Source organism: Vicugna pacos, chromosome 9, assembly GCF_048564905.1.
Source record: "Vicugna pacos chromosome 9, VicPac4, whole genome shotgun sequence".
NCBI lineage: Eukaryota > Metazoa > Chordata > Mammalia > Artiodactyla > Camelidae > Vicugna > Vicugna pacos.
Window position 1 is genome coordinate 14407819 of NC_132995.1, and position 144179 is coordinate 14551997.

General features: G+C 38.5%; 1 protein-coding gene and 1 non-coding gene across 4 annotated transcripts; one reads left to right on the plus strand and one right to left on the minus strand.

Moving 5' to 3' along the window:
* The first annotated feature begins 690 nt into the window (after positions 1-690).
* LOC140698376 (coiled-coil domain-containing protein 144A-like) lies at positions 691-52697 on the plus strand. Of its 3 annotated transcripts, none has more exons than XM_072968653.1 (31): positions 691-1045; positions 1726-1840; positions 2003-2176; positions 4668-4774; positions 6080-6217; positions 7673-7755; positions 9838-9984; positions 10595-10646; positions 11019-11088; positions 13743-13803; positions 13892-14079; positions 14850-14976; positions 15369-15430; positions 17936-18029; positions 19845-19873; positions 20058-20130; positions 21896-22150; positions 24610-24683; positions 25846-26568; positions 28652-28806; positions 30640-30673; positions 30953-31094; positions 33251-33464; positions 35057-35159; positions 35807-36304; positions 37763-37918; positions 44273-44638; positions 45214-45419; positions 47013-47190; positions 51337-51382; positions 52526-52697. In XM_072968653.1, the coding sequence occupies exons 1-30, from the start codon at positions 855-857 to the stop codon at positions 51349-51351; spliced, it is 4830 nt and encodes a 1609-aa protein (XP_072824754.1). In that variant the 5' UTR covers positions 691-854; the 3' UTR covers positions 51352-51382; positions 52526-52697. The 3 variants fall into 3 exon arrangements, with proteins under 3 accessions (XP_072824754.1, XP_072824755.1, XP_072824756.1); XM_072968654.1 differs by having other exon boundaries at positions 24613-24683; XM_072968655.1 differs by having other exon boundaries at positions 13895-14079.
* Positions 52698-71882: 19185 nt separating this feature from the next.
* On the minus strand, positions 71883-71954 carry TRNAA-AGC (transfer RNA alanine (anticodon AGC)). The gene has a single exon. It is a non-coding gene; the product is annotated as a tRNA-Ala (tRNA).
* Positions 71955-144179: the final 72225 nt, after the last annotated feature.

The window sequence follows — 144179 nt, forward strand, 5'->3', positions numbered from 1 at the left end:
TGGCCTCGCTGAGTCACTGACGTGGTGCTTTTGTAGTTACATGGTAAAAAAGTTCTCAAATGTTGTACCATGCTCCTAAATACATCTTGCCTTGATTAAAGAATTAATTGGTGGAAATAAAAGTGAAGAAAGCGTGCAACATAAGGCTGAGCCACAGAGCAGGGTCAGCAGACATGCAGAAACACATTTTCATTTCATCTGGAGAGCGTGTATTGGTTTCTCAAGTTTGTACTTAATGATGCATATTGCCACAATCTCTGAAACCATGAAAACAGCTTTCTGCTCTTTGCATCTGCTAAAGTCCCTGGCTGGGACTGGCTGGGGCCCAGAGGGATGCAGAAAGGAATACACTGAGAGATAAAGAGATGTAGAGGTTTTTGGTGGGGAGCTCCCTGGGGAACGAGGCCTTCAGCATCCTGTAGTTCCACCCTACTCTAACCACAGTCACATACAAACACGACTTTCTCAGGGGCAAGCCTCACTTCTGGAAATGTCCCGAAATGCTCAGCCTCCTAGCACTGACATTTGAAAGGAATCTAAAACGGCCCACAAGCCATTGCAGAGATTTGAAATGACTTAGGCTCCCACGTGCACATGGGGCACACTGGGCCTCCGGGCCTCCGTGCGCACGTGCAGGGACGCTGGCTCTGGAGGGGCAGTTGAGGGACAGTTGAGGGTCAGTTCTGTTGCTAGGCTACGAGGGTTCCGGACGAAACATTCCAAGCCTCTGAGCTTCGCAGCCAAGGTGTGGCAGCGAGATCTCTGTGGCTTTTCTGTGGCGCTAGCGCTGAGATTGGGACGTGGCAAGGGGTCAAGCGGGAAGGGGGTGGTGTTGGAAGGGGAAAGGCCGGATCATGAAGAAGGTGATTAAGTTCATGAGCTGTGTGGGCGTCAGGAATCCGGAGAGTCCTGAGCCTTTGAACATCATCGATAAGAGTGAGCTGCCAAAGCTCCACAGAGCTGCATATGTAGGCTATGATGAACCATTGCGGAAGTTGCTGTCACGTAAGAAAAATGCCGTAGACAGCAGAGACAAGAACGGCAGGTAACAGTGGCGGGACGGGGGGGGGGGGGGCGGACCTGGGAGGAGCTGCCAACTATGGTTGTAAGACAGGAATTTTAAATGGCCTTCCCACGTCAGAGATGTTGAAGTGTGAGAAAATGAACATGTTAGAATCACTGAAGTACAGGGCTGTCTCTCATCCTTGCAGCAGCAAAGTAGATATACTATCATTTTACTTAATTGAAATGTTGTCTTTGTGAAACAGTAACGGTAACAATTATATTACCTAACACTGATTGAGCTGTTATGTTGTGCAAGGAACTGCCAGACACTCTGCATAGCTTTTCATTTAAGCTTCACAGCTGCGTCCTGTGACATAACTACTACTTCATGCCCGTCTTGTTGATGAGGACACTGAGGCACAGACAGGCTAAGTGAGAGCTACTAAGGGACCGTGTTAAAGTAGAAGTCAGACCCAAGTTGAGCTCAATCTCAACGGCATGCCCTTTCTATTCAAACAAGTTGTTCTTCCATTAAAGTGGTGAGTAATAAGAGCTAATAAATATTGTTCTTTCCCCATAGAAAGAACTAAGATAAGAAGACTCAATGTTAGTTTTAAAGGGGTAGGAATAGCATGCTGTTGAATGTTTACAATTACATGAATAATTGTATCTTTGAACTAGTATGCTCAGATTTCCTAAGAAGTCCTCTCATGTTTGCAGGACTCCGCTACACTTAGCCTGCATCAGCGGCTGTCCAGGAGTGGTGGTTCTCCTTATCCAGTTCCATTGTGATCTGAATGCTCGTGACAAGGAAAGGACGACAGCTCTCATCAGGGTACGTAGCTGCCAACCGTGTCCACGTGAGATGGATTCGATTTAATTCCTTAGGATAAAAATTAACTTATCTCTTTTAAACATAACAAACTGATGGAACTTGGGGAATGTTAACTTGGAATGCCTGGCACTTACAGTCTGTCTCTTGGCATGATACCAACAGGCTGTACAATTCCTGAACAGGAGATGTGCCGGTATCCTGCTGGAACACGGTGCTAACCCAAACCTTGAGGACGGCAGTCAAAACACTGCTCTCCATTATGCCATCTTGGAAGAGAGTGTGTCGATTGCAACACAGCTGCTCCGCCATAATGCAAATATCGAGGCGGTAAACAAGGTATAGCTCAACTAACTTTATTTACAAGATATTTGAAATAGAGGGTCTTTTCTCGCTACAAGTGTTTTACTTATAGTAATATGTATACTGAATGCAATATATCAGGCCCTGTTATCATGGAAACAACTCCAAAGCCAAGGCCAGGGGCTAGAGGTAGTGCCCACAGAAAGGGCAGAGCTCTGTCTCCCGGCCACACTTCTACCCCAGAAGGAACAACTTCTCATTAGGAAGTGCCTGGGAGTGGGTGGTAAGCTCAGCACCTACAGAAGATGAAGGCTTGCAGGGAGTGAAGTGATGGCAAGGCCTGGCTGCCTGTAGGGGCAGAGGTGCTACTGGGGATGAAGGGGGAGCTGGGTGACTGCACCTGGGCAGGGGAGGCAGCAAGCCACAGGCCCTGAGCACCCCAGGATCCCAGGTTCTAGAATGTGGGCAAGTGAGGTCAGGTCATGTTTGACAGCCAGCAGGGGCATTCACTTGTGCTGGTGGCCACATGGCCCTCCATGTATACCTTGGGGTCTTCCATGCTTCTATATTTCATATTCTTTTCCATTATAGTTTACTACAGGATCTTGAGTATAGTTCCCTGTAGTATATACAGTAGGACCTTGTTCTTCAACTATTTTATATATAGTAGTTTGTATCTGCTAGTCCAAAACTTCTAATTTATTCCTCCTCCACCCCCTTGCCCCTTTGGTAGCCATCAGTTTGTTTTCTATGTCTGTGAGTCAATTTCTGTTTTGTAAATAAGTTCATTTGTATCATATTTTAGAGTCCACATATCAAGTGATACCCTATGGGATTTGCCTTCCACTTTCTGACTGACCTCACTCAGTATGAGACTCTCTAGGTCCTTCCATGTTACTGCAAATGGCATTATTTCATTCTTTTTTATGGATGAGTCGTATTCAATTATATATAAGTACACCATGCAAGATGGCAGTTTTAAAGATCAAAACCCATGACATTAGTAACAAATTGGAATTGTTTTAATAATTTAGTTTTGGCCAGCTTATGAACTAATTATCCATTGATTAACAATCAGGCAGAATCGGATACAGGTAGATTGTAGTTTTAGTAGGCATTGGAAAAATTCTTGAAGGGGGTAATATAAGCCTTTTTTAATGTACTTATTTTACAATATCTTATTTTTTTAATTGAGATATTGTCGATGTACTATATTATATGTTACAGGTATACAGTTTAGTGATTCACAAATTTTTAAAGGTTATGCTCTACTTATAGTTATTATAAACTATTGGCTCTATTCCCCATCATGTACAATACATCCTTGTAGCTTATTTTATGCCTGATTGTTTATACCTCTTAATCCTTAATCCTAATTATACATTTGATTAACAACCAGGGAGAATTTGACACAGATAGATTGTAGTTTTAGTAGGCATTGGGAAAATTCTTACAGTGGGTATTATGAGTCTTAATCACAATTTTTATTACATGTTGGGCCCAGTGTTTTTGTGTGTAAGACATATGATACTAAAGAAAGGCAAGGTTTTACATACAAATACTTGATTTATACCGAACTGTTTGGAAACACAGCAAACATAAAAACACAAGTGGGCTATAGACTAAACATGGCCCAGGATATGTTCAGTTTGTCCCCACACATTGAGTCAACATTTATAATTTAGGAGACACGTGCAGGAATCTGCATCTCAGATCTTCTCCTGAAGAATCAAATCTGGTCCCCCTTGAGCCCAGGCTCCCAGCAGACTGCCCTGCCGGGGTGGCCCCTTCTCAGTGGGACATGTGTTCTCTGGTTTGCTGTCCTCACCTGGGACCTGCACTTACTCAGGTCACCTACATTGCTTCTGTAAGCATTTGAATTTACAATTCCTGTTGTATAATATATTTTGATAAATATTTCAAGATTTTAAAGACACTCTATATTAATTTATAGTCTATTTCATATTTTATAATAATCCCTTAAGAGTGGCATGGAATTTTTCAAATTAGAATTTATAAGTTGGTTTAAGGAAACCTTTTTCTTTACATGCAAATAATCATATTCCCATTGGAATGCCTGCAAGCTTTATGAGATTAGTCATAGCTGTAATTGGATAGGTTATGCATGTTGCAGACAGTATGGTATCTTTCTCCTCAGCGTGGCTCCTTAAAAATGTTTGAGTCAGTAGCTAAATGGTACTCTCTGGAGCCGTGTTTAGCGTGTCAGAAGTAGTCGTTGAGCAGTAAGGTAACTACAGAATGCCTGATAGACACTGCGATAGAAGCAAAGGTTCTTGGAACCAGCAAATGCCTGAAGTGAGTTTCAGAGAATGACTTCACAGGTAAACTTTCGAAGAGGTCACGGAGGAGCCTGTTAAAGGGAAGGAGCACAGAGGGGCAAAGAGGAAGGGGCTGCTTGTGATTTACTTTATAGTTCATGCTTAAGTGCAGAGACTTAAGTTTTTAAATTCAGTTTTGAAATTTATATGTACTTTTGTACATTATCAACTGTTTTTCTCTTTTACAGAGTAATTTGACACCATTTTTACTCGCTGTCAAGGAGAACAAAAAGGAAATGGTCAAATTTTTGATAGAGAACGGGGCAAACGTACATGCAGTCGACAACGTGCAAAGGTACAGTAGTTTGTTCTCTCACTCTCTGATTTTCAAACCTTAATGTTGTTCTAGGGTAATAACAGCCAATCCGAAAGATTAACTTCATAAGAAGAGGATTAACTTAGAATCAACACATCATCAGTTAGGTGGAAGAACAATTATTGTGCCTGGGTGTCACAAAGAACAGTATGCAGCAGGATTCATCTTCCTTTGTAATAGTGACTGATGTCATTTGCAACCTGATTTTCTTGGCCTTGTGATCGTACAACAGTCCAGGGATTTCATTTTAGTTTTATTAGTATGGACTTTAATTTTAATTTACCTTATGAGACAGTGTTGAATTTCTTCATTCTTTTATACTTTTTTTAACCTCTTCTTGGTATATATTTTTGTCCTAAAACATGCATATTAAAGAAAGAGGATTTTGTTTCACCTTTTGGATGACTCTGCTTTAAATTACTTTCTTTGAAGGCCACTGATGTGATTAGGTTCTCACTAAGTGAGTATCACTCAGTGAATAACTATTACCAGATACTGTGGACTCATCAGTTTTTATCCTTTTTCATTTCTAGTACACTTTAATGTTTTTATTTTTAATTGATAATGGTAGAAGGAAGAAAAATAGCTGTAATTATTGAATAAACATTCCCTTTAAAGGAGACAAGTCATTGGTGGGTGATAAAGAGGAAAGAGCTGGGCTTTAGAGTCAGACGGGGTTGAATTCCCAGCTCTCCTGCTGGTCAGGGGTGTTACCTGGGGGACGTGACTTAGCAACAAATGTGTATCCTGACACTTAAAGGAGGGTCATAGTACATCCTTCAAGGGTGGCCGTGCCTAAGAAAGACCATACGTAGACTATTCAGGTCAGTGCCGGGCACACGCTTCTCAGCGTGGTTAACTGCAGCCGTGACTATTTTTACTGCCATTTTTATTCATATTACTGTTTTCAGCCTGCAAACAGCTTCTCCTCACCTGACCTCTAGCTGATTTTAAAGTATTAAATTTCAGACTAGGGAAGAAATGGGGAATCCTTTGTTTAAATCTTTCCCTACTTCAGACAAGTGACCTCAGCATCCTTTCCTGTCCATCAGAGGACTTTAAATTAGGACCTTCTGCTGTGTGCTACCCACGTAGGACAGGAGGCTTCTTTTTGTCCCTCCATTTTGGCCTTGGAGGTAATTTGCAAAGATGAGCACTTGAGCATGTAAATGGTCAGTTCTCCAGGGGTGGGCAGGATATTAACTTGGTAAAATAAATCAAATTAACTGTTTAAGTTAAGCTAACTAAGTTCCTAAGGGTGAAGTTACCTCTTTTGTATTTTAGATCAGCGCTCATACTTGCTGTATTTCATGACTCACCGGACATAGTCAAGTTACTTCTTCAGAAAAGTGTTAGTCCCTATTCTCAAGATTCACGTGGATGGTCTGCTGAGCAATATGCTTATTCTAATGGGTTTGAACAGTAAGTGTTTACATTAAAAGGCCAAGTATCTCTTAACTGAGGTAGGAAGTGACCTAACTGTAACTTGTTATGTGACAGGTGATAGTTCCTAGTTGGGAGCAGGCACTTTGGGGATGGCAGTGAGACCCTCCACATCATGAGCTGGAAACCAGCAAAAGGCCAGGCTAGTGAGATGGAGCAGTGGGCACAGGGTTCTTTATCTCAGGCTTTGTAAGACCTTTATCCTTAGGGATCCTATTGTTCTCCATTTCATTCCAGTGTAACCCGTGTGCATGGGGGTACAAACAATATCACATATCTGATTTTTCTAATTATTTGGGTCTTGAAATGTTTAGTTGAGCAGAAAATCCTGTATTTTCCTTTGGGGACTTTATTCTATAATCTTCATTTTGAATTTTCCAAGAGCCTCAGGGATTCCCTGAGATCGCAGTGACAGTCCTCTCCCACAAGGCATTAGGGCAGGGTGAGGGCGCTCTAATCATTCTCTTGTTTCCCTTGATTCTGTTGCTGCAGTGTTGGTACTAAAACTGGTTTTAACAGGATCTCCTTGGCAGCTGAGTCTGGGGTCTGGACGTTGCTCTCTAAAGACCCTTAATAAAATTTTAAAAGAAGAAAAGGAAAAAGAAACTGGTCCTGCAGTCGGGTCATGACTGACCTCTGCTCCCGGGATGCCTGTGCTGATCCAGTTTCCGTGGTCTCCGTGGTGATCGACACGTAAACTTCAGCGTGACGGCTTGTTTAGTTCTCATACATAAGCTTGTATGAGGTCAAATGTTTATGAATAAATTTAGCTACAAATTATATAGTAGCTGAGGTGCCCTGAATTATAAACCACGAAGAACAGCTAATCACCATAATTTGTAACATTGTCCTGAAAACTGCCACATTTAAATATTACACTTGTGAAAAATACACACATTGGGTTTTATTTGGGATTCTCAAATAGTTCCAGCATTAAAGTTCAAAAACAAATTATTCCATTCTTCCACACTTTCTCTGAGCATCTGGGGGATACATTATCTCATTCAATCTTCATAATACTGTTATGAGTATTAATAACTAACTGCCTAAGAAGACAGTAAGATCCCATTTCTATAAAGGAAGTCTTGGAGCTGAAGAGAAGCAACTTTCGCAGGGACAATTAACAGTTGGTTATAGAGCTGGGGCTTCTGAGTTCGAGACACTTTCCATATGTCTGGCTCACTCTAGATAACTTACTGAGCTGTACTGCCCTCAGTTCCTGACTACTTCACTTTACTTTTTTTTTCTTCTTTAATTATACATGCTAAATTTAAGTGTTTGTAGATTGTACAAATTTGAAGTATATGGGACAATTGAAGTTTTGATATCTCTGATATTATCTGAAATAATCTAAGAATTTTATATATTTGGTAATTATTTTTCATATTAACATTCAAGTAGTAATATTTATTTATCACATTATTTTATATATAGCATTTACCAGCTGATTGTCGACTACAGAGAAGGAAAGATACCAAAAACTCCCTCTCAAAACAGTGATCTGGGACAGAGTTCTGGTAATAAGTTACTCTTGTTGGTCCTACCATAGATAAGGAAGAAAGATTGAGCAACTTTTGATAATGAAAGAGCAGTGAATAATGCCAGTGTGTAAATTTCATGTATGTTTTAATTTTTTAAGTAAGTTTTTCTTAATGGTCTAGTATTCAGAATTATTTAAGAAGTTAAGTGTAGGTAATTTAAAATCTGAGACAATACTGTCTGAAAAGAAATTCATTTATTTAATCATAGCCCCTGAAATCCCATATTATATCTTTGTGTAAATAAGAAAAATGTTTTTTAACTTTGTTGTACATTTTCCCTAACATTGTAACAAAGTGGCCTTGTTATAGAACTGGATCTTTAGTTTTTATAGCGAATGGATTACATTGGGTAAATGAATGCTAGTTATTGCATAGTGATTAATCTCACTAAAAAAGTTACTGTCTTTAAAACGGAACTCGGCAGTGCCTTCCTGGTGCTATAAACAAATGGCCAACATTTAGAACTGCACAAGTGGGCCAGTGTGCAGCATACTAATAAGAGATTGTTTTTTGAAGATACCGAGTGTTAGCGCAGAAGTCAGGAAAGCAGAGCCTTGTTGAGAATCACTGATTACTTTCTGCATCCTTACGCCAACAAGGTCCCACTCGGTTACCAGTTTCATTCCTCATAAGTGCAGACAGAATGCGATATGTTGACTTCAAGAGAGTGAGATGTTTTCTTCTTTTTTGGGGGGATACTTGTCTTGAGACTATAGTTTTGTTAGGACAAGATTCTTTGTTGCCATTAGTTAAAGGGTTGTCATAATAAATACTCAAATAGCACAACTCAGGACTCAACAAATTGCAATAAAAGCAGAGAAGGGCTTCACATAAGGAAATAAAAAACAAAAAACAAAAAACGACTGTGTTGCCTAGATGTGACCCCTAGCGTGCTGTTCAGTCTGAACTGTATGAGGGCACCTTAAACTTGGTAGACCTCGATCAAGCAGAGAACTTCTGTTGTAGGAAATACAGAGATGGAATAGACAGAGTTTTGGTCTTCAAGGTGCCCATAACACAATAGAGTTTCCCTGGTTAGTGTCTGTATTTTTTTAAAAACGGAATTGTCAAATAAACATTCTTATCTGTGAATTCACCCACTTGACAGATGACTGTCAAGTGTGTTTTAGGTACTAAGCACCACTCTGACGTTACAGAATGCAAACAGGTCAAAAGCGCAGTTCCTGGCCTCCAGGAGCTCGTTACTGTCATCACCATTTTTATGATTGACTTTATTTTATTCTGTGCTTATTGTGTCCCAGAGCCCATTAGGACTTTGTAACTGTCTTTATGTATTTTTTTATTATTTAATATGTGCCAGATACTTTAAGTCCATGGTGAGGAAGGGAGTGTTTTAAAAATGGGTAGGATGTCAGGTAAGCATGCAGAGTGAGTAGAAGTTTGCCAGGGAAGGAGGCAGGACAGTGTTTGGTGGGCAGAACATCTTTCAAGATTACATTTGGCAGAAAGGACAGCAGTGCAAACGCTAAGATGTGCTGGTGAACTTTGCAGGATCTATGAGTTTCCTTTTGTTGGTGCAAAAAGGATGCTGTAGGAATGGTTTGGAATGAGGTGACTACCTAGCTCAGGCACGCTTCTGAAAGCCTTTCTAGTACTATGGGAAGGAGGAGGTCTGCTGTAGACCTTAGGAAATTTGTCAGAATGCTTTTAGCTGCAAATAATCATAGGAGACCTAAGTAACAGTGGCTACAGCAACAGGAACCAGGGTTGTTTAGAAGGTTCGCTGATGTCATCAGGATCCCAGATGCTGTCCCTCCTTCAGCAGTGAGGCTGCTGGTGTTTGATGTCGCCTTTCCTGGTTTGCTGATTGGCAGCAGCTCCAAGCTTCATGTTCTCACATGACAGTATCCGCAGGCGAGGAGGGCTGCTTCTTTCTGCATATTTTCTGTTAACTAGGAAGAAAACAGAGACGCTTCCGGTAGACTTCCCCTAGCATCTCACTGGCTGGGTTACATCACATGCTCATTCCTAAACGCCACTCGGGAAGGAGATGTATTTACTCTGATGACCGCAGAATAATCATTTCTCTTTTTGCAGCTGAGAAGTTACCTTCTTCACATACTGGGGCAGAAAATACCCAAGAAAATTTGCAGTTGTCCAGCAAGGACAACGAAGAAGACATGGTTGTCGAGCTGAGAGCCAGCAATGGCAGCAGCACGGATTCACTGAAGAGTTTTGAGACGAGTAAGGAGATGTGATTTGAATCTTAGGGTTTCCTGGTTATGACACAAAGCAGGGATGCACAAGCTTTTTCTATAAAGGGCCAGAGAGTCAATATTTTAGGCCATGTAGTGTCAGTCACATCTCCTCATGTCTGACATTGCAGTGTGAAAACAGCCCTAGACCATATGTGAGTGAATAGGGATGACTGTGCCCAGATAACACGAGGCTGACAAAGCCGAATGGCAGGGTGGGTTTGTCCCATGGGTATCGTCCAGAAACACCGCACTGTGTGAGCTTGACACTGTCAGTTTCTGATACTGATTCTACTAGTGATTATCATTTTTTTGTGAGTCTCATAAACTTCGGTTGGGATTTTGGTCCTTGTAAGCAGCAGTTTACTTTAAGATACAAAATTTTGATAAATATCTTTTTTTTCATAAATGTAAAGGAGGGGAAGTAGTTTTTATGCATTAATTACCCACCAGGAGTATACTCAATATTCACCCGAGTGTGTAGTCTCCAGTTGTGGTCTCAAAGGAATGCTTTTTAAGAAAATATTGGTCTTATACTTTTAGTATTCTGTATTTTTCTATTGCTGATACAAAATCTATTTTACTTTTCTCTTTAACAGAAATTTTAAAGGTTAAGTTTCCACCGAGGTTTGACGATCTCTCTATAAGCAGGTAGGATTTTGTGGATTTTTAAAAATTATATCTTGACTAAGGGAACACAGAGAAAAGAAACAAGGTTTGTTGAGTGTCCTACTCTGGGTTAGACACTGTGTTGTGTGCTTCACATTTGTTACCTCATACAGTCACCGCAACAGCTTTGCCGAGTAGCTGTGCTGTTGTAGCTGACTTCTAGTCAGTTAGGCAACTGTAGTTCAAGGAGGTTGACTAGTTGACCCATGATTCCAAGGTTAAGAAGTAGTTGACCTGTGACTTGACCATCAGGCAGTCTGGCTCCCAAATCTGCTTTCTTATCCCTCACCATAGAATTTTGTTTGTTTAAAGAAATGAACTCACTCATTTTTGATGTCTATTTTTGCTCCAAAGTGTTTCATCCATACCTTGTATTGATGATTCATGGCATTCAGCAGATGATGACACAGATCTTGCTCCCAAGGTAAAGTGCTCTCTTGTGAAATTAATTTTTCTGCTCTGAATTTAGTTTTGTGTAGTATTTGCTCTTCAAATTTGGCAGTGGTCTGCCTATCATTGTTCTATGTTTGTGTTGGAAAGTTGGTCAGAGTAAACCATTTTATAAAAATACGGCAGGTTGATTTTTTTTTCTTTTCTTACTTTGGTAAATACTGAAGATGAGGCTGAAGCAAAATGGACCAGAAAGTATATAGTGACAGGAAAACTGTGCTGTGAAAAGGTTTCCCACGATAGAGGAAGTGTGAAGCTTGGCCAAGGATAGGGGTTCTTTGACTTTTAAACCACACGGATGGCACTTGTATAATACTCGTGCCTCAGGGGCATCTTCAGTGCGCCCAGCTGCTTACTGTGATAATCACGGGCTCTTCCTGGGGCCTTTCAGTTCCAAAACTACGTAGCCTGTGTCTTTTTCTTTCCCCGCTTGGACACTTTTTATTTTGGTAGCATAGAGTTTTTAGGAAAGAGGTTTTGTTTTGTTTTGTTTTTTAACCTTATTTCTATCCTTGGTTCTGCATTAAGACTAAAATAATAGTTGAAATTATAGAAATTTAGAAATTAAAATTCTGTTTCTCAAAACGCACATTGTAAAGAGTTTCCTCTGTGTTTTCTAAAGTATCCCATTAAGAGTTTATTCAAAACTCTTCATCTAATTGAAGAATACATGTTTTCCCTAAAATAACAAGTGGCTCTCAAAGTAGACTCTTAATAACAACCATATGATGAAACCTACTTCAGAATTCTTTTGTATTATAGTTTTAAAAAGCATGTCCAGTCCTCGTGTCCCATTCTAAAATTCCACATTTCAGACATTTTGTAGTATAGTTATTTACATATTCATTTTATAGCCCCTGCATCAGTATACACCGCTAGAGACTAGGAAACGTAACTGTGCATTTCCTGGAGCACCTAGAATAAGGTCTTAAATGTAAGAAGCATTTTAGTATTTTTTGAATGTGGATGCATGAGGAGACATGGACTTCTGTATCATGTTGCAGATAATATAACATGTACACTGTATCATAATGAAATCTATTTGATGGTACAGGTAATATAATATGCATACTATGTCATAATGAAATCAATTTGAATTCCAAAAATATGACTTAAATTTCTATTCCCTTTGTTTAGGTTGTAAAAGTTCACTTGTTATGAGAGGAAATATGTCATAAATACCAAGGAAATAGATAAGAAGTATATGATAAATAGGAAAAAGTTATACAGCCTGTTTTTCAGTATCCACCAATTGTGAGCTTAGAATTTGAGATGAAAAGTTTTTAACGTTCTTTTTAGCCCCTTCTCATGTTCCATTAAATATATCTTTTCAAGCTATATATTCTCCTTAGAATCCTGATTACCAGTTCTCTCTCTGGAAAGTTGATGTGTTAGGAACTTTTTAAAATCTATTTCTCTCTCTCTAATAATAGTTTAACAGCATTCAGGTAGTGAGAGTTGACCATGCTCAACTGAATGCCTAATAGTGACAAATTTAACTCTTTATTATAGTAGTATTTACAAACAAACAGTTGTAGAGTAATACAAGTCAATATTACTGGGGATATACTATGAACAAAGTCCTTTGCTTTATATATATGTTTTATATATCATATATTTTGTTATTTTTAAAAACTTTGCTGAAGAGCAATATATATACTTGCATATATAATTTATATATTTTTATATAATAAAAAGTTAAAACAGAGGCTTTCATTGATAGTATGTACCTAACAATACTGATACATCACTGATCTATTATATATATAAATGCTGAAATATATATATTTCTCCACATACCTTGTTATAATTACATTTTCCTTTTTTTCTTGCCTTAAGTTTGTACTTGACTAGTCATGTCTCATGTTTTCTTTTCTTCCTCCTCCCCCACTTTTTTTCTAATGATTTGCCCCAACCCTAATATTTCTTTGCAGAAAACACTTCTTCACTGACTGTTCTTTCAGTCCGTCTCACTCCGCCTCTGTGAATGCATTTAGTTAGAGCTTTCTGTTTACTATGTGTGTGGCTCTCACTCGTGAGTCATTGCCCTTCAGAATTGCTTTTGTTTTTAATTCCTCTTTCTTAGAAGTAGCTGAATTTAAACAATCATTTGTCTTTAGCTTTATGGCAAATGGAATAGAAGTAGCTTATACTGTTCGCTGTTCTAACTCATCCAAATAAGATACTGCTAAAAAGGAAACTCTCATATTTCCCCCATGAGAGATCATTCACACATATATAAATCATGCAAGCACATTTCAAAATGGAACAATTACTTTTAATTTCTTAATGTTAGTTTATTCAATAGGGCTCTAAACTGTCAGGGATAATTTTTTGTTCAAGATCATTTTGGTCAAGAAAGTCATCTACTGGATCCCACAGTGTCTGCATAGTAATCAATGAGGGGTAAGGAAAGTAACGTTTTGGGACTCCTGAGATCATCTCTCATAATCCTCACCCCATGAGAAGAGGTAGGTTGGTAAAGGTCAGAACCAGGATTTGAATCCATATCTGAATGACTCCAAAGCCAGTGCTCTTTGTGTTAGATCATCTAGGAATGGGGAATGTTATAATTATTTTATTCAATTTCATATTTGTTGTTCTTAAAGCTGTTATTTTCTTCTCTAGAAAGCCTGGCATCCAAGGTTCGCAAAGCCAATTCAGGCCTGGCAAGAACCCATGATAAACAGTGAGTTATTAGAAGAGTGTCCTTCTTGTGTTTTCACTGACCAGAAATTATATATAATTTCATCTACCATACCTTCTTTTCACTACAGCAGAGGCAAAAGATGATGTTTTGAAACCAGGAACTAGCACCTCCTTGGAGGACAATAATTCTGATAATAAAAATGAAGATGTGGTTCCAACCTTTCCCCAACCATCAACCGAAGTTCCAGGCTTTTCTCATCCTGCCTTCCCAGCACCGGAACCTCTCACATCTGCAGCAGTCCTTGGTGTTACAGAGGTAAGCTGCTTTCTTTTTTACTTTTTCTTCCTGTGCTTTTTCACATACCGTCCCCCTGATTCTCATGGGGATGAAAAGGATCCTACACAGAAATGGAAGTCCTCAAGATCACAATAGAAAACAGTGTGATAACAAGAGAGGCACATGTGCAGGACTGAGATTTGTAAAGGTTGGTGGCAAGAAACAGTTCTCGAGTGTGCCATTAAGAAAGGAAAGAATCAGAAAGCAACGGAAAAGAAAGCTGGATGAATATGAAGATGGGCAGGAGTACAAAGGGGAAGGATTCATTTAATAAGGATGAGATTAATGTAAAGATAAATGAGTGTCAAAATGAGAGAGATTATTATACAAGCACAGCAGAAATAGTGGGGTTAAGCGAGAGCGGGAGCTCTATAGTACAAATTATGATGGGAATAATCTCAAATTCAAATTATGAGAAGGAAAAGTCAGGTCATGGAAAATTCTCAGACTCTTCTGAGGGACATACAGCTGATTTTATGGAAAATGGAAAGAAAATTTGATCCTCACCTTCTTTCTTTTTGGCTATACTTGTCTGTGTTGATTCATTTTCATGTGTCTCTACCTCTCCTAGAATATAGAGCAGATTCTGTCTTGTATATATATTGCCAGCTTCTCCCAGGATAATGCCTATGATCTCATGGATACAGTAAATATATGGTGTCTTCCTGACTGATTGATTGAATGACCAAGTGTAGGAATGTGATGTTTTCTGAAGTTGGGTGTTTGTTACATTTTGTTTTGTTTTATAGGAAGAAGCAGCAAAGCCAAAAATTGGGGGAAAAGAGAATGGCGCTCAGACTATTAACAGTGTTCTCAAGGAGCAAGCAGATCACAAAAAATTGGTCTCTATTGATGGAGCACACAAAAATGACAAAGGTGGGTAGTTAGTGTACATCTGTGGATTTTCTTCTCTGCTTAAAAGCTAGCATGGTTGGAGGAGGGAGGGTATAGCTCAGTGGTAGAGTGCATGCTTAGCATGCACGAGGTCCTGGGTTCAATTCCTGGTACCTCCATTAAAAAAAAATCTAAAGTGTGTAGATCCAAAGATGATAATCATTAGTTTTTAAATGTTTTTCTTTTGCCACCTTACTTCATAAATATCCCAACTATGACCAAGTTTTCTTCCAGAAAATGCTTCAACCCTCTGAAATTCTTTTCTACCACTTTATTTTATTGACATAGTCATGAATGGAGATAGACTTATATATGTATTTAAACTTCCCAGTGGTACATGTTCTCATTAATGTATCTGTGACTGCATTTTATAGGTGCAACCTCAGCATTAGGATTAGGAGAAAAGGCAGTTGTAGAACTATCCACGGATTCTGAGGTACTGTCTTCTATTATTATTATTTTCAAGTATAAGCATTGCGTGATGTTAAAACATAAAGGGAGGGATGTTTTGACTTCACTTTCTCACCTTTGCATTTGCCAAGCAAAATTTTTCCCTCATATTTTTAACCTAAACTTAGTAAAATCATTCCACGCTACATGTCATAGCACTGCAGAGTGCACTTCTGTTAATTTTCCAGACTCACCTAATGAAACGGGTGTATGTAGTGCAAAAACCAAGGCTTTGAAGTCACAGGGAACCGGTTTGGACTCTGAAGTTATATTTTCTAAAAACGAATGAATTTTTCGTAGTCAGCCTCTGACCAGATGTTTTTTTCTTTGTTATAAATGGAGGTGTAAAACTCTTAATGAGATTCAGAGAGAAACAAGTTGCATTAAAAGAAAGTGTTTTTGTTTGTTTGTTTAACCACTTTGACCTCGAAAAGACAGTGTCTGCGACTTGAAAGCATTATTATGTTTGGATTGTCAGGTAGATCTGCAACGAACATTTCAGGACAAGCAAAAGCATGGGGAATAGTAATAAATTCGTGGGGTAATAAATACAGTTTGGTTTAGTGATGTTTTACTGAGGACAGCCCATTTTGGGCAGGGAAAGTAGCGTACACTGAGTACCTGTATGGCGACCGGACTTGAAGGAAGCTACGTGCAGGGTAGTGATGACCTATTCCAAGGTGATAGCCGTGGAAAGAGGTCAGAAGAGCCTGAGCCCTTGGATCTCGGCAGCTCCTGCCTAGTGGCACAGCACTGTACTTGAAGTCAGCAGACGTGGTAGCATCCTGGTTCTGACCCTCTGTGGGATCTTGGAAAAACTTGTCTGGCTTGTTTGAATGTCAGTGACCTCGTTCAAAAACATGGTACTGACACCTACCCCTCAGGTTATGTGTCATGAACAAAAATGTGGTAACAAATGTGAAAACACATTGTCAGCTGTAAAGGGTGCTATAGAAATGTAAGACAGAATGATGATAGTGGCCACTAGTGACCTACTAAAATGTTGAGGACACTTTTTTAAGATCTGAAGGATGATAAAATGGGAAAGTTAGAGCGGGCACGGGATCTCTCATTTGGGGTATGTTGAGTGTCGGTAGGCTGTTATCGGACATCTCCGATAGGTATATAGTGCTTTGGTACTTGATGCCCTCTGGGGATTTTAGATGTCTTGACCTTAAGTAAATTCCTGTTCCTGAACACCTGCTATGCATCAGGCAGCTAGACACTGGATGTAGCAGCTGACGGGTTAGGCTGCAGTGGCAGGAACAGAAGAAAAAGTGAACAGGAACAGTTTTTCAGGGACAGTAAGTCCTTCATACGAGGAACGTGGAGAGAGTTAGGTTAGACAACAGTGGGGGACTTTGTAGTTAGGACGGGGGTGGAGTAAGGGTGGAATTTAGGTAGTCAGACAAGAGCTGAGTGTGACCAAAGCTGCCAGGTGATGGACAGGAAGGAGCCAGTCACACGAAGGTCCAGGGGAGGGATGTTCTGGACAGAGAGAACAGCGGGTCCCATCTGCTCATCACCGCACTCCAGCATCTTGGAGTGGCCAGGAAGCAGCAAGTGGGTAACCATCCTTAGAATCACTTTTTATTATTGCTGTGTGTAGAAAAGAGAATGTGCATCATAAGGGTCTGGCACATGCAGATGGTCAATAAACAGTGTTCTTATACTTCCCATATTAAAGTAAAGCTTACGGTACTTTTCTGAAGAGCTGCATAACTACATTTAAAATTTTTCTGCCGTTAATTTAAACATAAATGTTTTTCTTTCTACTTTGCTACCTTATTCAACTATTTTTCCTATCAATAAAGGTTTTATCAAAAAATAGTTAGATTCTGCTAAGCCTTTGTTTACTGAAGTGTAGCAGTTTCCACAGTGTTCTGTTAATACTCAACATGACAGAGTCCAAGTCTTCTTTTCATGCCAAGTATGTTATTTTAATACTAAAGACAGTATCTGCCCTAAGAAACATTTTAAATTTATACCACATATACTTATTAAAGAATATATTTAAATAAGTATATTTTAAATTTTATTTTTTATTGAAGTGTAGTCAGTTTATAATGTTAGTTTCAAGTGTACAGCAAAGCAATTCAGTTATACATATAAAAATTGTATTTTTTAAAAAAGTTCTCTTCTTTTGTTGAGGACTGCAAAATGGAATTAGGTGTTTTGAAGTTAATTCTTTGTTGAAATCTGCACATGTCAGTATTTTGTCTGTGAAAATGTTTGCTCTGGCTTTCCATGCTCAGTCCACAGAGTCAAAAGCCAACTGAAGATAAAAGATAGACTTGATCTAGAGAGTGTATATGAAATTTTCTATTTAAATGTTTGGATTCCTAGGATATGTTTATCTTGTTTTTAAATCTTATTGCTTTTAGAGTAGGAAATTAAAAAATAATAATAATAAGGTAGGAAACACAAATATTTTCTTAGAAAGGGATTAGGGAATTTTTATGCAATTCATTATTAATATTAATTTTAACAGAGTACCTCCAAGATTCAACTACCGAACTATGTTGATCAGTTATCTGGAGCTGCAGGTCAAGGAGAAAAAAATACATTAAATGGACAAATAGAAAGTAAGCACTGTATTTTATAAAAAAAGTCACTTGACAGAATGTTGATTTAAAACATGAATTCGGATATATTCTCTAAGCCAAAGAAAATCACCTGTTGAACATATAGTGAGAAAAAAGAGGAGAAAAGGAGGTAAATTTTATATCCTATCAGCTGTCAGCAACGATTAATCTAGAATGCTGTTTGGGGAGCTCAGTTGTTAGTTTTCCTTCAAGATGCTGTGTGATCTGAGGACAGCCAGGAAGTCAGGAGGAGGGAGGGAGGGAGTGAAGAATGAGAGAGGCAGGGAGGAGGGGAGTAAATGAAGGAAAAGGAGGGGGTCCCTGGCAGGAGGTGGTAATGTAGAACAGTTCTTTAGAAGAAGGAAGAGAAGAGTGTTTGAAATGAGATGGGTATGAAGTGAGCTTCTTCCTGCACCAAAGCTTGTCCGGGAAGCACAGCAGAATGTTCCACCCCCCGCCCCCCTGATCATTAGGAAGGCGGTGAGGACTGCGGTACCTGATCACGCAGAGCTGGGTGTACCTGCCGTGGATGAGCATAGGCATGTGTGGTCAGCTGTAAATGTGTGGACCTTCGTGTCATGCAGCGTGTTGCTGCCATACAGGATGGTGTCTCATGGGCCAACAGAAGAGTGGGAAAGAGGAAGAGAGCAGGGTGCGTTCCGGGGAGGTCAGGGGAGCTGGAGCCTGGTAAAGAGTCCGTTGGAAAGTCTGCAACTTCTGATGCAGCTTTTGGGGAAGTGTTACAGTGAGGCGCGTGAGGCTGGATTTCAGAAGGATCAATTAAGTCCAAGTGCTGTAGAAGCAGACTCGGTATAGACCAGAGTTTCTCAAATTTTACTCACTCACCTGAGGACCCAGTGAAAACTGCACACTCTGAGCAGTGGGTCTGCGTTTCTAACAAGCTCAGGTGATGCCCTTGTTGCCGGTCTTCAGACCACGCTCAGAAGGTAGACTTGTGTGTAGAGGAAACAAAAGAAATTAATAAGGTTCATTTCATAAATGTTAAAGTTGTTATTTTCAGTGAATACTACACAGGTTTTGAAATATAAAAGACTTTAAAAATCTAATAATTCTGTGGCAATTAAATTTTATTTTTGATCATCAGATTTCAATATTGAAAACTCAGTATCCATTCTTTCTTGCATGAGTGGATCAAGAAACTTCGATGGCTAGAGGATCCAAGAAATGTAGGCATACCAATAGCCCATGTGGGGATGGAAAAAAATGAATATTTTTATGAACGATTATTCTACAAGTGTGTATCCAAGCTGATCAATTCATCACACTCTCTGATGATAAGTGAATTGCACATTCAAATGAACTGCCACCACAACTGTGGACTTCCTAAATTATAGCGCAAATTGAAGAGCATGATAAATACTTGTAGTCTAATGGTGTCAGTCGCATTAAAGCTGTGCTGTTGTATTTTACCATCAGCTTTCACATTTGTCTTCTTGGAGCCATGATTTGTTCTTCTGATTAAAGATTTCTTTTCTCCTCCTCAGGCAGCATGTTCACATTGGTATATGTGCACGTTTCTATTTTATACAGTCATTTGAAACATAATCGTACTTTTGAAATCTTAACTACATGTTTTGTTAAACCTATATTCCTGTTGTTCATTCAGTATCTATAATGGATTCATATTTCTGTCTTGTTGCTTTCCTAACTGCCCCTCAAAAACAAAACACCGAAACCTAATGTATTCATTTCCAAAGCAAGCATGAGGATTGCGCTCAGTACTAACTCTGCATGAATGGAGAGTTGGCTTTTGTATTTACATGTAATTGATTATGTGTCCCTTTTGGCTTTTAGAGTCTACTGATATGCACCCTCACTTGAAGGTAAAAACTTTTATACTTTTATCTTGAATTTTTTTTTAATGAGGGTACTGGGAATTTAGCCTAGGAACTCATGTACTCCTAAGCAGGCACTCTTCCACTGAGCTAGACCCTCCCCCACTTGAATTATTGCTACAGATTGTATCTAATGTACATTATTAATCGGTTTGTTTCAAAAACCATTCAGCCTGCAGTTGGAGTGAAAGATTCTGTTCCTAATAAATCAGGAGGAATGAAGAATTTACAAGCATTCAAATCAGGTAAATTTTGCAATACAAATTTAACTCTGAAATGAAGTACAGTCTTCTTATTCCTAATTCCTTTCTTTTTTTTCAAATTTAATTGAAAGATGACATAAAGAAGGCAGATGTTATTATTGGCATCCACGATTGATAAAATACATAAGCATAAGAAAAAGACTTCTTAAAATGTCAGCTTTGACTTAAGTGTTTCTGTTGCTGTTGGAAGACACTGAAGTGTTCAGTTTGGAATCCCTCTATTTCTTAGGGATTCCGAGAGATTGATTATTAGGTTCTAAGGTTTTTCCAGTTTTAAAATGCTTAAATGAATTCTGACCTTTCCGTAGGGTAAAGCTTCACTTGCTAACATGTCAGTCATATTTCACTTTCATTATTTTAGTGCTGTCACATTGATGATATTTATTTATTTCTGTATTTATTTATTAATGGAGGTCCTAGGGATTGAACCCAGGATCTTGTGCATGCTAAGCATGTGATCTACCAATGAGATATTTCCCTACCCCAAAGATCTTAAGCCAACTGGCTGTTTTGATTAGCAGTGTGTGTGTGGGGGGGAGGGGGTAGTGTCTTTGATTATTAAAAATGATGGAAGTAATTAGTCCTACCTTAATATTAGGTGGACATGATCTTTTAAAACACTAACCCTGAAAGTTTTGGGGTTTAGAATTCTTTTTATAGTATTAAAAATTATTGAGAATTCCAAAGAACTTTTAAGTGGTTTGTATCTATTGATGTTTAGTATATTAGAAAATAAAACTGAAAGATGTAAAATACAAGCACACACAAACATTCCAGTAGCCATTAGAGCTGTGATGTTATCACATGTCATGTATCTGGAAACCTCCACTGCACACTTAACGGAGAATGAGAATGAAAATAGCATTCAGTATTATTGTGAAAAGAGTTTTGACCTCGTGGACTCCCTAGATGGAGGGAACTTGGGGCTTCAGGGCTTCTCAGATGACACTTGAGAACTGCAGTTTTAAACAGGGTTCATGGATGTGAAATGATAAAGGGGCCCTTGCAATGAAATGGGCTTTAAAGTTCACTTCTACATTTCTTATCTTTTTTTTTCTTTAACTTGTCTTAAGAAGTTTAAATCTGACAACTTAATTCTTTTAAAAAAAGGAAAACATTTTTGTTACATATTTCCTGTCTGGTGGCACCCTGCACTCTTTGGATCTAGTTTGTACCTAGACTTATCCTATTTTTATATGGAAAAAATTAGTCACTCAAGGCTATCCTTTCTTAAATAAATTTACGATGTTTATCCAAGCCTTAAAGAAAGAATTCTGAAGATATTGGTACATTGAGGAAAGACTGTCTCATTGTAATTAAAGTAGTACCATTCAGTAAGTTTTCTTAAACCCATGTCTCTAGGACACAATACTGCCATGCATATTTAAACGTCCAGTAAATGGCTGGTTAGACATACATTTTGTTAATGAAAAAATTCATATGTTGAAGACTCATATTTATTCATAAAGCTCTTATGGAATATAGACTGTTTAATAGAGAGTGTGCGTGAATCCAAATAAGTAATGCTAGAGAATTAAAAGTAGAAAAAAGAGAGACAGTGGCTCCCTATGTGAACAGCAGTGACATGCAAATTACAACCAGCTGGGAAGGAGCAGTGTGTTTGGGGGAGAGGAGGATGTGGGGCTGCGGACGGACGTGGGGCTGCTGCTCTGGAAAGAGAATTCGTATGAGTTAGTCAAGTTTGTATTGTTATTCACATTCTAATAAGTGGAAACTTTGTTTTCAGATCCTTCAGACTGGGATTGTACTAGTTTGAGACCCAATAATGCGGCTGGTCAAAGAGCTGAGCATTTGAAAGTGGATAAATGTCCATTGGTATCACAATCAGTGACCACAAACCAGTCAGCACCCACAAAACTGAGGCCGACGGCCCTAGTAGATAAAGAGCAGATGAATATTGGAGCCGTGTCTCTGTCAGAAAATGCAGCGCTCCGTGGCCTGCGCGAATCACAGCTGCCAGAGAACAGAAGCAGGAAAGAAGGTAATAAAGCAGCACAGAGAGCTCGCCATAGTCCACCTGTGCGTGGCTTCGCCATACTCTGACTTTGCAGAAATCATTTCGTGGCAGGATCTCCTTTGTGTTTACTCCTTTTACGCAACCTACAACCAGACAATGCCTTTTGGCATGACATGTACATTCATCCTCTGACCAAAGCAGCATATTAAGTCGCAAAGAGGGTTAGGAGAAAGTAAGTTCATTCAGACTAGTATTCAGCACACTCCTGAGAGCGGGTAGGAGAAGGATGTCTAGAGCTTTATGACTGGTTGGGAAACCTAGGTGGCCATCCAAAGATTCCCTTCTCAAAGTATGGTTTCTTAGCTTCATTTTTATCTAGCTCTGAATTTATAAATAGTAGTTACAGCTATATTCAGTGTAACTGAAAAAGCACCTCTGCAAATAAATATCAAAATATTTCTAGTATATTCTATGACTTTCTGTATTTTAGAAGTGGCTTTCCCAGCGGTAGTGGCAGTCATTGAAAATTTGCTACACAGAACCTCCTTCTTAACTGTCCACATAGTGCATCAGCTTGGTTTATTATTTTTGATGGGCTGACAGGTCAAAAAGGATATTGGTTTTTAAGGAGTGCTTTATCACTTAAGAATAATATATGAAATATCAATTCTAGTTCTTCTGGATTCCCAGTCTGTTGGTTAACCACATCTAGTATGTGTTCTACTTTATATATCAATTAATTTAGTACCTTAATCAGTGATATGATCAGAGCTGTAGAAATAAATCGTACAATATTTTTCTACTCCTATAGTTTTATCTTTTCTTCCCTTATCTGTAGAATTGACATATTTACAAAAGATTCTCAATTATATTCTTTAGTAGTGACTACAAGCTATAAACTCAAAGTTTTTTTAAATGAAACAAGTGATTTGTTTGTTCTTGTTTCTTCGTGAGCTTGGGAGATCCAGAAAGCAGGACTTAAGACACCTACATGAGCTCCCTCATCACGGGAAGATGTGAAACAGAAAAACTACAACAGAAATAGAAGCAACTGAAAATAGTTCATGCAGATCATGTCTCTTCTCCGTTGATACCTTTTATGTAGTAATAAGTAGAGTCTAGTTCTCCAGGGACCCAGTAGTCATGCATTTATTTATTTAATAAAGATTCTGTGCTGGGCCCTGATACCCTTAAGTCCTAAATATTTCTGGAAACATTCCCTCAGTTCAAGCCTGCATCTTTTTTTTTTTTTTTTTGCATTATCAATGCCTTCAAATTTGTCTCCCTCCATTTGTTTTTATGCTCTTTAAATTCATCCCTTCTGCAGCACGTAGAGTGATCTACCTCAAATGCACACATGACCATGAAACACTCTTTAAAGCATATTAATGTCCAGGCATCTTACAGGGACAAGCAAGGCTTTCGTGGTCTGACTTCTGCCTGGCTCTCCATCTCTAGCGCCCTCTGTCTGTCTTTTGCTCTGGTGTTGTGAGCTGCTGGTGATGCCCTCCTCACCTGCCCTGTATTTCACACAAATATTGATCTTCTCATGTGTGTCTCTCCCTTCCTGCCCAGCCTTACGTGCTCCCTTACTTTCCTGCCCCGCGTTCCTGGGAAGCTGGCTGACCTCACTGAAGTCTCAGCTCAGGCATTCTCTCTAGAAAAGCCATCCCTGACACCTATTATCCACATTCTTCTTTAAACTCCAGTGCCTACTGCTAAAGCAGGAACTCAATAAGTAATTATTGAGTAAAATAAATAAAGACTGTTTCTACAAAGGTACTTTTAAGAGTTTGTCGTCTACAGCATAGGAGCAAAGAGGATAGACATGTAAAGAAATAGTTTACAGCTCAGCTGATGAAGATACACTAGAAAAATCTGTGAAGTACCAAGGTAGCTCCAAGAGATCCCTGTTTCTCTGTAGAAAGATAGCTGAAATCAAGGAGGACTTCACAAAGCAGGCTGAGTCTTAAAAGAGGAAGAGGAATTTGTCAGAACAATAGAGGGAAACATTTCAGATTAAGGAAAGATAAAAGCATAAAAAGTAACAGTAATTTTGGAAACCATAAATAGCATTGCTCTTGAAGCTTGGTTTGTTCTTAAAAAGGTAGTTAGGGGGTAGAGAATAGAGTCTATTTTGACTTTGTATATTTCTACTGTGTTTTTAAATTCTGTACTGTTTCTCTTTGTTTTGTTCATGTCTGGTGGATGAATTTGCGAATGAATCTTTGATGTGCCTTCTGTGGGTGCTGAATGAATGTTTGCATGCCTTTAATCTGCTAACATCTAGTATTTCCCAAATACTTTGTTGAAGTTTTAGATAATTAGAAGTATTTCTTAAAGAGGTAAATGTTCAGCTAAAGATTAAGCTTAATTTAAACTGCCAATTGATGGAATGTTTTTTTAAACTATTTTTATCAAGATGATGCTTTTATCTAGCTGCTCTAAGTAGTTAATTTTAATTAAGCATATTCATTTTTCAGCAGACCTAGACTTAGAAATGACATTTAAGGAAGAGCAAGAAGGACTTGATGGAAGTGAAAACAACCAGTCACACGTATGTAAAAATGTAAATTTAAATTTCTGGTTTAATATTTTTTTCTGAGCTTCAATAACACAGCTCAAAAGAAATTGCCTCTCAAACTAGGCTTTTAGAGTCAATAAAGAATTATTTAATATTTAGTTTTTAATAGCATTTTATTTAGTTGCAAAGCTTAAAGTATTGTTAGGATCTATAATAATTTATAGTTAAACTTTATCCTTGAAATTGAGGCAAAAAACCTTCCTGAATATTGTTTACTTCTTCCATTTTTATAACTTCCTGACATGATAAAGAAGGTGATATCAAATATTAAATCATGTGATTAAGTAGTTGAAATTGTAAACAATATAGCAGTGATGGCCACTGAGTTAGTTTCATGTAAGGAACAGTCATTCCCAGTGGTCCAAAATTTGCAGTTTCAAATTGCAAGTCATTGATGCCAAGATGAAAGATTTCTTCTGTCTTGCGATCTCTATGTACTTGATTTCAGAATCTACAATCAGGGAGAGAATAGGGGTCATAGAGTCAACACAACTGCCTATTAAGAGAATCAAACCTTCCAGGATTGGACCTTTGCTGTTAGGGAACAGACAAAGCCTTTCTAATTTATTTCATTTCAGGGTAGGAAATCAGTAAATATTATGAAAAATTCTTTTATTCACTCTCACTAGTGAATATTAGAGTATAATACACCTGGATGGTGCAGAGAATACACATTGAGATAGATCACTACCATACTATGTAGTTTGCATTAAAATTTAGGAATTTGTTCCTCTTTCTGATTGAAGTTAATTGATTTTGGCACCTAATAATTTACATTCTGCCTATTCTCCAGTTATTTGTCCTTTTAAAATAATCTTTACATGCACTGGAGGGACTCACTATTTAAGGTATGTGAAGTGAACTATTTTTTAGTGAGGAAGCCTTTGTAATGTTAAAAACCTAATCTCTAATTCTTGGTAGATCTAACATGTATGAATTTTTTAGTTCAAACAAACACTGACAAAGTAAGGTTTCTGAGTTCCTATTTTTCTCCTATTTCAAGGCTAAAGCAAGTTATTTTCACTTGTTAGTTTGTGAGTAGCCAAACATAGATTAAGAAGTTGGTTAAATTTTAATTATTTTCTAATTTTTCTTTATCCGTACTTGACTACTTAAGGACAAATGTGTTTTACAGGCATGTACTGTGAAAGAAAAGAAATCTGAAGGTCAAATCAGGCAGATTAATCTTTCACCTGTGCATCTGCAAAAAATGCCTGGAGAACCAGGAATTAATGAGGAACAGGACAGAAAGGATGTGCCTGTATCTTCAAAACATTCTTGTGTGGAGAAGCATGAGGACATGTGGGTTAAAAAAGTCACATTAGACTGGAAAATTAATACAAAATTTATCACAAAGAAGCTAAATCAGAAAGTCAGTAAAATCCGTGAAAAATGCAAAATTACTGTTCATCGTAAGGCAGAGTCACTACATGACAACTCTGAGCTACATGGTGACTTAAAGGAACTACCTTACAATGTGACAAATAATATATGTGATTCTGAGGAAAAAGAGACCCCTGGAGCCTCCTTCTCTGTAGGATTCCAGGCGATCCCTCCACACGAAGAGCCCAGTCTTGAAAGTGTTTTTCCATCTTACTCCACGTCTAAGTCAGCAAAGTGTGGTTGCCAGTCATCTTCAAAACTTTATTTAAATGAAAATAAGTTAACTGAAAATGACAAACCAGACACTGAACATGTTTGTAATAAAAATGAGGAGGGTTTCTTTACTGACAGAGAAAGTGAAGTAAGTAACCGAGCTCGACTTCTGGTGAAAGAAGACCAAGAATTTGATACGAAAAGAAAACAAAAAAGGAGCCAAAATACTCACTGGAAATCAGACATCAGACACACACCTCTGGTAAGTGGTCCAAAAAGCCTTTTTGGCTTGTGGCTTGCCCGCTCCAGTGAGATGAAACATGATTCAGATAAAAAGTCACGATATGTCTGCTGTTTCAAATGCTTATAAGAAAACCAAACCAATACAAGACCAGCTCCAGAAGCCATTGCTTGCAGATAACTGCGGTGCTAATAACTCTAAAATCATGGACCCTGAATTAGGAAATGTGAGTTCTTCACCATCAAATGGTAACAGAACCAGGTATATCTAAAAGAGTTACACCAAGATATGCAAAGGTTTAAGAATGAGGTAGGCATGTTACAAGGAGAATTCCTGGCTTTGGAAAAAGAAAATTCAGCTTCAAAAAGAGGTAGAGGTTCCTTTGCTGCTACTCTGGTTTTTCTCTTTCTCAATCATCTCTTCCATTCTGATCCATATCTGATTTGATTTCCCACTTGTGAAAATAGCTTATGTATCAAATGGGGGTGATCTAAATATGTAATTGTGTAGAAATGGACTATTTCTGCCATCTAAATAACAGGAATTCCGGGAAGTATTTTCCTGGGTTTGGTTCCTTAATCAACATAAGTCTCTGTGTCAGTCTTTCATATGAAGTGGGAAAGTAATTCAGCTGTGTGCCACGTGACCTTCTGAGCCAGAATAAACGCAAGTGAAATGGCTTAGGAAATATAATAAGCTCAAGGTTTGTTTGTTTGTTTTTAATCTATTGGCTTAAATATAAGTTGCATTTCCATCGAATGGGAAGGAAGCAGTGACAGAGAAGGGACATAAGCACACACTCTCCCTAAACTGATCCGTTCATTGTGCTTTAGTGAGTGCGGGCTTATGTGTCTTACTGATCACTGGACACTTAGAATTCCATCATGGCCACTTTGAGATATACTTAAGATCAAACACATGTGCTCCCACATATTCTTGGATCAACACTCTTGGGTGTTTCTGTTGGGTCAGACCCTTACATTGTATTATTTAATAAAATGTAGTAAGTTTTGACATGTATGATTTTATCATATAGGTAGTATGAACCCTCAGAAAAAAAAAATTCAGTATTTATCTCCAAAGGAGAAATCTTGAGTTTTGAGATACACTGAATGGATTTCTTTACTTCCAGAAATGGATTTTTGAAATGTGTGTGTGTGTGTTCTTTTGCATGAGTGCAAAGAATGTGAAAGATAGACAGAAATCTGAAGGTGTTCTCCTTTAATAGAAAAAGGAGATGAGCCCTGCCACCAGCTTTGCCAAAGTCACACTTTTAACTTCTCTGATCAATTTGATGAATTTATTTGGTACTTTATTAGATTCAGTGTTATAGAATTGTGTCATCTCTTTTGACACCGTGAAATGCTGAAGATTGCTGCTTTAGGGGCTTTGGACAAATCACTTGAGCTTTCTTGGTTGTGTTCCCATTATCAGTAGACAGTGGGGCTAAGGTAGATCACTCATTACTCCCATGCCCTCTAGCTATAAAATGGTCATGGTTATTGAATGTGAAATGGGGAAACATTATTCCTTTACCAGAATTCCACACTAACTGGCAATTCAACAGTTTCACTCTGCTCCTTTCGGTAAACTTGGGTTAATATATTTTATTAAACACCACTTTTTTGGTACCCCAGGATCCAAATGAAACAAGAATTATAAAAAGTAGTGGGGAAAGGATAGCTTTTGCACAGAAAGGAGATTGTTTCCTTTCTGTTACTGAAGCACCAAGGTGTGACATCTTCTAAATCTGGCTGTTTCATACAAAATCTAGGTGGTAAAGACAGAAGCGGACAAATTTTATGCCTTTGTCTTTTTATTTCTCTGTCTCTGCCATTCACATGCAGAAGAGTGGCTGTAACAGCACAACATTAAGAAAGCCCTTTTAAAATTTTGGAAATTCTGTTTCTTTTCCTCAAACAGAAAGAAGCAGAATTTACAAACATTTCAATGACTTGAAATGATAAAATTAAAAGAAGCACAAAAATATTTTAATCAGTTGAAATCAGGGAAAACTCTGAGTCAAATGATAAAAATGAATGAAAACAAAGTCTTTATCATGAAGAAAGTAATAATTACCTTTTGTATCAAACTTTCACTAAAGGTTAAAGTAGAAGAGAACAGGAACAAAAGTGGTGAACTGAAAGGATCAGAAACCGTGTGTGATGGCAACTGTTGTAAAGGACTAACTCAGCGGAGGAAGAGGGGAAAAACTGATGACCAGCAGTTTGCTGCTCTGCAGAAAGAAAATTCTGATAGGTAAGCCTACATCAGTATTCAACAGTAGATAATTATTATTTTCCTAGTATTGTTCAGAATTTCTTCCCAGACTCATCTCTGTACTTGCTTCCATGTATTTTGCACAGTTCCTTCCAGGTTCCAAGGACACTCTTAGATGCCAAAAGTCTAATCTTTTTGCTCACATTCTAATCTCTTAGGTAGAATAATTGCCTCCTGTCTCTTTTGCTCATGACCTGTTTATTTCCCCTCTTCTGTAAAGCCTTCCTTATGCTCACTTAGTACTTTCCACTTGTCAGCTCTTGCGTATCACATTGTATCATAATTGTGTATCTATCTGTCTTTGAAGCAAGAATTTGTATTTCCTTGCCTATGGTTCACACTTGATAACCATTTTGTGAATTAATAAGTGACTGAAGACGGGTAACAGTTGGAATTTTATAAAAATTCGTTTTTTAAAATTTATTAGTAGAATTATTTTTTAAAAATTGGGTTTTGTATGGATTGTTTTAAAGTAGCTCTCCTGGCTTGCCTATGAAGGAAGTAAAGAAGAATGAAAGTGGAAAACAGACATTAAAAGCATCTGTGACTTCACATGTATTTGAGAAGTCTGCCTCACTGGCTGGTGGTCTCCTACACATGAATGACAACAGCAGTTTAAGTGAAGGATATCTAGGTCATGGCAGGGAAAATCTTCAAATCCTTTATTTCTAGGTGAAGACATATTGGCAGTGATTACCTTCTCTGGAAATAGAACAGCATCATATAGTGCAAAGGCCTAGGCAAGGGATTTCTCAACTATCAGAGGAACACTGCCGAAAGGTTAAGATGAGGACAAGTGCCTTTGATCAGAAGTAGTTTCAATAATATGTCCCCATGGAAGCCAGGCTGCAGTGAATCGGTCCAAACAGCCCCTTAGAGAACATTCACTGGGAAGGCAGGAGAGGACTGGGTGATAACTGAAGGGGGATGTGGGGCTCGTGGGGGTTCCCTTTCTTTTATTTTTTAATGATAAGATGGTAGTTTGCAGAGCATGTCTCTATGCTGTTTTGGCTATTGTAAATAGTGCTGCTATGAACATTGGGGTGCAGGTGTCATTTTGAAGTAGGGTTCCTTCTGGATATATGCCCCAGAAATTATTATTTATAACTACACTTAGACATAGAATAATAATAGAGATTCATTTACTATATTAGTTAAAAATACTTAAAAATAAATATTACTTTCTCAGCATATTGTGAAATGCAAGAATTGAAGCCAGATTGCCTGGATTGGAATTCTGGGCAGACACAGGGGCTTCGGCAAGTGATTTAGACTTTCTGGGCCTCATTTTCTTCCTGGGTCAAGTACCTACTGTATTACCTACTTCCCAGGATTGTTGAGGATTAAAACGTCTTTAAGACATGTAAAGTGCTGATAATAATGCATAGCTGTTGCATACTAAGTCCTCGAGAAAGCTAATTTCATGATTATTAGAAAAGGGTTTCTTTCCTATAAGGACTTAAGTAATACTTTCCAAATAGCTTTTAGTGCCTTAAATACCAGTTTTTATTGAAAATGACAACAACAAGAAAATCCTGCTATGTTTTTTCCTATCAAATAATGCATGTAAACTTATGTTTTTCCTTTTCCTTTGTTTGTCTGCTTGATCCAAATGTAATACTTTGGTAATAATCTATTTGATATACTTTCTTTGTCCTTTAATTTACAGTTTCCATTTTTTGTTTAATCCCTTTTATTGAAAATTAATTATCAATGCAAAGATATTATAGAAAAAAATAATAGGTTTACATATTTCTTGTATTTTCAATATTTAGTATTTGGCTGAAATGAATTGCTTTCTTTTTTTTTTAGGTCTTCAAAGAAAACATCTGCTAAAAAGGACAAGGTATAGTAAAATATTAATTATAATAATATTATCTTGTAGTAAAATAATTTATAAAAGAAGGAGTGGAAAAACAGAAAATCCTCCTTTGTTATAGAGACATTTACTTAAAAATAATTTAGAAACACTATTGATAAAGCTAGCCTTTTGACAAAAATCAGTACTTTCTAGAAGTTTCTGTGTTTTTGCTGTCAAAAAAGATGGATATTTATCACTTCAGTACACTGAGCATATTTTATAACTATGTTGGAGACACTGCGAAATAGCATTATTTATTTGTAGGTCAAAGAGAAGGTGAATTCTGTGGGTGACCTCGATGACTTAACTCTGTCACCGGAAACAGCTTCCAAGGACTGCGAGTCCCCTTACCCTAATTATAAGAATACCCTGAGGCTGATCGAACAACTTGGCCTGGAGAGTAAAGGTAGGACCCCCGCATGACTACGAAGCCTTTTTAAGTATCTCGCGGTGACGTGTGCACACCCAGTACTGCCCAGGGCGCGCGGGCACCTTACAGTCCGCTGCGTCTCAGAAACCTGCTTTGTGTTAAGGCAGAAGCAGACGCGCTGTGCGCTGCCAGCCAGGGGCTGTGACCGCTCCCACTCCCTGTGCTTTGTGCTGAGTCCGCTGCTCCTACGCCTTCACCCAAGGCCAGGTTACCCCTGCTTCCCTCCTAGAACACTGCAATCACCTCAGGACTTCTTTCTCCGCCGCTCCACCTCCTGGGACCTTGGGCTACACTGCAACGGTGGTTACTAGATAGTTTTTAAAATTCAGGTCTCTGTTACCCCCTTGCTTAAAACCCAGCTCCTGCTTTTCACAGCTCCATGGTTAAAGGCCAGTGTCCTCTGGCTTCATCGTGTTTCATTTTATTACCCTTTTTTCCACATGAATTTTAGAATCAGCTTGTCAATGTGAAAAAATAAATTCTGCTAGTGTCCTAGAAATTAGATGTAGATTATGTTTAATCTGTAGATTAATCTGGGGAGAACTGACTTCTTAACCACATGGAATTTTTAACCCCGAACAAAGTTTATTTCTCCACTTATATAGGTCTTTCTTGATTTTCTCAGTAATATTTTAGAGTTTTTAATCTCTGGGTCTTTCCGTCTTTCATGAGTTTACCTGTATTTCTTATTTTTCAGTGCGGTTGTAAGTAGTATATTTTTATTTGCCTGTTTTTTTCTTTCTTTTAAAATAATATAATTTAAATTTTAGTTTCTGATTATAGAAATACAGTTGATTTCTGTATGCTGACTCTGTGCCGACCAACCTGGCTGAGCCCATTGATTAGGTCTAGTAGCCTTTTTGTGGATTCTCTCAGATTTTCTATGTAACCAAAGGTGGTCAAGTTTTTCTTCTTCAAACTACTGTCTTAATAAAAATAGTTCACATGTAAGACTTGCAGCCAATAAATACGTTCTCTGTCACAGCTAATCAGCCCTTTCACAAGAGTAGCCATAGACAATACAGAAGTTAATGGATGTGGCTGTATTTCAGCAAAACTTTATTTACCAAAGCAAGCAACCCAGCCCACAGGTTGGAGTTAGCTGACTCGCACCATGTTATCATATTCCCCGCTGATTAGCAGACAGGTTTACCTCTTCATTTCCCATCCAGATGTCTTTCGGTTCTTTATTTTGCCTGATTGCACTGGCTCCAGCCCAGTGCTGAATAGAGGAGTAAGAGGAGCCATTCCTGCCCAGTTCCCCACCTTCTGGGAAAAGCATTCTGCTTTTCACCATTGCGTATGGTGTCAGCTGTAGAGCTGGCACAGATCTTTGTCATAGTGAAGACGCTTCCCTTAGTTCCTAGTTTGCTGGAAGTTTTTATCAGGAATAGATGTTAAAGTTTGGGAAGTGCCTCTTTTTATCCACTGACATGATCATATGATGTTTCTTTTTTAGTTTGTTAATATGATGAATAACATTAATTGATTGTTACGTGTTAATACAGCCCTGCATTCTTGGGATACACCTCACTTGGCCATGATGAATTATCCTGTATTGTTGGATTTAATTTGCTAATGTTTTGTGTAGAATTTTTACCTCCCTTATCATGACATTAGTTTTCTTTCTTGTAATATCTTTGTCTGGTTTTGGATTCAGGTTAATGGTAGTTTTGTAGAATGAGGACATATTTCTTCCTCTTCATTGTTTGAGGAGAATTTGTGTACAATTGGTATTAAATTTTCCTAAAATATTGGGTAGAATTCAGCAGTGTAACCATTGGGACTGGAATTGTCTTCGTGGTCAGGTCTTTAAATAGGACTTTCACTTTGGTTTTTAAGATATAGGGCTTTTTAGCTTATGTGTTCTTTCTTAATTGAGCTTTTGTAATTTCTCTCTTTCGAGAAATTTACCCGCTTCATCTGAATTGTCAGATTTACTTACATAATGTTCACAATATTACTTTGTCATTCTTTTAATATCTGCAGAGCTTAGAAGAATGTCTTCCACAGAATAGATGCTCAGTACGAACTGTTCAATGTATGGATGAGTGAATGTGAAATGCACAGTCCTTTATACACAAAAATTACTCATTCATTTTACTTTTATTTGTGTTTTCTTCCTTATGCAGATTATGTTACCTTATTGAAAATTCAGAATGCAGTTCATTCATTCAGAAGCTTAATAGAATGTAAAGAATCTGACTGTGAACTGCTTAGAGGAAAAGTTAAAAAAATGGAAAATAAGGTTAACAAGCTACAAAAAGAGCTTTTGGAAGCAAGAGAAATGAATTCACAGTTAGAACGTCAAAATGTGGCGTGGGAACGAGAGCTCTGCAGTATGAGGTACTGAATTTCTTGGTTTTAAAGAAATATTTGAACTCTTTATATTTAATACTGTAGATATGCAGGAGAAGTCTTATAATTGCTCACTGACCTTTTGGGGTTTTTCAGGGGAGAAAATTTCATTAATATTGTGGAATATGAGACTCTTGGAAATAACACAGCAATGGAGATATATATATATATATATCTCCTCATTCTATATTTCTTTAAAAAAAAGATCATTGATCCTTACCTCCCAATTGTCCTCCAGAAAGTTTATATTACTTTACATTCCCACTTTCAGTGTTAGGAAATGAACAATTGTCTCAAGGCTGAAACTTAAAAAAATTTATGCAGTTTTATTCTTTTTTTTTAACATTTTTATTGATTTATAATCATTTTACAATGTTGTGTCAAATTCCAGTGTTCAGCACAATTTTTCAGTCATTCATGGACATATACACGCTCATTGTCACATTTTTTTCTCTGTGAGTTATCATAACATTTTGTGTATATTTCCCTGTGCTATACAGTGTAATCTTGTTTATCTATTCTACAATTTTGAAATCCCAGTCTATCCCTTCCCACCCTCTACCCCCCTGGTAACCACAAGTCTGTATTCTCTGTCCAAAAGTCTTTAGATTCCACATATGAGCGATCTCATATGGTATTTTTCTTTCTCTTTCTGGCTTACTTCACTTAGAATGACATTCTCTAGGAGCATCCATGTTGCTGCAAATGGCGTTATGTTGTCAGTTTTTATGGCTGAGTAGTATTCCATTGTATAAATAGTATTCCATTGTATAAGTAGTATTCCATTGCAGTTTTATTCTTGACATATGAAAAGAGGGAATAAAAAGTAAAGTAGAAAGTGATTACTGGTTAGTTTCTTCAGCATCTCCCTCATGCAGAGATAAGATCAGTTCAAAGGTCTATGCTGAAAGCATGGATTACTTTTTATTGTTTAATTATTTACTATGGATCCTGCCTTGTTTCAAAAGGGATTTAAAAATGATTACTAAATAAATAATAGTCAACAAGGTAAGTTCAAATTGTTGCAAAAGATGAAACATAAAGTGTAGGGCATCAGCTAGTAGATTCCCCAGCCTCGCCTTGGATTATGCTAATTAGGGGATCTGTGTTCTGGAAAAGACATCTGTGGATGTTACCTCCCACTGTAGATCATTTAGGAGTACCTGTAATATTTCATGAAGTTGAAATTTTATTTCTCATGAACTTATAAACTTGTTTCTAAACAGCAACTTCTCTTAATTAGTAACTAAATTCTCTGTTGTAATAAAGGAGTAATTTATGACTATGTGGGAAAAAAAGGGTAATTTTCAACTCGTACCTTACTGAATAATTGCAAAATTTCTTTCCTACACTATTCACCAGAGTTACTCTTGACTGAAACTCAGTAGCATTATGTCTTCTCATTGCTACTTTTCAAATATATATATCTTTATGAAGAGATTGAAGTGAGGATTTTAAAATGTGAGGCTTAGAAATAAAAAAAAATGAGAACATAGAAATTCCATTAGGGTAATAAACCGGCATGTGAAGAACCAGATCATAAAATGAACTTTTTATTTTCTAACAAAATGAATTTTCAGGGAGAAACAATACAATGAACAAGTTTTGCAGAAACAGCAACTTGAAAGCACTCTCCAACCACTAGAATTTGAACTGAAGAGCAGAAGGAATAAACTGAGTCAGGTAAATTAGTCTTAGGTGAAAATTTCATATCTCTAACACTGTTTCAACAATATTATTTATAATATTCCTTTGAATTAATCTATATTTTTATTTAAAACAAATTTAAAAAGTTATCTCATCCTAAATATGAACTATGACATTTAGAGCTTAACTTACTAATTTCTTGGTGTTCTTGGCATCTAGTAGATGCTCTGTGTCTTTTCTGAATGAATGAATGGAAGGTAAATTGTTATATAATCAGAGCTAAGGCTCTTACTAAGGGGGTAGCTGTAAAGATTAGATATCAGATATAATTTTTAAATGTAGTCAGATTTATTCATTTTTTATTTTAAGCCTTCTGGGTTTGTTGTAATTTAGAGAAAGAAAAGCCTTTCCAGTTCTGAGTTTATTAAACATTCTTTTGTGATTTCTTTTTTTACTTTCATTGATTCACAGTCTTTAATTAAATTTTTGAACTTTGGGGGATTTCTGCTTGTATAAAGTTTGAGATTTGTATCCACCTTAAGTTTTTCCAGTTGGATATCCAGTTATTGCAAACTTTATGTTGTATAAACTTAGAGAATAGTCTTTCACTTCAAAGGAAATTGTAATATGTCAGCTTATTGAGTACAGTTCAAAGAGTAAGAGATGAGTGGTTTCATTCACAGGACACAATGAATTTTGAGGTGTCTGACCCAAAAGATAATGGCGAGGTGCTTCCTCCGCAACTTCCTGAAGCTGAAAGTCAATACCGTGGCCCGGAAATTGAGCTACATCCCAGAAGAGAAGCTCTTAGACCAGTGACGGTATTAGAATGTGTGCATAGAGACCAAAGCCAAGCCCAGTGTTCAAACAAGAAAATTGAACCCTTGTATCAGCGCAAACAAGGGAAAGTCAATAAATACGCTGCAAAGCAGGCATTCTTGGAGGACAGATTGTGTGAACTACAAAGTGAAAACATGTTGCTTCGACAGCAACTGGAAGTTGCTCAAAATGAAGCCAAAAGTAAGACAATTAATATCCCAGAGCCGTTTCCAGATCGTCGGAGTAAAGCCACGCGTAAACAACTTCTGATGCTGGAGGAAGGAAACAAGGAATTAATCAATGAATGCAAATGTGTAAAAGACAGAATGTATCAGTATGAAACTGACAGAGCAGAAATGCAAGTAAGTACCCAGAAACAGAACTAATTTTCAGACTTCCTCAAAGAAAATTCAAAGTAGTGTCTGATGAAAGCTAAATGATGAAACTGGTTGAATGTTAAAAATGTGTGGGCTAGAAATAAATACACTGTAAAGCAGCCTAAAAGCATATCTTGTATCCAGCAAACAAAAATTAGACCTGAGAGGTGCTTTACTTTGAGGAAATATGCCTTGTCACCTGAAATTTTAAGAGATTAAGCTGTTTGTTGTTGACAGATTCAGGCAGGTATTAGCAATTTAGTCTTATACTACCCATATCATTTTAATTTTTCTGTCACCACATTTTAGTATCATGATGAAGCAGATAAATGAAATGCTCATACCTAAAATGTGTATTTTGAAGTTAAGATTCAGTTGTGTGAACAAAAAATGTAAAAGAAAGAGAGAGAGAGAGAGAGAGAAGATTCAGTTTTGTGGATACTTTGACAGTCAAATCCAGCTTTCCCAGATGAACCGATGTGTAAATGCTGTATCTTGTAGTACTTTTCCTTCAGTAGCTTTTCATACATTTTTAGTTGATATAATTTTATTTTTATTTATGTCAATTGGAATTAAATTTAGAAATATTTCCGTCTCAAATCATATATTGTTGTGACCTCTTCACTCCTTAAAGGCATCTACTTTTCATTCAGACATAATTTGGGACAAATGTGAATTTTAGCAAAACTGGGTTTGCCTTAGTCTTCCCCCGTTTATTTATAATTTACTTTGAACATTTTTTCAAATAATTTGCTCACAATTCTCATTCCAAGGCTCAGTTACTGTCATTTGGATCTAAGTTTGTCCAGTACAGAGGAACTGGAGCGCTCTGTGCTGTACGAGTCTGGCATTGGTGTCCCATTTTCCGACTGAGGAGAAGTGGCCAGAGTCCTGAGTGGCAGGAAGGGAGTGAGTGGGAGGGGTTGGGGGAGATGTGGGAGCTGCAGTCCCAGAGGCGGGGGAGGCCAGGTTGTCTAGGGTCCCCATAGGCCATTGGAATAACCTCATTTTTATTGTGAGCTAGGAGTCTATTGGCAGGATTTAAGCACCAAATTGAATATGTGAATTCTGAACTTAAGCCTCTAGTGAGAAAGAGGGAGAATGTTCCACAGGGTGGAACTTACCACCACTCATCCCACCCGCACACCCCTTTCTGTTTGAGACTTCAGTGGGGGTAAAGCTTGGCCACTTCCTAGGAGGGGCAGGGAATGGCTGCTGCATCCAGCCATTGTCTAAGTTAACTTACTGTCAATAAGTCAGGAGGGCCAGGCCTTCTGTGTCTTTAACAAAAGTCACTAAAGTGGAATGTGTACCTATGGGGAAAAGAAGGTGAATTGAGGTCTGAGGGGACAGTTCTCAAAGTCCATATGTTGGAGTTATATATTATTAATTTAGCTTAATGATAAGGTGACTTAAACATCAGTAACAGAGTTATCTTTTTAGGCCTGTGTGAGACGGCTTCAACAAGAACTGACTGACACCCGAAAGAAAGTGTCCATGTTGGAAGCTTCCCTGGAGGTGACAACAGCACATCATCAGACTGATATAGAAAATAAGACACAGGATTTAGAGAGGAAATTAAATCAAATTGCAGACCAAGTATGTATGAAATTAAGCACGTCAGCCGTGAATATGCAGTGCAGAGTGTTGTAGGACACTAGCTGTTCAGGGACAGCTTTCTTTTGCACCTTCATTATAATTACAGCTTTATTATCTTTATGATGCACTTGTTTCTTAACTTTGACTCTCATTCTGCCATTTCTTTATATATTTTTTTCTTACAATATTTACCCTTAGAGAAGTTGAAAATTATACATCTTTCCTCACAGAAGTTAACTTTTATTCTATTAAACAGTATTTTTTTAGTGATCTCTCACCACAGTGAGGCAAGCTAGATAAAATCAGAGGATAATGTTTCATGACATGGTCCAGAAAACTGGCATGTCTCCTCCTCACTTTTGTGAATGGATATAGAATCTGTGTGTATTGATTACATGGATTTCAGGATAACTTGTGCAGAAAAGTCATTATACAAACCAGTTGCAATTAGGCATTGCCTTAATTTCCTTTTCACTTTAGAAGTGTTGTAAAAGCATGGAGAAATTCAGATAGTGTAGGTACACCCAAAATAGAGAATTAAGAAAATGGTCTAGATCCTGCCTTTGGATTTTTTTTTAACTTTATGGAGATATAATTCACATATTATAGGGAGGACTGCATAACTCAAGTGGCAGAGCGCATCCTAAGCATACACAAGGTCCTGGGTTCAATCCCCTGTGCCTCCTCTCAGAATAAGTAAGAAAAACCTAATTACTTCCCCCAACCAAAAAAAAAAAATTCACATATCATAGAATTCACCCATTTAGGATGCATAGTTAGTATCTCCTTGATTATTCAGAGGTGTGCAATTGTCACCACAATCAATTATAGAACATTCCCATCACCCCAAAAAGAAAGCCTGCATCCCTTAGCCATCACCCCCAGCCCACCATCTCCCTCAGCCCCCAGCAACCACCAGTCTGATTTCTCTCTCTATAGATGTGCCTGTTCTGGGTGTTTCACATGAATCACATGCTGTGGGTCCTTCATGATTAGCTTTTTTCATTTGACATAACATCATCAAGGTTCATCCATGTCATTGTGCTTGTCAGTATTTCCATTTCTGTTTATTGTTGAACATTACTTGGTTGTGGGGCTAAACCATTTATCCACCCATCAGTTGATGGACCTTTAGGTTGCCTCTGCTTTTTAGCTATTGTTAATAATGCGGCTGTGAACATTTCTGTCCAAGTTTTGGTGTAAACATGTTTTCATTTCTTTGGGGAATAGACTTAAGAATGGAAATGCAGTCATATGGGTCATATGGTGACTCTGTTTAACCTTTTGAGGAACTGCCATATGTTTTCCAGAGTGGCTGCACCATTTAACATTTTTATCCAAAGTATATCATTCTCCCAATTTCTATGCATTCCTGTCAATGCTGGTCATTAGCTCTCCTGGTAAGTGTGAGTTGTCATCCCCTTGTGGTTTGATTTGAATTTTTCGGATGACTAAGAATGTTGGGGGTCTTTTCATGTGCTTATCCATTTGTGAATCTTCTTTGAAGACCTGTCTGTTCAGGTTTTTGCCTAGTTTAAAGTTGGATTGTCTTTTATGATTGAATTCTAAGAGTTTTTTTGCATCCCAGGTGCAAATCTTATATCAGATGTAGGATTTTCAAGTGCCGCCTCCTAGTCAGGAGCTTGCCTTTTCACCATTTGACAGTGTCTTTTGAAGCATAGAAGTTTTTAATATTGGTGAAATTCAGTTAATCTATTTCTGTCTTTTACTGTCCTATCTAAGAAACAATTGCCAGACCCAGGCACGAAGTCACACACCTGTGTTGTCTTCTAAGAATTTTGTAGTTTTAGCTCTTTCATTTTCAGTTAATTCTTATCTATAGTATGAGGTAGAGGTCGAATTTTGTTCTTTTGCATGTGGATATCCAGTTGTCCCACACCATTTGTTAAAAAGACTATTATTGTCTCATTCAGTTACTTGACACTCGTATCGAAAATCAAATGACCATAAATGTGAGGGTTTATTTTAGATTCTCAGTGGTGATGCATTGATCTATGTCTGTACTATGCCAGTATCAAGTCAGATGTTATGAGAACTCTTTCCGAGTCATCTTGCACATTGCCAGTTGTTTTACATAAAAATAGAAAGTCAGTGTAGAGGAATGTCTGTACCTCTACTTCTGTGGAGATTTGCTGCTTCCTGAAGGAGCGTGTGGCCAGCTTATGCCTTGCTGACTCTGTGACATGACAGAAAGGAGGCTTGCAAAGATAAAGTCCATTCCTTCCCCCCGACACCCCATTCAGACCTTTAGTTTCTCACCCAGTACCTCCCACTTCACTCTAGTTTCTATCAAATCATTGTCATGGGATCTGCTGATTCAGTCTGAAATATACTTCATTATGTTGCACTCATTATAATTCACAGACTTATCCATAGATTTCACTATCTAGAAGCAAAAGGTTAAGCCTGGAAAAGATGAATTCATCTTTGGAAGCCTCTCTAACCCATTATCTTGTGGTTCACAATGAAATCCTCTTTTGGCTTCATTCTTGTGTGTAATGCTGGTGCTGACCCTGCTCTTGATGTAGATCCTGCATTCTCAGCTCCCTGTGTCTACCTCCTTTTACTTAAAAAGAGAGATGCCTAGCTGTATTCTATAGCTTAGTGCATAATTAAATATTTCATCCCATCCAAGGAAAAATTTTGAAGAGTACAACTGTTAAAAATCAGATAATATTCAGTTTATCAGAAACAGATAACAGATTAGTAATTTGAATTTCAAAAGTTCAAAGCCAATCTGTGTGATATGGAGAAGCATTGTGCTACAGCATAAAGGTGAGACAGTCTTACCTTCCCTTACAAACAAGCTTTAAGTAAGGTAAAGGAAAAATTGTATTTAATTTAAATACCGCCAAAGGACACTACATTTGTTTTACTACTGAGAAGATTATAAATGGTTCCATAATATTTTATTTTCTCTCTGAGGAAAGGAAAATGAAGAGTGAGTGCTAGATTAGTAAGTTCTCATGGCTGCCTGTCTCTTAGAGTTACAGTTAATTGAAATGAGGTAAAATGGCTGATTTCAGTAAACTGACTATTTCCACTTGTTTTTCAATTATTAGTCTTCAAATCCTATGTCTCCTTGCCTACCAGGCTTCCTTATCCTCAAAGTTGAGGGGAAATTGTAAAGAGGCATACATGCCTATTTATAATAAATTGTAATTGAAGGAAACTCTAAAAAATCTTCCTTCTCTCTAGTTCTTGGGTCTTTGTTTAAGTTATCTGCTTCTTCTCATCAGCACTTTGTCTTTAAGGTAATCTCAATGTTTATTACATTACACAGTTGATAGACCAATTTCTACTATATACAAGTTACATTCCTTACTATCTTTTCTCATCCTTTTTTCTGTTTATCTGTTTTAGCCTAACAAACTCCCCAAAGTTCAGTGGCTTAAACAAGCATTTATTTTGTTCACAATCTGCACTTAGGAAAAGTGTGGACAAGATAGCTGGAATCTCTTCCTCTCAGCTTCAGGTGGGGCAGCTCAAAGGTGGGGGGCTGGAAGCACTTGAAGGTTCATCCACTGATGTCTGACAGTTGATGTTGGCAGTTGGCTGCAGCTTTGGTGGGGCAGGCAGTTGGGCCCCCTTCCCTGGAACACCTAAGCTGGCTCTGCGGCCTGAGCTTGCCCACAACATAAGACTGGGTTCCAGGGTTAAGAGGGAGGCAGAAGCTGAAATGCCTTTTCAAACCTAGCCCTGCAGTTCACCCAGTGCCACCTTCACTGTATTGCCTTCATTAGGAGCAAGTCACTTAAGGTTGGCCCATAGTCCACCTTTTTTATGGAATTAATTTTGAAAATTTATGGAGACGTTCAAAAACCAGCATAAACCATTCAAAAACTCACTAGCCACAATGTTTTCTTACTGCTTCCATACGAGAAATACCCTTATCCCTACACAGTTCCCTAGCAGGTCTCGGTCGCTGTGGTGTTAGGCTCAGGCTCCAGTCCAGGCTCTTACTTTACCATCTTCATCAGGTCCAGATGGGGCTGAGGTTCCTGGCTGTGGTTTCTAGAGGACAGCCCCTTGGGTACACTCCTCTCAGTGCTGAGGCTTGAGGATATGGAGACTGGGTATTTACCACCACACAAACTCCCTCACTCACACTTGGAAGATGGGAGGCACACTGGTCCATAGCAGTTCTTAAATGCAGCCTGATGCTTGCTGCTGGCTCTTTGATCAGGACTTAGTCCTAACCCTGGGAGGAATTCTCCTTCACTGCCCTCTCTGAGCTCTTGGTTCTGTCCCTTTCCTGAGCAATGACCTGTGTTTACAGCTGAGTAGTCCTCTCAGGCAAGCTTCTTCCTTGTAGACCTTCTAAGAAAAACCCAAAGACCTCATCTCATTTTGCACTGTCTTGGTCTCCTTCAGTCCAAGCTAGCAGGCAGTATTTTTGCTTGCACAGTTCTCTTTAAAACTTTGAGTCTCCTGTGAGTTTTATTGGGGATCATGCCATTGGAAACGCTACACTCACAGGTCTTTTTGAGATAAGCTCTTCATCTTGGGCTCCCTGTGAAGCTATTGGGGGACCACGCCTTTAAAATTCTTACGTTGTTAAGAACTTTAAAGGAATTTGAGGCAGCACCTAAATCTTTCCAAGGTCTTAACAAAGTCTTGGCTTCATCTTTAGACTGTGCTTTCCTGGCAGCACCCTAGAATTGATCTTAGCCTAGAAACCATTTCTCTGTTTACCCATTATGTGACCACTGCGCACGTGGCAGTGCTTTAAATGGGACACACATATTTGAACCCAGTGAGTCCTGGTTCCTTTGTATTTAATAATCTTTTTGTTTGTTTGTTTTAGCTTATCTCTCTCATCAATTTTACTTTCAACTCTTTGGTAGCAAGCGTCCCGTTTCCTCTGGTTTCAGTGTCATTTTCTTCCCTGGCCTAGAAGCCTTCCTCCTCAGCCCTTCAAAGGCCCCCAGGCTTCCACTAACAGTCTCATGGACACTTTGGGTTTTCATTCTTACTCTTCTCTACATCTGTTCAGGTTCCACCTAACTCCGGGTTCAAAGGCATCCCCATATTTTTGCTTCTTTTTTAATGGCTGCACCCCATTTTTAATATCAGTAGCTGTGCCAGATATTAATTGCTAATAAGTTATATAATAAACCACCTCAAAACCCAGTGACTCAAAACAGCATTTGGTTGGTTCACAAACCTGCATTTAGACAAGGCTGAGTAGAGCCAGCTTATTTCTTCTCCACTTGGAATCAAGCAGGCCCTAGAATAATCTAAAGCCCTGTTCATGCACATGTCTGGAAGTTGGAGCTAGCTTTGGTTAAGGATATTCGCTGGGGCCATAGGCTGGGATAGCTGTGTGTACACTCACTAGGTGGCCTGGGCTTCACAATGTGGTGGTAGGGTTCTAAGGGTGAGCGTCCCTACAGAGTGAAAGTCAGAATATATTTAGCCTTAGAAATCACACAGCAGTGACCCCACATTCTGTTCCTTAGAAACCAGATGCCGAGGTCAGTACATATTTCAGGGGCAGGAATTTCACAGGGGAAGTGTCAAGGAATTTGTAGAGATGTTTTACAACCACCACCTCTGCCTACCTTGTCTTACCAAATAACCCTCCTATCTGAATGAAAGTGCTTCTTCCCAAGTCAGTGTCACTCAAACCCCAGCAAGTTTTTTTGTTTGTTTTGGCTGAGTATGTTCTCTTGTTTGGTGGAGAGTAACAGGGGATCCCAAGATTTAAGGCTTTTTTGTTTGTTGAGAAAAATGTATGGGTCATCTTACTAAACCACTACACTAGGAGATGGATTTCTCCTTAACCCTGCAAGTCATTCATTGCTCCTTGGAATACAATTCAAACAAGCATAAAATATTTATAGTTCAGAGAAAGGCTTATGGCATTCGAATCCATATTTGCAAGATATATTAATTGCAGTCTTATTTCCAAAGTCTTGTTTTGGGAGGCATTTATTAATTCAGCCCTGAGTAACTCAATTTGATCTCCCTAAAGCTTTAAAAATCATGGAGAGTTAAGACTTGGGGAGGAATTGGTAAGAGACTTTCTACTAAGAGGTGTCTTATAGTCATTTTATGTAGGAAAGACATGAAACAATTACAGAAAAATAAGAGTGTTAAATCAAGTACAAATGTATAACAAAGATGATGACAGTAAACAATATATTTTTGTGACTCTTGGTGGTTTGAACTTTTTTCTTGATTTTCTGAGTAATTTGAGTTTCTCCATTGCACAAAGTAGATACCATTTTATTGTAACTGAATTTATTTCAACGTTTCATGCTGGGGTAGAGTTAGGGTGTTGTCAGTCTGCTAACTTAATTACCAAACAATTTTCTCTTCTTCATGCAGAATGCTGATCTTACAGCAAAACTGCAATCGACAACTTCAGCACTTCTCCATCTGAGTGCAGAAACTCAGCTCCTTCTAAAAGAGTTATTATCTATGAAAGGGATGCAAAAGAAATGTGAAACATTACAGGAGGAGAAAAAGAAGTTGGAAGAAGAAGTAGTAAACCTCAAACATCACCTAGAAGTGAACACAGTGGAACGCAGTCAAGTGGAGCAGTACAAACAGGAGATTGAAGAGCAAGCACGACGGGATGTAGCCGAAAAATTGACAGAACTCAGTCAGGTCGTGCAGTGCAAACGGGAGACTGAAGAGCGAGCAAAACAGGATGTAGCAGCAGCATTGAAAGAACTCAGCCAGTTTTTACAGGTGAAGCAGTGAACTTTAATGTGCTCTAATTCACTTTGCTGCGAATTACAGTTTGGATGTATACATTTTATGTTTCCTCTACTTCCCATAGAGCAGTTTGTTTTGTAGATTTCTGGAAGGAAGGCCGCATTTGTTCCTCCTTTTAAATACTTCAGTTTCCATCATTACTATCACTAAATTGATCTTTCAGGACAATTCTCACTAGAGAATCATTTTTAAGGCCAATTGGTGTAAATCATGACTACTAGGACAAAAAGAAAATATTATGATTTAAATATTGTACCACACTCTTGGATTACTCTTAGGTTTTATTGTTCAATTTTTAAAATTTTAAGTTGATCCTATTATTCTTTGAACTATCACACTACATGAGTACTGATGTAGGAGTGATTCAACTTTAATTTCATAATTCAGATTTAATTCACTTGACATTGATGATAAATATTTTAAAGTTCAGCTTTTTTACATTTAAAATTGCTGTCTGAATCATTGACTCAAAACTAAAGAGAACGAATACACTGTAATTGCTCAGGTTATAATTATTTTTAAAATTGTATCCTTTTAATTTGCTTTAGACACAAGCAGCGTATGAAGAAAACTTGTTAAGAGAATATAAAAATGCTTCAATAAGTCAAATGAAGCATAAAATTAAATATCTGGAATCTGAACTGAAAAGTAAAACTGTTCAGTTAGATTCTGAGAAAAAAGAACTGGAAAAATACAGACAACTGAACCTCAAAGAGCCAGAAAATAGAACGTCATGGGCAAGTCAATTACACTCGTAAGTCAAACCATAGAGTTATAGAGAATAATTTAGGTCATTAGTTTGCTTCTAAGGCATAATTTTTACTGAGCCAGTTTCATGAAGTGAGTAGCAAGTGAAAGCTGACTAGATAGTATAATTTTGCATTGATGTTAAAATGATGTTAGTAAATGAACTCTCCTTTAAAATGTTAGTCCAGGGCAGTTTGCATCTCCCTGCCTTTTGTTGCTTTTACATGACTTTATGTTTAATATTCACATATATTTAACCTGATCTAGCCTTTAAGCTGAGAGTTTTGCAAACTTTGTAATTTAGACAGACACATTATCACAAAATTTCTAGCTGGAATTCCCATAAATAGAAATGTTAATGAGTTTAAAGTTAACTGTGTTTTGGAAGAGTACAACTTAAACCCAGGGGGTCCCATTCTGGTGTTTGGTGAATTTACTTTCTTGATTGTGATATTTGGTGTCACCACTAGTGGGCACCCTGAGACGAAGTACTGTATCCTTCTAAGTTAGTCTCCGCTACATAAAGGGATGCTTGGGGAACAGGGGGAAACTAACATAGGGGTGAAGGTCAGTATAGCAGTTCACAAAGTGGCTAAAAAGAATACGGTGGCCAGCCCTAGGGGGTGTGTGGAAGACAGAAAGGGCAGGTCCTTCCTCCAGTGCCTGAGTAACAATTTTGTAAGCTACAGGTCTCCGCGGTATCCAAAAGTAGAGTGTTCCTATGAAAGTTGTCTGTGTAAAGCAAAGAGGCAGCTACCTTAGGACACATCTTGCTGGTGGATGCACAAAATAAATATGCATTAAGCACAGGTGCTCACAGACACAGTCCAAAGCCGTGGCGGCGTGATGCCGGGCTACTGCGTGTGGTTCTGGGGAAGGAGCTCGGTGGGGCCCCTCTTGCTGCTCGGGCTGCGTGTTGCCCTTCTGATGGCTCGGGCTAAAACAAACACCCAGCGGTATTCTGGCTTTTTGCTTTTTTTTTTTTCCACAAAAGTGAAAATCCGCTTGAAAGTCTTTTTCATTATGGAAAACAGGTGTTGATAAAAGCGAAGTAACAAAGTGAGCTTTGGGAAATTGTGGGACACTTGAAATTGCCCCTGGCACTGTCATAGTTTATTCCCATCACCGACTCTGCCATCTGGCGCCCCCCAGAGGTGGTGGCTCTAAACTCTTCCTCAGTGCTGCATGCTTAATTTCTCCCAGGTAATGAGTGAAATGTGTATAGAAGGGTGGTGAAAGCAAACACTTGATAATGGCTTTGAGGGATGGTTTATTTTTTATTTCTAAACTGGTTTCTTGAGGGTACGTATGTCTTGATGCAGCCGGTGCAGAAGGCAGAGGGGTCCTCTGTGGAGGCATCTCCATCTCTGACTCTCCCCACTTTGAAGTACTTGATAGTTAAGGCCCCCGCAGGCACATATGTCCTTCTTTAGGACAGTTTTAAACTGTAATTGTTTACAGTAGGTCTGCGCTGATATATTTTCGTTGTCAAAACACAGTTTAATTGGGTAATCTGTTTACTATTATAGCAACTTTAAAAATACACATCACTTAGGGAAAAAATGAAATGAATGAAATCTGTGTTTTGCAACCCTCACAGGATTAACGAAAGGCTGGTAGTGATGAACACTAAACTTCAGATGGCGGAAGAGTACAAGTGTTCTGTCCTCAAAACTATTCCTGCAAGGCCTGCTGAAAAATTTAATGATAGCTCAGAGCAGAAATGGACTCTTACTCAAAGTGCAAACTTCAGGAGTTTTTCAGAACCTTCGACTAGCGTGAGTGATTGCTTGTTCGGGGTTAGTTATATTATCTTTTTTCCCCTGGGTTTCAGATTTCTGATATAATTCTTGTTTTTAATTTGATGAAACTCCGAGTTACTTATTTGACTTACACACACTAAGTAAAAGCCATAATTAATTCTACTAATAAAGAAAGGAGACAGAAATTTTATAATTTTTTTAAGTCCCTGGACTTCTCATTTTCAAGAGATTCCTGTCATTCACTTTATTCAATAAATGCAACTAAACTGACAAATTTTAAATTTCTTAAAAAGCTCCATTTTAAATTCTATTTCAGAAATTAAGTATTATTGCCTAATAACTAGAGATATACTTTCCAATGTTTGGCTTAGTTTCTGATTCATTTCTTTTTGGCATTGGTTCATAGTAATTTTCAAGTTTTGCTGCACCCCAGTTTTTCTACCCCTAAGCATAAGTAAATGGCATCGAGATACTTAACCACATATGGTTGTTTTTTATTTAAAGGAATCCAAGATAAATTCTTTTTATCAATTTAAGAAACTTGTAACACTAAAAACATTAAGCTTTGTTTTTAGGTTTAAAATTTTTATCACTTTCTTCTGTAAGAGTACATCCTTAATTGCTATTTTACTTATAGCATTTTTATTTTAGTTGTTATAAAATGTCTTACTGAGTGACTGTAGAACATTTCTGAATATGCAGTCAAGTAAAGCAAATATTTAAAATTTTAAAATGAAGTTCACTTATGTCTCTGTCTTGCCCTCACCTGTAGAAATACCGACGTGGCAATGATAGGGAGCCTTTAAATTGCAGCTAGTTTCCATTGTGTATCATTATTGTTCGAAGAGCCATTGAAAGCAGTGCACGTTGGTTTATGGTTTGATGGTGTTTTCATGATGTTCTCGATGCAGAGAAAGGTAGCATGGGCCCTTGTTAAGTGAGGTCTCAACCTGTTTTTTCTCACTTGGCTTCATGTCATAATAAGTCAAAGAAGATAGAAGCTCAGGTTTCATAGACACTGTTGTGGGTAAATTGAGTCTATGTGCTTCAGAGTCATGAAACCGGACTGCGTGGTTTTAAACAAAATGCATGGCTAACACTTCTGTCAGTGGCTAAGCATGAGGCAAACTTGAAATGTTCCCATTAGTTGTCACCAAAAAATTGACAGTGTGTCAATTTACAGGATGATGGTGAAAGAGTGTGAGTGCAAAAGCAGTGCAAGAGAAAGCTCCTGAGGACAGTTTTTTCCTTTAATGTTCTTGGAGGAAAGAGGTGTCTATTTTTTAGTACTTCTAGATAAGTTGGAAAGTCGTTTATTTTAAACTCAGTGTTGTAGTTCCAAGGTACACGTAGTTCTTCTGTGGGGCTATGGGGCCAAATCATGCTAGATGTAGCAAGGGAGATGGAGAGGCACTGTTCTGTCCAGATGCACAGACATGTCTTCATCACCACGACGGAGCACCTCACAGGAGTTATTATACAGTTACTGTTTACAGAATTCTTAGTCAGACGTACAGAAAGAAGGTGCCTTCTGGAATTGGTAGAGATGTAATGATTTCTGCTGGGAAAACATAAAGTAATTCTAGGAGAGGTGTGAACATAGTGTTTAAAATGACAGGAAGGGATGGGTGATTGGATGGGGCTTAACAAAACAACAGACTTCCACAGCTTTTCAGCTATGATTCTAGAAAGAAAAATGTTAAAATGGTATTAGGATTGAATTTAACATTCTCCTTTATGTGCAAGGTTTTAACAGTTTGGACTCTTCCTGCTGTGAAGTTCCAGATCACTCAGCCTTTTTTTTCTCTCTTGACGGAAGCATAGCTCTAAGTCTGTGATTTCAGTCGTGCTGGTTGGTGAAGCAAGTTTCCTCCAGTTCATAACGCTTGGGTTTATTGCCTCTCTTCCTGCTGCATGTAGTGCAGCCTTGTCACTTGGCATCGTTGTAGTGGTAGCAGGTGGACCCCATATCTGTTTTGCTAATTTTTACCCTCAGATTTCACATTCTAGTTTATTTATGGAATGTTTTGTCCTACTTGTCAGAAGCAATTTTAGAGTTTTACTCAATTGTGTTATTTATTATATTATTATAGAATACAGAAAGTTACAATTGGCCTGAGCAGATACATCACTGTCAGATTTTCTTGCAGATAGAATTTTTTTCTAAGAACTGAAAACTTAATTCCAGACAATATTATAACAGACAGAATTTCTCTGTTTTAAAGATTTTTTTCCTGTTCAAGAGTTTGTAACTATTGGTGTGCCTAACATGAAGCATGGCCACATTAGTTAATACATGTATTTGAAATCTATTTTAAATAGGAAGACTACATTTTTACATTGATTGATTTTGGGCTTTTGGTGTATTACTGACACTTTCAAACATTTTCTAATGATTTATTTAAGTAATTTGAAAATTTCTCAACTATCCACTCAGTTTAGCAACCTTTTTTCTAACTGGGATTATACCAGTGCCCCAGAGCTAAAACGATTAATGTTCCTAAGCCTGTAACTTTTTACATGACACAGCACTGCGTCTCAGCAGAATCTGGTCACGTTTCTTTTAAAAGCAGCCTTCCAAGGCAGGGGACACCCACTCTGAATTTTTATTCTAATCAAACTGTCACAGTAGTTAAGCTCACTTCTCATAAGGCAGAGGCAGAGTTTAGTGACCTTGTTTCTGGTATCAGTTCTCTGCCCTGTGGACTCCCTCCTGCCCTCATTTCATTTTGTGTGAATGGACAAATGAGGAAGCATGTTATCTTCTGTAAGACAATCACTTAACTTCCTCCAGTTCTTTTTCTTCCATTCACTCTTTTCTCTATACTTAATTTTTCAGCTTCTTGATCAACAAATTCATTCTCATTTCTTTTCTCGGCAGCAAAACATGTATTTAATACTTACAAAATGACAATATAGCTTTGCAGAGGAAAAGATAGTAATCTTATTTTCACTTCATGTAAAATTGTGATCTACATTTTGCATAGTGTTATATGAAATTATTTCAATAAAGGCTTCTCCCTTCATCTGTTCGGTGTTACTCACTTCGCAGGACCTGCCTGGCACTGTTGTCACGTTGCTGATTGCATAAGGCCTCTCTAGAATGCTCTTGTCAGACAGTGTTATGGAAAACAGTCTCTGAAAATATTGGCAAACGGTAGCCCAAAATTTTGTCTTGGCACCTAACATTTACAGAGGCCTCGACTCTCGTGTTGCTGTTGTGACCACAGTGTTTATTATGTCTGGTGTACTATTTTAGACCCTGTTTAGTGAGCGGGTGACTTTTATAAAAAGATTTTTAAACGAACACTCTAGATGGGGACACTTGTAGTTTGAAGTGTCCCCACACATTTCATAATTAAATACATAACTAATTAAGTCAAGTTTCAAAAACTTGGCCCTAATTTCTAGAACGGAAACAAAGTTACAGTTAAAGAATTATGTATTGTTTTCCTTGTTTCTAATTCTAGGAAGTTGTGAATCAGAAACAAAGTTTGAAAACTGGTGCTCGCCTCTCCTTTTCTTTTTTTCAAGCAGCTTTTCTGACATAAATGTCTTAGTCATATACAGAGAGCAACATACATTTGTTTAATTTGTTTGCCAGTAGAATTTTCACTTCACATTATAACAGAACCCTTTTCTTCATCTTACGTATCTACGACTCTCTGTTAAAAACATTTTTAGCATAGAACAGACCTTAAAATTTTAGTTTTATAAAAGTGCAGGAATGGAAAGCTCATTTTAAGTAAAAGTCCATTAAAGTTAAAAAAAACTGAACTTTTATAAAGGGCAGTTTTTCTGAGAAATGCAAAGAAATGCCTTCAGTGTAGAACATGACTTGAATTGTTTAAACTCTTTGTGCTAATAAAATTGGACATCACCCTCTGAGGTTATGTGTCTCCGCCAGGGCAGGGTTTACTGTACTTTCCATCAGGGGAATCTAAGACTTACATACATATGTTCTCTCTTATCTAAAATCAAAGTAAGTAGGAATTTATTTTATTTTATTCATGTGATCATTTTTCTATTTAAGCAATCCCCAAGTTAGGTCAAGTCTCTAAAAGTATTATTTAAAGGCCACATTTCATAAGCTAGCTGTCATTCCATGATAGTGTTTCTTGTTTAACTTAAACATTAAAAATAATATTTGACTTATTTCAGATGCACAAGAAGTAGGAAAATAATGCAGCTAGAGAAGTAAAAGAAGGTATGTTGCCAACATTTCTGAATTTAGACATTGATTTCTGAAATCCACTGTAAACAGTAAATGGCACCTCTTTCTGTTGTTTGAATAACAGATACTACGTTAAATTTTTTTCTTACACGTATCTAATGAAAACTGTGAAAGGACAATTTCATTCATAATGATAAATAGACCTATTCCTCACTTCTTCATCATGATCCATAGCTTTCAAAAAGAAGTCTGTGTTCTCTATTTCTGGCTGTACCCTTCCCCTCCCGCTGTCCCTGTGGGCCTGTCACCTGCACATGGATACTGTTCTCAGAACACATGGAGGTCATCAGCTTCTCGAGTTTCTGATACTGACTGAGGCCAAAAACCCCAGCCGAAAGCAATCACAGTTCATGTAGCTGTCACCTGGTGGATGACAGTTAATTTCCTGTCATTCCCTTTGTCACTGGTTAACATTTTGCCCTCAGGAAAAACTCCAAATTCCTTAGCTTGGAAAAAAAACACCCACATTAGTTTGGCTCTTCCCAAAGTGCTCAGCCGTGTCTCTCTCCTTCCCTGCTCTGCCCCTCTGCTCCAGAGTCTGGTCAGACCACTTCTAGCTCCGCGGGCACCCTTCCTGCCTCTGCTCTGTGTGTTTGCTTGTTGCCTCCCCTCCCGCACGTTCTCCTCCTCCTTCAGATATCAGCTTACACATCATGGCCACCAAAGAGTGGACAGCATTGACACAAAGCTGGACGTCCCTTCTCAGTGTTTCGTCTGTGCCCTCTTTTATACCTGTCATGGCATTTATGTCTCTGTACCGAAATTCCCTGTTCATCTATTTTTCCACTTTACAGTACATGATTTTTCAGGGTGGAATGTGTCATCTTCATCTTGAGATTCCACTGTTTATCACAGTGCCTTAGCACATGTTGAGTAAATGAATGAATAATGAGAAAACCAGGAACTCTGATCCTTAGCCACAAGAGCAGTTAATTCAATGTGCAACCCTGGGCAAAGTGTAGAGTAGTAATCTTGGGTTTGTGTTGTAATCATATGTAGGTATTTTTCATTCTTCTTAAAACTTAGAAAAGTCTCAGCTAAAAAAAAATTAACTGACATTTAGTTACCTATGAAGCATTTTAAATAAGGAATCTAATTCTTTCATTTTCTTTCCAGCTACTCCTAAACTTCAGTCTGAGTCCTACAGAACTCCCCGAGGATCTTCAAAAGAGTCAAGATTAATTGAAGACATGCTTTTGAAAGCATGTAAAGAATATGAGGAGGTTTTGAAGAAAAAGTATCTGTTATACGATGTTACAGATGAACAGTAAACATTTACCTGCTGGGCTGTATGTGTAACATTTTAGTTATTTCACGTTAAGTAAGATATAGACAATGTTTATTAAAGGAAAATATTTTTGTATTATATGTGCAAACTCATGCACATATAATGTGGTATTTTAAACCAGATTTCTCTGCATCTGATTAACTTGTAAGCCAATTTTGGGAATAAAACCCAGCATTTTGGGGTATTACATACTCAAACTGAGCCCGGATGCCAGCTGTTTAAACAGCACCCAATCACCCAGCAAACTTGTCATTCATATTGAGCAGTGTTGATTGATAGCTTTTTTGAATTTTCCAGTGTTAATCACTGTATATAGACCTGAAGAATAAGATGGACAGCATTCAGATCTGGTGTGGCTGTTGTCAGCGTTCTGATGGATCACAACAATCATTACAGTGCCATCAAACTTTCTATATGTTACCTTAAACACTGATTCACAGCTATTTCCTCAAGGAGAAATGAGATCTGCCCCAGGCTTTTCATCTTCTCTATTTATTTACTTAATTTTTGGAAACAGTCTTAAAATTAGAGACAAGTTCTGAGCACCAGACTCAAACGGACATTGTCACAAAACTATCCCATCTCCCACTTCTCCTAAGGCACTATTTATCTTTCCTAAGTGTCACTTGTTCTACCATAAGCGCCTTTTCTCTCCCCTCTAAAAAGTCATTTGATTTTCAAAAAAGGCCTTTCTCCTTTTCCTGTCACTTATTAAATTGTATATAAGCCTCCATTTCTAGCCACCCCTTCCAATCACATTTCTTTGTGAACTCTTTCATGTATTCATAAGTAATTTTTTTCTCACAGTAACTGGCTTTAGTCAATTTAATTTACAGGCTCCCAATCACTGAACCTAAGAGAGTAAAGGAAATATTCTCCTTCTCAACAATTTCCAAGAGCTAAAATTTTAATAACTCCTACTTACATCCTTTAGTCCCTTTTCTGTCCTTTCAGTGTACTTACTTGGCAAAAGTCCCAATGACACAACTGCCTGATTATCATTCTTCCCCCTTAAGTTCCCCCAGGCATCTAAGTGCTGCTGAAGAAAACCACACACCGCCCAGCGATCCTACTACTTTTATTTAGTTAATTTGCATCTTCTTCCTTCTCAGTGATGATTTCAAATTTCTCTCTCTGTAAACATCTCCCTGTTTCTTCCCTCTCACTTGAACTAGACAGTCTTACTTCTGAAGGCAAACTTCCTGAAAGATTTGCCTGCTTCCCCAGCAGCAGTCTGTCCCCACCCACTCTGGTGTGTCTTCCCCTTCCTCCATCCTCACGCAATGAGACACTGATGACTCCCACGTCTAAAGCAAAGTGACACCTTTCCAGCCCTTGTCTAACTGAAGCTTCTCATGCCTCCTGGTATTCCATGTAACCGACCTCTGTAACTGACTGCTGCCTACAGCAACCTCTTTAGTCTTTAGCTGAAGATGATGTTGAAGGTGAGGGCTTCAGCCTTGTTGATGAGTTCACTCAGTTTTTCCTGGCTGTCTCCCAGGGGTATAAACAGGAAATCTATGTGTTATTCCATTTTTGTTTATTTTTCTCCTGTTAATCTGCCTCATGTCAGTAACTGTTAGACCAGCCAGATCAACCTAGAAGGGTGGAGGACCACTCCCCACCCCCACCCCAGCACAAGCCTGTGCTCATTTACAGCTGGCTCATTTACAGCTGTGCTCATTTCCCTGCTGCCTCGCCTGCAGGGAAAAGATCAATGGCAAACTGCTATTCCTACAGCACTAGCCAGTGAGCTGAAGCTCAGCTGAATGTCTTCCAGGCTGAGGTGGGGTCACTGCTCCCAGCACCAGAAGACTGCCTTTGTGAAAGCAAAATAAAAATGGAGTCTGCATTGCTTGAGAGAGCTCACTAAGGAGGTGTGACTTATGCACATCTCAGCCCACAGAGAATCCGACCCTGTGAGCATTGATTGCCCTAATGAAGTCATCTGGAGCACGTGCCAGAAAATTAAGATACTCACTAAGCCCCTACCCGAAAATAACCTGTGACTCCTTCAGGACAAAGTTTTCCTGACTGGCTCACATCAGTGTCAGCCACAATTCTCATCAGGCAACTTCTGACCACCTCTTGGCTTTTTGCCTTTCTAAGCCCCTGACTCCAGTCCTTGAAACACTCAGTGTTACCCAAACCTGTGTCTCCTAAGTTGCAATTTATTTCTTCCAGTTTTATTGAGATATAATTGACATGCAGCACTGCATTGTAAGTTTCAGGCATACAGCATAACGACTTAATTTTACACATATCATTAGATGATGACCGCAATGTACTTTACTATAACTATTAACATAACTATACCCCTGTCACTGGGATATAGTAAAATGATTAGTCAGGGTTCTCCAAGGGGGAAATGAAAATAATAGGAGATTATCCAACTCTCTGTCTGTCTGTCTAGCTTTCTATCATGTTTGAAACCCGTAGCGTTGGCCTGCAGCATGGAAATTCGGTTAAGGGTTAATGTTGCAGTCTTGAGTCTGAATTCCAAGGGACGATAGTCTGGAGACTCAGATTGGGTTTCCACGCTTCAGTCATGAAAAGAATTCCCTCCACTTTGGGGAGCCTCAGTCTTTCCTCTGAAGGCCTTCAACTGGATGAGGCCCATCAACATTATGGAGGGTAATCAGCTTTATTCAAAGGAACTGAGTTAAATGCTAATCACACCTGACATACATGTTCACAGAAACATCTAAACTGGAGTTTGACCAAACAACTGGGCATCATAATCTAACCAAGAGATATTTACCAGGAGTTGGAGAGATTTGTTGTAAGGGGAGATAAAGCTTTGTTCCAGCAGGAAGTAATTTGCTCAGCACAGTTCTAGGTCAGCTTTGGGCACCTGACAATCATGAAGTCTGATCTGATTTTCCCAGCTTGTGACTCTTTGTGTCCAGCAGGTGGGGCCAAATGACCAGTCAGCTCAGATGCACAGGCTCATCTTTGGGAACAGGTGCGATGTATTTATGTATGGCCAGCATCTTAAACAAAGCACTCATGTTGTCTGTCTGTGACTCTTTTTCTCCAGTTTACTGAGACATGTGGATCAAAATGAGAAGTTCACAGGAAAATGGTTGTCTCTCCTGGAATGTGGTGATATTGTGGAATAATGAAAATGTTAAGTCAAACACAGAGACAGCCCAGTAAAATGGCACCTAAACACAGGTATGGGGAACTCGTGTGTGTGTGTGTGTGTGTGTGTGTGTGTGTGTGTGTGTGAACTTGCGCTTCTGAGAAAGATTAAACAGGAGTGGAAAGGATGAAAATACTCCAAAAAAAGGTAAAGATAAAATATTGTAGGAAAACCAGTAAAGGGAATAATGTTGGAGAAGATGAAAGAGAGAGAGAGAAAAGCCAACTGGAGTGCCCATGGACCGGGCTACGTGGATGGAGTGTTAACACGGGAACCCCTGGAGAAAGGATCCATGTGCCCCAATAGCAGGAGACCTGAGTTCCAAATGAAGACCATGTAAGTGGAGGATTAGGAAAAAAGACACCAAACCATCTGCAACCAAATCAATGGAATCCTTTATTTTAAGGGACTCTTCACTTCATGCTCACATAGACTAGGAACGATCCACATTACACACAGCATGTGTTCCAGGAGGCAGGGTTGAAGCTGTAGGCGCTGAAAAAAGAACTTCCCTACCATGAAAAATGAGAGAAGAAAATGCCAAGGCTGGGTTGGAATAGTATCTAATTACAGGAGGTGCTGGTAAGGAACCTCTCTGCAAGGTTTCACAGGGAATTTTGCATTTTCCCCTAGAAGTCAAACTGAAAAACAAAAACAAACCCTGCTTCTCCCTCCCAGGTCCACACTGAGTCACAAGACTATTGTTCATTTGAATTTTTAAAATGCATGGGGTTCCTATTTATGTATTCTTGGTTCAAAGTAAAAGGTGAAATATGAAAACAGAGGTAGGTTGGCTGGCGGGCTGTGAAGGGTCTTGAGTGCCGTGCTGAGGAATGTCAACTTCATCCTGTCTGCAGAAAGAAACTGCTGGGGAAGGCTGCAAAATGACTTGGGGTTTAAAATCTTCCCCTGGACACCCCAGGGTTTAAAAAAATCCCACCCTGGAGATCCCATGGTGTAGAAATCCCATCCTGGTGTAGAGAATGGATCGGTAGAGCAAACACATTGGAAACAGAGATGCTTTTTTCAGAAAGTGCAGAAGACGCGTGTGAGAGCTGTAGTGTAGGGCCTGCAGAGAGGTGGTTGCATCTGAGAGACGGAGCAGCTAGAATCAGTAACACTTGGTGAATTACTGAATGTGGTGATTGAGGAAGAAGAAGGAATCAATGATGACTCAGATTTCCAGAAAGACCAACTAGCTGAAGGGCAAGGCTATTAGCCTAGATCAGGGACAGGGGAAGAGGAATAAGATTGGGGACAAGATAGGTTTTTTTTAATCTAAAATTTAAAGAATCTGTATTATGCGCCAGGGCTTTGCTGGTCCTGTACATGCATCTCACTTAATCTCAACAGCCTTCTGACGGAAGTCTTGTCATCAACCCCATTTGGCAAAGGAGGGGATGGAATCACAGAGAGGCTAAGTGCCTTGCTGTGGGCAGCCAGCTCTCTCGTGGCGGGGAGGCGGGCAGCAAGGGCTCTCGCTCTTTATCTGTGCCCACCTCTCTGAGATGAATTGTGAGCATGTTGATAGCCCCGGAGGTGGCGATCCGGGGCTATCTAATTGTTGGTATAAATCTGGCACATGAAAATCTATTTCCTTTTATGATTTGTTTTTATTTTCCTTCTATTTACGTGTCAGTATTCATCAAGGCTTGACATGGAGCCCCATGTTCTTTTCTTTGAATGTTGCATCCGCTGCCATGGCCGCACCTTCACACCCACGCACTGACTCCCCAGCACAGATCTCGGTCCTTGACAAACAGCTATTTGGCTCCAGCTGCCTGTTAAGCATTTCTAATTGCATGGCTGCTGCCATAAAAATACTTAATCCCTAACGGATGATCTAGGGTCTAGTAACCAGCTGCGTCAACCTGGAGCAGTCATATATCTTTTCAGAGCTTCAGAGTTTTCTTGGCTGACAAGAGGTGGTTTGAAGTTGAGTATCTAGAGTACAAGACCTTACAGCCTAAGAGAAGCCTTAAATACCTAATTATTGATAAAACCTCCTTACACTGCCTAGGGTTCCTATAGTTCTAATTTGTGCTGTTCAATACAGTTTAAACTTAAATTCTATACAGTTAAAAACTCTCTTCCTTGGACTCACTAGCCACATTTAAATGCTCAGTTGTCATATTGTAACTAGCGGCTACCATAACAAACAATGCTGACACAGAACATATTTGTCATTACAGAATGTTTTTCTGGATGGCTCAATAGATTAACCAACCATTGTGTTTAAAGCCAAAACTATTTTCCTCTCCATTAGCTCAAACTTCATACTTCTTTGTCTCATGTAGCATATGACACCACCGCTATGGGCTGAGTTGCATCCCCTACCACCAGCGGCCCAGGTTCATATGATGAAGCTCTAGACCCCCACCGCAATGTGACTGTATTTGAAGATAGAGCCTTTAGAGAGAGAATTACAGTTAAATGAGATCATAGCCTGGGACCCTAATCCAATAGGGCTGACGTCCTTATAAGAAGAGAAGGGACCCCTGCCTCACAGCAAGGGCACAGCAGAAAGGCCAGGTGAGGACTCACTGAGAAGGGAGCCACCTGTAAGCCAGGAACAGAGGTCTCACCAGAAACCATCCGTGATGGCACCTTGATTTTGAATTTTTGGATTTCAGAACTATGAGAAAAGAAATGTCTTGTTTAAGCCACCAGTCTGGCATTGCATTATGGAAGTCCAAGCAGGTTAATACAAATGTTCTGTAAGACTCCTGGCCAGGTAGGAAGCCCAGGTATGAAGGAAAGGGATGCCTCTGCTTCCGCCCACACCTTCCTATCTAACCCTAATGCCTTTGTCTTCTCTTTTAAATTGATTTTTTCTTTTGCATATGTCTTGAATATTCTCTTTCCATTTCCACTACTAACATTGCATCATCTCATATTTGAGATGCTGAGCTACCTGGCATCACTCTCCCCTACTACTACCTGCAATTTATAAGTTAATCTCACTAAAAGAATGTTTTCAATAATATGTTAGTTTTTGTCATCAATCTTCAGAGGTTCTTGATTAACCCGAGGACAGAGCCCAAGCTTCCTATCCCAAGATACATACTGTGGCCCCTATCTACTCCTTTTTTGAAAAATTAGATATAATTGACATAAAACATATTAGTTTTAGATGTGCAACATAATTCAATATTTGTATACACTATGAAACGGTCACCACGTAAGTCTGGTTGCCATCTCCCACCATACTTAGTTACGAAAAACACACATACTCTTAATGTCTCCCCCCCACGCAGTACGCACTCTGAACCAACTGATCCTACGACTCATTCCTACACTTCGACAATCACCGACCTTGCTCCTTGTTCAGGTGTCCTGTCCCAGGAGGCAGGTGAATCCTGCTCTATGTTCCTACTCTTCCAACTCCTCATTGTCCATCACTCATCACCCCCAGTGCAGCCCACAACTCCCTCTCTTTCTTGTAAACTTGACTCATCATTACCAGCAACAGAATCACAACAGAAATTTCAATAAAAATAACTTAAGGAATGATTACTGTGAGCCAGTGACTGTGCTTAGGAGTTTATTTTATGTACTTTTCATAAAAACACTCTGCAATCAACATCACTGTCACCGATTTTAAATGGAAGAACTGAGGATCCTATTGCCCAAGTTAAGGCAGGCCTTAGCTCATCCCTCTTTGCTACACTCTCTCCTTAATGCTGACTTAGGGCTTGCTGCCAGAATAGTTATCTTGTTTTCCCTACTAGCCTGGAAGCTTCCCGAAGGCAAGTGCGCATCTAACACACTTCAACCAGGCATCAAAGCCGATCTCCAACTGTCCCTCTTTTCCTTCCACTTAGCTTTCTAAATCCCATCCCTTGAAGGCTGGCATTCCTCACATATCAGCCTTAGGCCCTCTGCCCTTTCTTGCTCTATGCACTTTGCATTGTCACTTCATGCGCTCTTGGCTCCGTCACCAACTGTATGTGTGGTTCAGACCCGCCTGGCCAACTCCTCTGGTAGAAAATACCTGTATGGAGAGAAAGGCTGGAATCCATCAGGGGCCCTGGGACTCTTTTGTGACCTCTGGCAGGGCCAACACTGGTAGGAGGACAGCGAGACCCTGAGGATGTGAAATTTAAGGAGATGCTCCGTCAGGATTGTGGACTTGCTGACCCTGAACTTTCATGACCCTGAGAACAAGTCCGGCCTTGACCTCTGGGGCTGGCCTAGGGAACATGCTTGGTACACCAACAGTGTCGGCTCTAGTCCAATAGGCCTTTGGAATGTACTGTAGTATAATACGTTTTTTCTTGTCGTATAGTTAGTGCTATGCTGGGCTTTCCCTTTGTTACATGTTAAGTTTCTTGAGAACAGAAACCCATTTATCTCTCTAACCCCTCCCCGCCAGTGCTTTAGAACACAACAGACACTCAAAAAAATAAAAAAAATAGTGGTTGCTATGTTGAATTGAATTCCCACTTTTTTTGGCCTATCCCTGCAGTGGAAGCCTGTGAGAGCTCCCATTCCCTTTACCCCTCCGACTTTCATCCTGGACCAGGAGAGAGATCTGTAAAAGATTTAGGGACTACAGGGAGTCAATGGAGGAACAGGCACAGGAGGTAGCACTTAAAGAACTAGAGCCAGAACAGTGGTTCTCAAAGTGTGGTCCCTGGATCCACAGCCTCAGCCTGACCTGGCAACATGTTAGAAATGCAAACTCCCAGGCCCCACCCAGAAATACTGAGTCAAAAACTCTGGGAACGGGGGCCTGAGACCATGTCTTTATAAGCTCTTGAGTGATTCTAAGCTGAAGAATGATCAGGTAGTGAATCAACCTTAGGGCCAGAAAGGATGTCTTGGAGTGAGCCAGAGGGAAGAAATTGTAACCTTAGAATATTAGTCTTCTTGAGTAGCAGCGCTGAGCGAGACTGACTGACCCTGGGGAATGTGCTTTTATTAAAGAAAAAAATTGAAATCTGAGATGCTTTTGACACTAAACAGAAGGGTTTCTTTTATAGACAGTTTCAACCTGTTCAATAGAAACTCAACGGAAAGGATCCTGAAGAGACTGAGGTGTCAGGGGACACTCAGGAGAGGACAAGCCAGCTCAGAGGAGAAGCAGATGTCAGAGCAGACATGGAAGCTCAGCGGGGAACCAGAGCCTGGCACAGATACATGACTCTGTCCCCAGATGCAGGGAGTCTTCAGCTTGGTCCCTGTAAAGACACAGAGGAAATGGTAGAGTTTGAAAGACTGGGAGGAAAGGATGCGTTTACGACTGTGAGTTTCAGAGAGCATAGAAGGACTCAAGAGGCAGGCTGCACTTAGGACTAGGAAACCAGTAATATTCATGCCAGGCTCATCCAGGTGGGGGAACTGGCTGTTCCCAGATATTAGGCCTTGTGTTAGTCAGGCTTTTCTGGAAAACAAGAGGGGGTGTGTGTCGTGGATGCGTGTGTGCGTGCGTGTGTGTAGGGGGAGAGAGGGAGGGAGAGAGAGAGGGAGAGAGAGAGAGACTGAGAGTTTGATCTGTTGATTTTAAGGAATTGGTTCCCACGATTGTAAGAGGCTTTGTGAGTCCAAAATGTGATGGAATAGGTTGGCAGGCTGGAGACTCCAGGAAGAGTTGCAGCTCAAGTCCACAGTCTACTGGCGGAATTCCTTCTTGCCGAGGTAGGGAGATGTACGGTGGGGGTGGGGACTTTGTTCTATTGAGCCCTTTGACTGATTAGATGAGGCCCACCTATATGATGGGGGGCAATCTGCTTTGCTCTAAGTCCATCAATTACATATTCATCTTATTTAAAAAACACCCTCACAAGAAACATCAAGAACAATGTTTGACCAGATATCTGCACACCATAGCCCGGGCAAGTTGATATATAAAATTAACTATCTTGGGCCTACATTCAGGAAAGCTGCCTGCTAGCAGGCTGGTGGTCGTGGTGCCAGTGTCTGGTGCGCTGCTACTGTGCTGAACAACTCAGAGGAGCAGAGATCCCAGTAAAGGGATACACTAATTTCTTGGTGTTTGGCTCACTTCAATTTATAAGTTGGGTGTGTATAATACTCCAGTCAGAGAAAGGAATGAATTATATAAATTTCTATAAATAAATCAAGTATTAATAATTCTTTAATTGTTAGAGACACCATATCTAAAATGTTAAATTTTTATCCCCCTTTACCATTCTCTTACTCAAGACTGTCCAAATTTTTAGATCCTCGACCTCAACATAATTTGATTGCTTCTCAGGCATTTCCTGATTACACTTCCTGTGTTTTGACTCAATTTTCTTTGCCTTGTTTATTTCTTTATTTCTATAAAAATTAACAGGCATTTGGACTATTCTAATTTTTTTCTTATTATTAATAACATTGCTATGAGCATTTATATGTAAGTGTTTTGATATATGCGTCCGCTCATTTCTGTTGGGGCTATTCCTAAAAGAGACATACATGCAAGTATGCAATTTTATTAGACTATGTAATACAAGTTTCTTCAGGCTGAGTCTGAGTATTCTAGTTACTCTACATTTTCCACCAACAACTGGTAGTGTTAATCTTGCCATTCCAGTGGGTTTGAGGTGAATATTTAATTGTGGTTTTAATTTGCATTCTCTGAGTGTTAATAAGTTTGAATTCCCTTTCATTTGTCTGCTGGCTATATTGATATCTTTTGGGGAGTGTGAAGTACCCATTCAAATCTCTTAACTTTTTTTTTTTCTATTGGATTTTTTTCTATCTTCTTATTGATTTTTTGGTCTTTCTTTATGTATTTTGTATACAAATCCTTTGTGGCTTATAGGCATTGTGTTTATCTTCTCTGACTTTATGGTTTGACTTTTTACTCTAAATTGTATCCTTTGATAAACAGAACATCTTAATTTGAATGTGGTCCAATTTATCAGTCTTTTTCTGTATGGTTAGTGCTTTTGTGTCTTGTTTAAGAAATCTTTCTTCAACTCCAAAGTAGTTGGGGCTTTGTTATGTTAGATACTCATAGAAATTTTATCTTTTATGACTCACGTTAGATAAACTATCACTGGGAATTAATTGTATGTAAGGTATGAGGTAGTGTCAAGGTTAATTTTTTCCAGTGTGTTCCAGGTTGAGTTCCCTAGCAAACAGAATCTGGGACACTAAGATTTGTGTGCAGAAGTTTTACTGGGGTAAACTTCTGAGAGGGAGTAGAGGGAGTTGGATGGGGTGGAGGGAGACTTAACTTTTGAGGATGCAGTTGCTTTCATGACCTAAGCTGTTCCCAAAGGGACCTCTTGAACTAGAATGGTCCTTGAGAGGCCAATCCAGGAAGGGCCAGGACTTTCCATACTTGCGCTGACCAGTCATTGATGTAGGAGTGTCCTCAGGGAGAGAGAATCATCTTGAAGAAGCTGCTTTCTTTGGCTACGGGAAACTCCCAGGAGGAGGGGCAGCTGTGAGCACTGAGCAGCCATCTAACTCTCCCAGCCACCGGAACACTGAGTACCTCAGGCCTGAAAGGGCATCTGAGTAATGCAGTTGACTCGGTACCATTTATTGAGAAGAGTGTCCTATTCCCACTGTTCTGCACTGCCACCTTTGTCATAGGTCAAGTGACCATGTGCGTGGGTCTCATTTTTGAACTCTATTCTGTTCCATTGGTGTCTTCCAATCCTTGATGCAATACCACGGTGTCATAATTACTGCAGTTTTATCATAAGTTTTGACGTCTGGGGCATTTTGTTTTTCAAGATTGTTTTGGCTATTCTTGGCCCTTTGCATTGCTACTGTAGTCCTAGAACTAGTCCGTCAATGATCACACATACAAAATGTCTGCTTGGTTTTTAACTGGGTTTATACTGAATCTATAGCTTCAATTAGAGGAGAACTGACATTTTAGAAACATGGAGTCTTATAATTCACAAAGTTGATCTATCCCTCGTCCTGCTTTTGTCTTTAATTCCACTAAATATCATTTTATACTTTTCTGGGTAGAGTCCTTGAAAATCTTTTCCCTTCCTTTTTTCTGATGCTGCTGTAAATTAAAAAAAAAAATCACATTCGAAGTATTCACACTGGTATAAAATTACAACTGATTTTTGTATATTGCCATTATATCTGGCAACTTAGTTAAACTTATTTACTTGTTCAAATAATTAATCTGTGGATTATTCTGAATTTTATACATGCATAATTATGTTGTCATTGAAAAATGACAGTTTTCTATCTTCTTTTCCACTACTTAAGTCTTTAATTTCTCTTCCTTATTTTAGGACCTCTGATTGAATGAAAATAAAATATCAGGTTTAAGAGCCATAGTAGGTAATTACAGCACAATTTAATTAATATTTTATTGAAGGACAGTTAAATCGGTCTTCTCTTTCTCAGAAATAATGCTGCAATGAGTATCTTTTCACACATGCTTTTGTGCAGTTGCCTCATTCATTCATTAGAATGTATTCCTGGATTTTTTGGAATAGTCCAATCAACAATTAAATCAAATGCACATAAAATATGTTTAAAATATTTTTATAACATGTATATGTGGTTACCAGACAACCATGCATTTTCTTAGTAACTTCTGCTTTGAGTTACAATGGGATCACATTGTTATGGAAAAAAGTGTAGGGTCTTGAAATGTACATTTAGAAAAAGAATTTTTGTGTGACGTGAGTTTATATTCTCCTTTGTATTTGTGATTTAAGGTACTCTGACTTCCTAGGATTCATAGGATCTTACTGTATTTTTAAAAATCTCTTTCATAGTGCAAAAACTGCCTGATTTCTTGACCTAAAGAAAAATGCATTTTCCAAACATTTTCTTTTGATACTGCAAAAAGAAAGTAGAGAAAGGAGTGGGAGGGACAGACTGAGAGAAAGAACAAAAGTGAGGGGAGTATGGATAAACAACTTGAGACCTTAATTCCTGCCTTGCCCACTGCCTCCAATTTCAAGGTAATAGACTCTTGGCCAGTATAACAGGTGGAAAGCAGAACCATCTGTAGAATGTTCCTGGCTTTGTTTCAGTTTAATCCCACTGACAACAATAATTCCCCAGAAAAAAGTTCCCCTCGTCTAGTGTTAGAAGAGGTTCATAATTTCAGAGATGTAGCGACCCAGGTCCTGTTTACAGAAGATGCCTGAGGGAGGCAGCAAGATCTCATTGGCAGAGAGATTACAACAGGATTCTCAGATAAAATACAGGACATCCAGTTAAGTATGAAATTCACATAGACAATCTTTTTTTGTATTATTATGTTCCAAATATTGCATGGAGCATACTTAAAAGATTGATTTGCTGTTTATCTGAAATTCAAATTTAATCAAGTGTCTTTTTTTGTTGTTGTTATTATTATCATTATTTTTGCTCAACTTGGCAAACCTAGATCACAGGCACTTTAGAGCTCAGCTTTGCATGAGACAGAGATTCCTGAGGCCCATGTGTAGTGTGGCATGCATCAGAGAGCCACCAGGTCTGGGTTGCAAAAACAGCGACAGCAGATATCTTGGTACTAAGTGGAGATGGACAGATGACTGAGGACTAAGACCCTCCACTTGGTCACTGTGTGAAGCCTTCGAACCAGGGTCCAATCTGGTGTGGGACGAGTAGATTTTTCCAAAATGTTTGAGGCTGAATGTCTGATTTGCTTGTGAGATGAAATAGTCACGTAAAAATTATATTGTTTCCTAGAATATTTTAAAGCCATATTCCATTCACATCTGAGTTAGTAAACTGTGATTCTTACCTTGTGATGATACAAAACCAAACCAGAAAAGTCTGGAGTTTCAAAATCTAGGTGATTCGTGTCTTAACTTTTTTTTCCGCAATGGTCAGAGCTCTGGAAAAGGCTTTGTTTGTACCAGTCAGGAGTGGAACTAAGGATTCAGGGTGATGGCATGGTGACAACTACCTATTTCTGCATCTGAAGATGCCCTCATGTGGTTCCCCTGTTGTCCCCGAGGTGCCTCTGAGTTGCAGAGGACAGGGTATGAGGCAGAGATCTCCCCAGCTGGGACCTGCAGGGCGTGCACCCAGCTTATCCTGCCCACTCATGGGCAGCACTCCCGCAGCCACCTCAGAGCTGCACGACAGGAGTGGGAGATGCTAGTAAGTGTCGGTCACAAAGAAAGTGGCCATGACCAGAATCTGCAAACTCAAATGCAGACTCAACACAAACTCAAAAAACCCAATGCACATTTTAAAAAAATCCAAATGAGTGCGGTTCCCCAGGGAGCTGTGTGTGTAAGTGAAAACCACCCCCAAGGAGTCCGTATTGTTCATTATGACAGCACTTTGACTCCAATTTGCACGTGGCTCTTCTGACCCTGGTGAGTTCAGCTGGACCATGAGCTTTTGCAAGGACCCCATTTGTCCCCAAGACTTAGAAGCCTAGTCTGAAGGCAGCCAGGCTGTTTCCTTGGCCATTTTCCTTCCTGGCTCACTTCCTAAAATTTAATGCCTTACCAATCCTCCAGTACCGCAATGCCTTACTTATCGACAGTAAGAAAATCAAGCAAAATTAAACCAAAACCCACAAAAGGCAAACCCAGCCAGGGAAAGATCATTTATGAGATAACTTAGAGATCTTGGGAAGACCTAGCATGGCCAGGCTCACCTGCCTGCTCACCGCTACTTTCTCCAGCTCCCCTCTGATTTCTTCTTGACCTTTGATTGGAGGCTGTTTTAATTGATTTCTCCATGTGAGGATGTTGGGGAGAAGAGGTGCTTTTCTAATTAAGAAGGAGATTCGGGGCCCATATTTTTACTTCAGATGCTCAAATGACAAATTTAAATAAAGATAAAGAATCCAAAAGAGGAATTCAGGTAGGTACATTATGCAGAGACTAGATTAAAAAAAAATATATCCTCTTCACTCTTCACATATCTACTCATTAGCACTACAGCTCAGTTTTCTCCTGGTTCTTGTCCCAAATCTGCCCCCATCCAAGGAGGAAGTGAGTGCGAGGGTGGGGGAAACCCAGCGTCCTCGATAGACGTTGTAATACGAAGCCAGTAAATTGGAGGCGAAAACCACTTCCAAAAATTTGCAGGAAGCTGTGTCCTGTTTTTTAGAAATTCACTAATTCAGAACTCATTTGGCAGCACAGGGACCTATTTCTGGGCTTTTTTTTTTTTTTTTTTAACCTAAGAACTACTCTTCCAATGACCTCTAGGTCAAATTTTAGAGACGAGTTTACTGATGATTGAGGAACTGGTATATGAAGGCTAAAATCCTCTGCCTGTATTTAAGAGGTACCCTGGGATCTGGACTTTGTCATTTCAATTCCTAGTATACTTGGAATGAGTTAAGTAGTAAAAAGCTTCACTTTAAGAAAATACTAGGAATAAAGATTATTATTAGGTTGTACTGAAAATACGGCTATTTTTCCAGCTTGCTGATGTACCTAGCTGTCCTCCCACCATCTCTCACTAACCAGCAGCTTGTTCCAGCAGTTTTTTGATGTTTGAACAAAGGCCCACCCTCCCCACCCCCCTCCCCAGGCAGGGCTTCTCTCTGCTGTTATCAGAGAGAGATCTGACCTGATACCTTTGACTTGTAAATGAACACTGAAGTCAGTCTCTCTGGGGCATGGAGCTGGTTTCTCCTTCCAGGTACTGTGGGACACCTTAAATCCTTCTTAAGGAAGGGGGACCGGAGCAGTACCCTGTGCCCTTCTGGCAGGAGAGACGCTCATGCACTTTATCTTTTCTCCTTCCCATCTTTTGTCTCAGGGAATCCCAGGAATAGCTAATATTGTCAAATGTGTAGTGGCTTCCTCTTTATATCTGGTCTTCAGGTGCCATAATTATCATAATATATATCATTAAATATGTCAGTTTAAATTTGTGGTAAATCTTATCTCATTTCAATGTTACTATTTATTTGTGTTTTAAAATCCAGGAGAGTTTCATCTGGAACCAGGCGGTCCTGTCATTGATCCGAACTGGCTTTCTGGAGAATTACGTTGTGTCTCTGTGATCTTGCTCTGTACCCCGTGCTGGTGGGTATACCCTTCTCATTTCCTCAGCCTTCTGTTCATGATTTGTGGATCAGATAGAGGATGATGTTGGCTCCATCTGGAAAGTGGCTCAGCCAGTCTCTGAGAAGACACACTGGGGGCCTGGAAATAGTGCTCTGGACACAGACTGATAGGGAAGAGAAGAAAGATCTGGACTCTTAGAAAGTGAAATCAAATTTCAGCCTGAAGTGGCTTGCATCAGAGATGAAAAATTGTTATTCCCACAGAGATCTAGTTGAAGGCAGGCACTGCCAATCTTTCTTGATCTCAAATACCTCCCCCAGAGGCCTGTCTGAGCACTGAAACTTTTCACAAGTAGATGGTTGGCTGTTGGGCTAAGTCAGCCAGAAAAGCTGACTGTTACTCAGGAAGAGTAGTAAGTTGGCAACTACTAAAACATTTGTACCATTGCTTTGCCAGATTTAACAGTCCAGAGAATTGCAAAGGGGGGGGCAGATAGCCTGTGGGGATAATTTATTTGGGGACAAGGCTATAGAAGCAATGAAAACTGACAGTGATTTCTTTCCTTCCCTTCTGTTCCCTCACCTTTTCTTTCTTAAGCTCCTTTAATTGACCGCAGGACTTTGGCTTTACCGTCATCCTTTGTCCAATATGCTTTCATCATTAGTCAGTGCATGATCTGACTTATTTATTTAATTATTTTAAATAAGCAGTCATGAATCTACTGCCCACCTCCTTTTCAATGCCTTTCTCCACCCATGGAGGTCAGCGATCTCCCTGAATCCTCTGTTCATAATTTCCTTGCGTTTATTTTCATCTGTTTGGGAATAACACAATTCATTCATCTGTTCTCCTGCGGATGAGCAGCTAGGTTTTTCTAGGGTTTTGCTGTTTAAACAGTGATGCTATTAACATTTTTGTAAATATCACAGGGTACACATGTGCAGAGTTTCTTCTGTGTATATATCAAGCGTGGAAGTATTAGACCATAGAGTAGGTGAATGTTTGACATTACTAGATAATCCTCAATTATTTTCTAAAACGATCATACTAATTTACATTTCTACCAGTAAAGCATAAAAGATTTTGTGGATCCACATCTCCTCCATCCTTCCCACATCCAGTGCCAATAACTTGGCATTACTGGACTTCAATTTTTGCCAATCATATAGATTTACTTTGTGTGTCTCACGTTTTGTGTGTCTCATGCATTTTCATGAGGTTGCACATTTTCTGTGTTTACTGCCCATATATGTTTCTTCCATTTTGAAATTTCTGTTCATGGCTTCTGCCCATATTTCAATTGGGATATGAGTACTTTAAACTGGTACGTAGGAAGAGTCATTTTTCTAAAAAAAAATCTTTATTCTAAATTTAGGATTCTATTCCCAAATAGAGTTGGCACACATAATTTTATATTATTATTCTTACTCTAGGAAAATCTTCTTTGCATCTGAAATTCAGAGGATATTAATGGGCAACCATGTTCCTAACCTTCAAAAAATTATAATCCTGAATTGAACAATTTTAAACTCACTCAACCATCGCGGCGGCGGCAGGGCAGCAGCGCGGCAGAGCAGCAGCGGCGGCGGCAGGGCAGCGGCGGCGGCAAGCAGCGGCGGCGGCAGGGCAGCGGCGAGGCAGGGCGGCGGCGGCAGCGGCGGCAATCAGCGGCAGGCGGCGGCGGCAGGGCAGCAGCGGCGGCCGCAAGGCAGCAGCGGCGGTGGCGGCAATCAGCGGCAAGCGGCGGCGGCAGGGCAGCGGCGGCGGCGGCAAGCAGCGGCGGCGGCGGCAAGCAGCGGCGGCGGCAGAGCAGCAGCGGCGGTGGCGGCAATCAGCGGCAAGCGGCGGCGGCAGGGCAGCGGCGGCGGCGGCAGGCAGCAAGGCAGCAGTGGCTGCGGCGGCAGGGCAGCAGCGGCGGCGGCAATCAGCGGCAAGCGGCGGCGGCGGGGCAGCAGCGGCGGCGGCGGCAGGGCAGCAGCGGCGGCGGCAATCAGCGGCAAGCGGCGGCGGCAGGGCAGCAGCGGCAGCGGCATTCAGCGGCAAGCGGCGGCGTCAGCGCAGCAGCAGCGGCGGCGGCAATCAGCGGCAAGCGGCGGCAGCAGGGCAGCAGCGGCGGCGGCGGCAGCAGGGCAGCAACTGCGGCGGCAAGCAGCGGCAAGCAGCGGCGTCAGCGCAGCAGCAGCGGCGGCGGTGTCAGCGCAGCAGCAGCGGCAGCGGCAAGCAGCGGCAAGCGGCGGCGGCAGGGCAGCAGCCGCGGCGGTGGCAATCAGGTCTAGAATAGGCAAATCTAGAGATAGAATGCAGATTAGTGTTTTCTGAGGGCTCAGACATGGGGTCGGGGAATAAAAGAGGAAGCCTATTGTAATAGCTCAAGGGTATGGGGTTTCATTTTGAGGTCATGAAAATGTTCTAATATTGGTTGTGGTGATACATGCACAAATCTCTGAATATATTAAAAAACACTAAATTGTGTACTTTGGGTGAATTGTATGGTATTTGAATTATAGCTCAATAAATGTTATAAAAAATATGGAGCAGCAGAAAAAAAAAAAAACTGGTCAATCGTTCTGTGGTTCACTGCCTGCAGAAGCAGGTACCACAGAAGCCAAAGCTGGGGGAAATAAAGGGAGCTATTAGACTAGATGTGATTTATAGTTCCCCTAAGCTGGAATAAATACAATGTTTTCTTGTGTCTTCCTACATTCAAACATCTCCTGAACTCACACATAAAATGTGCAATAAAGAGGGAGAATGGATAAACCTCAGGGAACAGAGTTCTTCAGTAACGGACTCAGAGCAGTAAGGGACTCCACCTGCATTGGTGGAGGAATTAGACACTGCAGCAAAAAGCTTTCTAGCCAGGCCACCATTCTGTTGATGCAGATTGGGACTTGAGGTTGTGCCACTCAGACACACCCTTAGGAGATGCTCCTCCTCCACCTGCACTTTCTAGATCTAAGAAGGGATAACACCATCCATACTAGAACCTCCTGCCTGGTCGCCACAGACAGAAAGTAGAAAATAGAACTAACAAATCTTAGCAGCCTCTGCACCCCTAAAACTGTACCTGCCCGCATAGGTTTTCAGAATACATGTATACATTCCTGGAAGACGTGTGATCAGTCTTTAAGTGTGATATGGATTTATATTTTTTCCTTTAATTTTGTTAGTGTTTGCTTTATACACTTTGAAGCTACATACTTTGCTCAAAACAAAATAAGTAGTGATTTATCTTCCTTTGAAACGGCTCCTTACTATTATGAAATATGTTCCTGGCTTCAAATGTATTTTGGAGACACTAATTTTGATTGACTTTCACAAAGCATTAGTATACTACATCTTATTCTGTTCTTTTACCTTCAATCTTTCTGGGTCCTTTGATTTAAAATGTCTTTCTTAGCGGGAGGAGGTATATAGCTGAGTAGCAGGGTGCATGCATAGCATGAATGAGGTCCTGGGTTCAATCCCCAGTACCTCCCTATGTATGTATGTATAAATAAATAAATAAATAAAGTTACTCCCCCTGCCCAAAACAAACAAAAATTTAATGTCTCCTTTATAAATAACAAAATTTAAAAATCCAGTTTGAAAGTATTTGTCTTTAATTTGGTGTTGATGCCCTTTATCTTTAAAGTACATTACAGAATTTGAGCCTGTTACGCTGCTTTTTGTTTCATATTTGTTCTTTATCATAATAGTACACAACCTCCAATCACCTTTAAAAATCTGGGCGGGAGGATATAGCTCAGTGGTAGAGCATATGTTTAGCATGCATGAGGTCCTGGGTTCATTCTCCAGTACCTCCATAAATAAATAAATAAATAGATACCTAATTTTTTTCCTTAAGAAACAGATAAAAAAGTAGACAAAATTCTATTACAAAGATATTAGAGTATTTTATGATAATTGTAAATCTCTAAGGGTAGGCAATAGGTTAAACTATGGTGAGCTATATGTTATCAATATCTGTGTAGTAGTTAACAATTATGACTGATCCACAGTAAATGTTCAGGAAAATTTTTTTGATGAATTATTCATTGAGATAATCAGATTAAAATAATTTTTTTGAAGGGGGGTATAATTAGATTTTTAAAAATTTATTTATCTACTTGAAGGTACTGGGGATTGAACCCAGGACCTTGTGCATGCTAAGCACACACTCTACCATTGAGCTATACCCTCCCCCTCAAGATTTTTAAAAGTGATTGGAAGTTGTGTACTATCATGATAAAGCACATAAAATCTATCATTCAAAATTCAGTTTGTAAATCTCATCTTTGGCTGTTACTAATTGTGTAGCCTTTTACCAAGTTACTTAACTGCCTGTATTTCCTCATCAGTAACATGGGAATAACACCATGATGACCTCAAAGTGTTGCTGTCTGGATCAAATTAAATAAAACACATAAAGTACTTTCAGTGCCATATAAAAAGCACCTAATGATGCCTAATAAACCTTGCCTGTTAATTTATAAAATTGTAAAGAATATTTCACATCCTTTGTTTGATTATTCTTTTAAAAAAATTCCCTCTGTGCTTCTCTTTTTTGCTACAGTAAAATTTTAGGTTTTTAGGTCTGTTCTTTCTTGAAATGTTAACTCATTTCAGAATCCAGCCTTGAGATTTCAATTTTTTCCTGATTAATATCTTTCACAAATATTCTCAAAAATTAAGAGGACATACCTCCTTGCCTTCTACACAAAGCTGCAGACATCTAACCAGCTCAAAGACTCTAATAGGTAACAATTTGAGCATAGAAGGCTTAATCTTGTTCCTTTGTCTAACAGAGACTTGCATGCATACTTATTTTTGTTTCTATAAATCTCTCCTTTCAAGTGTAACCTGTACAATGAAGTCTTACAGCAAACACATTGGAAAAAGAGATGCTGTTTTCAGAAAGTGCAGAAGACGCGTGTGAGAGCTGTAGGGGAGGGCATGCAGAGAGGTGGCTGCATCTGAGAGACGGAGCAGCTAGAATCAATAACACTTCGTGAATTACTGGATGTGGTGATTGAGGAAGCAGAAGGAATCAATGATGACTCAGATTTCCAGAAAGACCAACTAGCTGAAGGGCAAGGCTATTAGCCTAGATCAGGGACAGGGGAAGAGGAATAAGATTGGGGACAAAATAAGTTTTTTTCAATCTAAAATTTAAAGAATCTGTATTATGCGCCAGGGCTTTGCTGGTCCTGTACATGCATCTCACTTAATCTCAACAGCCTTCTGACGGAAGTCTTGTCATCAACCCCATTTGACAAAGGAGGAGATGGAACCACAGAGAGGTTGCGGGGTCTTAGAACAGTTTATGTTGAACTCTTCTGAGAAACTGTTAACTTACTTTCCAAAGTGCCTGCGCCACACCCACCAGAAATGCATGAAGGCTCGTTTTTCCACATCCTCACCAACATTTGTTAATGTCTGTCTTATTCATTATAGCCCTTCTAGTGGGTGTGTAATGGTTTCTTGTGGTTTTAAATTTCATTTTCCTAAAGACTAATGATGTTGAGAATCTTTCTATGAACTTATTAGCCATGTATAGATATCCTCTTTGGAGAAATGTCTATTCAAATTGTTGGCATTTTTTAAAGCTTTTAAAGGAGAGAAAACATATCTGTGGAAGTTTTCTCAATAGACAGAATTAACTTCTACAATGGCAGACATAGGTCTGGAGTGTACAAATTACTTATAAAGGAATAGTGTAAACAGCACAGCTTTTTTAGAATGGAGGATCTCCAAAAGGTGGTGGAGGACGAGTGGGATGGGCAAAAAAAGTTGGTAAGTGGTCTTGAATGCCAGGTTGAGAAATGCTGCAGGAGAGGAATGGTAGTAAAAAGAGGCTAAATTTTGATGCCTAAAAGAAGTATTTGGGCTAAATATGTATGTACGAGTTTTCTTGTTCGTGGGGACATAACAGGATATATTCCTCTGTCTATGATAGAGCTATGGGAAAAGAACAGATTCCAGTTCCATTTGGTTCATCTGCCTATCCAGGCAGAATTAAATAGAACTCATTTTTGATACATGGATATAGTTTCTACTGAAGATCACAAATCATTCTTCAATGAAGTTTATTCTCTTCTGCTCTTGGTTAATCCATCTCAATTAAAAACAACCTTGACATTCAGAAAAGCTTATTACTTTCTTATTTCTTTCTTGAATTTTAATTACATTTTAATTTTCTTACTCTAAAATATCTGATTTGAGATATAAAAACAAACAGTTCAAACAGTTACTTTTCATCACATTTGGTACTCATGATACTGCAGATTCTGGAAAATTGTTTCTCTTTTTAGCCTTCTGTTCCCTAGTCTGCTTTTTCTATGCCATATATAAGAACTTGCTCATGAGGAACCCATTCCTCCCCAGACGCTGTGATAAATGATTACTGGAAGTCAGCCCCATCACTGAAGACCATTCATTGACACTGAACAAAATGAGCTGAAAGCTTCGTGTGCCTCAACTTCTCTAAAATTCTCTTATGTCTGAATAGGGGGCTGTTGGTAAAGACTAGGCAAAAAGTTCCCCAAAACTATTGATTCTAAAGGGTACATCAAAAGGACAAGTAGAAATGATGTATATATGCTACAGGATTAGGGCTTCCGCCTCAGACCTACGTAAATGCTAGTGCCAAAAGCAATGGAAAGAAGGCACTTCCAAGTAAACTTCAACTACCTCACAGGTATGGACGTTCTCTCTTCCCTTTCCTTTGGGACAATTCAGACTTACAGCTAATTTGTCACTGAGTGCTTGATGTCTGTAAGAGGAAGAGAAAGAAGAAGAGGAGGAGAAACCAACTGACCAGAGATTAGATAGGAAATCTTAAATTTCTTTGCCTCCATGTTTTTGTTTTTGTTTCTTTTTGTTTTTTTTTTTTTTTTAGGGCTAGCAGAGGTCTGGAGGAAGCATTTTTAAAAACTAGGCACACATAATATTACTGTCAAAATAAAATTACAGATTTCCAAAACTATTTTGTACCTGGACCCATACGTAGGTTCCTCATTTTCTTAGCCTGAAGGTGTTTCTGGAACACATGCAGTGATTATCTTCTTTCACTACATTTGGTTGGCATATATTTCTGTTACGTTTCTTTGTTTTCCATTTCCATACAATCCTGACATTAAGATGATGTCTGAAATTTCAATGATATCAACATTACTGGATTAATGTCTCTCAAGTTTTTTAAAATAGCAGCAAAAATTTTACAAGGAACTTGCTATCTAAACATGTTCTTTTTAAGTTTGTTTGGATTTACAAATTCCTGCTATTCATCAATGAGGAACTGTCATTATATAGTGTCTCCTATGAGTACCTGGTCCTGGGCACTTAAAGAGCCCAACTTTCAAAAGCTCCTGTGTTCAGATGAAGAGACAAGTCCTAAACTGAGCATGAAGTAAGCCCCCATTATGCCTAAGGCAATAAGCTGATGAAAACAACAGCATGAACTGTAACAACGTATAGATACACAAGGGAGTGAGGTGCCTCCCTGCAGCAATGAAAGCAGACAATATTGAGCAAAGACAAATCCATCCATCTCCCATCTCTTGCTAGCCACAAAGTCTATTTTTCAGTAAATTTTGTTTCAGATTGTTTTGTTGTTCTTATTACTTAATACGAAAAAGAGCCAATCCTTGCATTGAATGGAGCTTTTAAATAATTTGGTGTGATTTTTCCATGAGTGGCAGATCAGCCCCTTCCTCCACTGCTGAATGTTAGTCGGTGTCATGGGAAGTTGTTTGGGGAAATACGTGGCCTTAGCACACTCAGGATTTTCCCACATAAATGCCATTTCCTGGTGTTTTCTTCTCTTGTGGTCAGAAAGTTTTTCAGGAGTCTTTAGTTTACAGAACTATATTGTGTGCATGGGAGCAGGGGGACTAGGGGAAATTAGCAATTTGGGTCAAAGTCCTAGATGACACTGTGTTTAGTGGTACCTAAAAATGCACTTCACTGGGGAGGCAAGAATAGCACATGTCATGACTTCACAGTGAAAAGCAGAGATGACTGGAAAGAGGAGTGCTGTCAGAAGTGATGCTGACAGGGAGGAAGAGTTTTAAGGGTAAACTGGAGGCAGATGAGAATAAACTGCTAAGCGAAAAACAAAAACATCTTGAGTAAGCTTTCTAAGTTGGAAATAGAAAACCAGAGAGTTTTTTCCTTAATAGATTTCAGGCATCTTTTCATCCCTTACTGTTGACTTTCTCCTTTTTTCGTATAAAAATGGATGGAAAAGTGTTACCAAAGAGTGACAGATTATAATGGTGAAAAGCACAGCTCAGATCAGAGGTTCTCAAAGTATGACCCCTGGACCAGCAGTATCAACATCACGTGGGAATGTGTTAGGAATGCAGATTCTCAGGCCCTATTCCAGACCTACTGAGTCAGCAGTTTGGGGGCTAAGGCCACTAATTTGTGCTTTTGACAAAAGCGCTCCAGGTAAATCTAGTGTGTACCAACGTTGGAGAACCACTGATGTAGTGATGAAGGGTATGGTGTCTGGAGCCAGATGACCGTATTACTTAGGGCAATTCATTTGTTTGTTTGTTTCTCATCTGTAAAATGGTGCCAGCACCAAGCTCACAGTGCAGTGATGAATACTAAATAAGCAAAGTGTGTAAAATCCTTAGAAGAATGCTTGGCCACCGCAAGTGCTATAGAAATGTTTAGAGGAGGATGATGATTGATGATGACGATGATAGGTGCTATTTTCTTTTTTTTTTTTTTTTCCTTCACAGGCTTCATTTTACAGTTTACAGCAAGGCTTTGTGTTTACCAGGAGATCTTCTTTCCTAATATCTTAGAGTTATTTCCTTGGTTCAAGGCAGTTTTTCTCAGCATGTGCTCCTTGGACCATTTGCATCAAAATCACTTGTGGTGCTTATTAAAATGCAGATTCTTAACTTCCCCCTAGACCCAGAGCGATGATCAGAATTCTCTAGTGGTAATTCTGCATCCAGAAATTTCAAAACCAATGCCTTGGATAACAAGGACTGTGATCTTCATTTTGCAAACAGGCACATGAGGCATAGGGGTAGCATATGCTTAGGGAAATCCAGAGTCTCAGTAAGACCAGGAATAAGAACTGGATTTCTGACTTTGTGTTATAGTAACAGATTATGCATCTTCTTTGTGGCTTTATTTGCTGTATCGAGAGTTTGACTTGGGTTGTGCCACTTTGTTTACTGAGACATAACACTATTTAATCTAAAAATAACATTTACCTTATAAATCTAGAACTATCAAGAATGATGAGTTCCTGGAAAATACACCTGGACCATTATCCATCACTCAGCTAAAATTGGTTCAGTTGTGGCTATATCTAATACATCTCTCTTGTGTTACAGATGAAGCAAAAGGGCTCAGAGAAGTTGAAAAAAGTGTCAAAAGTCACATGACTAGGTATCGGCAGAGCAGAAGAGTAGAGCTTGGTCTCCCAACTGCCAATCCAGTGTCCTTTCACCATATCCCACTGTCCTAATCCTTGCTGATTTCATGATTTAAAGCAGCACTTAAAAGTTTTAAATAATTTTACCTATACTGCTCACATAAAATCTGCTCTAAGCAGTTTTTTTTCACCTCCTTTAATTTCTTTTACTTAAAGATATGCTAGCATCACATCTTTTTTTTTTATAATAGTGGTAAATCAATAATCTACTGACAACTAATAACTCAAAGCTCCATTGCATATTGCTTTTTCAACAGTGTGAATCTGACTGTTCTAAAGCAATTAGATTGACTTTTGGGGCTGTGATGGAAATGCTTTGGGCCTTTTCACACAGTGCCTACAGGTCTTGTATATATTGTTCTATCACAGTCAAGCTCCCACATAGTGTTAATATGCATTTAGATAACATAGTTCTTAATTTGATGCCACACAAGGGTATCTGCTCTACAAATCACCTCCATGTAATCGGTGGTGGTCGGGAGGTGCTAATCATGACAGGATCACTTGATTATCTTATAAGATGATTTTCTTTTTGTCTCAATTATTTGCCCTTTTTATATGATAAATGAACTTTATCTTAATGCAGTCATCTGTCTCCATTCCTCTTTCCTTCTAAGAGTGGAATACTGGCAGTCTCAGTGCACTCGTACACGACTCCCTCTACCCAAGATTAGTTTCTTTTCATCTTACCTTTAGCTAGTTTGCTACTACTTATTACCTAGTTAGCTACTCCTCAATCTTTAGGTCTCACTTCAAGTGTTAACTTCTCATTGAATTCTTTCTTTTTTTAATCTTTCTATGGAAGAATCTCCCTGCCCCCATACCATGCACTCTTTGTAACTTTACAGTGTTTATTTCTTCATGGCACTTATCACCATATGTAACTGTAAAAGTTATTTGTTTGCTTTTTTATTATCTCTCTATCCACCTAAGACACATATAAGGTCCGTGTGTCTATCAGGCAGATGTTTGTCCCTGTACTAAGCACAACGCCTGATACGTAGTTCAATCAACATTTGTGGAATGAATAATATGTCTGTGAGTTGGTGTGGAATTTTACAGTCTGCTTAGAGGGGCATGAGTATGTGTTATATCTTGGTCCCTTATAAAAACTTCTTTTGAATTACCTCCTTCAGGGATGGGCACTAACATAGACATAGGGTTGTCTACCTACTCAGTTAGCTTGACTCCTGACCCCCAAGAGCATTTGGACCGTAGTACCTTATTTTGAGTGGATCCATGTTGTCTAGAGCATCCTAGATCATGATGCACTATTTTCCAGAGCTTGAGTTCTCTGGTAGCCTCTGGCCACAGGTGGTTATTGAGCATGTGAAATGTGACTAGTGTGAAGTGCCATATGCTGTGAGTATAAAATACACATTGGATTTTGAAGATTTAGTACAAAAAAGATAGAATATCTCATTAATAATTGTTGTATTGTTTAATTATTGAAATGACACATTAGGCTAAATAAAATATATTACTACATTTAATTTCATTTTTTTTTTTTTTACTTTTTAAGTGTACTACTGGAACATTTAAGGTTACATGTATTGATCAAATTTGCGGCTCACATTATATTTCTATTGGGCAGTGATGTTCTAGACCTAACTAGTTCACCTCTGTTGTTTGGCGATGCAGACTGAAGGTGATCCACTGAAGGGAATGCCAAAATTGCAAGAGCCTTTCATAGCCTGCTTCAGTCTTGTTAGATGTGTGCTAGGGGAAGGGCTGGCACTTCTGGAGAGTGGCTCAGGTGCCACTTCAGGACTCCCTGAATGTCAAATCATGAGGCCCACATACAGTTCGTGTCCCAAGACACAGAAACTTTAAATGTCTTGCCAGTGGTCATATATGTTGCTTAAAATAATGCTGGGACCAGAACCCAGGTCTTTCAATAATACTGAGTCATTGAATTACTTACAGAAGCACCTACTAATAAAATTACATCTTCCTTTTAAAATGTAATAGTAGAAAAATTTAAAGAATTGTTAATAAGTTATGCAGGCTTTCCAAAAAAATCAATTAATAAGGAAATTACACTTCAGTCTTCAGATGATTAAATAGAGAGAAAATCATATTGTATACATTGATAAATTAAAGAAACAGAGATTCCTGTTATTACTGCCACATGTACTATAGTAGAGGATTAAAATGAGATGACCTTTATTTAGTAAAGGAGTGTATGTTGCAAAGCAAAATTTTAAGAAGTCAAATATGAACATGAAACCTACTTGTAAATAAACACAAATCTAATAATGATTATTTGCATAGCTATAAAAACTCCCTTGGAGACCATACATTGCAGTTTGGAAAACTGATTGCTATGTCTTATTCCAAAAGCCCTCACCACTGACATATCAGACTTCTCTTCTTAGGTAAGGAGAAGGATTTTTAAATAATTAGCATCATCATCATAATCTTCTGATTCATTCATTAATTTGGCAAACATTTATTTGGAATCTACTGTATGCCAGGCATCTGTGTGTTCTAGGTGCCCAAGATACTACGGTGACCAATGCAGACAAATCTTTGCTCTTTGGAGCTTACATTTCCATGCTTAGGTATTTTCTCAACAAGGAGAACAAAATAAGATGGCAAAGTAAGTCTAAGCAGAGCTACCTTAAAATGCCACAGGTGACTTTTTTTTTTAAGTTGGGAATTGAAGTGAATTTGAGATTTTTCTATATGCTTTTCTTGGGGAATTTGAAAATGGAGGTGTAAATGGAAGGTGCAAAGGCATAAAACACTACCTATCCAGCACTAATTAGTATTTCCAGAATGAAAATGTTAGAAGACACTCTTAAAGCTTCAAATAAAACAATGAGGCTGTGTTAGGGATTTTCCAATCATTTTTGGGAGGGGCTTGGCATACTTATTCAGCTTTTCTTTCTTCAGCTGGGATACCCCAACCAGATGTTTCAGTTCTTACATCCACTAATGCTAGGAACTCCCAGTCAGCACGCCTTCCCTTCTCACTCAACACAGACTCACTCTCTTTCATTCTCTCACAGTCCGAGTCCTGACCCTGCCCATGTTGTCTCCCTCACGTGCACACACTCTCACAGGTTCCCCTTCATCCCTTTCAGAGGTTCCTTAAATATGGCACTTTTTCTTAAAGTTCAGCCTGTAGCTGTCTCCATTACTCCCTTATAGCTAAGACCTCGGCAAGAAGGGTTTAATCATTTCTTTCACCGACAACAAGGAGGAAGATTTGATAATTTGCCTAAAATGAGCAGATGCTCGAGAGGACATGTCTCCATCCTACGTCCCTCCCCTCCGATTTAAGTCTCCAATGAAACTACTTTCTCCCTCCTTTCCAAGCAAAAAAGGCTGCTTTAACTAAGCATGCAAGACGCCAACACTCTCCTCCTCAGTACGCGCAAGTTTCCTTCGCTCTGAGCCAGCAAAGCTTTGCTTGTCCCCTCACTCCCGCCCACCCTTCCCCCCGCCACTCGGGTTCTCGAGTCATCAGGGAAGGCGAGTGGGTTGAAAGGACTCAGTGCGGCTACACTCCGCAGCCACCGCCTCCTCCTGAGCCTCCTCCCAGCCGCCGAGGGTTCGGCGCTGGACTCCCGCCCAGCCCAGCAAATGGCAGTCGGATGATTGACAGCGAAGCCGGCCAAACAGGGAGCAAGACAACTCGAAACCGAAACCGCCCTACAATGGTTTGGTTGCGGCCAAGCTGCCTCTTTAAACCGGCTTTCCTCCCGAGAGCACGGAGAGGCGGAAGTGCGGTTTGCGGCCAAACCTAAAGCCTCCAATTAGCCAGCTGACTGGCCCCCTCGGCTCAAGAGAGACAAACGTCTTAACAGAAACCCTTGCTCTCTGGGACTCGCTGCTGAGCTCGCGGTGCGGGTCCGTGTGCGCGTGTTCCGCGCCTTGGGGCGAAGCGAATAAGGAGGAGTCACTGCCGGGAGGCGGGAACGACCTGCCACGGGTGAGATGATGGAGCAGCGTCTTCGGCGGCAAGTGGCGGCGGCGGCAGGGCAGCGGCGGCAGCAGCGGCGGCGGCGGGGCAGCGTGGGCGGCAGGTTAGCAGCGGCGGCGGCAGCAGCGGTGGTGGCAGGTTAGCAGCGGCGGCGGCAGGTTGGCAGCAGCGGCTGCGGCAAGCGGCGGCGGGGGCGGCAGGTTAGCGGCGGCGGGGCAGTGGGGCGGCAGGGCAGCGGGGGCGGAAGGTTAGCAGCGGCGGGGCAGTGGCGGCGGCAGGTTGGCAGCAGCGGCTGCGGCAAGCGGCGGCGGCAGGGCAGCGGCAAGCAGTGGCGGCGGCAGGGCAGTGGGGGCGGCAGGTTAGCAGCGGCGGCGGCAGGTTGGCAGCAGCGGCGGCGGCAAGCAGCGGCGGCGGCGGGGCAGCGGCAAGCAGTGGCGGCGGCAGGGCAGTGGGGGCGGCAGGTTAGCGGCGGCGGCGGCAAGCAGCGGCGGCAGCGGGGCAGCGGCGGCGGCAGGGCAGCGGCGGCGGCAGGTTAGCAGCGGCTGCGGCAGGCTAGCAGCGGCGGCGGCAGGGCAGCGGGGGCGGCAGGTTAGCAGCGGCGGCGGCGGGGCAGCGGGGTCGGCAGGGCAGCGGCGGCGGCGGCGGGGCAGCGGGGTCGGCAGGGCAGCGGCGGCGGCAGGTTAGCAGCGGCGGCGGAAAGCAGCGGCGGCGGCGGTGGCGGGGCAGCGGCGGCGGCAGGTTGTCAGCAGCGGCTGCGGCAAGCAGCGGCGGCGGCGGGGCAGCGGGGGCGGCGGGGCAGCGGCAAGCAGTGGCGGCGGCAGGGCAGCGGCGGCGGCAGGTTAGCAGCGGCGGCGGCGGGGCAGCGGGGTCGGCAGGGCAGCGGCGGCGGCAGGTTAGCAGCGGCGGCAGGAAGCAGCGGCGGCTCCGGCAAGCAGCGGCGGCGGCGGGGCAGCGGCAAGCAGCGGCGGCGGCAGGTTAGCAGCGGCGGCGGCGGGGCAGCGGGGTCGGCAGGGCAGCGGCGGCGGCAGGTTAGCGGCGGCGGCGGCGGCGGGGCAGCGGGGGCGGCAGGTTAGCGGCGGCGGCGGGGCAGCGGGGGCGGCAGGGCAGCGGGGGCGGCAGGTTAGCAGCGGCGGCGGGAGGCGGCGGCGGTGGCGGGGCAGCGGCGGCGGCAGGTTGTCAGCAGCGGCTGCGGCAAGCAGCGGCGGCGGCGGGGCAGCGGGGGCGGCGGGGCGGCGGGGCAGCGGCAAGCAGTGGCGGCGGCAGGGCAGCGGCGGCGGCAGGTTAGCAGCGGCGGCGGCGGGGCAGCGGGGTCGGCAGGGCAGCGGCGGCGGCAGGTTAGCGGCGGCGGCGGCGGGGCAGCGGGGGCGGCAGGTTAGCAGCGGCGGTGGCAGCAGCGGCGGCGGGAAGCAGCGGCGGCTCCGGCAAGCAGCGGCGGCGGCGGGGCAGCGGCAAGCAGTGGCGGCGGCAGGTTAGCAGCGGCGGCGGCAGTTTGGCGGCTGCGGCAAGCGGCGGCGGCAGGGCAGCGGCAAGCAGTGGCGGCGGCAGGGCAGTGGGGGCGGCAGGTTAGCAGCGGCGGCGGCGACGCAGCGGCAAGCAGTGGCGGCGGCAGGGCAGTGGGGGTGGCAGGGCAGCGGCGGCGGCAGGTTGTCAGCAGCGGCTGCGGCAAGCAGCGGCGGCGGCGGGGCAGCGGCGGCGGAAGGTTAGCAGCGGCGGCGGGAAGCAGTGGCGGCGGCAGGGCAGCGGCGGCGGCAGGTTAGCAGCGGCGGCAGGTTAGCAGCGGCGGCGGCAGTTTGGCAGCGGCGGCGGGGCAGCGGCAAGCAGCGGCGGCAGGTTAGCAGCGGCAAGCAGCGGCGGCAGGTTAGCAGCGGCGGCAGGTTAGCAGCGGCGGCGGCAAGCAGCGGCAGCAGCAGCGGCGGTGGGGCAGCGGGGGCGGCAGGGCAGCGGCAAGTAGCGGCGGCGGCAGGGCAGCGGCAAGCAGTGGCGGCGGCAGGGCAGCGGCGGCAGCGGCAAGCAGCAGCGGCTCTCGAACAAACCTCAATGAAAGCGGCGGTGGAAGCTGATGAGCAGAAAGACGTAAGCAAGCCAACTATAGCTGGCGGCAGCGAGAGGAAATGTAACCTTTTCAGCTCAAGGCTGCAAGGAGTGTAACCCCGAGCGGATCCAATGCCAGTGTTGCCACAGGTGATTTGATTTCCTGTGACGGTAGCTTAGTCAGCCAGGCGTAGTTCATAACATTTTTAATTTAAAGTCGTTTGGACTAGGTGCCATCTGGAGCAGGGGCAAGACCCCTAGTAAAAGTCTTACTGTTGATAGACTGACGAACAAAATTTTAAAAGTGATTTCTCCCATTACCTCCTCTCCGCTCTTCAAGGCAGATGGGACCCATGGCCTACCCCTTACTCTTCTGCTTCCTGCTCGTTCATCTGGGATTGGGAGTTGTTGCCGCTAGCTGCGACCCTCCGGGTTGGCCGGATTCCCCTCGAGAGAGCACCATGAGGGCGAAGCAGCACTCCCAACAGTGGGCTCGAGCCTCTGCCTCGGACGCCTCAGCTCCCTGGAGCCGCTCCACCGACGGCACCATCTTGGCGCTGAAACTCGCCAAGGACGTGCCCATGGACATGGCCTCTTAACCTCTACATCGGGGACTCCCACCAGCTGAAGCGAGCCAACTGCTCCAGTCGCTACGAGTTGGCGGGCCTGCCGGGAAAGCCGCCTGCCCTAGCCAGCTCCCATCCCTCCTTGCACGGGGCGCTGGACACGCTGACACACGCCACCAACTTCCTCAACATGATGCTGCATAGCAATAAGTCGCGGGAACAGAACTTGCAGGATGACCTGGAGTGGTACCGGGCACTAGTGCGGAGCCTCCTGGAGGGTGAGTCCAGCATCTCCCGGGCGGCCATCACCTTCAGCACGGAGTCACTGTCCGCGCCGGCCCCGCAGGTCTTCCTCCAGGCTACACGCGAGGAGAGTCGCATACTGCTCCAGGACCTGTCCTCCTCGGCACACCACTTGGCCAACGCCACGCTGGAGACTGAGTGGTTCCACGGCCTCCGGCGCAAGTGGAGGACCCACTTACACCGCTGCGGCTCCAATCGGGGGCCCCGGGGCCTGGGCCATAGCTGGCGGCGCAGGGACGGACTTAGCGGGGACAAGAGCCATGTCAAGTGGTCCTCGCCTTATCTGGAGTGCGAGAACAAGAGTTACAAGCCCGGGTGGCTGGTCACTGTCTCTGCTGCTTTCTACGGGTTGCAGCCTAACCTGGTCCCGGAATTAAGGTAAGGAGGGAAAAAAAGATAAAAGCAACGTCTTCTTTCCGGTTTCATGGTTAGTTGAGCGTGTGGGGAAGGAATGCATGGCTGTGACACTTAACGCCTCCCACTGTCAAAGCAGAGACCCAGGCCGAGGGACACCCCAGGCAGGCGTATGTGCTTAGGGACAAGAAGCTCCCCGCGTTTGTCAGTTTCAAACACTCTATGAAAGCCGTTCTCTGAAGTCAGTTCCCTGGCAAGTGGCAAAGGACGGGCAGCTCTTGGTAGAGCTGAGCTATGCTCTGTTTCTCTCTAACCCTCCGGAGATCAGAGAGAGGAGTTCCCCGACAGGGATGATGCACTGAAATCTGGTGAGCTCAGGGTACGCAGCAAGGTGCAGAGTGACAAGCCTCTCATGAGAGTGGAGAAGGGAGAGGGAGGGAAAAGAGTTCATTGTTTCGGCTACTATGGGATAGCCTTTGCCCGCTTTCTCCTACATGTGTAGTTTGGGGGCACCAGTTTGTTGTTAGTCAGTTACCAGAGCGCATAATGAAAACGGTGCAATCCCCTCTGCAGTTCTGTCTCCTCAGCGGGGAGTCAGTCTCACAGTATAGCTGTCCCCAGGATCCAGGCTTTGCAATTTGGTCACTGTGTTCCTTCTACTCATCTCCCTCCTTCCCCCAATCCATCTTCTATTCCTTGGTTCCCTCCTTTTCTTGCTTTCAGAGTTAGGCATACCTAAGGGTTCTCCTGCCCTTCACATACAGACAGTATATAAACAAACCTGGTTGAGTTATCCTAGGGAGGTAGGGATCAGTTCTCACTGAATTCAATTAGGGAGCTTGGAGGAAACAATAATAGTTCTGTATTTTCCTGCCTGAAGGTATAGCATTTGTGGGAAGGTGCAAAGTTGCAAATTAGCAGGTGGTAACTTATGCTCTGAGATGTGCCTGATCTTTGGGGTGAGGAACTCCTAAGAGCCCTTAAGAGTGAACGTGAACAGAAAGGAGAGCAGAAACTCCAAAGAGGGCCTGGGAGAGGGTATAGATTGGAATCCTCCTCAAATCCCAGTGGGAAGAAGGTTTTAGGGGTTGAGCTGCTTCTCTATCTCTTGGGAAACTGGGCAAAAGTGAGAAACGTGTGTGTGTGCGTGCGCGTTTTAATGCCCTTTTGGCACAAGGACAGGATGATGACTTGGTGAAAGATACCAGCAGGAGTACTGGGTGGCACATGGGAGGAGTCAGAAAACTTGTTTGTCTTGGCATTGTCATTTACTGCTGAATGACCTCAAATAAGTTGCTTTATCTTTCTGGGCCTCAGCTACTTATCAAGTAAGGGAGTTAAACTAGATGGTCTCGAAGGAGCCATCCAGTTATAAAATTCTGCAGCTTTTAATACTGGCAATGCTTGAGAAGGCATAAATGAAAAGCAGCCCTTTCCTTCGATTCTGTAGGACCATATTAAATGTTTTTTTTTGTGTGTGTGTGTCCTTCTATCTCTTTCACAAGGATCTTGTCTGAAACCAGCATCTCTCTTTCCTACTTTAAGGATAATCTCATTTCCTCCTGATTCCTGCAGGATCCTATTAGTAAGAGCTGAGCCTAGCTTTGAATCTTTGCCATATTGTTTGCTCAGAAGAGGAAAGATCAGCAGATGCCATTTACTTCCAGAAAATTGCTTTTGGCCTTCACATAAGCCTTTTCAGGGAGTCCCAGGTCCCAGGATTGAAAGATGGATCCTATCTATCTATCTCTTACTAACATATATTTTATGTTACGCTCCATGCTAACTGCTTTGCATGCATTATCTTGATCAATCCTCACAACATTGTATGAAATTAGGTTTTATTAATTTCCCTATTTTACCAAAAAGGAACCTGAAGAACAGAGAGATTAAGTTTCTTTCCCAAGATCACAAAGCAGCTAAGTAGTAGAGCCAGGATTTGTGCTCATTTCATACTTTAACCACTATGCTGAACTGTCTAATGAAGGTGTCCTGAGTGCTGCATGTATTATAGCTGCTGTGTAAAAGTATATGTATTTTCAAGGGTCAGACAAGGGGCTGGGGATGAGAACCATTTATTTTCAGAAGTATGTCTCTGAAGGCTTAGAAAGTACAGGTCACCTAAATGAACTCAGGCCTTCTGCTAGCCAAGATAAAAGGCTGGAAACACAAGGGGTCTGAGGTTGTGAAGGCTCACATACCCCCTACCTAGTTCTTGGACTATGTTCAGAAAATAGTTTGTTTCTTGCTGAGTCTCTTTAAGTGCCCTCATAGTCATCGATGGTGTTCTTTGACCAAGGCATGAAGCCAGGCCATTTAGTGTCCGGCTCTCTGCAGAATCCGGCCCGTCCTGGCAGCATGCATGACCAGCAGAGTAAGCGCTCTCCTGTGAGTGCTTCTGCCCATGTCCTGTGCCCCTCAGGTGCAGTATTGAGGATTCACACAGATGTTAATTATAGGAACTGAAAGAAATCCTAGGTCAGATGGTTCCTCCTGTTTCACAGATAAAGGAGCAGATCAGAAAGGTGGAGTGACTTGCCCAAAAATCACATATCAAGTTTTTAACAACAGAAATAGGATCCAGGCCTTCTGCCTCTGGTTCACACTATGCTTGCCATAAATATATGCTTAAAGCACATTTCTGTGGCTCTCTGGACCTCTGCACACAACTTATGTTGGGGGCATAGTTTACTCTCTATCATCTTTTAGGACCAAAAAGAAAAAAAAAAGCCCATATAACACACCTGTTGATTTTTTTTTAATTGAAATATAGTCAGTTTACAATGTTGTGTCAATTTCTGGTATACAACACAATAATTCAGTCATACATATACATACATATATTCATTTTCATATTTTTTATTATAGGTTACTACAAGATACTAAATATAGTTCTCTGTGCTGTACAGTAGAAACTTGTTTATCTACTTTATATATAGTAGTTGTATCTGTGAATCTCACGCTCCCAATTTACCCCTTCCTAAGCTCTTCCCCAACTGGTAACCATCAGTTTGTTTTCTATGTCTGTGAGTCTGTTTCTGTTTTGTAAATAAGTTTGTCTTTTTTTTTTTTTCAGATTCCACATATGTGATATCGTATGGTATTTTTCTTTCTCTTTCTGGCTTATTTCACTTACCATGACACTCTTAGGTTCATCCATGTTGTTGCAAATGGCATTATTTTATTATTTTTTATGACTGAATTGTGTTCCATTGTATAAATATACCACAACTTCTTTATCCAGTCATCTGACAATGGACATTTAGGTTGTTTCCATCTTGGCTATTGTAAATAGTGCTGCTATGAACATTGGGGTGCAGGTATCTTTTTGAATTGAAGTTCCTTCTGGATATATGCCCAGGAGTGGGATTGCTGGATCATATGGAAAGTCTATTTTCAGTTTTTTTAAGGAATCTCCATACTGTTTTCCATAACAACTGCACCAAACTACATTCCTATCAATAGTGTAGGAGGGTTCCCTTTTCTCCACACCTCCTCTAGCATTTATCATTAGTGGACTTTTTAATGATGGCTATTCTGACTGATGTGAAGTGATACCTCATTGTAGTTCTGATTTGCATTTCTCTGATAATTAGTGATATTGAACATTTTTTCATGTGCCTACTAGCCATTTGTATGTCTTCCTTGGAGAACTGCTTGCTTAGGTCTTCTGCCCATTTTTGGATTGGATAGTTAGTTTTTTTAAGTTGTATGAGCTGTTTATACAGCTGCTGATTTTTTAAAAAAATATTATATTGTTTACTTCAAACATTTAAGAAAAAATATTTCAATGTGTCTTTTCTGTCTCTTCAAACTCATAAAAGGGAAAGGTTTTTTATATTGTTGATGTTTTATCATCTAAGATATGTATTCTAAAATTTTATAATGTAAGTGAATAGTGTATGACAGGTATGGTAACAGGGTAAACCACAAATGAATTTTTGGGAAGCCATGGGAGCTCTTAATCATTGTTTTAAATACATTTTGAATCTACAGAATGTTATTTGCAAAAATAAGGCTTTTAAAAATTAGTATCAAAAAATCTATTGGTAATGATTTCCTCATGGAAGAAGAGAAGAAACTTTGTAGTTAAGATTTTCATTTAATTTCAGTTAATATTTCAGCTACAGTTTCCTCAGGTCTAGCATACAAAATTCAAGCATTTAAATTACATTTTATTTTTAGAGAGTATAAATCCGATACATGAAATTCAAAAGTAATGTGGAGAACATGCTCAATTATCGTCTTATATTTATGCTTATCACTGTAAAACACCTCTCAGAATAAATTTTATTCCCCTCTGTTTCAGAATGATACAAGTTTCTTAAATTCTAAGGCCTGGCATAAAACTCCCATGGGAAGAGAAATTTACTGCTCATTTCTTTTTCTTCCCCCCCCAAAAGTGGCGTTAGTTGCTTTACCTAAATGGCTCATGCGTCTTTTGTTATAGACTTAACAGTGTAACTATTTTAGGTCTCATCTTCCATTCCAGCAAAAAAAAAAAAAGTGAGAGTAATAATTTAAGGTATACCCTAAATTACTTTTATTTATCACATTAGGTTTGTGATGTCTTCATAGAGTTTTCTTTAAAGTTAAGTCCTTTAGTTTTGCATATTAATTTTTCTGTGTGGAACTTTAAGTACTATGGAATTGAGTCTCATTTTGCTAAACCATAGTTACCTTCCTGGTGGTGGCTGGAAATGTTCAGTGCCTAGGATGAATACAAGTATTTGTTGAATTTAAATTAAGGTAAAGGAAACTTTGAGACTTAATTCTTACTTGATGAGCAGTAAGGGATTTTGGAATTCATTTGATGTCTTTCCTCTTCCCATTGCACAGTGGAGAAACATACCCAAAGGGCTAAAGGAATTTGCTAGGGTGGCGTAGCTCTTCGGGGTGTGTTAGAATTAATGGGAACTGATACATATTGAGCATCTACTACATGTCAGATACTTTAGATATAAATCCCACTGCATTTAATTTTTAGTATTCTCAGGTAGTTAGAACTTCAAAAAGTTGAGCAACTTGCTTAAGGGAACATAGCTAGTGAATTAGGGAGCCTGAATCAAATTTAGATCTACCTAGTCATGAGTCTGTACTTTCTACTACCCTATGCCGCTATCTCTTGATCACCAATTTTGTTTTTATTCTGTTATTTAAAAATGTAACCTGCTATTGGCTTGAAATAATTAACGTATTTGGCCAAATAAGTGGTAGACACTCGTTCTTTTAGGCCAGTCATGTAATCAAGTATGTTATATAGAGAGAAGAGTATTAGACTTGAATTACAACTTTGCCTCAAGTCCCAGTTTTGTCTCTGAGTGGCTGTGTTACCTGACAGTCAGTTTCTGCACAATTAAAATGTGGAAATACACTTGATGATATCCAGATACCTTTATAACTCCTTGTTCTATGAGTTCTTAGGTGGCCTCTCCAAATGGGCCACAAGGCGGCTCTGGAAACAGTGCCGATACACATAAATGCAGTATCTTGTGGAAATGATACTGATAGGAGTGTAACATGCAGAAGAGGAAACCAGGTGAATGTCAGACCTGCAGTTTGGTTTAAAAAAAAAAGGCAATCGGGTAATGAAGGAAAGATCACAATAGTGTGGAAACCCCTTTTTAGAAACTAATGTAATGAACATTGGTGTCACTGAGTCACTGACTCCTGAGGGGTCACTTCACTTTCTCTCCTTCACAAACATATGCCCACACACCTCCATCAGAGATTCCGGTACAGATCTCTGCTTTCAGCAAAAGAGGATGATTCACACAGCATTAGAGAAATTACCATCTTGCTCTAGGCCAACCATGTCTTATGTCTCTCGTGGGTACTGGTAGTGGTTGAAGAGGTAACCTGCAGGTACAGCACAGAGTTGTCTACCTGGGTAATGGGTCAAAGAGTTTTTAGATGGACTTTTGCTATTGAGACTTCTGAGTCTCAATTATTTCCATCTGTAAACTGTGAATAGTAAAGTGTATCTCCTTTGGGATTCGATAAAGACTAAGTGAAGAACTGTCATCACACAGAAAGCTCAGTATATATTCTGTATCATAGCTTCTATCTTCCTAAATACTGTCCCTATCTAAACATACGCTTTCTTAGTTTAGCTGTATTAAAGTCATATGATTTATAGTAATTCATAATGTATATAATGGTTTAGTTTCATTCCTAATTATTTTGATGGCCTGTAATGATAGTGGATCATGGAAGAAATACTGGCCTTGAAGACAGAAGATGTTGGCCCTAGCCTGGACCACACTCTTGACTATGGTCTTACCATGGGCAGCCTTTCTAAACTGGTTTCCTCATCTGTAAATTAAAAGGGGTTAGACTAGGTTACTTGTTGGTTCCTTTCAATTTAAATGCTGTGGCTATATACATAATTAAATGTGTCACTTTAACTTGTGAAGTTCTGATTATAATGCTGAAATCAGCTAATGTATGCTCATTTAAATGGGGATCATGTTCATATATATTCAGTGTTTGACTTTATCATGGTCATTTATTCACAGGGTATTTAGAGAAAGCCCTCTCAATGTATACTGAATTAAGTATATATACTAATGGAAATGAGAACTCCATTTCAAAATAAGGTAAGTTTACTTAAAATTCAACAAGAAGCTGTTTCACAGGTTTCTGAACCAAGGGCCTCAATATACTTGTGTAATTTCCCTCAAGGTACCAATCTTTAGGCATCCTAACGCTCCTTACTCTTTTTTAATTTTTTTTATTTTTTAGGGAGGGATTAGGTTTACTTATTTTAATGGAGGTACTGGGGATTGAACCCAGGACCTCATGCATACTATGCATGCACTCTACCACTGAGCTACACCCTCCCCTCTTCTTTCCTTACTCTTAAAAGAACAACGTGTCTTTGATTTACCTCTCCAGTTGGCTTTACAACTTCAAAGAAGGCTATTTAGTGTGATGAAACAGTGGTACAGCATTTTCTTGCCACTTTCTAGAACATGCATTCGGGAGCAGAAATGGGATTTCCAAGACTGCTAAGTAAATGACAAGAGTTTAGGCCTACCCTCCGGGGAGGGAACTAATGCCCTCACTAGAGTGATTTTACAGACTCAGCTCCCGGATAAGTCAAATTTTACTTTCAACTTCAGAAAAGCAGCAGTTTGTTGTTCACTGTTGAGGATTTTAAGGCTACCCTTTTCCAACAAGCACTGTGTTTTATTGAATTTGTAATATACCGGGATGCTGAGAAGTATGTTGGTGTTATTTTGCATTTGGTTGATAAGGAAGCATTAGTGCCTTGTGTGTTTTCTCTCTTCAGTTCTGCATTGATGTTCACAGGGTTAAACAGAATTACTAAAATAGTACATTGGAATTTTGATAACTTCAGCAGCCTGATGGCCGCTCCGTGCAAATAGGGAGTTCACCGGCCCTGGAACTATGCTTGGGAGGTTTTGCAGCCAAAAGCATTATTAGGCTCTTGCCCAACACAGCTATGGCATATGCACTGCCTTGTTTTTCCTGATCTTTTAGTCTTAATCACTTTTCAGCTTTTAGCAAAAAACCTTTTCTAGGTGTAATTTCTATTTTGACTAGGCATTTTACTTATCTAATAAGTCATTCTTCCTAAAACTGGACCTATGAAAAAACTTCGGTGACTAAGCTGTTCTATGAAATACTTCAGTTCAAGAAAAAATTAATATTCTTAGCTAAAAGTCTTTCTCATCCTGCCTCCCCCACCCATTTTCTAAAACAGCAAATTTAGTATAAGGACAATGACTGACTTTCTTTTTTATACTGAAGGATATTATAGTGCCTCTAAGCAATCATAGGATTCATCTAGTTTTATTACATAGGTAGAATTATAGAAAGAATTTATTATAGGTAGAATTTATAGAAAACACAGATTAGCTTAAATGTGATCTGACCCCAAGATTATTTTCCCCAAATAAAAAATTGATTTCCTACCTTTTTATCGAAGAAGGCGTTCTCTTTCCCTTTTACCATTAACAAATACTCATAAGTAATTGAAATCCAGTTAATTTTCATTCATTACACTATCTTTTATAATTTTCCCCCATAATTCATGTGTGACTGAAGCATTGTGCTGTATACCAGAAATTGACACAACATTGTAAACTGTATGTCAATAAAAAAAAAATAAAAAAAAAATTGACAACATAGGATTAAAAAAAATCTTGTCCACCAGTGCACCTATAACCTAAAAGAAACTTAGAATTATATACAATTTTGGCTTACTTCCTTAACCTACTTTTTTCACTATTTATGTGTTTTGTCCAATGTGCATACCTTATTACATTATTATGGAAGGATTTTTATAGAATAACATGACACATGACTTTTCTCTGAGAAATAGGAAAAAGTAATACAGAATAATGTATTTTATCAATTCTAAGATACACCTTTTCCACATTTTGATGTCTCTCAAATTGAGATATGTCTTATGGCTGAGGGTACATCATTTCCAATTGGCGCACATTTTCTTTTAGTGGTATGCAATGTAATAATAGTGCATCTTAAAATTAATGGCATCTTCTATTTGATGACCTGTGATATTAGAAAATGGGAAATCATATTCCATGGTCTCTAGAGCTATAAAGTTCTATTATCATCTATAAGTTTTCCAGATGCAGCAAAATATGCATATCTAGAAACAAAAAAAATCTAGACCTACACCTTACTGCTGTATATAAATTAGATTGCTATTGGTCTTCCTGAATAATTTTGTTAAAAAAGACAAGCTATACTAGAACCTGTAACCACACTTTCTTTTCAAGACATGTGAAATGTACAAAACATTGGGCCAGAAGCTGCAGAAACTTTTATTTTCAGAATAGGTGAAGTAATGATTATCAAAATCTTTCCCACACCATCTGGCAAAGCATTTCACTCATGCTGTGGGAGAAAGTCCAGGACAGTGAGAATAAAAGGCCACTTATAAACTAAAAATAGAGGGAACAGATCTCTTTCCATTCTAAAGTGCTTAGAGGTTTCAGGGTGGAAGTATAAGCTGTGTGGTATAGCCATGAAACTAGTTTTGGTTAAAGAGATTTAAGTGGAATTGTAGAAGTGTGGTCTTGTCTTTTGCTTTCTTTTCCTTTCTTTTGTTTTTTCTTTTCTTTTCTTTTCTAGACTGCTGCCTGGAATGGCATGAAGAGTTTGGTTTTCCCCTTATTTGATGCCTCAGACCACTGTAGAGTAGGGGTTCTTAACCTCAGAACTACTGAAATTTGAGGCCAGATAATCCCCTGTTGTAGGGGATGTCTTGTTTATTGTAAGACGTTTATCAGCACCCCTGACTTTCACCCACTAGATGCCAGTAGCAACCTCCCCGCCCAGTGTGACAATCAAAAGTGTCTACAAACATTGCCAAGTATCACCTAGGGGATAAAAATGCCTCTGGTTGAAAGCTGCTGGTGTAGAGGGAACATATATAAAAATGCTATTCTATGGCTGTCCTTATTTCAAGGGTTCTATATGTATTTCTGTGTGTCTGTATGAGTTTGCCAGATCACATTTCTATTTGTCTGGAACATAAGATCACTGCTTACATGAAGTCAGACAAGAGTGAGAAGTGGAAAATTTTGATAGATCAATGGAATATTAATTCACATTTACATATCATTAGGGCTCAAAAAGAACATCTGGCCAAATTACTTGCAGAATTTGTTGCTAAGCATGGTTTTACTGCTTGTATAGCTAATCTTATATTTAAGATTTCCCACTAAAGGATGCATCCTGAAAAGAAAATGTGTGTATGTGTATGCAAGAATCTCTGGAGGGCAAAGAGAGGAGAGAGGGAAAAATTAAGAGTGGGGACAGGGGAAAATGGAGATGAATGAACTGATGAAAAACAATTAGCAATCTGTGATGCTGTGGAATTGTGTTTTACTTTTTCATGAAGCTCTGTTTCCCACTGAGCACTTTCATAGTTCTGATGAAACTGAATTATTCTTTTCAGTAAGTAGTGAGGAATCAAGCTCCTAAAGGTTTAATCATCATAAAAACAGGTTGACTGTGCATGCATTTCAGAGCTTTATTTCGGGAAGTCAGAGCTGTATAATCAGGCTGATGCAGAGCTTACCCCATTAAAGGAATATTAGTACATTACAATATATATTTTTAAGATGCTTTGTTTGCCACTTTGACCTTATTGATTTGACTAGAAGTTGTTCATAGTTTGTATTGTAAATGGAATTTCTTAGGAAAAAAATTAAAATGACATGTTACATAAACATCATTTAAGGCTTTAACATATTTAAAGACATAGTCTTTAACATTAGTAATGTCTAGAATCCTAAGACATAGTCTTTAACATTAGTAATGTCTAGAATCCTAAGTCAGAAGAAATCTTTAAAAATAACAATGACTGCATGATGGAAAAGAATGTTTAGGCTTCACAGTGCAAATTACCTTAGCACAAACTGATACATGACTACTTCTTCCCATGCCATCCATAAACATGTAATATATGTGAGCCACAGGGGCAAGGAATGAGGAGCGGGCTGCTGTACACTGTGCTGACTGCAGGGAAATGAGAGACAATGCTGGGAATGTTGAAGGATGAGTCCAAGGCCCATGAAAAGAAGGATGAAGATTATTATTTTTCTGGATAAGGCAAACTTTTGAGCAAGCTGTTTTAGGTATTGACTTAATTAGTTTTGAGGGAAAGCCCTCATAATCAGCCTTCTGACAGTTATTTAGAAATGTATTTGTCTTTCCACTTTTTTTTGAGAAAGAGGCAAATAACAATTGGGGCATTCTTTAAATAAACAATATTCTAGTAAATGTCGTGGGGAAGCTCCTTTTTGAAGAATTAGAATTTTAACGGTAAAAAGGATTTTAGAGATCATGTAATCCAATTTATTTTTACTTTTATAGGTGAGGAAGTTGAGCCCCAGGGAAGTGGTGACCATCACCTGCACTAGCTATGGCTGTAGTGAATGTGTAGTTTAATAACGGGTACGGAGAGACCCTGGGTCATCAAGTGAAAGTTTAAGTTATGTTCATTATTCACTGACCCCAAACTTGACTGGGTATCAGGATCACCTAAAAAGCCTGCTGGTAAGCTCCTAGGTCCTCTCCAGACCCTGGGAATGAGATAATGTAAGGATAGTTTCAGAAGTCTGTATCAAAAACAAAACTCTACAATCTAGAAGCAAACTTGGGAAAAAGTAAACAGTGTTTGATAAGGTTGAAATACATATAATTAATTTCTTTTACAAGATCTTAAGAGTAAGAATTGAAAGTTGTAAATGCTTTGCAACTTCAGTTTTAGTCACCCAAAACGTTTGGCTGCAGGCCATTCTGGGTCCCGAAGCATTCCAGTGTCGTGTATGACCCTTGGCAGAGGCAGAATGACTAGCAGGTTATGAAGGCAAGGAGATCACAGGTAAGATCACTGGAGTGGTGAGCCACTAAGCTGTATGCTGTTTCTCCCTCATTTTATTTTGGGTTATATTTTGATTTCTCACCTTTAAAACAGGGACTATCATAAGAGCAGCTGCCTCTTGTTACAATTTGTTTCTTTATGTAAGCATCCTGTTTCCTGAACTAGTTCTACATGTCCTTCAGGGGCAAGGACCACGTTTCATGACCTCTCATATTCACTGCCTCTAGAAATTGCCTGCATATTTCAGGAAGTATGGAATAGTGCCTAAGAAGAAGGATTTGGGGACATAAACCTAGATTTAAATCTATGAGCTTCCACTTTACTTCCTGTGTAATGCTAGGCACGTTATTTACTTCCCTCTGTGGCTGAATTTCTTCATTGGTAAAGGGCATAGAGCACAATGTAAAGAGTAAATGACCTTATATATGTAAAGACTTCGGCATAATGTCTGGAATGTGTTATTCTTTTTTAAAAAATGGGGTATGTAACATGTGCCAGGCTAGGGGTATAGGTATTGAGAATATAACAGTAAAAAAGACAGACAAAAAATCCCTGTCCTCATGGATTTTTTGAGTGGGGGACATAGATGACAAGCAAAATATAGTAATTCTTGGTAGAAATGAAGGCTGTAAGTAAATAAATAAGATAATATAGTAAAGAATGGCTGAGCGGTAAGGTGGGCTGCAGTAAATACGGCAGTTAGGGAAGACTTCCTTAAAATGCTGACTGAGTTAAATGAAGGAGGAGAAGGAGACAGACAAGAAAGAAACAAGCTTAGGCAATCATCCTTGAGATAGGGAGCAGCAAGAGCAAAGCCCTTGAGATAGGAATGAGCTTCAAATGCTCTAAGAGCAGAATGGAAGTCAATGTTACTAGAATGCAGCCAGAGGGGGGCTGACAAGATAAGTAAAGTATGCAGAAGGTGTTCAATAAATGGTTAAAATACAGAAACACGTTAAGTGCTTTAAGAATTCCTAGCCTTTAGTGATATGTAGATTGTGGATGTATTTTTCTTTTCTTTATTTTCCATTTTTCTTTCCTCCTTCCTGCCCATTGCCTCCCTTAGCTCTGGGAGCTTGGGTTTTCCAAATTCTCTAATGAGATTTTAGTCAAAGAATAAGCTAATTATAGTTGCCCCACTCTTGAATGTGAATGAATAAAGTGGAACAGTTGAGAGGTGAGGGAAGTGGAGACTAAAAACCTAGAATTTCTTGCATAGATCAGTTGGGTGCTTTTTCTGCTCCGTGGCTGAGATCTGTACAGGGAAAACCTTCCCGGGCACAGACAGCAGGAGACTGAGGGCAGAGGCACCGCGGGCAAACTCACGGGCAAAGCACTGTTTTCCTCACCGGCGTGCCTGGGATTCTGCAGGTCGGACCTCTCTCAGGCTGGTGGCTGGCAGGTCTTGGCATCTGGCATTTCCTGACACACTTTGTTGCCTCTTATGGTGAGGGCTCAGATGTCAGGTCACGGACTGCTCAGAAACTGCCAGTTAGGGGCACAGGATACAGAAGTGAGACTGGAAGAGTCAGAGGAGACACTGCAAACGTTTGGACGTGAATTTGAAGGAGGGAGACTTTGCACCATAGGAAAGGAAGTATAGGCAGGGGTGCATCTCCAATGAAGAGCATCATCAGTGGAAACTTGGGATTATAAGTTTTAGGAAATAAAATCATCATTAGCTTCTCTGATATGACAGATGTGGAATTTAGCTTCTTTATATTTCATGTTTCCTTTCTCTACTCTCACCACTGTATTATTAATAGTATTTAAATTTTTCTATTGGTTACCTTGATTTTTATACCCATAAATTTTAAATGATGTCTTCTGTCCTTTACTTTTCTTTCCTTACCCTGTTATCCCTATTCCGCTATTTTTAGATAATTAAAGATGGTAATGTTTACAGTCTGTCAGAACAGTAAAAATAAAAAACAAACAAAAAAACCCACTTCTGTCCTTTGTCCGTAAGTTGCTTCTAAGAATTAAAATCTGAATATCTGAATCTATGCCATTTTCAGAATGTTCCAGGTTTCAGGGACCAATGGATTATCTTTCCTGTTTTTCAGATCCGTTGCTCAGAACCATGTTACCTTTAGTTTGTGCATGTTTGCATCAAGACCTTTCACATAATTCCCCCTCATGCAGTTGCTAATTTCTTTTTCATGTGAAAGAAACAAAAAGAAACCATGTTTTCTTATTTCTAAGATCACCCAACTTCTTAATCATTGTTTGCTAAAGAAAATGTACTTTTTTTTTTTGAAGATATTCTTGGAATCTCAAAATTTGTACAAATTGCTTTAGGCCTTCAGCAGCATAACTATTGTAGAAATATTTTCAAATTATTGAAATTTTGGATCCAATTGTGTGTTGGATGCTGGTCCTCTTTATTTCTAGAATTCTTTTTTTTTCCCACCCCCTGATCACAATTTCAAATATTTTTTTAGAAAGATTCTGTGTAAGGTAAAGTTGCTACATCTCCTCATGTCTGAAAAAGTCTTTGTCTTGATGCATGATTGATTATTTGTCTGAATACAGAATTATAGGTTCAAAGTCATTCTGCCCTCAGAATTATATAAAGATATTGTTATATTGTTTTTAGCATTCACTGTTGCTGGTGAATAATTTAATGTTAACCTGATTTATTATACCTTTGTAGGTAATCTTTTCTCCTCATGGAAACTTTTAAGATCTTTTCTTTTTCCTTGGGGTTTTGAATATTCATGATGATGCACTTATATGTGATTTTTTAAAATTTATCAACCTCATCACTTAATTGGCTCTTTTAGACTTTTCCGCTCAGTAATTTCCGTATATGATGGCTTAAAACTGTTTTGGCCTATCCATTTTCTCTTTCTGGAACTCCTACAGTTAGATATGCGACTTTCTGGATTGATGTCTGTATGTCTTAACTTTTCTCTCATTTTCCATCTCTTTTTTTTTTATCTTTATTTTTATTTTTTCCTACCTTTTTGAAAAATTAAATTAGTTTTCATTTGGGAATCTCTTTTACTTTCCATGAACTCTTTCTTGCTCTGATTGTTTCTTTTTCATAATTATATGTTCATTTTCTCAAATCTCTTTGAGGATATTAGTTAAAATATCTATGAAATTGTCTTCTGTTCCCTGAATTATTGCTGTTTGTTTCAGGTTCAGTTATTTCCCTTGTTCATAGCAGTTCTCCATTATGCTGCCAGTTCATCTCAAATCTGACCCTCGTTAGTCATTAGTTTTATGTCAGAAGGGCTAGGTTACCGTATACAGCTACAGGGAGAGGATGCTTGTGGCAGATGTAAAGGCCTAGTTCCTCAGTGCCCCCCTACCCCGACTGTCAGGCTTCATTCACTCTAGCATGCCTGAGAAGGCAGTTGGCAATCTCTGGCTCACTCTAGACCTTTACTCTGGGAGAACGAATAACAATTTAAAAGTTTTAGTTCTTTCCAGGCATTTCTTTCAGTCTTTTTACAGAATAGGTCTTGGTTTTTAGCTTGAGAGTAAGTGTCATCTTTGAATGCCGAGGATATGCCAACTTGTATAACTGCTTAGAAGAAAAAAAATCCTTCAATTCATCACCTTAATGTCTGCCTCATCTTCTACTTCCACTCTTGATACATACTGACTTGGAGCCTAAAACCCTTCTAGAAACTTTGCTTAAAAAGCAGTGTTTATTTTGTTCTTATTTTTTTTTCCTAGCAATTAAGGTATGGCTTTGAACATATTATATAAGTTTACTGAACCTTATTTTCTTTATTTGGAAAATAAGAAAAGTACGTCCTCCTTTATAGAATTGTTACTTGAATAAAATGAGTCAAAATAGGTGACTGCTTTGTACTGAGTTCCCTGACAAGGGTTGTGTCACTCCATTTAGAAACGGTCATATTCAAAGAGGTGATATGAGGAAGACTGTGGATGTGTTTGATGAAATAAACTGTCATCTTGTCATTTAAAATTGAAAGAGAATGTAGCTCAAAATTATTCCAGTGAAGGAAAACCATAAAATGAGACATTAGTCAGTGACTTCTGCAAAAGCAGCAAGCTCAAAATATATTTTTTAGGAGTATAATCATTTGTTACCGAATTCTAAACCTGCGCACTTTTAGAGATGTGTTGCAATTGACTTTGAAAGTATCACCTTCAGGAGCCCCAAAATAGAAAGACTGTATACTTGTGGATGGAGAACAGATGTCCCTCCTGATTGACCTTCCTTTATTTTATATTTATTGGTTCTCTTTTTTTAAAATCAAACTTGAGTTATTTTCTCCACACAAAATATATAGACCTTCCCAAGGAAGGTGTGACTTGATTGCCAAAAAGCCTTCCAAGAACAAGAAGCCAGACAGATGGAAGACATTTGTCACTATGTAAAGTTTTTGGCAAGCTTCTCTCGACATGTCAGTTGCAAAGTAGTGTAGGGGAGGAGAACCTTTTCTTGCCCTAAGACTGACTGTTGTCAAATTCTTCTAGATTTTCTAGAGGGGCATCAGACTGTGTTCTTGGTTCTCCTGTACTTTTTGTAGTTACGGGCTTGAGCTAAATGAGAAATGTTTTTCTGAGCAGTGTTTTCTGAGGACGAGAGGACCCAAGTGAGGAAGTTACCCAAAGATGACTGAAACATGATTCTAGAGTATTTTACAGTTAGATGGTAACAAAAAGGAAATTGCTCTTTGTCCCCTGTACAAAGTCTCTTCTTGATCCCACCCCATTAGCAACTATGAAGTATGCTTTTCTGTTCATGTGCTATTTGTGTGCAAATCCTTTTAATGAAATAATTGCTATATATCTCATGCTTCTGCTTTTTATTTATAGAAATCTCTTTTAAAAATCTTTCTGCTGCTACTCATACAGCCAGTCCATTTCTCTACTACTACGTAATATTCTAATGCTGCATAGTGTGGAAGATGTCCAGTTCTAGGGATAAATACCCAAATTGTCTTCACTACCCTGCCATTGCAATAATGCTGTGGTTAGCTTAAATGCCCCTTTATGGACCTGCATGAGAATTTCTTTGAAAGATAAACCAAAATGCAGGATTTCTGGGTCGCAGGGAGGGCTAAATGTGATTTTACAAAGTACTGCAAGGTTGTTCTCAAGACAGGCTGCATCTGTCTACACACACACCAGCATGGCGTACTGGCTCCTATGGCCTCACATCCCTGCCAACACTTGGCACTACACAGCTTTCTAATTTTTTGCCAGTTTAATGACTGTAAAGTGGTATCTCACTATTGCTTTAATTTGCATTTCTCTGGCTACTAATGAGCTTATTAAGCATCTCTTCATGTGCTTGTAAGCCTGTTGGGTTTGCTTTTTTTTGTAAACCACTTGTTCATAGCTTTTGCCCATTTCCTGTTATGATTCCTGTATTTCTGTTGTACTGGAAGAGATCCTGTTGTATTCTAGGTACTGTTTCCTTGTCAATTTTAGAACTGCAGTATCACCCAGTCTGTCACCTTTCAGGTAACTTTGCCCATAATATTTTCCCTTGAGCAGAATTTTTAAAACTTTCTGATGTTATTTACTTAGTCAAAATTTGGCCTTACAGTTTATGCTTTTGGGTTTCATGTAGGAACTCTCAATGCCTTCCCACAAAAACATTCTCTTATATCATCGACTACTGATGATATAAGTATCATCAGTATCTTTAAGGTTATACCTTTCACAGGCTGTGTATTGGGAGTTTGCTTTTATACGTGGTATTGAGTAGGGATTCAGTTAATATTTAGTGAGCCAGGTTCCCAACACTATCCTCCTTTATTTTACATATAAGTGCCTTACATGCACATGTATGTCTCAGAGCTCTCTATTTTGTTCAACCACTTCCCATGTCTGTTCTCCTGTCAACACTATAATGTTTTATTGCTGTGGTTGGGTAATATGTCTCAATATTTGCTTGGGGAAAGCCTATCTCTTTCCCCTTTTCACAGCTGACTCTTATTTTTCTACTTAAAGTATGCTATCAAATTTCTAAAAAACCTGTTCAGAATTTTGATTGATTCTGCATTACATTTATAGCTCCATTGGATGAGAACTGACATTTTTAAAACAGTAAAATTATTCCCTTTCAGAACATACAATGTCTCTCCATTTATTCAGATCTATTTTGTCCTTCATTAGAGTTACAAAATTTCTCTGTAAGTTTCATGTATTCTTGACTTACTTATTATTTATTTAAATTATTTTTTAAATGGAGGTACTGGGTTCAACCCCCAGTACCTTGTGTATTCTATGTGTATTTAAACAAATATTTTATTTTATTTATTCATTTTTTGTTGTTCTGCTTTTGTTTTGGGGTGAGGTAAGCAGGTTTGTTTGTTTGTTTGTTTATTTATTTATCTATTTATTTTAATGGTAGTAGTGGGGATTGAACTAAGGACCTCAGGCATTTTAAACATGCACTCTACCACTGAGCTATACCCTCCCCCATCATGTGTACTCTTAATTACTAGAGAATTTATAAGTTCTGTTACTATTTTAAATGGCATATTTTTAGTGCTGACTTTTTGTTGGAGATTGTTGGTATAGAGAAACGCTATCTGGTATCTAACAACTTTGCTGAATTTTCTTATTGTTCTCATATTTGTTGATTTTACTGCTAGATAAGTGATCATGTCATCTACAAATAATAACAGTTTAATTGCTTCTCTTCTGATCTTTAAATCTCACTTTTTTCCTTATAGAATTAGTTGTGACTTTTAGTAAGTGTTAAATGGCATCAGTGACAGTAAACATTTTTGATTTAAAGGGAACATCTTTTAAGTTTTTCCTTTAAGTATAGGGTTGATAGAGGCAGGTTTTATTAAGTTAAGAATTTCCTTCTATTTCTAGTTTACCATTAAAAAAAAGTTAGGTGTTGGAACTTTGTAAAGTGCATTTTTATATTGGTTAAAACAATCATATAATTTTTTCTCATTTCTCCTACTAAGCTGTGAATTTCACTGATATATTTCTAATACTGAAACATACTTTTATTCTTCAGATATACTCCAGTGGATCATGATGTGTAATTATTTTAATATATTTTAATATTTGCTTAGCTGATATTTTGATTAGGATTCTTAGATTTATATGCATAGTTAAAATGCGACTACTTTTTTTTTTTAGTATTGTTCTTATGTGGTTTGGAAGCAAAACCATGTAAAATAAATTGGATGGTTTTAGTTCTTTTTTCATTTTAGGAACTTGTAAAAATAAGAGAACTGTTCCTTAAAAATTTGCTAGAATTCATGTACAAAATCATGTATGAAGGCCTGAAGTTTTTCTGGGAAATGAATGATTTAAAATTTTTTTATGCTTATGGTTGTATTCAAATTTCACATTCCCTCTTAGGGCAAATTTGGCGTTTTACATTTTGTATCAATTTATCCTTTTTATTGATTTCCTCTAGTTCTTTATGTTTGTTATAGAATAATCAGTCATAATACCAGTTTTATAAACATTCCTTTGTATCTGTTTTTCTGTGTATTGTTTGCCTATTTTCTGTTTATATGCATATTTTCTCTTTAATTCGAGTCTCCCTTATTTATCTTTTCAAAGAAATTTAGTTTCTTTATAACTAATTTATTTGAACTATTTTGAAATACTTTTGGACCTTCAGAAGATTAGCAAAGATAGTACAGAAAGTTCCCACATACCCTTCCCCCAGCTTCCTGTAACATTAACATCTTATGTAAAATTATCAAAAGTAAGAAACTAATATAAAGGCATATTTTTGATTAGACCAAAAAAAAAAAAAGGAAAGAAAGAAAAAAAGAAAGAAACTAATATTAGTACAACCCTATTAACTCAACTACAGATTTTATTCAGATTTCCTGTTTTTCCACTAATGTTGTTTCTCTTCCAGGATCCAAAATAGGATATCATATCTTATAGGCTGAATTTTCCCCCAAATTCACATGCAAACGTCTTAGTCCACAGTACCTCAGAATGTGACTGTATTTTGAGACAGGATATTTAAAGAGGTAATTAAGTTAAAATGAGGATGGGCCCTAATCCAACATGACTTGTGTCCTCTTAAGAGGAAATTAGAGCACAGGAACACACAAAGTGAAGACCATGTGAAGACACAGTAAAAAGACAGACATCTACAAGCCAAGGAGAGAGGCCTCAAAAGAAACCAAATCTGCTGACACCTTGATCTTGGACTTTTAGCCTCCAGAATTATGAGAAAATAAATTTCTGTTGTTTAAATCACTCAGTCCGGGGACTTTGTTATGGCAGCCTTAGCAAACTAATACATCATTTGTTTTTCATATTTCCTTAGTCTCCTGCAGCTGCAGTCTGTGATAGTTTCTCAGTCTTTCCTTGTCTTTATAAACAATATTCTCTTATGTTATCAACTATCAGCTGACACTTCTGAAGTGTGCTGAGAAGATATTTTGTTGAATATCCCTCAGTTTGGATTTTTCTGATGGTTTCTCATGATTAGATTGTGGTTTTGGACTTCTTGGAAGAATACAACAGAGGGTAAATGCCCTTCTCATTGCACCATACCAGAGTACACAGTATTATATATCTTATTATTGGTGATGGAGACCTTAATCACTTGGTTGGTGTGATGCCTGCCACGTTTCTCCACTCTAAAGTTACCATTTTCCCCTTTCCATTCTTTATTCTAAGTGAATTACTAAGTTAAGCTTATACCCAAGGGAAGGTGAATTAACTTCTTCCTGGAGGGAGGAGTATCAACAAATTTTGGATACATGTTAAAACCACTACAGTAATGAATGAATGTTTTGGAGAAGGTGAGATGCTTTGAGCTTATTCAAATATCCTGTTTCTTCTTAATGTTTTCCCCACTAATTTTAGAGTTTTATCAGCGGGTCTCGCCTGCAACATTTACTAGTGATGATTTCCTATTTCTCTCATTCCTTCTAAATGTATGAGATGGAATTCTTTTGTAATGAAGAGTTGTTCCTTCTTCCTCATGTAGTTACTTGGTCATTTATTTGTATGAGTATGGACTTAGGGATATTTATTTTAGGTGTTGAATCCAATATTATAATTTATTTCATGGTTCAGATTGCTCCTGCTTTCACAACTGGGAACTCTCTTAAGTTGGCTTGTGTCCTTTTGACATGCCTTTGTTCTCATTTTCTGAAAATGATGCTTTAGTCGTATTTTGCATATTCCCTGCCCCAGGCTTAGGTTCATTCATTTTTCTAACCCTGTTCCAGGATTCTGTTTTACTTGTAGTGTATTCACTGCCATTCAAATCCAAGTATTCATTAATTTCTTTTTCAACCTAAGGGTTATTTAGGAATTTGTTTTTATTTTCCAAACATGCAGGGTGTATTTAAGCTATCCTTTTAAGAAACTTAATTTATAATTTAATGCTTATGACTAAAGGACATAGTGTGTATGACACTGATTCTTTGGAATCTAAGGTTCTTTCTGAAATACCTCTGGTTTATTTTTGGTAAATATTTAGTTAATATTCTGTGCATGTTAAAATAGAAAGTGAATTGTCATGTGAAGAGCATGTACCTTATATATACCTAAATAGTTTAAGTCTACTCATAATGTTGAGATATTTGCTAATTGCTTGATTTATCAGTTTCTCAGAGAGGTATGTCAGAATTTCCAAATACAATTGTTTTATTTCTCTTGTCATGTCAATTGTTGACAATACACCCACAGACACAAACACACACGTGCATGCACTTAGGTGCGTTTATGTTCTTGGTGGCTATATTCTCTTAATCTACTGTTTCCTTCCCAATACACAGTATCTATATTGGCTAGATGTTTCAGTCACCTATTTCTGCATAATAAATTACTGAGAAAACCTAGGGGCATGAAACAAGCATTTTATTCTCATAGTTCTGTGAAGCTTTTTTCTTATTTTTGGGGTGGTGGTGGTGGTAGGTAATTAGGTTTATTTATTTAATTTTTTTTAATGGAGGTACTGGGGATTGAACCCAGGACCTCCTGCATGCTAAACACACTCTCTACCAATGATCTATACCCTCCCCTCATTGTTCTCACAGTTCAGTGTATCATAAATACAAGGGCTTGGGGAAGGGCTTGGCTAAGCAGTTTGTTTCTAATGTATGTATTATCAGCTAGGGTGGCTGAGGCTGGAAGATCCACTTCTAAGATGGCTTCTTCACTCATATATCTGGCAACTGGACTGGGATGTTTGGAATAGCTGGGGGATGTATGGGAACTGCTCAGTAAACTCTCCTTCCACATTTACTCCACCTGGCATCTTGTATTACTCACCGCAGGATAATCTCAGGGTAGCTGAGCTTCCTATATGCAAAATACACCTATCCCTCTCAAGTCCCCCACCCTCAAAGTCTCATTTCATTGTGATATTGTCTTAAAAGTGAATTTAGCCATCTGAATGAGATCCAGATGGGCATGAGTATCTATGTGTATGGTTCCTCAAATATAGTACCTCTCAATTTGAAGACCTATAAAGAAGTATTAAATCTGTCCCCTCTCCCCAGTATCCCCTCAACATCCAAATGTGGTTAAGAAATTGAACAACTACAATAACACTTCAGTTGAAGAAGCAGGATGCACATAGCAGTTACTAGTCTATGGCAGTTCTGAAATTCACTTCAACACATACCACCAATCTCTTGATTAGGACCAGTCCTGCTCCCTGGGAAAATTCTCTGAAGGTCCTGGTTTTACCCTCTGGGCTCTTGAGTCTCTCCTCTGAGCTAGCCTTCCTTTTCTTTAAGAAACTGACTCTGCTGCTGGATGGCCTTCTCAGTTTGCTTCATGCCCATAGAAGGGTGGGGGTGGGGGAGGTATCTTTTACAATTTTGTACTCATTTCCTTTTAATTCAAGATGATAGTTCTCCTGTCTATGCTGTTCATTGAAAAATGTGGGTTTTCCATGAATCTTGCTGGAGTTCATTCTACTAGATGAAAGCGACATTTACAGATCTCTTTTAAGATAAGTTTTCTATCTTAGGCCCTGTGGTTGCTATGCAGTAAAGCCTTGAGAATCTTAGAATCTCTGTTTAACAGAGAAGGTCTTTGAGGCATATCCATATGACCATCAGAAGTTCTTTAGTCTCGCTGAAAGCCTCTATGAAACACTGCCTTAGATCTTTCTGAGGTCTTAACAAAGGACTACATGGGCTGTTACTGTCAATTTTTTGGAGTGTTGGAGAAGGAAAATTATTGTCCAAGGTAACATGGTGAAGAAACAAAAGCAGGATTTCAAAACTTTCCTTCAGCCTATCTAGTTTTTCTTTCCATTCATTCACCCATATAAGTTCATAATGGTTTTTAGTTTCTCTTTGTCTCTCTCTTCTTTTTTTGGTCATTGTTATTTTAGCTACCATTTGCATCTCCCTCGTATCTGCAGTTTTTTCAGGGTTAATTTTGGGGGTGGGCGGATTTAGGAGCTGAGGGAAAATATTACAAAGACATGGGCTATAGAAGTTTCAGTCTGGTGAGAAAAACAGATCATTAAAAATCAAATATTATAGTAAAGAGGGCTAATGGTATAAAGAAGGTAAGCACAGTGTTTAATGGGGAGAATAGAGAGTTAGTTTATAAATGAGACTTGGAGTTCGTCGAAGGCTTTAGAAAGGAGCCGGGTAGGAGCTATGATAGGTAAAGCACAGCTTAGGCAAAGGGGCTTTAGGTATGAAGGTATCTATAAAAGAATGATTTTCTGAGATAGCATGAATTATTTAGGGCCTCATGTGTGGTTCTGAATTGTCTGGAACAGTGAATATATTCAAGAGAGTGAGTGGAGAGTTGGAAGTAGAAGGGACCTGGATATAATGTTACACCAAAGAGCCTGGGTTTTATTCTTTACAAGAGTGGGAAATACTGATTTTAAGCAGGGAATTATGAGGATCATATTTACAGGTTTCAAAGATTAAACAGACAGCAGTGTTTGATGCTTAAGCTTTAGGGCTGCTGGCTTGTATGGGAACTTTCTAAAGTCATGGAATGGGCACTAACGAGTTTTGTGGTTTTCTGTTTTTTTGTAAAATTTGCAAAAGGAAGATTTCACTGAATGGTCTCTTTCTACTATAAACTCCCTCCACTACATTTTCCCTAGGCTGTGGGCATTTTTGGAAATTGGTTAAGGATCAGTTCTGCATTATTTAGTAATATATATTAAAATAGCTTATAGTCAGATCTGTCTATAGCTAAGTTACCGCCAGCATCTTAGTATAGAAATACTTTCTGGTAATGATCTTACAACCCAGCCAGCAGTTATAACACAAAGATGTAGGGCCAAAGGTCATACTGTGATATAAATTTATATTCATGATTTTGTCTTTGTTTCTTAAAGAAGGACCCTAAACTGTATAAACGTCAGGACCTACAAACTGAGATCCTCACCTGGGGCAAAGTCAGACAGGTCTAAATTAGTAAACTATTACAAAAATTTTTTTAGCTCCCTGAGATGAAAGCCTGAACCGAGCAGAAACAGCAGAAATGGTGGGTACGGGTCGAGATACAGGAAGCAGACAGGGAGTAGAATCTAAGGAACTTGGCAACTGTTTTCATTCAGGGGGTGAGTTTCAGAATGAACAGGTTATGGACTTGGATGGATGGAAGCCCACTGATGAAGAGAGAACATTAGGGAAATCACAAATCTCTTTTGGGGATGAATTCCGTCTTGTGCTTAGTCCAGTGGGAAATTTTGTGTCCTTGAGGAAGTGTGTGAGTACAAACTTGCTATGATTATACCTTGAACCATTGGGTTAGAAATCTCACCTCAGTGAGGCTTATCCTGACATCCTTAAAAAAATTTTTTTTATAACCTACCCTCTGTTCCCACCCATCCTCCTTACCTGCTTGAATTTTTTTTTCTCCTTTGCTCTTTTTAGTTTGTAATGTGTAGCATAATTTACTTATTTATTTTAGCCATGATTTATTATTTGTCACACACTGGAGTTGAGCTCCATGAAGGCAGGAACTTTTTTTTTTTCCCTCTGGCTTACTAATGTATTCAAAGACCAAGAATAATTTTGGCCCATAGTAGGTGCTCAATAGGTGATTTATTGAATGAATTAGAAAAAGAATGTTATTTTCCAAAGAGGACGAGTAGAGCCGAGAGTGGGTTTGCATGATTGGCAGGACCTGATAGAACATAGTTCTGTGGGAAATCTTGGTGGGTGAAGGCAGTCAACAAGTCAGCCAATATTTATGGAATACTTGCTCTACCCCAAATGGTAGCTTTCCACATCCCCCAGGATTTAGCATCTGTTCTCCATGAAACGTTCTGATACTTTTTTTAAGACATCTTAAACCTTTTGGGATTGCTTGGGCAGGACCTGTATGGTTCACCTTCATGGCTTCTCAATTGCTACGCACATTCCAGGTGATAAGTATTTGTTGAAAGAGCAAAGGAGTGAAGTGGGTCAAGACATTCAGTTACTTGGGAGTTCAGTTATTTATCACATGAATTGCATTTGTTTTATGGAATTACGGTCCACAATAGTAATGTTTTGCAAACTGTGGCTATTTCTCGGAAGGATTTGTTAGTTTTTTTATGGTAAACGCTTGGGTTTTCCTTTCAGTGATTCCCTGAGAAGTGAACTTACACATATCCTGGGTTGCCTGGACATCCAAGTACTGACAGGAAGTTTTGTTAGCACTATGTGGTGTAGTACATACTTTGTCACAGGTTAGCAAGAACAGAGGCAGCCTTAAGAAGTAAATGATTTATTCACTCTAGATGAAGCCCCAGTGACGTGAAGCCACTCTGTCAGAAGATTTCACAGTAGCTTGAAAGGAGAAAAGAGATGAGAAAAATGAGTCATAACATGGTAAAATAGGCTTGCTGAGCTAGCAGTTGGTATCATATCCCTTTTCTGAGAGGTGAAAAAATGTAATCATTGGTGTTTTTAAATTAATATTTTAAATTTCAAATTTGTTGGCTTAACAGTTTCATTTGCATTTGTTTTGTTATTTTGTGTGTATGTGTATGTTGTAGCTGGAAGAGCTAAAATATAAGGAATTTGAGCCTACCTTTATGTTTGTACACATTTAATAATATCATAATGAAAATAGTTTCAGTTGGGGACATGGGACCTTGAACATGTGTTTTTATGTTTAGTGAGTTTTATTGGAGTGTTTCTACTTTATTTAAGTTTGTGAAAAAAGACATTACAGAGCTGTGGACTTCACGGCCCAGTCCACAGAAAAATTATTTCAATTAAGTCCAGGTGCAGTAGTTCAGTGTAGGACAGGTATGTCTGTTGCTTCTGCTGCTAGGGATGCTGGTGGTGGTGAAAAATAGAAACGGGCGATCTTAGGAAAATGTAGGGAGATTTGTTGGCAAAAATGGAGGAATTTTAAAGTTGGAACTTTCTTCGCAATTTTGCTTTTGGCTCTGAATTTGTGAGTTCTCTTTCTTAATGACTTTTCTCAAATGGGTAAGTGAAATGCAGTGTTCTTGTTTCTAGACTTAAAAGAATAAACACTAATCAGTACTTCTGTGGATGGTGCAAATCTCTGGTGTGGAACACTGGAAGACCTGAAGAACTGATTAAAATGACTGTGATAGAAGATCAGAGGAAAGAGATGCTTATTTTCTGACACTGTCTTTCTCCTAATTAAGCACCCTTGCCACCTTGTCCCAACTTCCCCATCCCTGGCCTTGCATTGGGAACTAGAAATAGAAAGAAATGAGATAAGAGCTTTAAATTTTTTTACTTTAATAGAATGGGTACTGGGGACAGGTATTACATCAGAGTCAGCTTTGCTACCATGTCTGGAGCAATACTGTCCCGAGTTTGGTCAATCAACAAATATTTATTGAACACCTACTGGCTGCCAATCATTATACAGGGAGTTAAAGACAGTGAACAGTATAGAGCCCCTACCTTTGGGATTTATATAAAAATAATACTTGCTGATTTTGTTCTGTTGTGTCTCTATCTTCAGTTGGTACCCGTTCAATGAATATGAGTGGGAAATTTGAAAATTTTTAGTGCATTCTTTATGCTGATTTGTCTGACTTCTAGGGTAGAATAAAGAGTTAGAAATTGCAAAAGCCCAGATTAATTTGTTCTTTCTGTCTTTCTCTGTTTTTAAGGGGTGTCATGAAAGTTGACATAAATCTTCAGAAAGTGGACATTGACTAGTGTTCAAGTGATGGCTGGTTTTCAGGAACTCACAAGTGTCACTTTAACAATTCAGAGGTAAGAACATGGAGATAAAGTTCTCTGAAGTCGGAAGCTCAGAAATATATTACCTTTGAATATATTGTATTTGTGTGGAAAAGTGAACAAGAGGCATCTCTGGGGGAAAAAATCTCCTATGCAGGTATGAATGTTGCCAAATGAATTGAAAGAAGATTAGAAAATGAAACTTGTGCAGAATAACTGTTCATTTGGGGACTGAGAGAAGGCTGAAACTAAAATTATTTCTGAAGTTTGGCTTTAGTAGAAGGCTGACCCTATTCTTCAAAATGGGCTGGAAATTAAAATAGCCATGAAGTGAGAAACCAGTCCCAGGAGGGATCAACCAGATTATGCACATTTTTATGGAGTATGATGCTTGTTGAAACATTGATGGTATTCATTCAGACACCCTGCCATCTGCTAGAGAAGCAAAAGAGAAAGTATGGCAGGGTGATTTTGAAAATAAGGAGAAAACTCTGCATAGTAACCTGGAAAGGAAATGTGTATGTTTGATGTGTTTTTTTTCCAATTTTCAGTTCCTATCCATACTTGATTTCACACGACTCTGGTTGGTGAGGAACAGGCATAGAGATCATACTTCTAGAAATAAGACTGTCACTTTTTTTTTAGTACTTAATTTTTCTATTGAATGAAATATTCTTTAAGTTCTACAGTGTTTTATAGTTTCCAAGTTTCATGCAACTAATTTCATGTAATCCTGTAATAACCCTTTTTGTCCCTCTAACCCTATGTTGCCTCTCCCCGCTCCCCTCTACCCACTGGTAATAACTAGTTTGTTTTCTATATCTGTGAGTCTGCTTTTTTTGTTGTTATATTCCCTAGTTTGTTGTATTTTTTAGATTTCACATATAAGTGATATCATATAGCATTTTTCTTTCTCTGTCTGACTTATTTCACTTAACATAGTGCCCTCCAAGTCCATCCATGTTGGGGCAAGTGGCAAAATTTCATTATTTTTTATGGCTGAGTAGTATTCCATTGTATATATATATATACCACATCTTCTTTATCCATTATTCTGTTGGTGGACACTTAGGTTGCTTCCACGCCTTAGCAATTGTAAATAATGCTGCTATGAACATTGGGGTGCATGTGTCTTTTTAAATTAGTGTCACTTGTCTTTTGTCATTTCAAAGAGGACGAGTGATTCCATCTTCATTTCATTTTCAGTGATCTATCTGTGAGGTCCCCAAATTCTCTGAAACAAATGTACAATAAAGTTCCTGACCTTGAGTACTTGGGCTATCTCAACTTTGAGTCCATGAATTTATGAGAAAAGTCAGCTTGATTTATTTAAAATAGGGGCTGATACTCTGGTTTCTCTTCAGATTGTATAAATCTTTTGTCTTTTAAAATAGGGGCTATTCCCATAAATAGAGTAATCTACATCTTCCATTTGAATTTTTCCCTTGTGAAAGATGGTTGTACATAGTGCAATTGTAAGATTAGGAATTTTAAATCAAAAGGAAATTTAACAGGAAGCACTTATCTGTGCCATTACACACAAAAAGATGTGTAGACAGATGTGCAGGTGTGCACACATATACATACGCTCATTGCATGTTTCCCATGTGCATGCCCCACTATCCTGCCACACATAAACCACATGTTCCTATAGGCCACCACCACCCAAATAATCTCCCACAGCTCCCCACACCCCACCTACATTCCACACATACCTGTGCCTGCCCTCCACACTTCCCACCACAATATCCCTCAGCCTTCCCACCCGCTAATCCCTCTAGAAATCTCCACAATCACCCACATCCTCTAAGCCCATCACACATCCCCACCATGTTCCCTCAACCCCCACACCCACTCTCACATCTCCATAAACCTCCATGTAGCCAGCCTTCCACACAGCCCTCACTTCCTTCACTCTCACCCCAAACTGGGACCCGATTATATAGAGAGGATGTTTCTGTCTTGTCAAGTCACAGAAGTCACGATCTTTTCACCTCCCTTTATTATCTGTTCTTACGGTTTTGAACTTTTCTGAGTTTCTACTTCCCTTTGGGTGATTCTGACATTTCTAAAGATACGAATTTCATTCACTGATTTGGTAAATATCTTTAACCGGATTACTTATCTCCATGCCAATGGCATATAGCCATGTAGCTTTGTCTTTCAGCCAGAGTGGAATTTTTTTCTGCATGGGTGTCATATTGTGGATATTGATCTGTATGTGCTTATTTCTGTATAGCCTTGTTTCAGTGGTGCTCCTGGGTGGTTCAATAAGCAGTCTGTCTAGAAACAAGGAGATATTAACTTATCAGTCTATTACAGTTGCTGCTTGCCTCTAATAATCTCAGGGTAGTTTTTTCTTCTTTATTTATCTGACTAGATGGTCTTATTGGAAGAACTTCTTTCTCCTTTTGGGATATTGGTTTATTTTCATTGCATCAGGATTATTAATTTTCTATGTGTTCCATCTCTTTAAAGCTTTCAGATAAACTAACTTATTTCAAGATAAACTATTACCCTCTATTCTGGTTAACAAAAATTAGGGTGAAATATTTAACTTTTTGCATTATATATGGGAGCATTGTATTTATTCAATTCCTATAAGAAAAACTGGAAAAACATACCCTGTAAGACAACCGACCGTTCAATGAATCTCATTTGAATGTGCTGTAGAAAGAGGTTCAGTGATCAAAAAATAACATCAACAAACACTGAGTCTACAAAATGCATGTTTTGACTTGAACTCTGGATCCCTCCACCCCTTTCCTTGCCCAGTCCTGGGATTGGGAGGAAGAGATCTTGGTGTCCTGGGCTGGGCCCGTGAGGCCCTTGGTGGGTAGTGTGATTTGCATGGGGCTGGCCTGAAACTCTTCATACTTTTCTGTTGGGCTTCTCTAAGCTTCTGTAGTCGGTGCTGGTCACTCAGGGCACGTCCTCAGACTTGTGATTAGTTCAGTCGTTCCCTGTAGTGATGTGAACTGGAGACTAGGAATTGGCTTCTATTGACCTTTTTACTGCTTGAGAAAACAGAAAGAAAAGCTTTTGTCCAGGGCATTTTTCAGCTCCTTTGTTCCTTGTCACAAATCTTCTGTTACAGACCGCGGGATCATTGGGTGTAGGGGCCTGTCTTGATGAATATCCACATTACAAGAAACAAGGGCACTCATGTTTACTGTGATTTTATCTTGCCAGTGTTTTAACATTATTTTCTTATAAATACTTGAGGGAATTACCAATTTCAAAGTTACAATTAAGGCAAACTTTTCATTTAAAAATTTTCTCCCCAGTGTATTGACTTTTCAGCCTCCAAGTTATCTTAAACTAGTACAGCAAATCTGATGTCAGAAACAGCTAAGTGGTATGAAACCAATGACCAAAGCCTCAGGAGCATTTTAGAAAGGCATGGGAGAGTTGGTGAGGAAAATTATCTCTCAGCAAGTTTGGGTTGTTATAGGGTCTAGGAGGCCACTAAGTATTTTTTGAAGGGCATAGTAAAATAAGATCTGAGTCGACACCCTGAGCTGGATTGCAGGATTATTCTGGCTGTTTTCATAACTGATCCAGGTCACTGCTACCTGGACCTGCCTATATTTTCAGTATCTATTTAAATAATTTTTGACTTATTTCCATATCATTGTTTGCTTTGAGTACACAAAATCCTTTCCTACAGAATAGTTTATTAAAAACACTCAAATAAATTGCTACTCATTTTTGTTTGAAAGCTTTTTTTTTTGCTTTGTTTCCATTAGAAGATTTTTTTTTTGTCGTTATTTGACATAGGAAACATTAGGACAGTGGTCTTGAAACTTTTTGAATATACTCTGTTAGTAAAAATGCCTTAAGCATCCACCCAGAGTATTTGTATATTTTTAGTCTACAAAGTATATGCGTCTTATGTTATATATTCTGTATATTATAAATCAGGAAACTTAATTGGGTTGAGATAAAGATGAAATGATATTTTAATGTAGATTATATCTTGTAAAAATAAACATATCTTTAATGAGAGCAATGTAGTTGACTGAGTTACAATTTTTGAAAAAATTTCAGGGACAGTGTTAGGATTCTGCTTCATCATTTAAAAAATTTTTAGTTTAATACTTAATAATGCAGTGACTCAGAGGTCTCTAAGTTCAGTTTATTTTTATACTTAGTTTTAATGTCTGTCATAGTTGAAAATATGCCTCATAAGTATATGTTAGTCCAAATTTAAGAAATAAATTGTTGACTGTATTTGCTAAATTATAATGTTCATTTTTCAGTCTCAACTACTAAGTTTGCAAAGGTGTTTTTTTTTTTCCATTTGTTTTGTCTTTTTTCAGAAGTACAGCTGGCAGTTTTTCATCTTACCTAATGTCAAATGGTCCCTGAAAACTAATTGGAAAGCTAGGCATGTTAATATTTTAAAAGAATAGGTTAATAGTCCACTCAAACTTTCACAGAATACTTTTAAACAGATTAGGAAATTTTATTTCCAAGTTTAAATTGTATGGCTATGTGAGTATTTATAGCTTTTGGCAACAGAAACCACATAATACTGAAAACATTTCCAAATATCTGTTTTCAAAATGCTCACTTCAAAAGGCTTCCTCATGGATTATTAAAATGTCACATTTACTTTGAAGGAATAGCTTATATATTTAAAAAAAAATACCTGCTTCATAGACACCACTGACAAGCACTTGTCATCATAGAGTAGGTCAGCATATTTGGAACATTTGCCTTTTTTGTAAAGAGTGATGCATAACCAATCTTCAAGTTCAGAAATGAGTAGTTCGCTTTGAGATAATCAGAAAATCTTTGTGTGGGGAAGATTTTCTAGGTCACAGACCATCTTACTATGAAGAATTGGTAAATATTTTACAATTTAAAATAATCTACTCTGTAAATCCAAATAGATGGTCAAATGTAAAAGGTAATACATTGAAATTTGAAAGCAAATGTAGGAACCAAGTAACCACTGTCAATATTTCCATCTTGAAACTAGAAAAGTAGTTTATTATAGGGTTTTATTTGTGGCCTTGTGCTGGCCAGAATGTTCATCAGTTCTTTGAATAATGATACGAGAAACAAGTAATTAAGAATAATAAATTCATCTGAAGTTAAAAATCAGACTAAAAAGATACTGCTGAGTTGGATAAATTGACATATCTATCAGGATGAAACTTAATAGGAACAAAAGAAAGATCCTGAATGAATCAAATAACCTAACTTTTGAGCATAGAAAGAATGGTAGGGCTGACTTGTAGCACATGTGAGAAATATTTGGGAGAAGAGTTGAAAGTTCAATATGAGTCAACAGTGTGGTGTGACTGCAAAACTACAGTAGCGAAAGCCAACTTAGTCTTAGGTTGTTCTCTGGATTTTGGGAGGTTAACATCTCACTGTATTCTCCACTCAGCAGAAAACACCTGAAATAGTGTGACAAGGAATATAGAAATTTATAGAACATACATAAAACATTCAATATATTGAATTGCAATTCAACATAGAAATTGAGGTCCATTTAGAAGAGAAAATTAGTATTATTAAGGACTTTGACACCTTGTGTTTTGAAGAATCAAAGAAATTGAGAATTTTTTTCCAGGGAAGAGAAGACCTGTGGTTGATCTAACAACTGTCTTCAAATACGAAAATAGCTAGCATATGGATATTTATACTTTTACTGAAAGGACCCAGGGGCTAAGCTGTGACTTACAAGTAAACCAACAGGGATTGCAAAAGGCTCTGTTTAGCTCAATGCAAGTGGAACTTTATAGAAATCAGAATTGTTCAAAAATTGAACATATATTTTTTTAAAAAGGAAATTGTAAAGTTATATATTAGAGTTGTGGCATCACATATAGCCTAAATGACCACTTGGTGAGGATGCTACCAGCTTTAGTATTTTCAACATGAAAGATACAACTTGACAGAATTTTGCAGGACTCATAAAAACTTCATGCAACAGTGGCTGTACAGTTGGACTAGGTGCCTCTTAAATTTCTTTGCAACCCTGAGATTTTATACTTTTGACATATGTTAAAGGGAACAATTAAAAGGTATTTCCATCCAAAAGCAATGCTCTGATTATCCTTGCATTGGCAGTACTTTGAATCATTAAATCTTAATTTATAGCTTTCTACTTTGTCAACTTCATGGACTACATAAAATGTTTTTTAAAAAAGCCCTTACAAGATCTTATTTATAAGATCTCTCATGAGTGGTGTAGGTAAAGGCACTTTTGATAATATTTGCTAATAATTGAGTTTTCTTTAGCCCAAGCCTGAAAAGTCCATGAGACACCAGAAGTGAAGTATCCCCTTGATACAAGTTTGTTTTTCAATCTGTGTGTAAGAAAATAATTATTTAGTAATAAAAAATAAGACATACCCATCTCATACTTAATTATATATTGTTATTCCTCTTTTCTAAATGAGAAAACTAAGACTTAAGAGTGGTTTAAGTAACTTGATTAAGGTCGTGAAAGTAGAAGTGGTATTTCAGGAATTTAAACTATACAAAGGTACTATGAGTGACATATGGTAGTTTGGAGAGAGAATCACTGACTGGTAACAGCCTATGGGCTGATACTGTTAGTCTTGTGATTTTACCCATAGGAGTTCAGCCAAGAGGCATGCTGGAATCTTATACTTAACTAATTGGTTAGGAATATACCAATCAAGAAGAACTGATCTAGCTCTAGGTGGCCAAAACAAATTTCCAAGAGTGTATGGCAAGCTCACATAGAAATTTGGATTAGGATCAATATAGCAGGCTTTCATCTTGTAGGTATGTGAGTGGTAGCAGAAGTTTCTTGCCAGTGGTAGTACTCTTGTTTCAATGCCTGGCAGTGACTGGGGATGGTAGGAATGTCCATTGGGAGGACTGGACCCAAGTGATAAGATCCATCTCCGTAGGTAGAGTTTGGCAAGGGCTGTACACATTGTCTGGGCATCAGTTAAGATGGCAGGTGTTAAGGAAAGGGACCCATTCCTAGCAGGGAATTAGAATACAAATCAGAATGTAGGAATAAAACAACAAAGGTGGCTATGGAAGATTGGAACTCACTGGGAGCAGGGATGCCAAGATGATCTACTGTGTTTATGATAATATATAAATACATTTTAGATTCTAACTATTGCTGAAGGCAGAACACCTAAAATACTCCCAAACTTCTCTGTGACCTGGGATTAAAATGTGGCTGAGCTTAAAGGTGGGAGATCAGCACACACAGCTAGGCTAGAGTGGGGCTGGGGCAGGAAGACTGACTTAACATACAACAATGATGTGAACTCAAAGTCCTAGATTTCTTGATCTTTTCAATTTGATGAGAGAGCATCTCATGAAATATGAAGTTAGTGAACAGATTTGGAGTATGTAGCTAAGTTTATAATGGAGTCAACAGGAAAAAAATCTCTACCCGTTAAACCTTTGCTTTTGTCATATTCAGTAGCAGAAAAATTGCTACTTGTCCAGTTCTAGATATGAGAGGCAATCAGAATATACAGTGAGTGCCTGGGGGTGACTTTTTAGGGGTTAAATATAGCTGTGGATCATTAACTTATAAGGGAAAAAAATCCCATTATGACAACAAATCAGATCTAATATGGCACTCCCTCTGTGACAATTACATAAAATATGGTGGAAACTTGTCAAAACTTTCAGTGAGAAATGAGGCTACCGATGCTTGGCAGCCCCCTTTTTGAGCACAGCGAAGAATCGTGTTGCTTAGCTACAACCTTTGGCTGATTTAGAAAGCTTTAACTGACTGTATTATACAAGAGTTAAACTCTATTCCTTGATTTTTTTTTCCTAAAAAAAAAAAAGCCTTATTTGCCACCTTCTTATTTTTGGAGTATCTTTACCAGGTCATTTATGTGTATTCACCCAGGACAAGATTCGATTTATCATTGTTTTTCCCTCCCTGGGGTTTATAGATTGAGAAAGAACAAGTGGGTGGTTGATGATACAAGCAGAACATAAAGTATTAAAATAACTGAAATGCTTTTGCGTACAAAGTAATGTGCAAGCGTCTATTTCCAACTTTTTTGTCATTTGAAGTCATTATGTTTTTCACCTCTCTTTCAACTTATTCATAGTTTGAGTTGCTGTTGTCTTTATAATGCAGAAGAATGTATAACATTTAATTATATTTTTGTATTTCAAAATGTAAACTGACTTAATAGGTGTATGGAAAAGTATAGGGAACAGTGAATGAAACTAGGTGAGAGTTGTGGCTGGAATTGGAGCCAAAACACTGAAAAGAGAAGAATTAAGAGGAAAAACAAAGAATTGTAAATGGAGAAGTTTACAGCAATTACTGTATGTGAAATAGAAAAGTATGTAAAGGCAGAAATATCAGATGTGTCAGAGCTCATTTCAATGGGATAAAAATACTCAGAGACACTTAAGTCTGAAGGAGATTCTAAAAGGCTTTTAGTTCATGTTCTGTCTCCAGAAAGGAATATTTTTTATACTGTTCTAAATATGTGGATATTCATTTTATAATAGCTCTTCAGAAAAGAGAGCTGTCCCTCAGTAATGCTTTCTAACATCTTACCGTAATTATTGTAATGAAGTAAAGCTATGATCTAATCTTAATTATGTAATTCTTCAGTAAACTTTACTATTGGCTTGTCAGTACAATCTTTTATACATGCAAAAGCAATTTTTCCTGCTTTAAAATTCCATGACTACCTGAAGGAAAGTCTATAGAGTTGATTCTATATTTACTTTTGGAAATAGGATAGTGGATAATTGTCTCTACAAGCTTGGTTCCATTATAATTCTAACTCTGTTGAAACCCAGAATTCTTAGACTTAGAAGCTAAGCGCCTTTGTTTATGGGCCTTAATTTTATGCTGGTCTGCAAATCACTTTCATTTGCCACCTTTTAAAAAGTGTGGTCCTGGAACCCCTAGGGGTTTTCAAGACCCTATTAAAGGTATCTGTGAAGTTAAAACTATTTTCTTAATAATTCAGAGACAATATTTGCCTTTTGAACTCTGTCCTCTTATGGGTGTACAGAGGCTTTGTAAAGTATAATATAGAAACAGATTGAATGCAGAAAGAAATATGAGAATCTCCTTGTCTTGTAATAAGCCAGACTTAAAGGAGATTTGCAGAAAGTAAAACAATGATATTCTCCTTGCTAAGTCTTTTATTTTTGGAAAATAGTTATTTTTCATAAACACTTTTATGTTAATATGTTAGAACTTATTGGTATTTTTAAATGATTAATTAAATATTTTGGAAATTTCTCCATTTAATATTTAAAATAGTAAATATCAGTGGATATAACCAACATAAATAAAAGCTCTTTGATATTCTCAGTAATTTTCAGGTATGTAAAGAGATCCCAAGGCCAAAACATTTGAGAGGCCCAATCTAGGGCATTCATCAGCTCCTGCATGATTCTGACGTTGACTCCACTTCCTGGTTTCTGTTCTTTCTTTCTCTTCCTTACCCTGATGATCCTACTGACAGATTTCTGCCCCCTACTTCTCCCTTCCATCTTCCCTCCTGACAATTTCAGCCTCAGATTCACATTACCTAAAAATGGCAATCTGCCTAAAAGCAAATTTCGCATACTGAGTTTGATATGTATTTCTAACTATAGCGACTGCATTACAAGTTAAAATCTTCATGTACGATTTCACTTATTAGTTTGAATAAGAAAGATATTTTTAGGATTTTTATTTTTTAATAGCTTTGACCAAAGTACCAAAGAAGATACCGTATTCTACCGTTCAGATTTCATATTGAAATTTTAAGTGTAAATTAAAGGTCATTTACACAGTTAAGCATGGAGAACTATGTAGAATTCTATTGCTGTTAAGTGTATATGAAGACTAATGTGTCTGCTTAGCTAGTGCAGGTAATGCCTGAAAATTTTCTTCTTACGATTGTTCTGAAATTTTACTCCTATAATTTGGTAAGCTGGTCAGCAACTATTTAATTTTTGTTTTTATTTAATGAACTGTGAATTCAGGAAACATATTTTGTGTGTGTGTTCAATCAAGATATTCTTAGGACCAAATGAATAGCATGTATGTGTAAAATGAAAAGTTAATTTAGTATTTTATACCTTTGTTGAAATAGCCAGAGATCCCAGAATCTTTTTTTTTTTTTTAAGTGAAAGACTTCACAGAGCTTTCTTTAAACAGGTTCAATATTGGATTGGCAGTTGTACAATATTTTGTTACTTCTGCAACAATGATACATGTGTTGCACCTAATGGGAGACGGGGGTGGATAGTAGGTGAGGATGACTGCAAGTGAAATCCTGCACCTCTTTTTCTCCATCAGGGTTGATTAGCTCTTGAGTTACAAAAGTGCTTTGTAGCCAGGTCTCTCTGGTGGCAATGTGTGGAGCTTTCCCTCTTCCTCACTCCCACATCCAGTCACTTGTGAGTTCTTGTCAATTCTACCTCAGTATCTCATCAATTTTTTTCTTCTCTCATTCATACTGCAACTGCTACAGCTGACTTAGTTCTGATCCAAGTTATTTCTTGCATGGACTTTTGCAGTACTCTCTTCCTGTCTTCAGTTTCATTCTTCTTCAACTCATTGTCTGCACTGCTGCCAATGTGATTTTTAAAAAATCGATATGATGATTATATTGTTCTGTATTTTTTTCTTATAACAGTATTGCATAGTAGTTAAAATTGCTGGCTTTGGATTCAGATTGCCTGAATTTCTTAACCTTTCTGTGCCTTCAACGTCTTTAAATGGGAATTATTCCATGATGATTGCAAACTGCTTTGCATATATAGTCTCTATAAATATTAGCTATTTTCTATAGCACTTTGTATGCTTGAAATTATTATTTACATTTATTTATGCCTATCTTCTGTGCTAAACTGTAAGCTCCATGAGGGCAGAAACCACATCAATTATGTTCACATTGTATTTCAAGTGCCATAACAATATGTCCAATAAGGGCATTCACAAAGATTTGTGGTTGACTACTTCATATTTTTCAGTGACTCTCCTTAATCTCTGAGATGAAACCCACCTTATATACATGACTTTCCAAATCTAAATTTCTTTTTATTCTACAATACCCAGCTACTTGCCATCCATGATTCTACTGTGGTGTTTCATTTCTCCATGCAAGCATTTATTTGCACATGCTCTTCCTTTGAAATAACATACTATTTCCCATTTTGGCCACCTGCTTATCCTTTGAGTCCTAGATTTTGCTCCTTTGTGACCCCTTGGCAGCCTATTCCCCACTTCAGGCAGAGCTGTTTCTCTTCTATGTGCCGCTATAGTATATTGTACGTATTTTAATTTTAACACCTATAATGCTATATTAAAATGATTAATATTAATTCAATAGCTACTTTTATCAGATGCCTGCCCTATTATTACATCCTCTACGTATGTGTGTGTATACATACATATGTGTGTAAACATGTGTGTGTGTGTGTGTGTGTATATATATATATATATATATATATAAATTTAATTCTCAAAACAGTCCTGGAAAATACCTATTATTTTTCCAATTTTATGGATGAGGAAATGGAAGATTAGCTATTTAAAAAAAAATATATAGGTTATATCTTAATTAGGAATTTGGACTGATCAGTTGCTGACGCAAGAGTACCCTAAGGCAAGGGCTGTGGCTACTCACACCTTATTGGTACGGCTGCTCTTTGTAGTTTAAGTTCATGCATAATACCATATTTGTGTTATAGAGTATCTCTTACAGTGACAGTTTTTATCACCGTATTACACCCAGAAGAAAGATTTAGATTCATTCTTCCATTGCTTGCCAGGTACTCCGTGTTCCTTTGGGAATGGAAGATTCAGGCACAGCCTAGTTACTCGTGATGCTCTTCCTAGTATTGGAAAACTTTCTTGGATAATTAGATTAAACTTTAATTTGTTTTATATTTTACTTAATTTATTTCATTTACTCATTGTAAGCAGTTCTAATTAAAAATGAATAGGAGTTCAATTAAAATTGATGATTTTAATTCTTATTTAGGGAACTTCTATTATCACAAATACTAAAATCAACTACTATTATTTTTAGAATCAAGTAAAAACTCTGTACATGCCATAATGACTTAGTTATGTGCTTTAGTTTCTATTGGTTTTCACTTGTGATAGATGCATTTTGGAAAAAGGGTGTAAGAATTCAGAGTAGGTGGTTCTACAAATTGACGAGTGATTATTCTCAGTTCACCATTGTCAAGTATTTTTGTCACTTACCTAGATTTGAAAGAATGAATGAACACATGATGCTTTTAAAAACTGCATCTCTCTCTCTTTGACATAAAAATAGAGAGCTTTACAAATACTATTCAGCTAAATCCATATAAACCCTTCCTCAAAGTCAAAACACCAAGTTAAACATTGGATTATTTTCTTGATAGAAAGTTTTTCAGTGTGTATAAATGTATAATTTAAAAAAAAACTTTGTCGATTTTTGGCCTTCCCTTCCAACCACCCCTACCATCCTTCTGTTTCTACATTTGTCCTTCTTTCCTTATTTCTTTATTCTTGTTTTTTCCTTTTCCTTTTCCTCTGCTCTCTTTCTTTTCCCCTTTCCTGTTCTTGTCTTTCTTTCCCCTCCTTTAAAAAATTTCCATTAATTCCCAGAAAGGAAAATGAAATGTGGAAGTTTTAATTTCCAATAAATGTTGGGCTAAGAAATGGCACAACTTGGGCCAAGGTTCTAGGAGTCCCAAGCATTCCCAGAGTAGTGATTGCCTATCTTTTAAAGTATGGTTATGCTTTTAATATCTGCTAGTTGAGAAAACATAATAAATGAATCATTTTATTACCATTGCCTTCTGTACATTTGAAAAATAAGATATAAATGGTCAGTATATGTTTTTAATTTAAACTAGAATGATTGCTTGTTGTGATTTCTTGAGGTGACTCCATGATTCCAGAGGTTTATGAGCTGCAGGTTATATCCTACTTTCAGAGAATTTTGGAACTTACTTTCTGACTCATCTCGTTCTGCTTTTAAAAAGGCATGTAGGACTTAAACCAAACCAGGAATAGAATGTATTAGAAAACATGATTTGGTTCCATGTGTGTCATGTGAAATATCAGCACAGCAGAACGTCTTCCTTCAGCTGGTCCTTCAGAACATGATCCCGTTTAGGTCTCTTGTTCAGGACTCCACAATTAGAATGTATTTTATTGAATTCCTTCACACATTTAGCTTCACATATTTTACAGCTGTTGTGAGCATGAAGATCAAGGAAATTTGATCCTTCTTGAGTTTTACAACTAAAAAAGAGCCCTAGGAAAATATTATGGGGTCTAATAATACATGTCAATCACATATTATAATTCATAACTGGGAAGATTATCCTCTGAGAATGCACATTCTTCTGCATGTTGTGGAGGTGAGAGTCAGTGGTGGAGGAAGGGCATGGAGTGGTTATGGAGTGAAGAAACTGGAAGGGAAGTTGGAAGGGAAAGCCTGCCTCTGAAGTGAACTCATTTTAACTTTCTTTAACTCTTACTAATAAAGAGCTAATCTGGATTTTTCTCTAGGTGGGAGAGAAAAGATGAGGTGAGCTACTTTCTTTTCCTTTTATCAAATTCAAGGAAGTATGGAGTGAGAGACAGAGGTGAAAGGACCATAAGTAGCAACCAACCTCAAATAGAGCAGTTATGATCCAAGAAATACTGTTATCTCCTAGTTTGGTTGGCACATAATACCCTATATTTTCTCTTCTAGAGAAGGTATAAATAAATAATTTGTAAAGATAACCTTGTTTAAATGTTTATGCCAGTAAACTTTAAAGCATCTTTATTTGAAATGTTTCTGACAGTAAAATTTAAAACATCTTTCCAGAGTTTTAAATTTTGGGCATGTTATGGTCAGTTACAATTAAATTTATTTCTTATTTGGAAAGAATGTTTGAATCGGTCTTCCTCTTCCAGCTATTTTTGTATTATTATTCCAATGTCAGCATCCAAATAAGCAAATGTGATTTGAAAATCAGTCTATCAGTAGGGTGTTACCACAGTTGATTGCATACTTTTTTTATGCAATTGAGGTTAACATGTTAATAAGCTTAAAACAGACTCTTATAACTATAAGATGTATTTTGAAAGCCTCATGGTAATCACAAAGCAAAGGCCTAAAACAGATAAATAAATGATAAAGAAAAAAGAGTCAAAGCACACCACTACAAAAAAATCATCCGTTCACAAGACCTCAGGAGAGGAAAATGGAACAAAGGAGTTACAAAATAATCAGAAAGCAGTTAACAAAATGGTGATAGTCAGTCTTTATCTAATATTAATTACTCTTAATGTAAAAGGTTTAAATTCTGCAATTAAAAGACAGAGTGGCTGAATGGATTAAAAAAGAACCCAGCTATATGCTGCCTATGCTTTAAGGATTCTCATAGGCTGAAGAGAAGGGAAGGAAAAAGATACCATGCAAATGGAAACTTAAAAGGCAGGAATAGCTATACTTATATCAGAAAAATAGACTTTATGTCAAAAACTGTAACAAGATATAAAGCTGTTATGTATAAAGGTCACGATATATATAAAGGGGTCAATTCATCAAGAAGACATAACAACTGTAAATATATATATATATATACATACAATATTGGAGTACTTAAATATATTAAACAATTATTAATAGATCTGAAGACAAGACTAGACAGCAATGCAATAATAATAGGGGGCTTTATAACACTTTAAACAATGGTTAGATAATCAAGACAGGAAATCAATAAGGAAACACTAGACTTGAATTACACCTTAGACCAAATGGGCCTAACAAACATATATAGAACATTCCATCCAGCAGACGCAGAGTACACATTCTCTCAAGCACACATGGAACATTCTCCGGGGTAGATCATATATTAGATTACAAAACTAATCAACAAATTTAAGAAGATTGAAATCATATCAAGTGTCTTTTCTCACAACAATGGTATTAAACTAGAAATCAGTAACAATGGAAGAGCTAAAAAAGTCACAAATATGTGGAAAGTAAATAACACCTTCTGAATAACCAATAATAGGTCAAAGAAGAAATCAAAAGGGAAATCAGAAAATATCTGAGATAAGTGAAAATTCAACATGTCAAAACTTATGGAATGCAACAAAATCAGTTGTAAGAGGAAAGTTTTTAACAGATGTACAGATAGACAGTTTATACCTGCATTAAGAAAAAAGAAAGATAGCAAACAACGTAATTTTATATCTTAAGGAACTAGAAAAGGAAGAATAAACTGAACTCAAATTTGGCAGAAGGAAAAAACATAATCAAGATTAGAATAGAAATAAATGAACTAGAGACTAAAAAAGCAATAGAAAAGGTTAATGAAGCTGAGAGCTGGTTCTTTGAAAAAATAAACAAAATTGACAAATCTTTAGCTAAATTTACCAAGAGGAAAATAGCAAGGACCCAAATAAATAAAATCAGAAATCAAAGAGGATGTTACAACTGATACCACAGAAATACATATGATCATAAGGGACTACTGTAAACAATTAACTATATGACAACAAATTGTACACCCTAGAAGAAATGGATAAATTCCTAGACACATATAACTTACCAACCCACCAAGTCTGAATCATGAAGAAATAGAAAATCTGAACAGATCAATTACTAGTAATGATTTAATCAATAATCAAAAACAATCCAACAAATAAAACTTCAGGACTGGATGCCTTCACAGGTGAATTCTGCCAAACATTTAAAGAATTAACACTAAATCATCTCAAACTCTTCCAACAAATTGAAGAAGTATTTTCAAAGTCATTTTATGAGGCCAGCATTATCCTAATACCAAAGCCAGAGAAAGGATACTATAAGAAAAGAAAATGACAGGTCAACATTCCTGATAAACATAGATGCAAAAATCCTCAACAAAAAAAATCCTGTACTCTTGAATTCAGTTTCAGGAGCATAGGATCATGCACCATCATCAAGTGGGATTTATCCCTGGGATGCTAGGATGATTCAACATACACAAATCAATAAATGTGATATACCACATTAACAGAATGATAAAAATTATATGATTACTTAATACAAAAGAGGCATTGATAGAATCAGCATCCTTGCATGATTAAAAACACTCAACAAATTTAGGTATAGAAGGATTGCACCTCAACATAATGAAGGTCATATATGAAAACCCCACAATTAATATTATGTGATAGTATCACTGTAACATCTATCAATAGCATCAATGATGGAAGTTAAAAGCCTTTCCTCTAAGATCAGGAATAAGACAAGAATGCTCACTCTTGCTACTTTTATTCAACATAGTACTGGAAGTCTTAGCAATGATATTAGGCAAGAAAAAGGAATAAAGGGCATCCAAATCAGAAAGAGTAAAATTGTCTCTCTTTGCCGATGCCATGATCTTATATACAGAAAACCCTTAAGATTCCACCAAATAATTGTTAGAATTAATAGATAAATTCAGTAAAGTTTCAGGATATAAAATCAATATACATAAGTCAGTTGAGTTTAAGATTAATGTAAATGAGATAAAGAAAGCAATCTCATTAACAATAGCATCAAAAACTGTAAAATACTTAGGAATAAATTTAACCAAAGAGGTAAAAGGCCTGTACACCAAAAACTATAAGACAATGATGAATGAAATTGAAGAAAACACAAATAATTGGAAAAATATCCTGTGTCCTTGAATTGGAAGAATTAATATTGTGAAAAATATCCATACTGCCGAAAGCAATGTACAGGTTCAGTGCAATTCCTACCAAAATTTCAGTGGCACACTTCACAGAAATAGAAAAAACTATTTTAAAATTTGTATGGAACCACAAATGACCCTGAATAGCCAAAGCAATTTTGAGAAAGAAAACAAAGCTGGAGGTATCACACGTCCTGATTTAAAACTATGTTACAAAGGTATAGTAATCAAAACAGTATGGTACTGTCATTAAAAACAGGTACAGGTACATAGACCAGTAGAATGGAGCAGGAAACCTAGAAATAAACCCACTCACATATGGTCAACTAATTTCTGACAGTGTTGTCAAGGACACAAAGTGGAGGAGGTGAGTCTCTAATAAATAGTACTGAGAAAGTTGGACAACTACAGACAAAAGAATGAAACTGAATCCCTATCTTTTACCACTCATAAAAATTAACTAAAAATGGATTAAGGACTTAATTTTAAGACCTGAAACCCTAAAACTCCTAGAAGAAAACTTAAGGGGAAATCTCCTTGGCATTGCTTTCGGCAATGATTTCTTGGAGAAGACATCAAAAGCAATGACAATGAAAACTAAAGCAAACAAGTGGAACTACATCAAACTAAAGAACTGGTGCACAGCAAAGAAAACTAGTTTAAAATGCAGCCTATGAAATGGGAGAAAATATCTGCAAACCATAAATCTGATAAGGGCTTAATATCTAAAATATGCATGGAACTCATACTACTCAATAGCAAAAAAGCAAATCATCCAATTAAAAAGTGGGCACAGGACATCAAAAGTAATTTTTTCAAAGAAGACATCCACATGGCCAAAAGGTAAATTAAAAGGTGCTTAGCATCACTAATGATTAGAGAAATACAAGTCAAAACCATGAGATGTTTCACCTCATGCCTATAAGAATGGCTATTATCAAAAAACACAAGAGGTAACAAATGTGGGTGAGAATATATAGAAAAGGGAATTCTTATGCACTGTTGATGAGAATATAAATTGGTATAGCCATTATGGAAAACATTACAGTAGTTCCTCAAAATTAGAACTACCACATGGTCCAGCAGTCTCACACCTGGATATATATGCATAGAAAATTAAATCAGTATCTCAGATAGATATCTACACCCACATATTCTTTGCAGCATTATTCAAAATAGACAAGATACGGAAACAACCTAAAATTCTTTGGTGGATAAATGGATGTGATGGAATATTATTCAGCCATAACAAAGAAAGAAATCCTCCCATTTGAAACAACATGGATGAATCTGGAGGGCTTTATGTTAAGCAAAATAAGCCAGAGGGGAAAAGACAAATACTGTATGGTATCACTTATATGTGGAATCTTTAAAAAAAAATAATTCTCTCTGTTTCATAGAAACAGAGAATAGAGTGGTGGTTGCCAGGACCTGGGGGGAGGGAGAAATGGGGATATATAGGACAAAGTGTACAAAGTTTCAGTTATAAGAAGAATGAGCTCCAATGATTTAATATTCAGCATGGTGACTGTAGTTAATAATGCGTCATTGTATACTTGAAAGATGCTGAGAGTAGATCTTAAACGTTCTCAAGAAAAAAAAAAAGATACCTAACTAATTACTGATTTTGACCACCATTCTCAACATTTTTTTAACCTATCATTGATTGTTAAGAGGTTAAGTGAAGTTCCTTTAAATGGATTCCTCTTACTTTCAATGAGAGGGTAGGGAAAAGTGATGAATTCTGAAAATAATATTTGGATTATAGCTACTTTTGGTGCTAAGGACATTTCTGGAGTTTTTGTTTCTCTATGTAACTTTTAACTCAGTTACCATTCAGTGATGAATTTTCACTATTTTAATATTGAGTCAGGTAACAACTCTCCTCTGCTGCTTTATTTTGTTATATGGTCTGTTGAACATCAGTAAACTTAGAATTTTTGAATTTGGTGCTATTGAATTCTTACGGTACTCAGATGGTTGCTAGCCAATTCAAAGACATTTTTCTGTACCTAGGCTGCTTAGACGAGGCATCTCAGTGGAGGCATTTTAAGTACTTTGTACTTAAAATGAGTGCCAGTCCCCAGTATATATCTAACAAATATTGGCTGAATGAATAAATGAATGGCTTGAATGAATGAAATGTTTATATAAACCAAACTTGGCAATTTTCCAAGAAAATTACCAATTTAAAGAACCTCTCAGTTGCTATGTGAGTTTGTGGAATTTGCAAGGAAACCCAAGGAAGAAGAGGCAGCAGCTGTGGAAAGCATAAAACAACGTAGGTCACACTTAGTGTAATTAATTCACAGATGTAGACAAATATTGGCAGGAGACCTGGTGAATCTTCACTTCATTAAACAGTATCAGAAGCTTGATAGAAGACATCAGATGGAACAAAATAAAATTTCAAAATCTGGCAAGTACAAAAGGTGACCATTAATTTCACGGAAATATATAACCATGAATTAAAATCATAGCCTTTAAGAAAAAATCTAAAAACAAAAATTAAATTATACCAACAAATAGAAACCTCAGTATTTTCTGAATGACTGAATTCCTTGGGGAGAGCTGGACTGAGAATGAGATTTCTCCATATAATTCTTAATCTCCTTTTTTCTCTGCTGACAGATAAGTGAATGGGGTATATGGGGATAGTTAATGCTAGGGGGGAAAAACATTTATTAGAATGCAGTGTTAACAGAAATTTTGGGATTGACGTTTACGTAAGCTCTCACTCACTTTTCTCTATTCAGATAATGTTTTCCTTCATTTGATTTGAAGTGTTTTAGAGATAGACAAGATTTTCCTCAAGATTAATACTATAAAAGTTCACAGAAGAAAAATTACTTCATTTAAGTCAATAACTCTTATATGTCCTCTTTCTGTCTCTTTTCCTTTCTTTCTTTCCTCTTTTCTTTCTTTCCCCACAGTTTTTATCAATGAAGTATGAATTAGCATAAAGTTGCTGTCATATGCAGGGAATCTCAGAAAATATATATTATGTGGGCAGTTTTAAGACTCATCCAAACAAATATGTGTAGTGGGTTTACACATTGTTCCCCATTGCAACTCCCAGAATTTAGCCTAGAGTCTAACTTATTATTCCATTGGATTCTCAATTCATGGCCATATCAATTCGCATACCAGATCTGGAATTCATAACCCTGGTCATGTGACAAGTCCCAGGCATAGTTTACAAAACTGAAATAGGGACAAAAGACAAACGGCATGAGAGAGTGAGTTCTTACTGCTGTTAAATCAAGTGCAATCATGTCTTCATGGCCCTCAAGGCCATCTTCACTGATTTTACCTAACTTAGTTAATTAACCTTCCATCCAGTACCTTCTCAAGCGGTACTGTCTTTCACATGTCAAAAAAATTTTTTTTTGTTAATCATTTAAAATTTTTATTTTTCATTTCCCAGAATGGCATTAAATAGCAACAACAACAACAAAAAAGGCATGACAAGTGGAGATCCTGTGGAAGAAAGGAAAAAGGAAAAGTGTTCTAGGTACCATTAATGGCACTTTTTCTTGCTTTTTGAGCAGGAGGCCTTGTATTTCCATTTTGTACTAGGTCTATGATTACATAGCTGGCACTGCCACTAGATTTCCAGGATAGCATTTTCCCAGCTTATCAACCATGGCAGAAGGGGCATCTTCCTATAGCTCCATCAGTAGGTACCAGGGATGTCACTCATTAGCACAGCCTGGGTCACGTGCTCATCTCTGAAACAATCACTGCAGATGGGGAGGCAGGACCTCTCTGATTGGCCAGATCTGGTCACATGTCCATCCCTAAGACTGGGGGATTGATCAGCCTACCTCAGCTCCTTTTGATGCATTCTCCATAGGGAAAAGGAAAAAAAATTCTAGCTTTTACTGTGTTCGCTCAGCCTACAATATTATTTCACCCTTGTTAAATTTACTCATTTTTCAAATCCCAATTAAAGACCTATTGTCTCATTGATCATTGACAGAAGCAAGCTATACTTTGCTCTAAAATGGAAGTTTTCTATATTATGTCACTTAAGTTAGCCTTTAATCATGCATTCTGCTTGTAAATTACTGCATATGTTTTCAAGCCCATTTTAAATAGATCTTTTTTGGCAGGCCTTTCCCAAATTGCCTACCCCTCATGTGATGTTCTTTAGCAAAGAGTTAATTAAACTTAGTGCATATGATCCTGTGTCATTCTCTACCTGATGTCTATTCATTCTTCAAATTAGGTTAAATATCACTTGCTCTGGAAGACATTTTTTGATCCCAAAGCAATATCCCTTAATATAAGTTCTCCTAACACTGAAAATATTTTCATAGCACGTAAGACTTTATTTAATTGTGTCTATATCCCTCTTTTATATCATGCTCTTCTAGTTGGTCTATATAAGTTGTTCATCAATGTGTCCCCAGTACCAGCCAGAGATATGTTACTTGACACAAAGTGAGTAATCAATAAGTTGTTTGTTTAACAGTTGTTTGAAACTGTGAATCCTCCATCTCCAGTAAGATTAAGTTATTTGAGGGTTTCCTTTATGTTTAGCATAGATGTTTATATATAGGAGACATAATAATTATTTATTCCTTTGTTTCTATGTGACTCTAGCAGGCAAAGTAGGAAGAAAAGAGACAAGAAATGCTAAATACCATTGGAGAAGACTTGATGGGTAGTAAATGCTTCCAGGCTTTTGGAGGCCTAATTCTCCTGTTCTGGATCTCAACAATTTGAACCTTGCCCCATCCATTAGAGTAAGAGTTATCCTCCCTATCCACATATTCACAGAAATTTCATTCTTTAATTAGCCAGGCTTGAGAAAATAAATAAATAACCCCACCCCAACCCCACTAAGCTCATAATAAAAAGGCTCCAGTGGATTGCTCCACTGTCATTATCACTACTCTCAGCCTTTGGAGATAGTAACCACTGAATATCTTTATATGGTCTTCAGTCATTTCTTGGGACTCTGTGCCCCATTTTTCAAGTAAAAGCAGAGATATCCTAGGGCAGAAGCTGCTTTTTGTTTATATGATCTTTTTCTGCCTATCAGCTCCTAAGATAGGAGTACAATAAATATGCTAGAAGTTAAATTCTATAAGTGATACCTATGTGGGTATAATTCATATCTTAAAATGCAGAAGGTGACATCCAACAAGATCAGGGAAGGTAGGTGGAAACCCAGAGGAATCTGGACGTATCCACTATTGCTTGCTTCCTTGTTTTCTGTCAGCCTGTCTTCATAGAGGCCAAAGGGTAAACCTAAAAGCAGATCTGAATTCTCATTCCAAATCTCAAGCTCAGCTTCAGGCATACTAGACAGCCCAGTCGTCAGCCCTGATCTAGTGAGAGGCTTGAGAAGGAGGGGTGCCCTTGACCCCAACACCATCCTGGATAAATGTTGGAGAGTCACAGATAACAATTACCAGTGAAAAGATTTCGTATTCCTCACAATGAAGGTAGTCACCATCTTGGGATCCTTACCTCTTTGCACCCTAGATCTTTTTCATTCTTGAAGCCAATACTTCCGTACTTAACCTTCTTTCTCTTGGGTTTTTGGTTTACTTAACCAGAGATGTCTGTTTCTTTTGGCAGGCACAAATGCTACTGGGCCTACTCTGGTCACTTGGATTCATTAATGCTTTAGTTCTCAGTAAACTTTGAAATAACATCGCACATTTAATTGGCTCCTTGGACATTACCTATCTCAGTCATTGCTTTTGAATTCTCATCCCTGAACCGGACTTTCCCTCAACTACCAATTTTGCAATTGCTTCTGTATATAAACATGGAAATGTCTTTAAAAGCATCTTTGTCCACCAAGATACTCAGAAACAATGCCAGTTCGACTGAAGGGCAGGTAAAGAGGGGTCCAAGAGGGGAATCAGTGTAGTTGTTGGCCAGAAAACCTGTCCCAGGGACATGCTGAAGAGGCTCATCCTAGGTAAGGTCTTCAAGGGGGGAACTGACTCAGGCCATGGCTCCTGTCAGTGAATCCTGTGAATGAGTCATAGGATCATGGGATTTGATGATTCCTTTTTATTAGTGCGTAAGGTAGAGTGTTCAGAGAAGAGGCAGAAAAGATTTTTAAAAACCATAAATAGTAGCTTAGAAACGGTTGATCTATTTCTGGAATAGGACCCTTTCTTCAACTGAAACTGATTTCTAGTTCCATTGTGTATGCAAATGTGTGTGGGGGGGTGGGGGGGTGTAAGACTGTGATTCTCAACCTTGGTTTGTGACAGCTTTGACAATCTCCAAGACTGTGGCAAAATTCTTTTGTTAAAAAGCCTATAAGTTAAAAACATTTACTTACTAAGTCCCTGTCATGGAACTTTTTAGAGAGTAGGCAGAGGTGTAGTTTAATCAATTTGAACCTAGTCTACCTGTTCTTCTGAGATTTTGGATATTACATTTGAAATATAAATAACATGCCTAACTTTTATAATTTTTAAATAATACTGAGAAGAGTGAGATATGATGTTGATTGTGAAATAAATTCTAAATCTTGAAAACATCAAAGAACTATATCAGATATGGATAAATATTGTGAAATATTTACAGTAGTTATATAGACATTAAATTAGGCATTATTATTATTGAAAAATACACCAAAGCTAATATGAACTTTTATTTTAAAGTAGAAGTTTGTTGTGGTTTTGCTTCAATTTTGCCCATTAGAAGCAGGCAGGGTTCATGTTACTACACAGCTCTGTTTCCTCTGATGACGAATCTACTCTAAATTGATACTTTTTTTTTAGGATCAGTCTTTTAATAAAGATGGTGAATGAGTCCTTTTAGCTCCATTTAAAACCTTTACCTTACTCTGTCCTTGGGAAAATATCATTTACAGTGATTTAAAAAATGGCTACAATGGATTTTTCTAAAAATTTAACTCAGTTTTAATTTCAGAAATAATTTTTCAATTCTTCACTCAACTTCTGACTGTTGAAAAATTGAAAAAACACTAAAGCTTTAATATTCACTGTTCAATTCAACAGTGAAAGACCATGAACTGAGCATTATGGGATAAAATGGTAAAAGCATGATACCTGCCTTTAAGGAGCTTGGTTTCACTGGAAGTGGGGATAGGAAACAGATTTGGAGCAAATAACACATAAGCAATTAATGATGATTAAAGAAACTTCTGAATACTAGGTGACCTGGCATATAAAGTACTTAATAGTGACTCCTTCAAAAAATAAGATTATTTTTATTAGTTAGATTATTACTGTTCTATGCAACTGATTGATAAATGAGAAATTTTGGCTGTGGTAGTTTAGCAAACAGTATACTTTCTGTAGTGCCTTCAATATGTGCTGATATGTTCAGAATAGGCATTCTGGTCAATTAATGCGGAAACTTATATGTTTGTTAATAGGTATTGAAGAATGGTCTTCAAATTAACTGATTGTTCTGAAATCATTTCTTCGTAAGCCTGAGATGCTTTGGTGATGGTCAGTGGTGCCTTTTAGCCAACTTGAAAATTTAGGGGAATATATAACAAAGACGATGGCAGAAGATCTGATTTGATTTTTCCACCATTCTAGCACTAACTGGAGCCATTCTTTTCTTCCTGGAAAGGTCATTTGGACTGTGACTTTCCATTCACATGACAACCTATTATTTATTGATTTAAAAATGGTTGTTGCATCAACTATAGTATCAAGTTATTACCTTAATATCTTTGAACCTTGAACTTAGTCTTGTACAAAATAATTTGTTCAACAATCTATAATGATTTTAAAATTTAATTTCTTCATTAGAATAATGGGAGAGGGGGTCTGTCTTTGAGCAGACTACTTATTGGAGATATCACTAAGATCTTAAAAGAACTATGAAAAATCATCCTTATATTCACGGAAAGCTTGAATAAAGGATGTTCTAAATCTGTGATTCTACCTTCAACTTTAAGGAGATTGGAAGAAATTTGATAATTATGGGTAATGCCACTCAGAATCTTCTTTGACAAAGAAAGAATATAATTATAGAAAGTATGTTAATTTTCACAAGCCTACTGTGGAGAAGATATTGATAATATTTGATAAGTTTTTCCGATGAATGATGCTCTGTAAGCATATAAGCCATGATGAAACCATTTTTTTGTGTGTATTTGTGTATATATGGATAGTTTCTGGCCTGTTCTGCCGTTAATGATGTATAAAGTGGTTCTCATTTGTTTATGGGATAACTACCTACAAAAAGTTTTCCTTTTGGAAGAAAATTTAAAATCAGTGAACTAGATATTGTCCACTGCTCTTGGTCAATGTAGTAAATATAAAACCAATATATCAGAGTGATAAAATTGTAGAAACCATAAAAAAGGTTCTATTCTTGATAATTCCAAAGAGTTGTCCCAAGTCTAACTAATTAGCATTTAGCTTGTTTTTACAATGGAAGGATAATATGTGTATGAATCCAAGAGCTTTGACTATTATGTGCCATTCACTTTTAGATCATTAAAAAATACTGTGGCTAAGAACTAAGGAACTTTTTTTTTTTTAAGGTTTATGCTACCACTTGTACTTTGGGCTTTTTCTGGATCTTTGTAGTATTTGTAAAATACTATTTAAGAAAACCAAGACTGCCTATACTTGTTAATTATTTCATTTCTCACAAAGATGCCTTGGTAAAAGTGTTTTTCTTCGTGGTAAAACACAACAAATTGATTTACAAAACCATATGAGCCTATATGAAGTCTAAAAATGTATTTATAAAAACACTGTGTATGATGTAGCAAATCCTGAAGAGCAAAGCCTCTTATCACAAGACAAAAAAATAACTTCTTTAGTTTTAAAATTGTATTATTATTGAAGAATTCTTATTTGCTTACTTTTAAAAATGGTTAAAGTTTTCTTCAAATATTTTAGCATAGTCACTGAATCAGAAAGTTCTGAAAGGCTCATAAAGGAATGAGTTTATAGGAGGTCACTAAAATATAAAATAATAAATAATTCAGAAGTGAAAAAATAAATTCTTCTACTTCGACTACTCTGACTGCACTAATATCATCATGTTACATTATGTACAAGAAAACAAAGAATGTCAAGAAGGGTAATGGGAAGGGAAACACATTCTGAAGATCCAGTTTCAGAATTCCTTGGTATTTTTGTTACAGAAAAGTTGAGTGTGTGATTATTTGGAGGCTAAAAATGTATTTGAAAGCATATTGGTGTAATGTGTTTGATTACTGATTATTTCTAAAGCTGTTTGCAAATTAACTTTCTCCTTTTTTAAAAATATCCAACTACCAGGTAAATTCTAAATCTACTTTTTCAAGAGAGCTAATTTGGATGTTCAACTACTTTAATACTCAGTCCTTGAAATCAATATAGAAAGTCTTAGATATAGTCCTGCTGAGTCTGTTACTTCCTGGAAATTCTTGCTGTAGGTTATAATGACGTTAAATGTTGTATGGGTCTGGACTCCCTGCTATTCCTGGACGCTGTTTTCATCAGCCTCTCCAGTTATGTAAATTATTCATATTCATTCTCCCCACCCCCCAGGCTTTCTCTGTCTTCTCTCTGTGTCTGTCTCTCTGTCTGTCTCCATCTGCAAATAGCTCTTTTACTGAGAGCAAAACTAACACAATACTGCTCCCAGTACATAATTTTAGTAATGATAGTTGAGTTTAGTTTTTCTCTCAGGATCCCTTATAGCTTTCAATATGTCTCAGTTCGGCTTTGTGCATCAGATAACTTTGTTGGATGACAGGACCAGAATGACTGTCTTGTTTCCTATATGCTGTATAAATTTTGTATTGCTGCATAACACATTACCACAAAGTTGAGTTCAAAAGAACACAAATTTGCTATCTCACAGATTGTGTTGGTTAAAAGTCTAGAAACAGCCTAAGTGGGCTCTCTGCCGAGGGTCTCAGCAGGTGTTAAGGTGTTAGCTGGGGCTGTGTTCTTATCAGGAATGCGAGGTCTTCCAAGCTCATTCAAGCCATTAATAGAATTTACTTCCCTGTGGTTGTAGTGTTGTGGAAAAACGTGTTACATCTCAGTGTTATTTTGGTGTTGCAGCTCAGTTGTGACAGCAACCTGGATCCGGGCAAGAGACCAAGCAGCACTCAGAGAGTTGGAGAACTCAGGTTTATTACACCAGTGGGCCCAGAGGAGTTAACACTCCAAGCTCTGGACCCCATTTGTAGGTTTACACCGGCTTTTATAGGCTGCCAGTTTACACTTTGCAACATCATATTTAAAGGAAGTATAAGGAAAGTTGACTAATTAAGAACAAGCTTTGTAGAAACGGACCAATCAGGAGGGAAATAACCAATCAGGAGTGAGCTCAGGGGACCAATAGAATTTTAGGTGTAAGTAAGCTGTTTCAGAGGCAAAAAGTGAGATAGAGCCTCTGGGCCAGGGAACCGGATGGTGCTGGCAGGAGATTTGTGGCCCTGCTTGGGGGTCCTGCTGGTCTTTTTAATGGGGCTTCCCGCCTCAGTAGTTGTTGCTGTTTTCATGCTAGCTGTCAGTCAGAGGTCACTCTCAGCTCTTGGAGGAATTGTCTCAGGTCCTAGCCACATAGTTCTCTCATAGCATAAAGGCTTACTTCTCCAAAGCCAGCAGGAGAATCCCTTTTACTTCAAGTCTCAGTCTCTTTTGAATAACTCTTGACTGATTGAGTCAGACCCATCCAAGATAATCTCCCTTTTGACTCACTCAAAATCAACATACACAAAAGTCCTTCATCTTAGTCCTGTAAAGTAACTTAATCATGGGAATAAAATCTGACATATTCAGAGACCTGTTGATACTCAAGGGGCAGGGGATTATAAAGAATGTGTGCAAAAGGGAATGGGAATCTTAGGGGCCATCTTAGCATCCTGACTACTGCATATGCCTTGTCTTTTCAGAATGAGTTTCTATTTTCAGCATTGTCCAAGATCAAAGTGTGCTTGTAGGTGTGTTACTAGGTAGTGCTGTGACTAAAGGCCTTCCATAGCCACAGTAAGCCTGTGGTTACCATTCGCATTCATTACTCAGTAACCTTTACCAAGCAATTAATGAATACTTTAGTTTTTTTAACCCTATTTTTAGCAGCAAAATAAATATTAAACACCTTCTTTAATTACTGTCGTAACCTGAAAATATGAAGATATTTAGAAAAAGAAGATGTGTTTTTATTTAGAAGTGACATCCAATAATCTATTGAAGTTCAGTATACTTTATGCATTCCACATGACGAATCTGATCTTTAAAAGTAGTGTGCTTTAATTGTCATCCTTGGTTGTCCTATTTCATGTCCTAGTTAAACATAGAGATACGCTCAGCAAATCTGCAGATGAGACAAAGCTAATAGCATTAGTGAATGTATTGCAGTTACAGAATTGAGATCCAAAAATATTCTAACAATAAAAACAATCAGCTGAAATTAGCAAGATAATTTTTGACGGGGATAAATATAAAGCCATGCATTACTCTTTTCCCTAAACAAAAAACAGTGTCTCAGGTACAGGTTGGTGAATAGATGGCTTACTATACCTCTTAATAAGTGTGAGAAAGTCTTAGAAATTTTGGTTAATATTGAGTTCTATGTGAGCCAATGGTAGTATGTGGCTGCCAGAAAAGGCTGATTTTCAATTTAGAAATAAGGGAGGAAATAATTCTGCTCTATCTTCTTATCAACAGAGTAAGTAAACTACATCTGCTGTCTTTTTTTCCCTTTTCTAGTTTTTCTGAAATAATTTCTCAACGTTTGAAAACATTTTTGATACCTCTTTATATATTCTTATTTTGTTTATTCTGCTTATTAAATATAAATCACTTTGTATTCTTATTATGTCATTAATTTGTATCTAGTGATTTTGAAAGACCCTTAATTTTTGGCTAAGTTTGCAAGTTATATAAGTCCATATTCATGTCTACTTACATAATGAATGTTTCTACTTACACAATTAGGCTTGTTATACTGGTTTCTTGTCCTTGAACCAAGCATCATCGCCTGTCCAAGAGGGTTAGGAAAAATGAAGAGGATGAAAAATTCTCCTCTCTGTTGCTCATCCTATACCCCTTCTGACTCTTTGGCATGTGAATGCCTTTCTTCTACAAAACAGGAATAAAATGTGGTTTCACTAGTTGATTCCGAGGCTACATACTATTAAGAAATAAAAATAATGTATTCTCTTGGAAGTGATTTCTATGAGATACTTTTAACTACAAGAGAATTTCACCTGGTGCCTAGACCACCTAGAGAGGTCTAAGACATTTAAGATAAAAGAATTCAAGTAGGTTTTTACACTAGGTGTAAGAAACTGCTCATTCAGGGTATTAAATCACCTCTATGTAAATTGTGTGTGCATGCATTTGCTCATTCAATGTATTCTTTTATTGATGCATTCAAAAATTAATACAGAACTTAACTGTATTATAAGCACTATAATAATTCCTGTATCTTAAGTTTTCTTTCTTAAAAATAAAAATGCTTCAGTATAATCAGTGTCGATTGAACCTCTTGGTCTTTAAATATGGCTGCTAGACTAGCTGGCCTCCTCCCCTTCCTCACTCCCTTCCTACCTTTCTTCCTTTTTTATTATGAAATATGTCCTGCATATAAGTGACTGTATATAGTATATCAGTGGGGTTAATAATACTAGTAATAGTAATAATAATAACAAGGCCCATGTAAATCCCATTCCGTTTCTAAATGTTTGATGCCTCCTTTGGTTATCTCCCAAAACGCATCTTCCTGCTACTACCTACCAATGAAAGAACTCTTTTTAGAGAGTTTAAAAAATCTTTTACATATCCTTTCTTTGCTGTTTCATTATAGGTTTACTGTATATATATGTATCTCTAAAGAATAACATTTTTAGTTTTTATTTTTGAAAAATACTTTATAAATGCAATTTATATTTACTTTACATCATGTAAAGTTTTGATACTCATTCTAATTGGACGTGTGCAGCTCTATTCATTTATTCAATTTCAGTTTTGTGTACTGTGCTACTGTGTGAATATACCGTAATTTATTTATCAGTTCTGTGGTCAGTGAACATTTATGTTGTTCAGTTTTTTCTTTCTTTCTTCTATCAGAACAGTGCTTCAATAAGTATTCTTAGCCATGTCTTTGGTGTATGTGTGCAAGAATTCCCCTAAGGAATGGAGTTGCTGGGCCATAGACTAAATGCATGCTCTACTTCATCTGTAGTGCAGATTGTTTCTTCAAGTGGATGTACCGGTTTGTATTCCCATCAGCACTGCCTGCGAGTTCCAGTGTTCTGCCACATCCACAGCCCTTGATATTGTCTAATTCTTTAATTTTGGTTTATATAGAGGAAGTGAAATGGCATTTCATTATGGTTTCAATTTTCATTTCTCTGCCTACTAATGAGATATACTGTTTGTTCTTATGTTAATTGATCATTCCTGTTTCTACCGCATGGTGTGATGACTGTCTTGGTTTCCTTTTTCTATTTGTCTTTTAGGTTGCTCATATTACTGATTTGCAGGATTTGATTAGATGTTGTGTGTCTTAATTCTTTTGTGGCTTAATGTGATTAAATATCTTACCTCAAGTTGTGGGTTGTGTTTATAGTGTTTTTGAGGAACTGAATTTTAATTTATTATTTTAAAAAACATTCTTTATGATTTCTGTTTTTTACATCTTTTAAAACAAACCCTTCCTTACCCCCTAATCATAGAAATATTTGTATGTAATTTTTTCCATGGGCCTTAAAGTTTTTGCCATTCCCATTTATATTCTCTATGTATTTGGACTTGATTTATGTTATGGCAGAAGGTAGGAATTCATTCTAATTTTTTAAAAGTATCAATCAAGGGTCAGCAAACTTCCTGTAAAGGATAGGATAGTGACTATTTTAGGCTTCTCAGGTTGTATGGTCCCTGTTGTAATATACTTAATTTTGCCATTGTACCACAAAAGCAGCCAAAGACAAGCTGTAAATGGATGAGCATGGTTGTGTCCCCATAAAACTTTATTTGTAAAAGCAAGAGACTTGTTGGATTTGGCCTGTGGACTGCAGTTGCCAACCCTTGATATGGCTAACTGTCTCAGAAAAATTTTTGGCTTTCTTTTTCCGCTGATGTCCAGTGCCTGCTCTGTTATATAATGTTTCCATGTATGTGTGAGTCTGTTTCTAGGCTCTGTGTTTTTTAAAAAAATTGTTTTAGTTGTCTGTCCCTGTGCTCATATCCAACTTCCCAATTCCTGTAGCCTTATTATAAGGTTTGATATCTGGCAAGGAAAGCCCTGATTCTTCCCTCTGATTCTCCTTTAGATGTGCTTTGGCCTTTCTTGGCTTTCCCTCTTCTGTGTAAATCTTAAAAATCAACTTGTCAAGTTCTACAAAAACTCCACTTAGAATTTGATTGAACTGTATTATATCCATTTGGGGAGAACTGAGATTAGAATATTGTATTCCTGTTTTTGAGCACAGTATATCTCTTTTAATTTGGGTCATTTTTAATGTCTTAAACTAACATTTATAATATTCTCTAAGGCCTTGCACATCACTTTTTAGATTTATCCCTACCTACCTTAATTTTGTGTTACTGTGGTAAATGGTATCTCTCTAAAAATTGTGTAAAATTTCAGGAAAAATTTATATGCTGACCTTATTTACATCTACCTGGCTAAACTCTCTTAATAATTATAATATTTTTCTTTGAGGTTTATTGTCTATGTACAATGACAGTTTCCTTTCTTCTTTTCCACTCCTCATGCTTTTTATCTATCTTATTTTATTCCATTGACTCCAGCCTCCAGTAAAATGTTGAAGAGAAGTTATGAGAATAGAATCCTTGTATTTTCCCTGCTTTTTAAAAAATGATTTAACTATGTATGATATTCGTGATAGATTTTTGTTTGTTTGGAAGATATATTTTATTAGGTCAAGGAATTTACTTTGTTTTTCCCTCAATACCGGATAATTATAGTTTTTGATTTCATTCTTTTCCTTTTTTTCCCTTATGACTCTCTTTCAGAGAGGCCTATTTTTCCCACGTACTACAAGGCTCTGTTTCTCAGAGCATCATCTGCACATTCTTTTAGGTCTGGGTCAAAACGTGTTCTTTCAGAGAGGAATTGTGCCTGCTTCTGCTAGTATGGTCACCACGGTCTTAGGACAGCTTCAACTAAATTTTTGGCCTGAGACTTTGTAGGCCACACGGTTGATATGAATTCCTACATAGGACAGACTTCTTCCCTTTCTTCAAAAGAATCCAGAGTTAAGGCTAAGAATGACTTGTATTATTCTTTCAGTAGGACAGGTTTTTTGTTTTTGTTTTTTGTCTTTGTTTTTGTCCACTCATCCCGCCTTTCACATTCTGAGGATGTCACCCTTGAAAGGCATCAGGTTTAAGGGAGCATCTCTAATCTGCCGTTTCACTCTAAAGGGACTTTGGCTTGGTCGTCTGTTCTCCGCATGTAGCTGATTAAAACTCAGGGTCCAGGTTAGCAAGGATTGTCATAGACTTCAAAGCAGCTGCCAGTTCCCATGCTACTGACTTCTGAGGACTTGTGCTTTCTTTTCATTTTGACCTTTGAGAAGTTATCTTAATTTCTTGTCAGCTGGAAAATGCATCAGAAAAAAAATGTTTTAAAATATTTTATCTAGCATTTTAGTTGTGCTATACCACATGGGGGTGAAAACCTCTTCTACTGTGTTGCCAAAACCAGTATTTCCCCTTAGACTTTACCCATGATGACAGCCTCCTGTCCTGAACTCTGTCCCGCCTGACCATGACTAACATTTGCATCAGTCCTTCTCAAAGTTTGCTGCACATTGAAACCACCTAAGAAGCTTTTAAAAATCCTGATGATCAGGCCACACTCCAGATAAATTAAAATCTCTGAGACATCAGTAATTTTTAAAGGTCCCACAGGATTCCATCGTGCAGCCAAGGTTCAGAACAACTCCTTAGACTCTAGCTGCCCATTTTGATTCAGGTCTATTCCTGTTCACCTGTCTTTTCAGTTTCCTCAGCCAAATAGTTTCTTTCAGAGGCCAGGTGACCACATGTACATAAAACACTAACTTTCTAATCCTCCTGACCCCCTTCAAACCGATATGCTTTCTGTATAACTAAATCTACTCTATCTGTTGTCAACTGAATAGGAAAACATTCAACTTGTTTTATTTTTCTTTGCAACATTCTATATTTTCTTTTTACATCTGTCACACTATGCAATTTCGTTTTCCTCTGCTGAGAAATTTTTAGTGCAAAGTCTCTTAATTTGCTAATTAATTCTGATAGACTAGTTTCATAGTCTCAGCAAATCAGTATGTGATATGCTTGGATTATGAATAGCTTAGCACAGAAAATGAAGTAATTTCCATGGAATAAATTAGAGTCAATTAACATGGCAGAGTCAGTTATGTTTTTGAATAATGCAGATTTGCTCAGAAAAGCATTCTGTTTTGTTTGTAAGATGATCTGGGCTTTTAACCATTATGACTGCCATAGCCCTTTCCCCTTTGGAGCTAATAATAAAAAAGGAGATGGTAAATGACAGGAGCAGCGAGGCCAGCAGTAGCAAAACAGAGAGGTAGGGCGGTCACCATACTTTGTTCTAGGTCAGAGTATGTTAATTGATCATAGCATGTTATTAGAATGGTGTGTTTTATGGCTGTCTTTAATGTAATACTAGCGCATCCAAAAATGTGACACAATTAT

Coding starts and splice junctions, on each gene's coding strand:
- LOC140698376 (XM_072968653.1), top strand. CDS start 855: ATGAAGAAGGTGATTAAGTTCATGAGCTGTGTGGGCGTCAGGAATCCG. Junction 13,804..13,891: donor GCAAGAACCCATGATAAACA/GTGAGTTATTAG, acceptor TTTTCACTACAG/CAGAGGCAAAAGATGATGTT. Junction 44,639..45,213: donor AACTCAGCCAGTTTTTACAG/GTGAAGCAGTGA, acceptor AATTTGCTTTAG/ACACAAGCAGCGTATGAAGA.